Source organism: Ranitomeya imitator, chromosome 5 (assembly GCF_032444005.1).
Source record: "Ranitomeya imitator isolate aRanImi1 chromosome 5, aRanImi1.pri, whole genome shotgun sequence".
Taxonomy (NCBI): Eukaryota; Metazoa; Chordata; class Amphibia; order Anura; family Dendrobatidae; genus Ranitomeya; species Ranitomeya imitator.
This window is the reverse complement of record NC_091286.1, coordinates 706383914-706527837: the sequence shown is the minus strand read 5'-3', so window position 1 is coordinate 706527837 and position 143924 is coordinate 706383914. Positions and strand designations below refer to the sequence as shown.

At 47.6% G+C, this 143924-nt stretch overlaps 2 protein-coding genes across 4 annotated transcripts; both read left to right on the top strand.

The window, feature by feature from the left end:
- The first annotated feature begins 84290 nt into the window (after positions 1–84290).
- On the top strand, positions 84291–105322 carry LOC138638880 (WAP four-disulfide core domain protein 5-like). 3 transcript variants are annotated; one of them, XM_069728585.1, is made up of 5 exons: positions 84291–84472; positions 84560–84637; positions 102669–102806; positions 102896–103038; positions 105232–105322. In XM_069728585.1, exons 1-5 carry the CDS (start codon positions 84337–84339, stop codon positions 105235–105237), a joined length of 501 nt encoding a protein of 166 aa, XP_069584686.1. In that variant the 5' UTR covers positions 84291–84336; the 3' UTR covers positions 105238–105322. The 3 variants fall into 3 exon arrangements, with proteins under 3 accessions (XP_069584686.1, XP_069584685.1, XP_069584684.1); XM_069728584.1 differs by having other exon boundaries at positions 84293–84565; positions 84620–84637; XM_069728583.1 differs by having other exon boundaries at positions 84295–84637.
- Positions 105323–111413: 6091 nt separating this feature from the next.
- LOC138638878 (WAP four-disulfide core domain protein 5-like) lies at positions 111414–122469 on the top strand. The gene is made up of 4 exons (XM_069728582.1): positions 111414–111627; positions 119905–120042; positions 120131–120273; positions 122377–122469. The coding sequence occupies exons 1-4, from the start codon at positions 111438–111440 to the stop codon at positions 122380–122382; spliced, it is 477 nt and encodes a 158-aa protein (XP_069584683.1). The 5' UTR covers positions 111414–111437; the 3' UTR covers positions 122383–122469.
- Positions 122470–143924: the final 21455 nt, after the last annotated feature.

The following is a 143924-nucleotide window of genomic DNA, read 5'->3' as shown; positions in this document are numbered from 1 at the left end:
TAATTCACGGAGCATTAAATGACCACATTGCCTCTTTTGTCTGTAGGCTTGATGGTTATTCCCTTGAGGCTCTTGTTTGAATTAAAGCCAATCTCTGTGACTTAGTAGGATTATCATGAGTTCTGATCTCTGCAATCTGTCTTAAGGTACCTTCACACATAACGATATTGTTAACGATATCGTTGCTATTTGTGACGTAGCAACGATATCGTTAATGAAATCGTTATGTGTGACAGCGACCAACGATCAGGCCCCTGCTGGGAGATCGTTGGTCGCTGAATAAAGTCCAGAACTTTATTTCGTCGCTGGACTCCCTGGAGACATCGCTGGATCGGCGTGTGTGACACCGATCCAGCGATGTCTTCACTGGTAACCAGGGTAAACATCGGGTAACTAAGCGCAGGGCCGCGCTTAGTAATCCGATGTTTACCCTGGATACCATGCTAAAAGTTAAAAAAAACAAACAGTACATACTTACCTACCGCTGTCTGTCCTCCAGCGCTGTGCTCTGCACTCCTCCTGTACTGGCTGTGAGCCGGAAAGCAGAGCGGTGACGTCACCGCTCTGCTTTCCGGCTCACAGCCAGTACAGGAGGAGAGCAGAGAAGCAGAGCGCTGGAGGACAGACAGCGGTAGGTAAGTATGTACTGTTTGTTTTTTTTAACTTTTAGCATGGTATCCAGGGTAAACATCGGGTTACTAAGCGCGGCCCTGCGCTTAGTTACCCGATGTTTACCCTGGTTACCGGCATCGTTGGTCGCTGGAGAGCGGTCTGTGTGACAGCTCTCCAGCGACCAAACAGCGACGCTGCAGCGATCCGGATCGTTGTCGGTATCGCTGCAGCGTCGCTTAATGTGAAGGGGCCTTAAGGTCTTCAGCGACCAATTTTATATAGATCTCAACAGATAAACAGATTGAAAGTTGAGAACATATAGTAAGGATTGGATTGGATACTCACTAGGGTTCTTGTTTAGGCTTGTAGACACAGAGGATATCCGCCATTGGTACTTGGTCCCCAGTCTCCACTATTTCTCTCTGTGTGACAGCTCAGCCTTGTACCTGTGCCCTTACCAACACACTTACTATGATTGTCTACTTAACGACCCACACGTGGCTAAGCGCTTGTGGCCAGGGTGCTACATTTCCCTGACGGCACACTGGGTGCACAATGTGGAGGCTGGGGCCAAGTTCCAACTTGGCATGACAAATGTGCTACCAACACCAAGGATTGCTGCCCCTTCTTATTATGTTAGGGTTTCCTTCACCTACTACACCAATACCTGCACCCCCTTCTGCTCCTCCTCATCCTCCATATCCGATTTGGTTTCTGAGAGAACATCATCCACATCAGCTGGAAGCTCTGCAGCACTGCCTCAGTAAAGCAGTAACAGGCTCTGCTGAAGCTAATTTGTATAGGAGAGAAGCCAAACACCGTGGAAAAGTTTTTGAAAGGAATAACACACCAGACAGATTTGTGGCTCTCGCTGCTAAACCTCCAACCAGACATGATTGTGTGTGATAATCGCCGTAAACTGTTGGCACCTGTGAAGCTTGGCAAATCACACATGTACTATGCTTGAGCCACGTGATAAACTTGGTGGTTTAACGGTTTCTGAAAACTTACCCAGATTTGCCAGAGTTTTTTGTTCAAAGTGTCCAATGTTAGCGTCCATTTCTGCAAGTTAGCTACAGTTGCTGCCGCACTGGCAGTGCTGCAGCAGCGCATGCAAGTGCCAGGTCACTGACTGGTCACCACACACTGCACATGCTGGCAAGACTTTGTGAGCAGCAGAGGTCAGTTGTCGAATTCTAGCTCCAACACACCCGTCGGTATTTTGGTCAGCCTCCGCACATAACTAAAGAGTGGGCATGGATGGCTGATATTTGTGTAGTTCTTTGAGTATTGCACAAAGATGGTGAGTGGCGATGTTGCTATAATCAGTGAAATGATCCCACTTCTGTGTCTACTTAAATAATGATGAGTGAGCGTGCTCAGATAAGGTGCTATCCAAGCAAGCTCGAGTGCTAATAGAGCATTTTTAGATGCAGATTGGGATAAGTGTGGTCAATATCTGCACATCCTGTGGTGTTTCCTGATGAAGGAGTCCTGGACTCCTGGATCTGCTGCAGGTAATCTTTTCAATGCTTCCAGTTAACCACATCTGGTGAGGGCAATCCTATGGATTAACCTTTTAACCTTCTCAGATGAGACACTATTTGCGCTCTTTCCTTCAACAGTGTTTATAGGATTAATAGAGCATGTTTTGCGTGCTCTAATACTATGTTTAGGTCACCGTGGCTGCATGTCTCCCAGCCACAACACATGCAAGGATTCTCCATTTGTTAGTCGCTGCTCACAATTAAAGGTGAAGCTTTTCATACAGATCAGGTGGACATGGAGGAAGACATGAGACAGGGAGGTAAAACTCAGCCCAGCCTCCTTTCATCTGCTCAGCATTGGTTGGGTAACAATGAGGGGGTGGAGGCTGTGGAGGAGGAGGAGAAACAGGAGCTGGTTGCTAGAGTAACAAGGCTAGTACACTCACAAGCTTCATCCTGTCTCACTTAAGTGGACTGGCTTATAGGAGGGGAATGAGGAGGAGGAGTAAGCGGAGAAGGAAACTTGTCATTATGGTTTTGCAACAGTCGCACAACTGCTAGGTAAAGATATGCTATTTATTAAACCAATAGAAAATTAAGATTTTTTTTGATCACCTTGCTGAAGCATTCCAAATGCGGAGTAATGAAAATTATTGCCACAGCTAAATTGTCATGTAAGATTATCTCTACATCGGATTTCTCCAGTTATTATTATTTTTTATTATAGTGCCAATTATTCCATGGCGCTTTCCATGTAAGGAGGGGTGTACGTAATAAAAACAATAAGTACAGTAATCTTAAACAATACAAGTCACGACTGGTACAGGAGGAGAGAGGACCCTGCCCGCGAAGGCTCATAATCTATAAGGGATGGGTGAGGATACGGGAGGAGAGAGGACCCTGCCCGCGAGGGCTCACAATCTACAATTGATGGGTGAGGATACAGTAGGTGAGGATAGAGCTGGTCATGCAGCGGTTTGGTCGATCGGTGGTTACTGCAGGTTGTAGGCTTGTCGGAAGAGGTGGGTCTTCAGGTTCTTTTTGAAGGTTTCGATGGTAGGCGAGAGTCTGATGTGTTGTGGTAGAGGGTTCCAGAGTAGGGGGGATGCACGAGAGAAATCTTGTATATGACTGTGGGAAGAGGAGATAAGAGGGGAGTAGAGAAGGAAATCTTCTGTGGATCGGAGGTTGCCTTCAAGAAAGTACCGGGAGACGAGGTCACAGATGTATGGAGGAGACAGGTTGTGGATTTGCACAACTGCCTGATAAAGATGTGCTATTTATTAAGCCAATAGAAAATTATGATTTGTTTTAGATCGCCTTGCTGACACACTCCAAAAGCAGACTAATGAAAATTATTTCCAGTGCTAAATTATCACGTAAGATTATCTCTGCATGGATTGCAGCAGTCACACAACTGCTAGATAAAGATACTCTATTTTTTTTAATAAATATAATTTTGGGGGGATTTTATTTACATCACCTTTATGAGACATGCCAACAGCAGACTCAGGGAAATTAATGGTATATAGTGACGTTTCCGTAGCTCAACAGGTTTTGCACCAGTCGCACAACTGCTAGAGAAATATTAAGTATTTAAGCAATAGGCGAGGGTTGTTATTTAGCAATCAGCTTTTAAAATTATGTTACTATATGCTGGCACTGAGGAAGATTATTTTGTGGTAAAAAAAATATTATAGGCTGCTACACAGTAATATTATGTAGCTTCAAAAAAATGGTTTTGTATATGCTGGTACTAATTAACATTATTTGCCTCTACAAATAGCTGATTTGTATTTATGGTTGTGAATGAAACTCTCCCTATTTTACCTTAATCCCACAGTCTGTTCCTAATTAGTGATGAGAGAGTGTACTCGTTGCTCGGGTTTTCCTGAGCACGCTCGGGTGACCTCCGGGTATTTGTTAGTGTTCAGAGATTTAGTTTTCATCATGGCAGCTGAATGATTTACAGCTACTAGCCAGGCTGAGTACATGTGGGGGTTGCCTGGTTGCTAGGTAATCCCCACATGTAATCAAGCTGGCTAATAGCTGTAAATCATGCTGCTGAAGTGATGAAAACTTAATCTCCGAGCAGTCATAAATACTCGGAGACCACCCGAGCGTGTTTGGGAAAACCCGAGCAATGAGTACACTCACTCATCACTATTCCTAATACTACTATATAACTCAGTGGAAAATAGCAGAGATCTGCAGCATGTACTTGCAATGATGAAAACACCCAGCTGCCTGCTTTTTCACTCTCCCTTCTATTAAGTTTCTCTCTACTAATTCCCCACCTAATAAACAAGTAATCTCTTTTCAATCTTCAGCTCTTAAAAGAGCTTTTTGGAATTAATAACGCCCAGTATAAACTCATATCACTCTCCCTATGCTCCTTTCACTCTCCCTACGTTCACACTACACTCTCCCTACGCTGTTTCCGGCTGCAATGTGCACAAGATGGAATCACTCCAGCAATATTCACCGTATAGCTAGAGGTGCGGATAGATTGACTTTTAGTCCATGTGTAAATGTTTGGTTTTGTTGCACCCTTGGTGTGGCCATGGGCTCAGGGCATTGTTACACCCTACAATCTGCATATCCAGAACTTTATAAGGACAGAGAAATTGAGGATAATTTATATAGGCGCACACAAATACTAATAAAATAGTATTCAAGTAGAAAGTACCATGTGAATGTAATGAGATTATATTATACTGCATGCATGTGTACGTAAGGGCAGAGGACAAAGATGCCAACAGATAAAGCCGTAATGAAACACAAAGCCAAAGAGGAAAAAAATATAATTAAGTCAAGGTATCAAGTCATAAAAACTCTATTAATCAAAAATGATGGGTGTGTAGTGAGCATACAAACAAGCGAGAAGAGGGCGCACATCAAAAACAGTAAAAAACATAAAATTGTACATATAAAGGGCTGGATAATAGAAAGAAGCTGCTGTGTTATGCATGAAGCAAAAAATAGCCAACCGCAAAATGTATAAGCACGGATCATGGGAGAAGCTGTAGATAAATCCACACGTAAAATCAATGATAGAGACCAAACAATGGCAGAATATGGCGGGTAAAAGTATCCCATGCAGTAATACAAATAGTGATAACAGACGCAGGCATGACACATAGGTAAGTTTTTTTTAATGTGCGCCATCTTCTCGCTGATTTTTGGACGCTCGCTTCTCACCAGTTCTTTTTGATGAATAAAGTTTCTACCCTTTGATGACTTGATCTATTCATTTACTGCACACATCAAGCACTTTCCCTGATCTCGGGTGCGGCCTTTCTGCAGCAATCTCCAGTTTATTGACTTGACTCATTCTCCACTTATGAGATGTAACGAGTTTACAAGACAAAAAGAGTGGAGAGCCATCTGTAAAGTTAGTATGGACGTCCACTACAGGCGGTGAGGTCCATCATCATCGTCATGGTCTGTCTGGTGAGGCCTCAGTAGAAAACAAATGAAGTAACACAATTAACACAGCAAAGAGGAGCCATCTGAAAAGAGCCGCAAGTGGACACTATTGGGGAGAACTATGGAGAACGACGGTGGAGAGAGACTCGTTGTGCACAGATCTTCACTGACCTGACTTCTGGTGATTGGGGACACAGAGGGACTTATATCTCTCCGACTCCTCTCTCAGTAATTGTTATGGTCACAATCACAAAAATAAAGAAAAAAACATCTGGACAGACGGAGACACGTGATTTATTATTATTACTAGATGGTGGCCCGATTCTAACGCATCGGGTATTCTAGAATATGCATGTCCACACAGTATATTGCCCAGCCACGTAGTATATTGCCCAGCCACGTAGTATATTGCCCAGCTACGTACTATATTGTACAGCCACGTAGTATATTGCCCAGCCACGTAGTATATTGCCCAGCCACGTAGTATATTGCCCAGCCACGTAGTATATTGCCCAGCCACATAGTATATTGCCCAGCCACGTAGTATATTACCCAGCTACGTACTATATTGTACAGCCACGTACTATATTGTCCAGCCACGTAGTATATTGCCCAGCCACGTAGTATATTGCCCAGCCACGTAGTATATTGCCCAGCTACGTACTATATTGTACAGCCACGTACTATATTGCCCAGCCACGTAGTATATTGCCCAGCCACGTAGTATATTGCCCAGCCACGTAGTATATTGCCCAGCTACGTACTATATTGCACAGCCACGTACTATATTGCCCAGCCACGTAGAATATTGCCCAGTCACGTAGCATATTGCCCAGTCAGGTAGTATATTGCCCAGTCACGTAGTATATTGCCCAGCCACGTAGTATATTGCCCAGTCACGTAGTATATTGCCCAGTCACGTAGTATATTGCCCAGCCACGTAGTATATTGCTCAGCCACATAGTATATTGCCCAGCCACGTAGTATATTGCCCAGTCACGTAGTATATTGCCCAGTCACGTAGTATATTGCTCAGCCACATAGTATATTGCCCAGCCACATAGTATATTGCCCAGCCACGTAGTATATTGCACAGCCACATACTATATTGCCCAGACATGTAGTATATTGCCCAGCCACGTAGTGTATTGCCCAGTCACATAGTATATTGCCAAGTCATGTAGTATATTGGCCACCCACGTAGAATATTGCCCAGGCACGTAGTATATTGGCCACCCACGTAGTATATTGTCCAGCCACGTAGTATATTGCACAGCCCACATAGAATATTGCCCAGGCACGTATTATATTGCCCAGCTACGTAGTATATTGCCCAGTCACGTAGTATATTGCCCAGTCACGTAGTATATTGGCCAGCCACGTAGTATATTGCTCAGCCACGTAGTATATTGCCCAGCCACGTAGTATATTGCCCAGTTACGTAGTATATTGCCCAGCCACGTAGTATATTGCCCAGAAACATAGTATATTGCTCAGCCACGTAGTATATTGCTCAGCCACGTAGTATATTGCCCAGTCATGTAGTATATTTCCCAGCCACGTAGTATATTGCCCAGTCACGTAGTATATTGCCCAGCCACGACGTATATTGCCCAGAAACATAGTATATATCCCAGTCACATAGAATATTGCCCAGCCACGTAGTATATTGCTCAGTCACGTAGTATATTGCCCAGTCATGTAGTATATTTCCCAGCCACGTAGTATATTGCCCAGTCACGTAGTATATTGCCCAGTCACGTAGTATATTGTCCAGCCACGTAGTATATTGCACAGCGACGTAGTATACAGCACAGAGCCATGTAGTATATTGCCCATTCAAGTAGTATATAGCACAGACAAGTAGTATATTGCCCAGCCACGTAGTATATTGCCCAGCCACGTAGTATTTTGCCCAGCCACGTACTATATTGCCCAGAAACATAGTATATTGCTCAGCCACGTAGTATATTGCCCATTCAAGTAGTATATAGCACAGACAAGTAGTATATTGCCCAGTCACGTAGTATATTGCCAAGCCACGTAATATATTGTCCAGCCACGTAGTATATTGCCCAACCACGTAGTATATTGCCCAGTCACGTAGTATATTGCCCAACCACGTAGTATATTGCCCAGCCACGCAGTATATTGCACAGCCCACGTAGTATATTGCCCAGCCACGTAGTATATTGCCCAGCCACGTAGTATATTGCCCAGTCACGTAGTATATTGCCCAGCCACGTAGTATATTGCCCAGCCACGTAGTATATTGCCCAGTCACGTAGTATATTGCCCAACCACGTAGTATATTGCCCAGCCACGCAGTATATTGCACAGCGACGTAGTATATTGCACAGCGACGTAGTATATTGCCCATTCAAGTAGTACAGTGGGGCAAAAAAGTATTTAGTCAGTCAGCAATAGTGCAAGTTCCACCACTTAAAAAGATGAGAGGCGTCTGTAATTTACATCTTAGGTAGACCTCAACTATGGGAGACAAACTGAGAAAAAAAAATCCAGAAAATCACATTGTCTGTTTTTTTAACATTTTATTTGCATATTATGGTGGAAAATAAGTATTTGGTCAGAAACAAAATTTCATCTCAATACTTTGTAATATATCCTTTGTTGGCAATGACAGAGGTCAATTGTTTTCTGTAAGTCTTCACAAGGTTGCCACACACTGTTGTTGGTATGTTGGCCCATTCCTCCATGCAGATCTCCTCTAGAGCAGTGATGTTTTTGGCTTTTCGCTTGGCAACACGGACTTTCAACTCCCTCCAAAGGTTTTCTATAGGGTTGAGATCTGGAGACTGGCTAGGCCACTCCAGGACCTTGAAATGCTTCTTACGAAGCCACTCCTTCGTTGCCCTGGCGGTGTGCTTTGGATCATTGTCATGTTGAAAGACCCAGCCACGTTTCATCTTCAATGCCCTTGCTGATGGAAGGAGGTTTGCACTCAAAATCTCACGATACATGGCCCCATTCATTCTTTCATGTACCCGGATCAGTCGTCCTGGCCCCTTTGCAGAGAAACAGCCCCAAAGCATGGTTTCCACCACCATGCTTTACAGTAGGTATGGTGTTTGATGGATGCAACTCTGTATTCTTTTTCCTCCAAACACGACAAGTTGTGTTTCTACCAAACAGTTCGAGTTTGGTTTCATCAGACCATAGGACATTCTCCCAAAACTCCTCTGGATCATCCAAATGCTCTCTAGCAAACTTCAGATGGGCCCGGACATGTACTGGCTTAAGCAGTGGGACACGTCTGGCACTGCAGGATCTGAGTCCATGGTGACGTAGTGTGTTACTTATGGTAGGCCTTGTTACATTGGTCCCAGCTCTCTGCAGTTCAATCACTAGGTTCCCCCGCGTGGTTCTGGGATTTTTGCTCACCGTTCTTGTGATCATTCTGACCCCACGTGGTGGGATTTTGCGTGGAGCCACAGATCGAGGGAGATTATCAGTGGTCTTGTATGTCTTCCATTTTCTAATTATTGCTCCCACTGTTGATTTCTTCACTCCAAGCTGGTTGGCTATTGCAGATTCAGTCTTCCCAGCCTGGTGCAGGGCTACAATTTTGTTTCTGGTGTCCTTTGACAGCTCTTTGGTCTTCACCATAGTGGAGTTTGGAGTCAGACTGTTTGAGGGTGTGCACAGGTGTCTTTTTATACTGATAACAAGTTTAAACAGGAGCCATTACTACAGGTAATGAGTGGAGGAAAGAGGAGACTCTTAAAGAAGAAGTTACAGGTCTGTGAGAGCCAGAAATCTTGATTGTTTATTTCTGACCAAATACTTATTTTCCAAAATAATATGCAAAAAATTTTTAAAAAAAACAGACAATGTGATTTTCTGGATTTTTTTTTCTCAGTTTGTCTCCCATAGTTGAGGTCTACCTATGATGTAAATTACAGACGCCTCTCATCTTTTTAAGTGGTGGAACTTGCACTATTGCTGACTGACTAAATACTTTTTTGCCCCACTGTATATAGCACAGACAAGTAGTATATTGCCCAGTCACATAGTATATTGTCCAGCCACGTAGTATATTGCCCAGCCACGTAGTATATTGCCCAACCACGTAGTATATTGCCCAGTCACGTAGTATATTGCCCAACCACGTAGTATATTGCCCAGTCACGTAGTATATTGCCCAACCACGTAGTATATTGCCCAGCCACGCAGTATATTGCACAGCGACGTAGTATATAGCACAGAGCCATGTAGTATATTGCCCAGTCACGTATGTAACAGGTTAAAAAATAAAAAAGAAACATACTCACCATCCGAAGAGCCCATTGTAGTTCTGGCGCTTGTGATCAGTGTCCGTTCCCAGGATTGGTATGAGCGCAGGACCTTCCATGACGTCGCGGTCACATGACCGTGACGTCATGGAAGGTCCTTCTCCCATAGCATCTTTAAAAGCGGAACCTGCCGCTTGCAGTGCCGAGAAGAGGACGCGACGGCGGAAGGTGAGAATAAGGTTTTTTTTAATTATTATTATTTTTAACATTAGATCGTTTTACTATTGATGCTGCATACGCAGCATCAATAGTAAAAAGTTGGGGACACACAGGGTTAATAGCGGCGGTAACGGACTGCATTACCCACGGCATAACGCGGTCCGTTACCGCCAGCATTAACCCTGTGTTAGCGGTGACCGGAGGGGAGTATGAGGGCGACAGGCTCTGACTGCGGGGAGTAAGGAGCGGCCATTTTCTTCTGGACTGTGCCCGTCGCTAATTGTCGCGGCAGCCATGACAGGCAGCTGCCGAGACCAATCAGCGAATGAATAACCGTGACAGAAGGACAGACAGACGGAAGTGACCCTTAGACAATTATATAGTAGATTATTATTATTTATTTCTATAGCACTATTGATTCCATGGTGCTGTACATGAGGAGGGGTTACATACATGTTACAGATATCACTTACAGTAAACTAACAATGACAGACTGGTACAGAGGGGCGAGGACCCTGCCCTTGCGGGCTGACATTCTACAGGATGGTGGGGATGGAGACAGTAGGTCGAGGGTTGCAGTAGCTCCGATGGTGTTGAGGTGGCCATGTGGTCATTACAGGCTGTAAGCATCTTTGAAGAGATGGGTTTTCAGGATTCTTTTGAAGGATCCAAATATGGTGGATAACCGGACGTGTTGGGGCACAGAATTCCGGAGGATGGGGGATATTCGGGAGAAGTCTTGGAGGAGATGGGGTGAGGAACGAATAAGCGTGGAGGAGAGTAGGAGGTCTCGGGAGGACCGAAGATTACGTGTGGGAAGATATTGAGAGATTAGTTTGGAAATATACGGAGGAGAAAGGTTATGGATGGCCTTGTAGGTCAGTGTTAGTAGTTAAAACTGGATACGCTGAGAAATTGGGTTTAATAAATTACCTTGATTGTCCCCCTACCCAAGGTACAAAGGGTAAGACAACCATGACCTTTAGATGGAGAACACACAGCCACCAATTGTATCACAGTACGGTCACAGAAGAAATAAATATGATCGCCTCCTCTTTGGAGGACGTGATGGCTCAGTAATTGGCAATGACTCAGAACCTCCTCACTTCTCCAGTCTCCTAGCTGCTCCTAGGTAATGAGATTTATAATGGGTCTGACCCATTAATAGAAACCACCAGATCACATTCTATCTACAGCTAGGACCACATGAAGCCACCTGTCTTTATCCATGTACATATGTAACATGTCTGGAGGACACAGAACCAATGTGGATCGCCCCCACGTAAGGGCAATGGGGTACTCGGTACCAGGTCCTTCAGTTCCCTCGGCGGGGATGTCACGGTGGCCCGACCCGGACCGTGGCCCTATGAGGAGCGCCCAATAAAAAGGCAGAGTTCGTAGATAACGGTAGTGTTTGTGACGCCACCTGTGGTATTCGGTAAGAGTGACCGACACTGCTCAGGGGTCCGCTGGGGTGATGTTATAGCAGCTAGATGGTATACCTTCCCACAGGTGAAGTATTTCCCCAGGGCTTTGCAGCGCCCCAGAGATCTGGTCGTTGCAGTAACGTCGCTCTGCCACTAAGGGGAGTGATGGTACGTCTGATGGCACTAAAGGAGTTCTACTGACCAGGTATCACCAAGCACACACTACACTTCACACTCCGGCCACTAGGGGGAGCAAAAGGCTTATTTATTGGGCCACTTCTCACATTGGTAAAACTAGGGGTCGGACAGGAAGTTAGGCAGAACGAAGCCTGGGAGAGCTCCAGGAAGGACCTGTCAGAACTGGGAAATCTGGCAGATTGGCAGAAATGCAGAAATCTAGAGACAGATTGTTACGGAACCGCGTGTCATGATTCCAATGGCAGGGAATCACAAAAGGACAAGCACCAACGAGCTCTAGGGTGATGGAACCTGAGCTGACCACGACCCTAAACCTGAACACACAAATAACAATAGCCGGGGAACGTGCCTACGTTGATCCTAGACGTCTCGCACCAGCCGAAGATCTAACTTCCCCTATTAGAAGAAACACAGACCTCTCTTGCCTCCAGAGAAATACCCCACAGAAATAGCAGCCTCCCACATATAATGACGGTGAAATGAGAGGAAGGCACATACACAGTATGAAAACAGATTCAGCAAAATGAGGCCCGCTAAAACTAGATAGCAGAGGATACAAAAGTAAGCTGCGCGGTCAGCAAAAAAACCTTCAAAAAACCATCCTGTAATTACTTGAACTCATGTTCCAACTCATGGAACATGAGGAGCAATTACAGCCCACTAGAGCAACCAGCAGCAAAGAAACAATTACATGCAAGCTGGACAAGACAAAAATAAAGCAAAACGTGGAACAAGAAAATCAAAAACTTAGCTTGTCCTGAAGATTACTGAAGCCAGAAGCTGAGGTAACAAAACACTCTGATAACCTTGATAGCCGGCGGGGAAATGACAAGAAAGCCCGGTTAAATAGGAAACTCCCAAATCCTAATAGAACAGGTGGACACCAGAGACAGCAGAACACAAATCACCCAGTACCATCAGTAACCACCAGAGGGAGCCCAAAAACAGAACTCACAACAACCGCGCCTGCACTACCTTGCGGCGGTATCCTAAGAAAGAGACAAGAAAGGAAGGATATTGTGGAACAGTGAGAAACGAGATCAGCACAAAGGAGATCCAGTAGGAGTCGTGCCCCGAGAACGGCAACATCTTACTGAGGCGCATAGCCGGTGGCCGGAGCACCAAAGAAGTAACAGTCTCCACGCATTACTTCAAACAGCGGCAGGACAGTTAATTACAGGTTGGCTGTCTACCATACAACCCCTAAGAAGGACATATGAGGCAATCGTGGGAGAGGGGCGACACTAGGGTTCCAGAATACCTCCAGGCCTACCTGTCCTAAAGGTGCGTCCTAGCCATAACATACCTGGGGGACGGAGAAGAGAAAGATCTAGAACGAACGAGAACAGAAGTTGTGAGGACTATCCTGAATGTTCAGCAGGGAAGCACTACAACACACAGGCGCTAGTGGGTAGACACTGATTTCCTTTGTACAAAAAGAAAAAAAAAAAAAGAGCATGAACCGCACATCCCAAAATCATACGTTGATCTAAAGCCGCTAGGCAAAAATCTATATACTGAACATGAGGTTTTCAGTTTAACATTCTGATCAGACTGTATGAAGCCCACTGCCACTTCACGGCAAACCTCGTAGTGGGTCCTATCGCCCTAACGGAGCGGAGCCGTGCGGCGACCACCGCCACAGCGGCCACGCACCAGCAGGGCAGACAGCCTGTTGCCCCACAGCACCCATGCTGCGAGACTGAGCCCCCATGACTCCAGACCGCGCCGCCCCACCAGCACAAAGCCACAGCAACAATGGCCGCCACACCGCACCAGCACCAAAATGAAAGGAGCATTGAAACTCACCTTTCTCCAGCTCTTCAGTGAGAGCCAAAATGGGCTAGACCCCTTACTTTGCAGTCTCCTGCTAATTAAAATGACACTGATTTCCACCTGCAAAGAGAACTCTGGATGTGCCTTCGGACCGGCCGGTCTCAGACAGCCCTGGTGAAAGTGCCCCGGATTGAGGATCCTGAAACCTTCAGTAAAAGGTAAAGAAACTGAACCCTGTGTCCTCGTTATTCCTCGCACTACGCACCATCACCCTTTATTGGACGCCCCTTAGCAGGGTCACGGACCGGGTCCAGCCACCGTGACAACCCCAGAACTGAGACAGAAAGGACCGGTACCAAGTAACCTGTGGCCCTGTGTCTGGGGGCGATCCAGCTTACCAGAAGTGTAGCTGGTGATGGTGGATGATGTAAGGCGCGGAAAATAATAATAATAACGAAGACACAATGGATGCAGTCTCTTTACCTTTACTGAAGGCTTCAGCATCCACAGTCCAGAGTGCCAGATGACAGGGTAGGCAGGGTCTGGCCGGTCTGATGGCAATTCCAGAGTCCCCTTATCCGGGTGGAAATCAGTAGCCTTCCTTCTAGCGCTCGTGCGTTGTCGTACCCCCCTTCTGAGCAACTCGGTAAGGTCCTCACAACTTTTGTGGATGTTATGTCTTTCTCTCTCTCTATCCCCCAGATGGATAGGACAAACCCGTATGACGGTGATGGCCTGAGGCTATTTTATAGGGACCCTAGAGACGCCCCTCCTCCACAATTGCCACTGTGTCTGCTTAGGTGTTTAGGAATTGGAATTGACTGCCCTGCAGGTCTCTGAAGTAAAGTGTAGAGTCTATTACTCCCTCGGTGTTCTGGCCACCGGCCCGCGCTCCAGAAGGAGGCAGCCTCTCTTAGGACATGACTCCTTCTGGTTTTTGTTCTCCTTTTGCTGTGACTTTGTGGCTCACTCCCTACAACACAATTCTCTTCGTGTCCTTTCTTAGGATGCTGCCGCATGGGTTGCAGGCGCAGCTTCGTGTCTTTCTGTCTTACTGAGCCTCTGATGTTCTTCTTTTCCCCTCTGTCTGCCTGACAGGTATTCCCTGAGCCGAGTCCAGTCTGCTTTGCCTTTCTTACTCCTACTCCCTCCAGTCATCTTCTGCCTTCTCCTAGGTGTTACTTGGGCAAAGCCCAGTCTGCTTCTCTCTAACTTCCTATCCAACCCACCAGTTTTACCCTGTGTGAGGAGTGGCCTAGTAGATAGAACCCTTAGCTTCCCTTGGTGGACTGGAGTGTGAAGTGTGCTGTGTGCTTTGTGATACCTGGCAGGGTGAACTCCTTTGGTGCCATCAGACGTAACATCGCTCCCCCTGGTGGAAGAACGACATTACTGCAACGACCAGGACTCACCAAATGTATCTCCACCAGATGCTGGACGTACAGACAGTGATAAGTGATCAGAAATCACTCAATCAATGGTCACTTTTTGTACAGATTGATCTGGGCTTTATTATGGATTTTGGATTAGTTTTCATAAATATGGATTTTTCAAAGCTTCCAGCAGATGACTGCAACATTTTGGGTATCTGGTGAAATCATAAGCTACAAGTCAGGCAGATGAGAGTTATATATCTACACATAATGTCCTAAGTGTCCTGAACACAGGGAGACTAATGGCGGCTCCATCATGTACGACCTGACATATCTCCTCCATATCTCATCTTCCTTTCCTGGCATCGTTAGGGGCAGTAAAGGCTTTATGCTTATTAACTATATAAAGTGCATCCTGTGCTTTCTGTGCAGCCTCCTGACCCTGAGCTGAAGACTCCACACTCGGAAAACCAGTGTTTGTAGCAATGAAGAGTGTGGTGACACCGAGCTGCTGTGATGTGCAGGAAGGAGGAGAATCCAGCACTGGGTCGGGTGTAACCAGGCCGAGGATTGACATCACCCAGGCTTGGCTGCAGGGTGTGGCGCTCATGTAGTTGTCGGAGGCTCAGACATGTCTGTGTGAAGGCACCAACCTACAGCAAGGGTGGAAGGGAGGACAGTTCTATTCTAGGACAATTAATTGTTTCATCATTTCTAAATTTCATAAGATGAAATTTATAACGTGCTCATAATTTGCTGATTCACGGTGTAATATTGGGAAAAACCCTAAGAACATCCCATCACACATAACCATGATATAGCGTAACAAATAGTTGAGTGGGGGGCACTAGTTCTCATCATGCTTAACGACAAAGCTCACCTGCCAGTAGTAGTGTAAGTGGAGTCCTATGGCCCCAGGGAAAAATCTCCAATGGTCCCCTCCCCATCTCACACCCCTCCACTACACACACACACACCAATTCACTAAACACACACATCCCTCCACTATACACACCCTTCCCCACCTCACACAAACCCCCTCCACTACACACACACCCCTCCACTATACACACCCCTTTACTACACACACACACCTCCACTACATACACACCAGGCCCCACCTCACACTTATCCCTTAACTACACATGAGTCGCCCGTCAGGGCCGTGGGGTACTCAGTAGCGGGTCCAGTGTTCACAGGGGGAAGTCACAGTGGCGACCCGGTCCGTGGCCCTGGGCGCCCATGTAAAAGGGAAAGGTCTTTAAAGGGAATAAAATTTGTGTTCGTGACGCCACCTGTGGTATTCGGTCAGTGGGGACCGACGCCGATTTAAGGGGTCCTCTGGGGTGATGTTATGGCAGCTAGATGGTATAACTTCCCACAGGTGAAGTGTATCCCCAGGGCTCCCGGTGTGTAGATGGAAGATGGTGAATGGCGCAGTAAAGAATGAGGACACAGGTTTGCAGTCTCTTTACCTTGTTTACTGAAGACTTCAGCATCCACAGTCCAGGGCATCAGATCACAGGGCAGGCAGGGTCCGGCCAGCTTGAAGGCAAGTTAGGAGTCCCCTTATCCAGGTGGAAATCGAAAGCCTTCCTCTAGCGCAGTGGCGTTGTAGTCCCTTACTGCCTATGGCCTCACATAAGGTCCTCACAGATGTTCTCTCTCTCTGTCCCCCGTATAGGATAGGACACGACCCGTATGACTGGTGACTTGAGGCAGTTTATAGGGACTCTAGCATGCCCCGGGCTCTAAGGGTGTCACCATGACTCCTGGTACTAACGTGGACAGGGAACATGGAATTCAACTGTCCTGCCGGTCTCTGATGTAAGTCGTGGAGAACCTTACGATCCTCCGTGTTCCAGTTACCGGTCTCCGCACCTCAGAAGGAGGCAGCCTGCTCGGGGCTGGTCTCCCCCTGGTATCCTCTCCTGTGCTTTGCTCTCCTGCACGTTCACTGCAATGTATTTGGTTTTCTGAATGTCTCTTTCCGGGAACTGCTGCACTGCGGCTTCACAGCTCCGTAAACCCTCTTCTGCCTCAGACTGATCCAGTCTGTTATACACCAGGGGATCTCATATATCAATTTTACTCCAAATTTCACTATAGCGCATAAACCTCTATTGTGTATAACTCAATGAGGTAAGGAGAATTTTCTTTCAAATATAAATATTTTTATTAACAAACACAAATAAATTACATACGGTAGGAGTACCACAAACCAAGCAGGTTTAAATGGGAGTGTAACCAGGTAATTAAACAATAGCTATATTATGCCCCCGTCAGAACAAATACCATATATCTCCACACATTTAGTATAGACATATCTTGTGCAAAGTTGCAAGATAAAGGAGAGAAAGGGGTTTTGGCCCTTTAAGAGCCGGGGGAGTAAAACCTAGCCCAAATCGCTATAAATACAACTGGCTATACAAGGCAGGGTTTTCATTAGAAAACGAGTTTTTTTCTCTTATTTCTTTTTTTATATATAATGGCATGTGCCATGTGTTATATCCCTACCACAAGAATAGCTACCCAGCTGTAAAATAGGCAAAAGTGGACCACAGTACGAACAGTGAACTTACATAAAGCTAGTGAAAACCTGGAGCCCCAGCCTGCCGCCTCACGCGCGTTTCGCTGTTTTCCTTCTTCAGGAGGCGTGGCTAAAGCAAAGCTCATATCCGTATATATCGAGGGAGTGGACCAATGGGAAGATAGCGATTAAGCAGGTGTCAGCTAATATATGGCGCATGCGCCAGTGCTTTCCGGCTCCATAGGGGTACCTCCTTCTGCGCTCTTGAAACGCAAGCGGTCCGCCCGCGCGTCACCTGAGCACATCGGGAAGATCCGAGCATGGTAACATCCGGTCATGCGCACTAGCTGAATGAAGGTAACGGAAAGGAAATCTCAAGCAAGCGCAGTCGCGTCCCAACTCAAGGCAGGTACCTCCCTCAGCGCGCCCGCGACGTGAGCGATCCCCTGCTGCTAAGCAGCGGGGAATGCTACAACGTCACAAAAGCGCGCCAGGAAAGGTCCAAGCATGGTAGCGCCTAAATATGCCTGCAAATAAGAAGAATATATAGGACAGAAAGATCCTGGGCATACGCAAACGTGACTAGTACCCTATTAGCTGCTATAGTGAAAGGCTCAGACATAAAGATATCGAACTGAGCTCACTGACAATAAACCACAAAAATTGGAATGTTAAAAAAGAGGATAATATATCTGTAGCTACAACTAAAAAATAAAAATCATATAACAACAGGACAAGGAAAAAAGAATAATAGGTGAACATATAAAAACTACCAAATGTGATGGTAGATAGTATATAAATACTAAATGTGGTTAAAATGGCAGTGTATATTTCTCATACAAAAATGTATATATAAAGTGCTACTAATTAATTATGTGCATTGGTACCTGTGGTCAAACTAGAGCAATGACCACATGTACCAATATAAATCTTATACAAGAAGGGTTTTTTTCGGTTAAAAGATTTTTTTCAAAAAAATGGTGAGAATAAAAATAAAGTGAAATATTTGGTGATGCTAAAAATGTGTTGTATAATATCAAAAATGTACTTGATGTGTACCTTGTTGTAGTATAAAGATCTCTTGCCTCATATGTCAGCAATAAATATATAAAGAAAAAAGGAAAAAAAATTGAAAAATGACACATATTAAAACAACTAATACAATGCCAAGGGATCTTAGAAGCTTCTCAGAGTCCATGTGTAAGAGTCCTTAAACAGTCCAGATGCTCTTGTGTTTCCAGATGCAGATTAGTTCTCCACTTTCATGCACGCCCTTGACCAACTCCACTCATAAACAAACAATCTAGGATAATAAAACAAGAATATCAATATTAAATAAAAACAATTAAAACCATACGAATACAAGCTAAAAACTATCCATGATGAAACCTAATTCAAAGGAATGAGCCAAACCCATGGCTCTCATTTAACCCATGGGGTACCAGAGTATTCAGCCTAAAAATCCAGCGGCTTTCTACCTGAGATAGCACCTTAAATAAGTTCCCTCCCCTAATGCCCAAGGTTACCTGATCGATAGCCATAAATCGAAGGTTACTGGCGTCGGAGTTGTGAACAGCTTGGAAGTGCCTGGCGAGGGTTTTAAGTTGTTCATTATCTTTTACTTCCTTGGATTTTTCTATATCTCGTATATGTTCACAAATTCTTACGTTTCCTGGCAAGAACTCACTGACTTTCCCTACAGACTAACAGATATATATGTGGGGAGTCACTTAGTAAATAGGATCAAAAGCTCCCCCTGGTGGCCTGGAGTGTGAATGTGTTGCATGTTTGTGGTACCTGGTTACAGTTATCCCTTCTTGCCTTCAAGCATTAGATCACTCTCCCCGTGAGGAAAGCAATGTACCGTGGCGATCAGGACCCTGGGACACCACATTCACATACCCCTCCACTATACACACACCCCTCCACTGCACAAACACACACCCCTCCACTATACACACACATACACCCTCACTACACACTCACATCCCTCTACTATATACACACCAGACTACACACCTCCACTACAGACACAGCCCTCCACTACAAAAACACACACGCCCTCCACTACACACACACTTCCCCACCTCACACACCTAGACTACACACACCCCTTCACTACACATACCCCTCCACTATAGACACACATACACCCTTTCACCACAAAGCCACACACACCCTCCACTACACAAACACACGCAGCCCTTGACTAGACAAACATACCAATCACTACACACACACCTCTCCACCTCACACACACCCCTCCACTACACACCCCCCCTCCACTACACACACACACACCTAGACTACACACACCCCTTCACTACACACATACCCCTCCACTATACACACACATATAACCCTCCACTACACAGGCACACACACCCCTCTACTATACACACAGACCCTCCACTAAACAAACACATGCAGCCCTTCACTAGACAAACACACACCATTCACTACACACACACACCTCCCCACCTCACACACACCCATCCACTACACACACACCTAGACTACACACACCCCTTCATTACACACTCACCCTTCCCCACCTCACACACACTTCATTATATACAGACACACCCCTCCACTAAACAAACACACACAGCCCTTCACGAGAAAAACACACACCCTCCACTACACAGAGCCCTTCACTAGACAAGCACACACCCTCCACTACACACATACACCCCTCCCCACCTCATACACACCCCTTCACTACACACAGACACACCCCTCCACTACACCCACACACAGCCCTCCATTACACATGTAAGGAGGTGGCCAGTCCCCTCAGTAGTGCCTTCTCCTTTCTTGTGACCCCGGTGCACTTGATATAAATAGGTTCTTCATTTATTATTGCAATGTAATGTATGTGATGCACTTTATATACCACCACATGATGCGCCTACATGTTGTTGTATTGTTATGCTGTATTAGTTCTGTAATGTCTGTACTGTTCCTATTGTGATATATGGTATTTGGAGTGTCCACTTTAAATACTGTTGCTAGTTCAGGGACAGTAAACAGTCAATATTGCGGGTTGGGCCAGCAGCAGCAGAGAGGGAACAATAAGCTGCTGTCTTCTTGTCACGATATTGTATGAAGTGTAATATAAGTTTTAGTTTCTCTTGCTAGCCCATGCTGTGGGCTAAAACCCCCCTTCTCTGTGTTCCTGTTCTGAGATGTGTATGTGCAGCTCCCAAACCCCTCATGCCCCTCCCAAAAGAATTTTTATGATCGCTTGTGTCGGCTCAAACCTTCCTCCAGCAGAAACTGGTCTGATCTCCTTCTTTAAAGGCAAGAAGTCCTTTGTTCCATTATAGTGAGATATTGGGCCAACGGTTTAGGCTAGGAAAATAATAAGTCCAGTTTATGAATCTCCATCGACGGATCTATCAGCCACAGTAAGCGTGGGCTTCCAGTTCCAACAGGGATAGAGTATGGATTTCTCTGGATCTATGCATCCCATCAAGCCCAAATTTGGTCTCATTAGAACACCAATGTTAATACAAGATGAATGCTGGGTGTGTTATGATTCTGACATGGTCTGTAGCGGAGATACAGGCATTAGACAAACAATTTTCAATTGTCTAATATTGTAACATCTTTTATATCTTTTTATAAACACTGCATTAATCTTTAATGGAGTAAAATATTTAAAATACTAGATTCGTTCTCCTGTTCTAAAACGTACCCTAAGTCTTCTGAAGGGAATTACGCTACTGTTTTGGGTTAGCTTTGGACCCGTTTAATCGAAGCTAGTGGCAGCATACCGTGTGCTGTGCCTTTGGGAGTCCTTGTAGCGACTGCGGCGTTGATAATTATTGTTCCTGCCTGAGTGGGAGTAGTTATATCGCGTTGCTGCAGCGTGCCCAATAGCCAGTACATAGCAGGCAGCCTTTCTGGCAACTAATTACCCTATGTGCAGTACCTAATCTGACCTGAGAGTAAGGGGGGCGCCAGAGAACTGCAAGTTCAAGCGGAACTGTAAAGCGAGATATACATAAATCCCTGCAGTTCGTGGTATATAGAAAGCAGTGGGATGCCTAAAATAAGCCCCTGCTGTAAACTAAGAGGTCAATAGACTTGTGTGTGTTTTTTTCATCACATTGTTAGCAGTGGAGGGATATCTAAGATAAGCCCTCTGCACATGTGATAGCCATCTGTTGGCCTAAAGTCACCCCGATCCGTGACGTAGGGGTGACGGTCACGGTGTGAATTGTGACACTTCTCTTGAGAAGTTACTGCCTGGGACCTCAGGCAGGACAGTCACATGTGGACACAGGGAATTGCCAGGCCTCCAGGATGGGAGGGAACTGCTTCCCTGAAGTAAAGTCTAAACACTCAGAGTGAGAATTGCAATACGGGCCTCAGGATTTCCAGAAGGACTCCCAATTCTGTAGGGCTATGTCCAGCGTGTGGAATTCCTCTTAACTTGGACTTCTGCATTTGCTGTGGGTGCAGTTGGAGACCAGACCAGGAAAAGAATAGGAAAACCAGTATTGTACTCTTGCATTTACTTCATTCCTCTACTGTTAATTAAAGAAAAATTTTCCCCCGTCGGAGCTCGTTGCATATTGTGGATTCTGTGTCGACTGGATGGCCGGGATCAGGGCTGCCACTAGAAATTTCGGGGCCCCATACTGGCAAAATTTTCGGGGCCCCCTTGAAACTCCGCCCAGGCTCCACCCCAGCCCCGCATCCAGGCTCCACCCCACGAACTGTCCACAGTCCCACCACTCTCTCTTGGAAAATCTCCACTTCTCACCTATCACACATTAACAGTTCCCATCACCAGATCACACATATAGCCGGCAGCTTTTGTTTTGGCCAAAAGATTTTTTAAGCCGCCACCACAACAAGGTAGACACTTTTGGCCGGGCCCTACTCTACTGTAACCTACTAAATATTTGTTAAAATATGCAATACAATTTAGGTATATTTTTATTTATTTTTCAATTTTTAAAATGACCTATAATACTACATACAAGGAACAAATACCACAACACTATGACCAGATGACATATTACCACCACAGTGATCGAATAATATAAAATACAAGGAACAAATACCGCTACACCATGACCAGACCACATATTACCTCCACATAATGACCAGACCACATATTACCAACAATGACTGAATACTACAATACTGATCAGTAATACAAAAAAAACCCACAATACTATCACCATCAGTGCCATTATGCACAGGAGATCTGTAATTAGTAAGCAGTGTCTGTGTACAGGTAATACAGTGATCACTGGTGACATTACACACAGGAGCTCTGTATATAATGTATAGATAATACAGTGATCACTGGTGACATTGTACACAGGACCTCTGTATATAGTATACAGTGTATAGTGTAAGTGTATAGGTAACACTGACTCACCAGTGACGTCTCTAGGTGAAGTCCTTCATCTTTCATCCAGCACAGGCCGCCATCACTTTATCCAGCCAGGACTCGTCTCTGCAGGAAATAAAACAGTTATCTCGAGTTCCGCTTGTAGAACACATTACTTAATTTTCCCAACTTCTACATTACACCACATGAAGAAGGCAACATAGTATCACTCTACACAGTAACAGGACCGCCCCCCCATTTAAAACAGTATACTCAAAAAATAAAATAAATACATCACTGCAATAATAATATCCCTTAATTAGCCCCTATGGTAATATTCGCCATCCTGGCCACCGTGTGTCTCATTCCAGGCTCCAGCCATATGTTCTCCCATCCTGCCCTCATGAGTATCCATTCTACCCCATATGATCTCCCCATCCTGCCCCATCTGTCTCCATCGTATCCATCCTGCCCCATCTGTTTCCAATCCTGCACCATCTCTGTCCAGCACTCTGCCCCATCTCTGTCCAGCACTCTGCCCCATCTCTGTCCAGCACTCTGCCCCATCTCTGTCCAGCACTCTGCCCCCTCTGTGTCCAGCTTTACTGCCCCCTCTGTGTCCAGCTTTACTGCCCCCTCTGTGTCCAGATTTACTGCCCCCTCTGTGTCCAGATTTACTGCCCCCTCTGTGTCCAGATTTACTGCCCCCTGTGTCCAGCTTTATTGCCCCCTCTGTGTCCAGCCTTCTGCCCCCCTGTGTCCAGCTTTACTGCCCCCCTGTGTCCAGCCTTCTGCCCCCCGTGTCCAGCTTTACTGCCCTTCTGTGTCCAGCGGCCTTCTGCCCCCGTGTCCAGCTTTACTGCCCCCTCTGTGTCCAGCTTTACTGCCCCCTCTGTGTCCAGCCTTCTGCCCCCCCCCGTGTCCAGCTTTACTGCCCCCCTGTGTCCAGCTTTACTGCCCCCCTGTGTCCAGCCTTCTGCCCCCCCTGTGTCCAGCTTTACTGCCCCCCTGTGTCCAGCCTTCTGCCCCCCGTGTCCAGCTTTACTGCCCTTCTGTGTCCAGCCGCCTTCTGCCCCCGTGTCCAGCTTTACTGCCCCCTCTGTGTCCAGCTTTACTGCCCCCTCTGTGTCCAGCCTTCTGCCCCCCTGTGTCCAGCTTTACTGCCCCCCTGTGTCCAGCTTTACTGCCCCCCTGTGTCCAGCCTTCTGCCCGTGTCCAGCTTTACTGCCCCCCTGTGTCCTGCGGCCTTCTGCCCCCCTGTGTCCAGCTTTACTGCCCCCTCTGTGTCCAGCTTTACTGCCCCCTGTGTCCAGCCTTCTGCCCCCCCCTGTGTCCAGCTTTACTGCCCCCTCTGTGTCAGCTGCCTTCTGCCCCCTCTGTGTCCAGCTGCCTTCTGCCCCCCTGTGTCCAGCTGCCTTCTGCCCCCCTGTGTCCAGCTGCCTTCTGCCCCCTCTGTGTCCAGCTTTACTGCCCCCCCGTGTCCAGCGGCCTTCTGCCCCCGTGTCCAGCTGCCTTCTGCCCCCTCTGTGTCCAGCTGCCTTCTGCCCCCTCTGTGTCCAGCTTTACTGCCCCCCTGTGTCCAGAGGCCTTCTGCCCCCGTGTCCAGCGGCCTTCTGCCCCCTCTGTGTCCAGCTGCCTTCTGCCCCCTGTGTCCAGCTGCCTTCTGCCCCCCTGTGTCCAGCTGCCTTCTGCCCCCTCTGTGTCCAGCTGCCTTCTGCCCCTCTGTGTCCAGCTGCCTTCTGCCCCCCTGTGTCCAGCTGCCTTCTGCCCCTCTGTGTCCAGCTGCCTTCTGCCCCCCTGTGTCCAGCTGCCTTCTGCCCCCTCTGTGTCCAGCTGCCTTCTGCCCCCGTGTCCAGCTGCCTTCTGCCCCCGTGTCCAGCTGCCTTCTGCCCCCTCTGTGTCCAGCTACCTTCTGCCCCCCTGTGTCCAGCTTTACTGCCCCCCTGTGTCCAGCGGCCTTCTGCCCCCCTGTGTCCAGAGGCCTTCTGCCCCCGTGTCCAGCTGCCTTCTGCCCCCGTGTCCAGCTGCCTTCTGCCCCCTCTGTGTCCAGCTGCCTTCTGCCCCCCTGTGTCCAGCTGCCTTCTGCCCCCTCTGTGTCCAGCTGCCTTCTGCCCCCCTGTGTCCAGCTGCCTTCTGCCCCCTCTGTGTCCAGCTGCCTTCTGCCCCCGTGTCCAGCTTTACTGCCCCCCCTGTGTCCAGCTGCCTTCTGCCCCCTCTGTGTCCAGCTGCCTTCTGCCCCCTCTGTGTCCAGCTGCCTTCTGCCCCCTCTGTGTCCAGCTTTACTGCCCCCCTGTGTCCAGCTGCCTTCTGCCCCCTCTGTGTCCAGCTGCCTTCTGCCCCCCTGTGTCCAGCTGCCTTCTGCCCCCTTTGTGTCCAGCTGCCTTCTGCCCCCGTGTCCAGCTGCCTTCTGCCCCCTCTGTGTCCAGCTACCTTCTGCCCCCCTGTGTCCAGCTTTACTGCCCCCCTGTGTCCAGCTGCCTTCTGCCCCCTCTGTGTCCAGCTGCCTTCTGCCCCCGTGTCCAGCTGCCTTCTGCCCCCTCTGTGTCCAGCTACCTTCTGCCCCCCTGTGTCCAGCTTTACTGCCCCCCTGTGTCCAGCTGCCTTCTGCCCCCTGTGTCCAGCTACCTTCTGCCCCCCTGTGTCGAGCTTTACTGCCCCCCTGTGTCCAGCTGCCTTCTGCCCCCTCTGTGTCCAGCTGCCTTCTGCCCCCCTGTGTCCAGCTGCCTTCTGCCCCCTCTGTGTCCAGCGGCCTTCTGCCCCCCTGTGTCCAGCTGCCTTCTGCCCCCTCTGTGTCCAGCCTTCCGCCCAAACCCCCCCCCGCTCGCCGCTCTTAATAGAAAAAAAAAAAAGTTCTACTTACCTGCCGCGCTCCTGATCTCTCCACGCAGCTGCACTGTGCACTCACCGGCGACTGACAATGACGTCAGACGCCGGCGACCTGCACGCTGCGGCTGGCGGCTGTTAACTATTGACGTGCGGGCGCGGGCCCACATGTCAATAGCGTACAGCTGCAGCGCCGGCCGCCGCTAAGGGCCCGGTTCAGCCTGCGGCTGCCGGTAGGGGCCCGGTGAGCAGGTAAGAGGGGGCCCGATGCGGACCCCCTCTGCTCACCGGGCCCCTTATGCCAGTCACGGCTGTAATGCCCTGATGGCGGCCCTGGGGCGCGGCCCGCATGTCAATAGCGTACAGCTGCAGCGCCGGCCGCCGCTAAGGGCCCGGTTCAGCCTGCGGCTGCCGGTAGGGGCCCGGTGAGCAGGTAAGAGGGGGCCCGATGCGGGCCCCCTCTGCTCACCGGGCCCCTTACGCCAGTCACGGCTGTAATGCCCTGATGGCGGCCCTGGGGCGCGGGCCCGCATGTCAATAGCGTACAGCTGCAGCGCCGGCCGCCGCTAAGGGCCCGGTTCAGCCTGCGGCTGCCGGTAGGGGCCCGGTGAGCAGGTAAGAGGGGGCGCGATGCGGGCCCCCTCTGCTCACCGGGCCCCTTACGCCAGTCACGGCTGTAATGTCCTGATGGCGGCCCTGGCCGGGATCAAAGGAGAAAGGTAACTCGAGGGGAAAGAACTGTAGAAGGTCCATACTTTATGTTAAAGGGACCAGGGGTGAAGTGCTCACTGACTGTCTGCTTAGTGGACTCTGCTTGTAAACTGGGCCTTTAAGTAACTTGCCACGACTTCCACCCCCTGGTTTCCCCTTCTTAAACTTGACATAGTTGGCAGGGTGGACTGCCGACTACGTCAACTCTGAGACTGATGGATGAAAGATATAACGCTTGTGCATCGTTGTCTGCCGTAGAAGAAGTGAAGGTGGAAGCTGACTGTGACTATGACATTGAGCTATGTGATGAGCTGACTTAATTACAAGACATGGAGCTGTTGGCTGACAGTGGCACTGAAATTTGTGACTTTCAGATCGATACTTGTGTTATGCTGCCCGCCATGACCGAGGAAAAGATGGCGGTTGTTATGGACTTAAAAATGGTGATGGCCGCCGAAAAGATGGCGGACATTGGAGCCAAAACTGAAGGCAAGGCTAGGTGTTATGGGCGTCACCAAGAGAATTTTGCGCCTGGAGAAAATAGGCTGCACCCTGTTGCAGGAGATGCCCACCCAAAAAAGAGCTCCTGCCCCCGCAGCAGAACTTAGAGAAACGGGTGGAACCGCCAGAACTGACCCTACCCACGAATGGGTTGGACCCAGGAAAGCTGGACTGTCTGCTAGAGGAAGAGCTGCCATTATCAGCTGACCTGGGATGAAATGACATGTCCTTTCGCAGCAGCTTAGGCCGCCAAGATTGGAAGAGCTCTGGGGTCCGTGTGGAGGTAGGCCTGCAATATAAGGCCTGGTGGACTGAATACCCGGAGGAGCAGCCTTTACCCTGGCGATCACCGCTGTTACCCACGGAGGTCGGGGACGATGGGGATGAAGAGCCGCTGACACCCTGATGCAAGGCTGCAGGGGAAAAAGAGATTATGGAGGTGGCCGTGCGAGGCATTGTGTTGGCCGCAATTGCCGAACTCGGTGGCCATGCCAGAGGACTAACGAAGGACGCGGCAATGAGTAAAGATCTCCCATCCGGTCATCTCACTGTCCCCCTGTGGCTCACCTGCTTTCTGTAGTCCCGCCATCCACGCCGGAGCTGCCCTGATGACTGCTTTCACCGCTGTCCTTCCCGGAGCTGTGCCGTGGCCCTGCACCATCATCTTTGGCGGTGGAGTTTCCGACTCTTCCTCTGGCCGCACTGGTCTTGGCTGACACCTGTGGAGACCGTATGAGGGAACCCCGTGCAGCAGTGGAGGAGACTTACGTGATGAAAGAGGCTGAGTGGAAGCATGAGGTGATTTAGGAGAAGTGGCCACAGGAGCGCCGCATCCGTGAGGAGCTACAGCACCCAGGTGGAGGATCAGCAGCAGGCCGGATGACCTGCGGCCTCATCAGGTACCTGAATCGGCGCAGGGGCTTTGGCTTTGTACAGGAACTGGAGACCGGAGCCAAGGTCTACATAAATGCTGGCTCCCACATGTTCAATGGCCCCCTTCGAGAGGGGGACTATGGGTCATTTATCAAGAAAGAAGGACCCCGGGGGCCCTATGCAGTGGCAGTCAAACTGGCCTCTGATCGAGAAACCAGTCCACCACAAAGGACCCCACAAGTGGAACAGCCAGCTGATGCGGCCGAAGTTGTCCCGGTTGCACAGGAGCAAGCTGTGCCTTGGAGCAGTGAGGCAGCTGCTGATGTTTTCACAGAGTTAGAGGCTCAAGAACCTGTCGGACCATCACTGGAGGGAGTGCAGAGCCGGAAGAACAGTAGGGATTAACTCCTGCTCCAGTGGTTATGTATCTGTGACGCCCGAGAGACCGGGGTACCCAGCACCGGACCAATGGGGTCTGTCTCTTGAGGGGAATGTCACAGGTGGCTTGACCCGGTGCTGTGGCCTCAGGCAATGCACAGTGTAAGGGGTATCATGAGGGGACAGGCACTTACTTGATCAGCAGCAGGTTCTCCCAGCGGTGATGATCCCAATCCTGGATAGATGGCTATTGTCCAAATGAAAGACTGAGGCACTGAAACGTTTAACCAGTTTACTTTAACATAAAAGGATTTACAACCAGTCCTGTCACCGGCGTCTGTATGGGAACTCTGAGTTACTTTGACCCTGCCGGGGTCTTCGCCTCTTATTGTGCGCAATTTCTGTGTGGCCCTGCTGCTGTATGTGAACTGGCTGCCGGCCCAATCTGTCCCCTCCGGGTCCTGGTTCGACGGGCAACCCGAGTCCTTTTATCGGCTTACCCCCTCCGGGAGTACCGCTGAACTCTGTGTCTGTTGCTGCGTCCGACCCTAGTGAAGCTGATATCACCTCACGTTTTTCCGGTTGCTGTATTATATGTAATGAATACAGCCACGGATCCGGTATCCGTCTTTGCGCCTGTTCTGGGTAGTGATTAATGCTACCCGGTTCTCACAATGTCCCTTTTCTCTGTCCCTCTTCTCCTCAGGCTGGTGATTTGGGCCTGGAAACCGTCATAGCGCTGTTAGAAATTCAGCTGTATGACCTCTCACTATCAGCTCCTTAGCCCAACTGCCATTTCTTCTCTCAGACCAGAATGGATTAAGGGGAGTCTCTGGAGCTCCCCCTTCTGGCCGGAGGTGGTAGTGCAGTTTTGCTATCTTAACATTTGTGTTTAGTGTCAGTAACTATTTTTGTGGCAAATACCCCTAGGGGTGCCACATTCCCCCTTAGTTAAGAACAGTACTCCGGGACTGTGGGACGATAACATTTTGAAATAACAATTAATATGTACAGAGTCTTAAAAATGAAAAGTTACAAAAACCACTCAAGGAAACAAAAATAGAGTTCTGTAAAAAGTCACTTCAAATAGCGTCCATTAATACAGTTCTACCCTTGAAGGTACTAGGAAAGGCACTGCACTTTGTGTCCAGGAATTTAGTTCCATTTTTCCAACGGAGTTACCAATAGAAAGTCTAAAGAAAGTTCAAAAAGAGCAAAAAGGAAAGTTCAAAAAGCAGTCTTTCCGAAGCTTTGATTTAGTGCCTCCGGGCTGATAACAAGTTCAAGAATATGCAAGAAGTTCATACAGACAAGTCTCTGTAGGTACTGGGCTTAAACGTTGCAGACTGATAACAATGACTATAGTTTTATAGTTGGTAATCTGCATACCTGGCCGGTAATTGGCCCTGGGTACTACGCTGTGATCTGCGTAATAGCGGTATCTCTTCATGTGGTGTACTACTGTCTACTGCGGATGTAGTATCTGCCCGCTCTGCTAAAGATAATTCCATGACTATGGAGTTGGCAAGTCCACCGTGAATGAGATTACTCTGATCAGGAATCTGTTCTTCCTGGCCTGGAACCTCCTGTAGTACAGGGTCAGCCTCTTCCTGTCTTGGGACTTCTGGTATTGGGTTCGGTGTTGGGTAAAAGGCCACCATGGGAACCACTACTGCACCATGGTATGTTAGTAGGGTTTTGGGAAAGTCTCCTATACAGGTGTGATACATTTTCTCTTCTTTTTCCTTTACTGGTTGGACCAGTATGGGTTGAATAACTTCTGGTTCTGGCTGGACAACTTCTGGCTCTTTCAATGCTTCCGGACACAATTTAAGATTGTCTCTTGACACTAGTACAGATGTTAAGCCTCCGTTTTTGCTAATGAGACACATTTTAGGATTATCCATTCTTGTTGGTAAAACTGTGTAGGGTACGGCTTCCCACTGATTGTCTAGTTTATTGGTTCGACGATTTCTCTTGAGCACTTGGTCACCCGGTCTTAATGGGGTCGCTAGAGCATTCTGGTTGAAAGTTCGCTCTTGTCTTTCTCTAGTTTGCTGAAGGCTTCTTTCCACACTCTCTTGCACTTGGCGATACTGCTTTTGCCGTATGATATCCCAATTGGAGTCTTGAACTTCTGCGTCTGGTTTCAGAATTCCCATTTCTAGATCGATTGGTAATTGGCCGGGTCTTGCACGCATAAGGTAAGCTGGGGTGCAGTTGGTGGAGCTTACCGGGACATGATTATATAGATCTACCAAGTCAGGCAATTTCTCTGGCCATTGATTCCTTTCTGTCTCAGGTAAAGTCTTTAGTAGGTCTATTATAATATGGTTCATCTTCTCGCATAAGCCGTTTGTTTGTGGATGATAGGCCGTCGTCCGGATCTTTTTGCAACCATACATATTACAGAATTCTCCGAAGATCTCTGATTCAAAGGCTGTACCTTGGTCGGTGAGAACCTGTTCCGGATATCCATGGGGTCTACAAAAGTACGTTTGGAACGCTTTGGCTGCTGTTTTTGCTGTCAGATCTTTTACGGGTACTACTACCAAGAAGCGTGAATAATGGTCCACGATGGTCAAGGCATAGACATAGCTGGACCGGCTTGGTGTCAACTTCACGTGGTCCATGGCTACAAGTTCAAGTGGTTGTTTGGTGATTATGGGCTGCAGTGGTGCTCTTTGGTTCTTTTGATCGTTTCTTCTGAGGTTGCACGGGCCACAATTTCTGCACCACTGTTCGATTGATTTTCTCATCCCGACCCAATAAAATCTTTCTCTTAGAAGTACTTCTAACTTTTTCCAACCGAAGTGACCAGCACCATTATGGTAAGCTTCGAGGACCATCTTGACATCTTGTTTAGGCACGATAATCTGCCAAACCAATTCATGTGTTTTCGGATTGGTGTACCTTCTACAGAGCTTCCCTTGATACAGGAACATTTTGCCTCTCTCTTTCCAGAGTTGATGCGTCTCTTCTGGGGCATCCTCATCGGGATATGCACTTTGCTCAGTCAGCAGTTCCTTCACCAACTTCACAGCCGGATTGCTGTCTTGAGTGTCAGCCCATCTATGGTGTGCTAACGGATTAAAATTCACCTCTTGTTGTTTCTGATAGGTACTTGACTGATGATGTTTTGCCTTGGGATGATGGAAGGCTGGTAGTTCAATTTCTTCAAGCTCCCCCGTTTCCTCTTCTACATCTCTCAAGTGTGGCATCCGGGATAGGGCATCAGCATTTCCATTCTTGCGACCTGCTCGATACTTGATTATGAAGTTGTAATTATATAACCGGGCTATCCATCGCTGTTCTAACGCACCTAATTTGGCTGTGTCCAGGTGGGTCAACGGATTGTTGTCAGTATAGACAATAAATTCTGCAGCAGCCAGATAGTGTTTGAAACGTTCAGTCACAGCCCAAACTACTGCCAGTAGTTCCAATTTGAAAGAGCTATAATTTTCTGGATTTCTTTCAGTAGGCCGGAGCTTTCTACTTGCAAAGGCGATGACTTTCTCCCGACCTTCTTGCTTTTGTGACAGCACCGCTCCTAGTCCCACATTACTGGCATCGGTGTAGAGGATGAAAGGTTGATGGTAATCTGGGTATGCCAGAACCTCTTCTCCGGTTAGTGCCTTCTTTAGTTGTTCAAAGGAGTCTTCCCTTTCATCGTTCCACTGAAAAGGAGGGTTTCGGTTTGAAGGTTTCTTCGTCTGCCCTACCAAGGCGTCTTGCAAGGGTGCTGCCAATTTGGTAAATCCTTTTATAAATCTGCGATAGTAACCCACCAATCCCAGGAATTGCCTCACTTCTTTTGCGTTGGTAGGTCTTGGCCAATCCCTTATGGCGCTTATTTTCTCGGGATCCGGTGCTACTCCCTCCGAACTCACGATGTGTCCCAGGTACTGTACCTTTGGCTTGAGAAGGTGACATTTGGATGGCTTGATTTTCATGCCATACCTGGATAAGGCTTCGAACACTTCTGCCAGGTCTATTAAGTGTTGTTCGTAAGTCTTTGAGTAGACGATCACATCATCTAGGTACAGGAGGACGGTCTCGAAGTTCTTGTGTCCGAGGCAGCATTCCATCAGCCGCTGGAAGGTACCGGATGCGTTGCAGAGTCCGAATGGCATGCGATTAAATTCACTTAGACCCATTGGTGTGGTGAATGCTGTCTTTTCCTTATCTCTCTCAGCCACAGGGACTTGCCAATACCCGCTTGTTAAGTCTAAGGTGGAAAAATAATTAGCAGATTTCAAAGCAGTCAAGGACTCTTCTATCCTAGGCAAGGGGTAGGCGTCTTTATGGGTGATGTTATTAATCCGCCGGTAGTCTACGCACATTCTCATGGTTCCGTCCTTTTTTTTGACAAGCACTAGAGGGGCCGCCCAGGGGCTACAGCTGTCTCTTATTACCCCGGCCTGTTTCATTTCCCTCAGCATATCTTTTGCACATTGATAGTGAGCGGGCGGTATGGGTCTATATCTTTCTTTTATTGGGGGATGGTCACCTGTGGGGATTGTGTGTTCTACCCCTTCTATCCGTCCGAAGTCCAATGGGTGTTTACTGAAGACTTGTTCATATTCCGTCACTAGCCTATACACCCCTTGTTTTTGATGGGTAGGTGTTGAATTTATGCCCACGTGTAGCTGTTGGCACCAATCCTCCATTTCTCCATCTGAGCCATTGCCTTCCACCTGACAGGTTGGTTCTAAGGGCTCAATGGTTGTGATGGCATTGTTGTCAACAGTATATAGCTTTGCCATTGTAGCATACCTTGGCAAAGTGACCTCTTCCTCTCCACAGTTCAAAAGTCGTACCGGCACTCGTCCCCGGTGTACCTCGACTATCCCTCGTGCTGTGAGTATAGTGGGCCTGCTGTCGGTGTACACTGGTTCTATTAAGGCTTGATAATCTCGTCCCTTAGTACCAATGGCTGCTCTACACCATACCAGCATTTCTGTTTTTGGTGGGATTACAATAGACGTTGGATCACTTACCCTCACACTGCCGATTTCTCCACCTGCAACTTCTACCTGTTGCCTTAACATCAATACTTTTATTTCCCTCCGGAGAACTCTCTGCTGGCAGGATTGGGCAGTTTCAGCAATTTGCTGCAAGACAGAAATGACTTCGGAAAAGCAGTTCTCTAACACATTCATTCCTATCAATACAGTTGGTTCACAGTTCCGCCGGTCAACATCAACAACAATTATACCCTGTTTCTTCAATTCTACTTTACCAATCTTTATGGTCATCTCCCTGAATCCTAGTTTCGGTACCAACTTACCATTACTGGCCCATATATCTAGTTCAACATCAGAGGGCCCTTTATCAATATCTGCATCAGCCCAGTACCTCTTATAAAGGATATACGGTATAGATGAAATCTGGGAACCTGTGTCCAGCAAAGCGTTGAGGGGCATTCCGTCCAGCACGATAGGGATAATGGGTCGTCCTCCGATGTACCTGTCGTGCCAGGGTGTTGGGCCTTGAAAGTTCATTCCTGGGAAGCGGCCCGCATTCCCAGGGGATTCCCGTTTAAATCACAATCTCGTGCAAAGTGGCCTGGCTGCTGGCAACGGCGGCAAATGGGCTGTCCATCCGGTTGGTAGCGGTTGCGGGGTCGTCCTCTCCATGTCGGGTATTTCCGGGGTCTCATCCATGGAACATCCTCTCTACGGTTTGCCAACTCCATCTTGGGTCCTCTCATCTCCTGCATGGTTTTAGCCATTGAAGCAACAACATCAGTTAAAGAGTCAAGCTTTTGTTGAAAAGCCTCATTAGTACTGGGCCCCAGGGGCTTAGCAATGGCCCCGGACATAGCTGATGTCACTGGTACTCCATGTTGTTGAGGAGCCTCTGCCATGAGTTGCGCAGGCTCCTGATCCCGAGGTGCCTCTGCCAGCTGGAGACGTATAGCGCTCTCCTTTAATTGGGTTCTTAAAAACAAGCATGCTCACATGCCCCCGGTGAGAAGGGGTGTAGAGTCCCTCAATAAATTGATCTCTTAGCAGTTTATCCGCTCCGGTGTTAAAAATGGGTTCAGCCAGTGTAAGTGATTTAAGGGCTTCCTGCAGGTTTAAGGCAAAGTCTCTCACGCCCTCATTAACTTTTTGTTTGCAATTAACCCCTTTCTGCCATTAGACGTACTATTGCGTCCATGTGGGGTGGGCTTTACTTCCCAAGGACGCAATAGTACGTCATATGCGATCGGCAGCGCTCACGGGGGGAGCGCCGCCGATCGCGGCCGGGTGTCAGCTGTTTATCGCAGCTGACATCCGGCACTATGTGCCAGGAGCGGTCACGGACCGCCCCCGGCACATTAACCCCCGGCACACCGCGATCAAAGATGATCGCGATGTGCCGGCGGTACAGGGAAGCACCGCGCAGGGAGGGGGCTCCCTGCGGGCTTCCCTGAGCCCCCCGCAGCAACGCGATGTGATCGCGTTGCTGCGAGGGTCTTACCTCCCTCCCTGCTCCCTCCAGCCCCGGATCCAAGATGGCCGCGGATCCGGGTCCTGCAGGGAGGGAGGTGGCTTCACAGAGCCTGCTCAGAGCAGGCACTGTGAAGCAGCCTGCACTCCTATCAGATCAGTGATCTGACAGAGTGCTGTGCAAACTGTCAGATCACTGATCTGTGATGTCCCCCCCTGGGACAAAGTAAAAAAGTAAAAAAAAAAAATTTCAAATGTGTAAAAAAAATAAAAAAAAATATTCCAAAATAATGAAAAAAAAAAAAAAATATTATTCCCATAAATACATTTCTTTATCTAAATAAAAAAAAAAAAACAATAAAAGTACACATATTTAGTATCGCCGCGTCCGTAACGGCCCGACCTATAAAACTGGCCCACTAGTTAACCCCTTCAGTAAACACCGTAAGAAAAAAAAAAAAAAAACGAGGCAAAAAACAACGCTTTATTATCATACCGCCGAACAAAAAGTGGAATAACACGCGATCAAAAAGACAGATATAACTAACCATGGTACCGCTGAAAGCGTCATCTTGTTCCGCAAAAAACGAGCCGCCATACAGCATCATCAGCAAAAAAATAAAAAAGTTATAGTCCTGAGAATAATGTGATGCAAAAATAATTATTTTTTCTATAAAATAGTTTTTATCGTATAAAAGCGCCAAATCATAAAAAAATGATATAAATGAGGTATCGCTGTAATCGTACTGACCCGAAGAATAAAACTGCTTCATCAATTTTACCAAACGCGGAACGGTATAAACGCCTCCCCCAAAAGAAATTCATGAATAGCTGGTTTTTGGTCATTCTGCCTCACAAAAATCGGAATAAAAAGCGATCAAAAAATGTCACGTGCCCGAAAATGTTACCAATAAAAACATCAACTCGTCCCGCAAAAAACAAGACCTCACATGACTCTGTGGACCAAAATATAGAAAAATTATAGCTCTCAAAATGTGGTAACGCAAAAAATATTTTTTGCAATAAAAAGCGTCTTTCAGTGTGTGACGGCTGCCAATCATAAAAATCCGCTAAAAAACCCGCTATAAAAGTAAATCAAACCCCCCTTCATCACCCCCTTAGTTAGGGAAAAATTTAAAAAATGTATTTATTTCCATTTTCCCATTAGGGCTAGGGTTAGAGTTAGGGCTAGGGTTAGGGCTAGGGCTAGGGTTAGGGCTAGGGCTAGGGTTAGGGCTAGGGTTAGGGTTAGGGTTAGGTTTAGGGCTAGGGTTAGGGCTAGGGTTAGGGCTAGGGTTAGGGCTAGGGCTAGGGTTAGGGCTAGGGCTAGGGTTAGGGCTAGGGTTAGGGCTAGGGTTAGGGCTAGGGTTAGGGCTAGGGCTAGGGCTACAGTTTGGGTTGGGGCTAAAGTTACAGTTAGGGTTTAGATTACATTTACGGTTGGGAATAGGGTTGGGATTAGGGTTAGGGGTGTGTCAGGGTTAGAGGTGTGGTTAGGGTTACTGTTGGGATTAGGGTTAGGGATGTGTTTGGATTAGGGTTTCAGTTATAATTGGGGGGTTTCCACTGTTTAGGCACATCAGGGGCTCTCCAAACGCGACATGGCGTCCGATCTCAATTCCAGCCAATTCTGCGTTGAAAAAGTAAAACAGTGCTTCTTCCCTTCCGAGCTCTCCTGTGTGCCCAAACAGGGGTTTACCCCAACATATGGGGTATCAGCGTACTCAGGACAAATAGGACAACAACTTTTGGGGTCCAATTTCTCCTGTTACCCTTGGGAAAATACAAAACTCGGGGCTAAAACATATTTTTTGTGGGAAAAAAAAAGATTTTTTATTTTCACGGCTCTGCGTTATAAACTGTAGTGAAACACTTGGGGGTTCAAAGTTCTCACAACACATCTAGATTAGTTCCCTGGGGGGTCTAGTTTCCAATATGGGGTCACTTGTGGGGGGTTTCTACTGTTTAGGTACATTAGGGGTTCTGCAAACGCAATGTGACGTCTGCAGACCATTCCATCTAAGTCTGCATTCCAAATGGCGCTCCTTCCCTTCCGAGCTCTGCCATGCGCTCAAACGGTGGTTTCCCCCAACATACGGGGTATCAGCGTACTCAGGACAAATTGGACAGCAACTTTTGGGGTCGAATTTCTCCTCTTACCCTCGGGAAAATACAAAACTGGGGGCTAAAAAATAATTTTGGGGGGAAAGATTTTTTTTTTTAATTTTCACGGCTCTGCGTTACAAACTGTAGTGAAACACTTGGGGGTTCAAAGCTATCACAACACATCTAGATGAGTTCCTTAGGGGGTCTAGTTTCCAAAATGGTGTCAATTGTGGGAGGTTTCTAATGTTTAGGTACATTAGGGGCTCTGCAAATGCAATGTGACACCTGCAGACCATTCCATCTAAGTCCTCATTCCAAATGGAGCTCCTTCCCTTCCGAGCCCTCCCATGCGCCCAAACAGTGGTTCCCCCCCACATATGGGGTATCAGCGCACTCAGGACAAATTGGACAACAAATTGTGGGGTCGAATTTCTCCTGTTACCCTCGGGAAAATACAAAACTGGGGGCTAAAAAATAATTTTTGTGGGAAAAAATTTTTGTTTTATTTTTACGGCTCTCCATTATAAACTTCTGTGAAGCCCTTGGTGGGTCAAAGCGCTCAGCACACATCTAGATAAGTTCCTAAGGGGGTCTACTTTCCAAAATGGTGTCACTTGTGGGGGGTTTCTACTGTTTAGGTACATTAGGGGCTCTGCAAACGCAATGTGACACCTGCAGACCATTCCATCTAAGTCTGCATTCAAATGGCACTCCTTCCCTTCTGAGCCCTCCCATGTGCCCAAACAGTGGTTCCCCCCACATATGGTGTATCATCGCACTCAGGACAAATTGGGCAACAAATTTTGGGGTCCAATTTCTCCTGTTACCCTCAGGAAAATACAAAACTGGGGGCTAAAAAAATAATTTTTGTGGGAAAAAAATTTTGTTTTATTTTTACGGCTCTGCATTATAAACTTCTGTGAAGCACTTGGTGGGTCAAAGTCCTCACCACACCTCTAGATAAGTTCCTTAGGGGGTCTACTTTCCAAAATGGTGTCATTTGTGGGGGGTTTCAATGTTTAGGCACATCAGTGGCTCTTCAAACGCAACATGGCGTCCCATCTCAATTCCTGTCAATTTTGCTTTGAAAAGTCAAACGGCGCTCCTTCCCTTCCGAGCTCTCCCATCCACCCAAACAGTGGTTTACCCCCACATATGGGGTATCAGCGTACTCAGGACAAATTGTACAACAACTTTTGGGGTCCAATTTCTTCTCTTACCCTTGGGAAAATAAAAAATTGGGGGCAAAAAGATAATTTTTGTGAAAAAATATGATTTTTTATTTTTACGGTTCTACATTATAAACTTCTGTGAAGCACTTGGTGGGTCAAAGTGCTCACCACACCTCTAGATAAGTTCCTTAGGGGGTCTACTTTCCAAAATGGTGTCACTTGTGGGGGGTTTCAATGTTTAGGCACATCAGTGGCTCTTCAAACGCAACATGAGGTCCCATCTCAATTCCTGTCAATTTTGCATTGAAAAGTCAAACGGCGCTCCTTCCCTTCCGAGCTCTCCCATCCGCCCAAACAGTGGTTTACCCCCACATATGGGCTATCAGCGTACTCAGGACAAATTGTACAACAACTTTTGGGGTCCAATTTCTTCTCTTACCCTTGGGAAAATAAAAAATTGGGGGCGAAAAGATAATTTTTGTGAAAAAATATGATTTTTTATTTTTACGGTTCTACATTATAAACTTCTGTGAAGAACTTGTTGGGTCAAAGTGCTCACCACACCTCTAGATAAGTTCCTTAGGGGGTCTACTTTCCAAAATGGTGTCACTTGTGGGGGGGTTTCAATGTTTAGGCACATCAGTGGCTCTCCAAACGAAACATGGCGTCCCATCTCAATTCCAGTCAATTTTGCATTGAAAGTCAAATGGCACTCCTTCGCTTCCGAGCTCTGCCATGCGCCCAAACAGTGGTTTACCCCCACATGTGGGGTATTGGCATACTCAGGACAAATTGTACAACAATGTTTGGGGTCCATTTTCTCCTGTTACCCTTGGTAAAATAAAACAAATTGGAGCTGAATTAAATTTTTTGTGAAAAAAAGTTAAATGTTCATTTTTATTTAAACATTCAAAAAATTCCTGTGAAGCACCAGAAGGGTTAATAAACTTCTTGAATATGGTTTTGAGCACCTTGAGGGGTGTAGTTTTTAGAATGGTGTCACACTTGGGTATTTTCTATCATATAGACCCCTCAAAATGACTTCAAATGAGATGTGGTCCCTAAAATAAAATGGTGTTGTAGAAATGAGAAATTGCTGGTCAACTTTTAACCCTTATAACTCCCTAACAAAAAAAAATTTTGTTTCCAAAATTGTGCTGATGTAAAGTAGACATGTGGGAAATGTTATTTATTAAGTATTTTGTGTGACATATCTCTGTGATTTAATTGCATAAAAATTCAAAGTTGGAAAATTGCGAAATTTTCATAATTTTCGCCAAATTTCCGTTTTTTTCACAAATAAACGCAGGTACTATCAAATAATTTTTACCATTGTCATGAAGTACAATATGTCACGAGAAAACAATGTCAGAATCACCAGGATCCATTGAAGCGTTCCAGAGTTATAACCTCATAAAGGAACAGTGGTCAGAATTGTAAAAATTGGCCCGGTCATTAACGTGCAAACCACCCTTGGGGGTAAAGGGGTTAAAGAATCGTACTTTAGCTTTGCTGCTGGCAGTGGTTTCAAATGTAGCTTTTAATCCAGCAAATATGCGTTCAACAGTGCCTTTTAGATCAGCTGCCCATGCTGTGACTTCTCGCTTAGCATGGCCACTTAACTGCATCATCAGGAGACTAACACGCTGAACTTCACCCACAGGGAACATGTCAAAATGGGCCAGCATCTTTTCTCTGAAATCGTCAAGGGTATTAGGCTCACCTTCATACATTGGAAGCCATGGGCCACCCGGGGTATATGGCATCAGCACCGGCATGATGGGCGCCACTCCTTGCACCGCTGTGCTACCGGACTCTCTATTGACACTCTGTCTTTCAGCTGCATTAGCGTTGCCGAGTGCTGTGGCGTCTCCGTGCTGCGACATACTGTGCCCCCTTAGTTAATCCGGACCCTTCCGGTCCTCCGCTTCCGTCGGGATAGTGTAGATTCGTTCCGCTGTGCAGCAGGATCGATTTTCCCCTTGCTCTGATGTCAGAGCGCTCAGCTTGGTGCCGCCCACAATGACACGCCCCCTGCTGCTCCCACCCACCGCGCTCTGTAATGGCGGATTCTGAAGTTTTTCAGTTAGACTGGGGCTCAGGTGATGGCGTAGCTCAATTAACAGTCTCGTGCCTAACGGTTATGAGGTGATTACCTCAGGGGATGGCGGCCATCTTTACTCCATTATAACCAATGGGGAAAAATCACTTTCAATAGTTTTCAATGGGGAATGGATATTTCTTTAATAAAGTCAATTTTCAAGATTTTTCATCCCAGTTTTCACAGTTTTGGGCTCCAATCACGGCACACAATACCCGGTATATGGGCTGGCTCGATCCTGTTCGTGACGCCAGTTGTGACGCCCGAGAGACCGGGGTACCCAGCACCGGACCAATGGGGTCTGTCTCTTGAGGGGGATGTCACAGGTGGCTTGACCCGGTGCTGTGGCCTCAGGCAATGCACAGTGTAAGGGGTATCGTGAGGGGACAGGCACTTACTTGATCAGCAGCAGGTTCTCTCAGCGGTGACGATCCCAATCCTGGATAGATGGCTATTGTCCAAATGAAAGACTGAGGCACTGAAACGTTTAACCAGTTTACTTTAACATAAAAGGATTTACAACCAGTCCTGTCACCGGCGTCTGTATGGGAACTCTGAGTTACTTTGACCCTGCCGGGGTCTTCACCTCTTATTGTGCGCAATATCTGTGTGGCCCTGCTGCTGTATGTGAACTGGCTGCCGGCCCAATCTGTCCCCTCCGGGTCCTGGTTCGACGGGCAACCCGAGTCCTTTTATCGGTTTACCCCCTCTGGGAGTACCGCTGAACTCTGTGTCTGTTGCTGCGTCCGACCCTAGTGAAGCTGATATCACCTCACGTTTTTCCGGTTGCTGTATTATATATAATGAATACAGCCACGGATCCGGTATCCGTCTTTGCGCCTGTTCTGGGTAGTGATTAATGCTACCCGGTTCTCACAATGTCCCTTTTCTCTGTCCCTCTTCTCCTCAGGCTGGTGATTTGGGCCTGGAAACCGTCATAGGGCTGTTAGAAATTCAGCTGTATGACCTCTCACTTTCAGCTCCTTGGCCCAACTGCCAGTTCTTCTCTCAGACCAGAATGGATCAAGGGGAGTCTCTGGAGCTCCCCCTTCTGGCCGGAGGTGGTAGTGCAGTTTTGCTATCTTAACATTTGTGTTTAGTGTCAGTAACTATTTTTGTGGCAAATACCCCTAGGGGTGCCACATTTCAAATGTTTATGTGGTTGTTCAAGGGCCTTTTGCGGCCCACTTTTCTTTAATACTTGTTGTTGGTGCCCGTTGCACTCTATGGAGCAACACTGAAGGACTGTTCCGCGTCCCTAAAAGGACAATGGAGCTGGCATGATGATTAAGGATAATGCCGTTTGTAGTGGCCCCTGTTGACATTTGTTTATTTTTCTCCTCTCTCCCAGTTTTGTTGACACCCGTTGGTGTCTCCCCTGCTGAATCACAGGACTAGAACCCCATGGGGTTATTGACAGTGGACTCCGGACACTGCTGTTGGACTGCCTGCCCCTGAACTTTGCCCCCATTCTTTTCTCTGGACTGGCCCCATGTTTAAACACAGCCAACCACTGTCAAAAAGAGGCCTGTGATCCACTGAAGGGAGAGAGAGGAGACTGTCTCCGGAAGGACTAGGGTCATTTGGACCCCTTCACTACAAAGGTCTGTTAGGTCTGAAAGTGAGGCTCACTTTAAAGACTGTGTCTGCCCATGTTAAAAAGGATAATTGGTCATTATGGACTGTGTTATTATTGTGGTTTGCTTAGTTTGCCATGACCGGGACTGCCATGTTTAAAGAGGAGGGAGTGTAAGGAGGTGGCCAATCCCCTCAGTAGTGCCTTGTCCTCCTTTCTTGTGACCCCCGTGCACTTGATATAAAGAGGTTATTTGATCATTATTGCATATGATGCACTTTATATACCACCACATGATGCACCTACAGGTTGTTGTATTGTTATGCTGTATTAGTTCTTTAATGTCTGTGCTTTTCCTATTGTGATATATGGTATTTTGAGTGTCCCCTTTAATTACTGTTGCTCGTTCAGGGACAGTAAACAGTTACTATTGTGGGTTGGGCTAGCAGCAGCAGAGAGGGAACAAGAAGCTGCTGTCTTCTCTTGAGAAGTTACTGCCTGGGACCTCAGACAGGACAGTCGCATGTGAACACAGGGCATTGCCAGGCCTCCAGGACGGGAGGGAACTGCTGCCCTGAAGTAAAGACTAAACACTCAGAGTGAGAATTGCAATACGGCCTCAGGATTTCCAGAAGGACCCCCACTTCTGTAGGGCTGTGCCCGGCGTGTGGAATTCCTCTTAACTTGGACTTCTGGAATTGCTGTGGGTGCAGTTGGAGACCAGACCAGGGAAAGAATAGGAAAACCAGTATTGTACTCTTGCATTTACTTCATTCCTCTACTGTTAATTAAAGAAAAGTTTTTCCCCCGTCAGTGTTCGTTGCCTATTGTGGATTCTGTGTCGACAGGATGGCCGGGATCAAAGGAGAAAGGTAACTCGAGGGGAAAGAACTGTAGAAGGTCCATATTTTATGTAAAAGGTTCCAGGGGGAGAAGTCCTCACTGACTGTCTGCTTAGTGGACTCTGCTTGTGAACTGGGCCTTTAAGTAACTTGCCACGACTTACACCCCCTGGTTTCCCCTTCTTAAACACACATACACCTCCACTATACACCCCCCCACTACACAAACACGCACACCCCTCCACTACACAGACAGACACACCGCTCTACTATACACACACCCTCCACTACACACAGCCCTCCCTACCTCACTCACCCCTTCACTACACACAGACACACCCCTCCACAACACACACAACCCTCCACTAAACACACACACCTCTCCAATACACACACACCCCTTTACTACACACACTCCTCCACTACAGGCACAGCTCTCCACTACACAAACATACACACACTCCATTACACACAACCCATCACTAAACAAATACACACCCTCCACTACACACACACACCCTTCCCCACCTCACACACACCCCTCCACTATACACATCTCCACTACACACACCCCTCCACTATACACATCTCCACTACACACACCCCTCCCCACCTCACACACACCCGTTCACTAAACACACCTCACTACTACACACACCACTCCATTACAAAAACACACACCCCTCCACTATACACGCGCACACCCTCCACTACACACCTCCACTACACACACCCCTCCCCACCTCACACACACCCGTTCACTACACACACCTCACACACCCCTCCACTATACACGTGCACACCCTCCACTACACACACACTCCTCCACTATACACACAGACACCCCTCAACTACACAAACACACACAGCCCTTCACTACACACACCTCTTTCCGCCTCACACACCCATTCACTACACTCAGACACACCTCTCCACAACACACACCTCCACTATACACACACATGCAGTCCCTCACTACACACACACGCACACACCCCTCCACTACACGCACACATGCATGTCGCTCAGACATGTGGGCCCACGTATTGTACAGTCTGTGTTAGCCGCTCAAAAAAATACAAATACAAAATATAAATGTGATAAAAAAAACAGCAATAATAATGTCTATAATAAGTAATGTCTAAATAATACAGTCACATGGTTACCAAATGAGAAATATTCTTATCCCCGTACTATTGCTATACAGAGTCCACTCTAATAATGTACACCAATAATACTGCATGCAAGAGGCAAACAATGCCGCCACACCATGACCATGAATTACCACCACAGTGACCCCCAAAAAACAGCATATGAGTTATTAATAAATCCGACAATGCTAGCATTAATTTTATCCCCGTACAATGACCGTTTGGTGGAAGCTGTCATATTACTGGGAACGTCTGTGATCACCGGTGATGTCACCAATTGAAGTAATTTATTTTCTCTGTGAGTTTTGCACCCACGATTGTCTCGGCAATAGTGGACAGAATGAGGGAGCTGCTCTCTGACAGGCACTTGGATTTATTATACCACGCAACAAAGTTCAGGGGAGTTCTTGTACCCTGAGAAAATGTTATTGTATCTTATAGATTTTGATATGAACACGAATATGTGCTCCAAAAGTCTGTATCACGTAAGGTTTTTAACCCCATCATGACAGTGCTTTTTTTTCATTTTTCGTTTTCATTTTTCGCTCCCCTTCTTTCCAGAACCACAACTTTTTTATTTTTTGTATCAATATGGCCATGTGAGGGCTTATTTTTTGCAGGGTGAGCTGACGTTTTTAATAATACCACTTTTGTGCAGGTACGTTCTTTTGATCACCCGTTATTACATTTTAATGCAATCTCACGATGACCAAAAAAACATAATTCTGGCGTTTTGATTTTTTTTTTATCACTATGCCGTTTAGCGATCAGGCTAATTCTATTTTTTAATGGTAGATCGGGCGATTCTGAACACGGTGATATCAAATATGTGTAGGTTTGATTTTTTTTTATTGTTTTATTTTGATTAGGGCAAAAGGGGGGTGATTTGAACTTTTATGTTTTTTTTTTAATATTTCTAAACACTTTTTTTTTACTTTTGGCATGCTTCAATAGCCTTCATAGGAGGCTAGAAGCTGGCACAACTTGATCGCCTCTGCTACATAGGAGCGATGCTCAGATCACATCTATGCAGCAGAATTACAGGCTGGATATGTGCGCAGACCACAGGGTGGCGCTCATAGCAATCTGCCATCAACAACCAAAGAGGTCTCGCGGAGTCCTCTGGTTGTCATGGCAATGCAGCGATGACCCCCGATCACGTGACCCCTGATCACGTGGCGTCCAGAAGTGCATTGAAATGCCGCTGTTAGAGTTTGACAGCAGCATTTAACTACTTAATAGGCGCGGGTGGATCACGATTCCACTTGTGCCTATTGGGGGCAGATGTCAGCTGTTAAAAAAAGCTGATATGTCGCAGCTTTGAGGTGGGTTCATCGCCGGAGCCCACATAAAAAACGGGTGATACTGCCAGCTGACGTACTATCCTGTCAGCTGGCAGTAAGGGGTTAAGAAACAACAGTTTATAGTCTACATTATGACGTCTGAGACACTACGTACATGTGCATCGATGTCAGGAGCAAAATCAATTGTTCAAAAGTGTTTTGCAGACGACTTTCGTTTATAATCCGTGTCAGATGCTTCTCGAATAAGATTCCAGCAGTAGTCGGCCAGCATTGACGAGCTCCACTTTCCCTGGGACCTTTTCTCCATCAGCCCTATGTCTTGGTGAAATCTTTCACCGTGTTCATCGCTAACGGCACCAAGAGTGGCTGGAAAAAAGTCCAAGCGAGAATGTAGAAAATGCATTCTTAGCGACATATTGCATTTCAGCAAGTGATATGCTGGGAGCATGTTGTGCACAAGTTGTTCAATGATCGATGCCCTGCTGTTGCCAAGGACGTGGGTGTGATGCAGGGACCCATGCTGCAGCTAGGGGACGCTGTGTGCGCTCCTCGGGATACGCATGGAGGCGTAACTGTAGTGATGATAATGAGATAGTGACTGGCATTATTGTATGTGTCGCAGAGGGAGTCTGCACTGTAAGCCCGTAATGTTATTGTTCTGGGACCTGTAGTCCCACAAGTAATTGTATCATTGTAAAGGGAGGCATGCAGGGATAGTTGGAGAGCTGGGCAGGTCTGACTAACCACACACACCTCCCACCTATGGAAGTGGTTACAGGTGCATAATGTGACCATGGTGTGGTCACATGGTCTCTGTGATGGAGAGTGTGTAGGCTTGGAAGGCTTGTGTGTTGGGAGGTCCTGTGTGTGGACCAGATCCCTGAATAGCGCACTGAGAGGCCATGGACCTGAATACTCGTGTGTTGGGAGATCCTGGGAGTAGGATCGGATCCCTGAATAGCGCACTGAGAGACTTGTGTGTTGGGAGATCCTGGGAGTAGGATCGGATCCCTGAATAACGCACTGAGAGACTTACATTCTATTGGATAGTGGGGAAGAGGCAGAAGGTAGGGGCGAGGCGGCGGCTCTGGCAATGGCGAGGCGGCAGAATGGATATTGCAGGCTGTAGGCTTTCCTAAAGAGATGGGTTTTCAGGTTCCGTCTGAAGGATCCGAGGGTGGATAGTCGGACGTGTTGAGGCATGGAATTCCAGAGGATGGGGGATATTCGGGAGAAATCTTGGAGGCGATTGTGTGAGGAACGAATACGTGTGGAGGAGAGTAGGAGGTCTTGGGAGGATCGGAGATTACGCGAGGGAAGATATTGGGAGAATAGTTCAGAGATATAGGGAGGGGACAGGTTGTGGATGGCTTTGTAGGTCAGTGTTAGTAGTTTGAACTGGATTCGTTGGGGAATGGGGAGCCAGTGGAGGGATTTGCAGAGGGGAGAAGCGAGGAGAGAGGTGGATTAGCCGGGCGGCAGAGTTAAGGACAGACTGGAGTGTTGCAAGAGAGTTAGCGGGGAGGCCACAGAGGAGGGTGTTGCAGTAGTCGAGGCGAGAGATGATGAGGGCATGCACAAGAGTTTTGGTTGATTGTGGGCTGAGGAAGGAACGGATTCTGGCAATATTTTTGAGTTGGAGGCGGCAGGAGTTGGCAAGAGTTTGGACGTGCGGTTTGAAGGACAGGGCAGAGTCGAGAGTTACCCCGAGGCAGCGGATTTCAGGTGCGGGAGAGAGCATCATGCCATTTACCATAATAGACAGATCAGGTAGGGGGATACGTGAGATGGGGGAAAGATGATGAATTCGGTTTTGTCTACATTGAGTTTTAGGAAGCCAGAGGTGAAGAAGGAGGATATGGCTGACAGACACTCCGGGATTCTGGACAGCAGAGAGGTGACATCTGGGCCAGAGAGGTAGATCTGAGTGTCGTCCGCATACAGGTGGTACTGGAAGCCATGGGACTTTATGAGTTGTCCTAGGCCAAGAGTATAGATGGAAAAAAGTAGGGGCCCTAGGACAAAGCCTTGAGGGACTCCAACAGAGAGAGGGCGGGATGAGGAGGTGGTGTGGGAGTGGGAAATGCTAAATGTGTTGTCAGAAAGGTATGATGCAATCCAGGACAGGGCAAGGTCTTTGATGCCAAGGGAGGAAAGAATCTGTAGCAGTAGGCAGTGATCGACTGTGTCGAAAGCAGAGAACAGGTCAAGAAGGAGGAGGATGGAGAACTGTCCGTCAGCTTTGGCTGTGTGTAAGTCATTAGTAATTTTTGTCAGGGCAGTTTCGGTGGAGTGGTGGGGGCGGAAGCCAGATTGGAGGTTGTCAAGGAGAGAGTTAGATGAGAAGTGGGAGGAAGTTTGAGCATGGACATGCTGCTCCAGGAGTTTTGAAGCAAACGGGAGCAGTGATATGGGGCGGTAGCTGGGCATAGCAGTTGGGTCAAGGTTAGTATTTTTGAGGATGGGTGTGATGGTGGCATGTTTGAAGGCAGAGGGGAAGGTACCAGAAGATAGCGATAGGTTGAAGAGATGAGTTAGGGCTGGAATAACCATGTTAGTGAGGTTGGGGAGCAGGTGGGAGGGGATGGGTCAAGTGCACAGGTGGTGAGGTGTGATTTGGAAAAGAGGCGAGTAAGCTCTCCTTCAGTGATGCTGGAGAGGGAGGTTATTAGGGAAGGGCAAGGGTCTGGTATATGGAGTGGTTGGGGTGGTGGAACAGTTAGGGTTTGCCTTGTTTGGTCGATCTTGTTTTTGAAGTAGGTGGCAAAGTCCTCGGAGGAGATGAGGGGAATTGGAGGTGGCAGTGGTGGGCAGAGGAGGGTGGTAAATGTGCTGAATAGTTGTTTTGGGTTGTAGGATAGTGAAGATACAAGGTTAGTGAAATAGGTCTGTTTAGTAGAGGTGAGGGCTAATTTGAAGTCAAATGTAGCTTGTTTGAAAGCAGTGAAGTCGTCTTGCAGGCGTGTTATCTTCCAACGCCGCTCCGTGACCCTGGATGCTTGTCGAAGTTTTTTGGTGAGATTGTTGTGCCAGGGTTGCCTATTGATTTGTCGCACTGTGCCATGTATGAGAGGGCGGCTAAGTCTATGGCTGATGTGAGAGTGGAGTTATAGAACGCGGTGGCGCTGTCCATGTCGTGGAGTGAAGATATGGAGGACAGGGGTAGGAAAGAGTCTGAGAGTCTGTGACTGTCTAGGTGTGCGAGAGTATGGGGAACTGTGTGCCTTGGCAGGGGGTCAGTTAATGAACTGCGCGGTCACCCACGGTAACTGGACGGAGTAAGGTCCAGCATGTGTAGTGCCTGCAACCTAATGTTGTGCTATGAAGTATCTGAGTCAAAACTGTATAGTTATGAAGTGCGATGGACTTTATGAGGTCTGTGATGTGTAACATGGCCTACAGCAGTTTATGAAGTGTAAATAAACTGCATAGACTGTTTATGTGGAAAAAACGTGTCTATCCACATTTATCCCGCTGCCAAGTGAGTGTCCCCAACACACTCAGTAAGTGCTGTCTCACATGGGGTAAAGGGGTTAAAAGCAGTCAGTGAATACCTGACAAAAGAAATCCTCTGTGATCCCCTGCTGTAATGTCAGTATTGTATTTTGATTCCTCCCCTGCCCAGGAGATGTAGTATGCTCCGTACATGGTCAGACGAATGATTCACTTTGCCTGCGCGGAATTCGCATAATAAGTGCTTGCATACGTGTAGATCAGCGATTTATGTTATTTCAGTGGAAAATTCTGAATCTTCTGTTTCAGAAAAAGTTCATATATGAGTTTTTAGAATTATAACAGAATATTATAATGTTTCATATCATTTCTCAAAAACCTTATGTGACAGGAAAAATCTGAAGTCATTTGTGAAATCAGCATGAAAAAATCTATCAGGAACATTCAAAACTGTCCGAGGGACCAAACCTTTGTAACACAGTGTTATCAGTATTTCATAGACACACCTTCTCATTTAAAGATTTTTCTGTATTTTCATGACTATGAAAATTGTACATTCACACTGAAGGCATCAAAACTATGAATTAACACATGTGGAATTATATACTTAACAAAAAAGTGTGAAACAACTGAAATTATGTCTTATTCTAGGTTCTTCAAAGTAGCCACCTTTTGCTTTGATGACTTTGATGACTGCTTTGCACAATCTTGGCATTCTCTTGATGAGCTTCAAGTGGAAGATTCGGTGTGACGTAGAGGCATTTAGGAGACATGTTCTGTGACTACTGCTTAGTGTTTCAGTTTTGTGCGTACACCCCATCCTCTCCTATTTTATTTACCTTCCTAATTCCTCCGGTGTCTCTCTCTGTTGTCTGTGAGTGCATATTTAATATGATTTGTCTTCCTGGTCTGTCTCACTTGTGTATTTACATACACTATTCTTCTCCATTTCCTTGTTTGAGGGAGGGGACAGATAAGGGCTGATTCAGGAGTACAGCAAGATATGTGGCCCTAGCATCTTCCCCATCAGAAGTAATTTGGGGAGCAGGGGTAGCTAAGGCGCCCCTAGGAACAAGATCGGAGCCCCCTAGCTCTGGGTTATCAGACAGCAGAATTGGACAAATCATCTGAAGTAATCTTTGTACCCCCTTATGGGCGAGATCCCCTTGCTGTTGGACCTGTGGGACACTCACAGTGGTCTTGTTATTCCACCACAATCCAAGTGCATAACAGTAAAGTCAAATTTCACAAATTGTAACACAAAAAGTAAAAACGTCAGCTGACATGTGGGTTGGGTACAGGCTTCATTGCCATCTACGCTACTCTTACTCCCCAACCAGCTACCTCTCACACGGTCATCCTGACATTTGTTCCTTTCATTATCATAGCTTGATATCCTTCAGCCCTAGACCATGTGGCCATGAATTGCATACTGGTCCACCAGAAGTGTTGGTATCATCTTTCCAGAAGAGTAAATTATTATCTATCCATAAGATACAGAATGTGATTGCAGGCTCTTCGCCATCCCTGAGGAAGGAGGACCTACAGTGTCCCATGTAGATGGAGCAGCCGTGGAGAGGCACACCAGCTGTCCATTCATTGTCTTTATGAGTGATGGCCAACAAGGAAAGGACTACTCTCTGAGGAACCCTAGAGGGTTTATACTAAGTTACCAATTTTGCGATAGAGCCAGCAGCGGGGACCACAAGCATCAGCAGGGGGGACCACAAGCATCAGCAGCGGGGACCACAAGCATCAGCAGCGGGGACCACAAGCATCAGCAGGGGGGACTGTCACGATTCCCCTGACCACTGTCACCAATGGGTCAGGATTCCCACCGTGACCGTCACCCCTACGTCACGGATTGAGGTGACTTTAGGCCAACAGATGGCTACCACATGTACAGGGGGGCTTATCTTAGTTGTCCCTCCACTGCTAACAATGTGATGAGAAAACACACACAAGGCTATTGACCTCTTAGCTTACAGCAGGGGCTTATTCTAGGTATCCCACTACTTTTCTATATACCACGAACTGCAGGGATTTAGGTATATCCCGCTTACAGTTCCACTTAACACTTGCAGCTCTCTGGCACCCCCTTACTCTCAGGTCAGATTAGGTACTACACCCTGGGTAATTAGTCGCCAGAAAGGCTGCCTGCTATGTACTGGCTATTGGGCACGCTGCAACGACGCGATAACTACTCCCACTTAGGCAGGATCAATAATTATCAATGCCGCAGTCGCTATAACGCCACCCAACTACCCAGTACAAAACATATGCTGCCACCAGCTTCGATTAAACGGGTCCGAAGCTAACCCAACATAGTAGCGTAATTCTCTTCAAGAGACTTAGGGTACGGTTTAGAACAGGAGAATGAACTAACATATAATAGTATATCCCATTAAAAAATTAGGCAGTGCTTTATCAAAAATATTTTATCAAGATGTTACAAATGAGACAATTGCAAATAGGTACAAGGGTAATTATGAAATAAACAGGGTTTAAATGAGAAAAGTAACACTCACATGTTCAACGCATTGCAGGCAACCAGGCTAGTGGAGTTTTTCCCATACGTCCCAGCTCATTTGGACGTGAGCAGGGCTCTTCCAGGAGAAGACAAGAAATCAGCAGAAAGAAATCAAGCAGAGAGACTGAGCTGGGGATGTGTGCAGCCAGTTATAACTTCAAGGCTGTGACATCACAGAAAGGCTGGCTTATCCAGACCCTCCTCTCTCTACCTTCTGAGTAAACTTTAAACTATTTTCTCTGATTTCTATAACTTCACTACAAAACATGTCAGAGTCCTAACATACTCATAATTCATCTCGGATTAACGTGAGCATTCTAATGAGATCAAATAGGTCCTATCTGGGATACATATTTCCAGAGAAAACCCTACTTCTTTACCAGACGGAGTTAGAAGCCCGAGTTTCAAGGGATGGGTAGATACACCGAGTGAGAATAAGAATATATATTTTCGTGTTCTTAACGTAAACATGGTGCATAATATCGTACAAAAAACAAACAAAGGATCTTTCATGAATTTTGGAGCCATTTTTCCTGTTCTAGCTGGAGGAAGATTCTAACCTGGTCGTAAATACCGTTCGGCCATAAAACTCCCCCACACTCTCTGAGAAGGAAAGCCAGGAATTGGCAGCTACAAACTGTTACTCCAAGAAGGGGGGCTTAGCCCACGCAGGCTAGCAAGAGAACTACTTATGATATTTCATACCATATCGTGACACCTCCCCCTTTTGGTGTGCGCTAGGGAGGTAGGACCCGACGGTATGCCTCCATGGGCACCTCAGTAGGTTCACCCTGGCGGGAGAGTCCATCTGCATTCCCATGCTCCCTGCCCATTTTGTGTTCAATGGTGAAGTCAAACTGCTGAAGGGCAAGGCTCCAGCGTAGCAACCTGCCGTTGGTTCCACACATGGCGTTTAGCCAGCGCAGAGGGTCGTGGTCGGTCACCACAGTGAAGGGGTGACCGTACAAGTAGGGCTGCAAGCGCTGCAGGGCCCAGACTATGGCCAGGCACTCCTTCTCGATGGTGGAGTAGGCCACTTCCCTCGGCAAAAGTTTCCGGCTCAGGTATAACACGGGGTGCTCTTGGTCCTCCGAGTCAACCTGGCTGAGTACAGCACCAAGGCCAAACTCGCTGGCGTCGGTCTGCACCAAGAACGGTCGACTGCTGTCGACTGCTTTCAACACAGGGGCGTTGCACAGTGCGGTTTTCAACGCCTGGAAGGCCCCCTCACAGCCATCTTTCCAGTTGACAATGTGAGGTAGCTTCTTCCTGGTGAGGTCCGTCAAAGGTTTTGCCAGGCTACTATAGTGCTTTACGAAGCGCCTATAGTACCCTGCAGTGCCCAAGAAGGACATCACCTGTTTCTTGGTCACGGGAGTGGGCCAGTTCACGATCACTCCCACTTTGTCAGGCTCTGGCTTCAGGGTGTTCCCGCCTACCCGGTGCCCCAGGTAGTGAACCTCCCTCATGCCCATCTGACACTTTCCCGGCTTGATAGTCAGTCCTTCTTGGTGAATCCGCCTGAGCACCTCCTCGAGATGCTGCAGGTGTTCCTCCCAGGATGAACTGAAGATGGCAATGTCATCCAAGTACGCCACGGCGTACTTCTCCAGTCCCTGAAGCAGGAGGTTGACCATCCGCTGGAAAGTGGCAGGGGCATTCTTCATGCCGAAGGGCATGACCGTGGACTCGTACAGTCCGAAGGGCGTGATAAAGGCGGACTTCTCCTGCGCCTCGGGGCTCAGAGGAATCTGCCAGTATCCTCTACTCAAATCCATTATTGTCAGGTATTTTGCGCCAGCTAACTTCTCAAGCAGCTCCTCGATGCGCAGCATGGGGTGCGCGTCAGAGGCTGTAATGGCGTTGAGCCCCCTGTAGTCCACGCAGAACCGGGTGGTCCGGTCCTTCTTTGGCACGAGAACTACAGGTGAGGTCCACGCACTCTTTGACCGTCGAATCACCCCCAGCTGTAACATCTCATCAATCTCTTGGCGCATAATCTGCTGCACCTGGTCAGAGATTCGATAGGGTGTTCGCCGTAGTGGGGCGTGACTCCCGGTGTCCACCTCGTGGACTACTAACTCAGTCCTCCCAGGTCGGTTGGAGAACACGACTCGGAAGGGTTCCAGTGTGGTTTGCAACTGCACCCGCCGGGGTTCAGTTAACGAGGCGCTTACCTCCATATCCTCGATGGACCCATTGGCCTTGGCTTGGGCCAGCAAGTCCAGGAGGGTGTCTTCCTCACCGTCTTCGGGCAAGCTGCAGACCGGTAGGACGAAAGGTTCACGTTCGTGATGAGCCTTCATCATGTTGACGTGAAAGGCCTTTCGCCTATCCCGAGCGTGGTCAAGCGTGACCACGTAAGTGACCGGGTTGAGCTGTTGGCGGACGACGTAGTGCCCTCCCAGGCTGCCTGAAGCTTATCCGTTGGTACGGGGACCAGCACCCACACCTTTTGACCCACGTGGTAGGTCCGCTCCCGGGCATTCTGGTCGTACCAGTGCTTCTGATCAGCCTTAGCCTGCGTCATGTTGTCATGCACCAACTGTGTCAAGGTCTGCATCTTGTCACGGAAGCGCATGACATACTCCACTATGGACACTTCAGAAGGGTTCGGCTCCTCTTCCCAGGATTCTCTTACCAACCCAAGGGGTCCCCGGACTCGCCTGCCGTACAGGAGCTCGAAGGGGGAGAACCCCGTCGAGGCCTGCGGAACCTCTCGGTAAGCGAACAGCAGGTGTGGGAGGTACCGCTCCCAGTCGCGCCCTTGAGTCTCAACCAGCATGCGTAGCATCTGTTTGAGGGTACCATTGAAGCGTTCACACAAGCCATTGGTCTGTGGGTGATACGCACTCGATACTAGGTGCTTCACCTGCATTCTCTTACAGAATGCCTCCATTAGGCGAGACATAAATTGGGTCCCTTGATCAGTAAGCCTTTCCCTGGGAAACCCTACACGTGAAAAGATGGCCAACAGGGCATCCGCCACCTTATCTGCCCTAGTTGACGACAGAGTTACTGCCTCTGGGTACCGGGTAGCATAGTCTACCACAGTAAGGATGTATTGCTTTCCAGAGCTGCTGGGGACGGCCAGTGGGCCCACAATGTCCACCGCGATCCTCTGGAAAGGCTCCTCTATCACTGGCAAAGGGATCAGGGGAGCCTTAAGAGCAGGCCCAGCCTTCCCCACTCTTTGACAGGTGACACAGGAGCGGCAGTAGTTTGACACATCTGTCCCCATCTTAGGCCAATAGAAGTGTTGAGACAGCCGGGCCTTAGTTTTGCTGATCCCCAAGTGTCCAGCTAGCGGGATCTCATGGGCAATCCTTAACAACTCACCCCGGAATTGCTGCGGGACAACCAGCTGTCTTTCCCTCAACCACTCCTTTTGTGATTCTCCGGGTACTGTCTCCCGGTATAACCTTCCTCGTTCCCAGAACACCTTCTCCTTATCTGCCTCGGAAAAGTGCGTCCCGGCAAGTTGTCTCAAACTCTCTAGGCTCGCATCTGTGTGCAGAGCGGCCTGAAACTCCTGGCTAGGGGAAGCCAGAAGCGACGTCAGGGCCCCTTCCCCACGGGAACCCTCTTGGACCTGCTCTGGGTCCACCTCTGGTTCAGTCACAGTAATCACTGAGGAGGGTCCGGAAGGCAGACAGTTATCTGCGTTCCGGGCACTCTGACTGTGGGTGACAGCAGCTATGTAGGCTGTCTCCCCGGGGGTTTCTACAGTCCCATCAGCCGGCGCTGCTATGGGCTCTACCTCCCCATCCACCCCCAACACTCCAGGGGCAGTGCTAATTATGGGCCAGTTACCTTCCTCGGTGGCACTGGTCACCTTCATGGCGTCACCTTGCTCACGGTTCCCATGCATCTCCCCATTTCCTGTAGCACCGACACTTGCCCCTGTTAGGGGTTCCTCAGCCGTCTCACTCCGCAGAGCGACGTGGCTGGGCACGCCTGTACCTATGGACACATTAACCTTCACAGAAAAATCATTATCAGGTTCAGCTGGCACAGGTACAACATTTTCACCATCAATCCTAGGGAAAAAATGGTTATTAGATGCATCATTACAAGATAAAGCATGGTCAGGTAACACATGCGATTTCCCATCATCATCATCAGGGTTAACTTTACCCGCATTAGTAGATTGGGGAGGGGTGTCAGGGACGTAGTATGCAACCATCCTCCCCAAATCAGTCCCCAACAAAACATCAGTGGGCAAATTATCAGACAGCCCCACTTCCACTTCCTTCACCCCGCTCCCGGCACCCCAATCAATAAAAACCCGGGCCATCGGTAAGGGACAGCTGATGCCCCCAATCCCAGTGACAGTTAGGGTTTTCCCCGGAATGATTTCTTCAGCGGCCGCCAGTTCGGGTCGGATGAGGGTTCGTTCAGCCCCGGTGTCCTTGAGGCCTGTAGCAACATGGCCTCCCACAGTGACGTGCTGTACGTTGTCACACACCCTCCCAACCACACCACCCACCAAAAGAACTGCTGCATTAGGCCCTGGGGCCTTGGCTGGGGTGTTCTGCTTGGTTGGGCAGGAGGGACTGATATGACCAGTCTGATGGCAGGTGTAACACGCGCGAGGTTCGGTGGTAGGTCTGGTGCTGTTGGCCACAGGGACAGGACCTCTGGTGTGTTGGCTGGCAGGGGTACTGGCGTTGGTTGCAGGCTTACCCCCTCTCCAGCTGGTGGTGACTGGCTTCCGCGCTTCCGATCTACGGTTGGCCTCATAGGTATCGGCAATCTGTGCTGCTTTCGTCACGTCTTTGGGTTCTCTGTCCATCACGAACTGTCGCACCTCAGCTGGGCAAAGATGAAAGAACTGGTCTTTGATCATCAGGTCTCGCAGCTGTGCAAAGGTGGTCACTGACAGTCCTTGGGTCCACTGGTCAAAGTGGGTCCCCAGTCCATGCACCACATCACTGTAACTGTCGTGTGGGCCACGTTGGAGGGTCCGGAACTTTCTACGGTACACCTCGGGTGTAAGCTGGTACTTGGCTATCAGAGCCTGCTTGATGGCCTCATAGTCACCATCTTGTTCTTGAGGGAGGGCAGCAAACGCCTCCAGAGCTTTACCTCTCAGCCCTGGTGTCAGGTATCGGGCCCATTCATCTGTAGGCAGCCGGTACTGTCTGCAGTCTTTCTCAAAGGCCCGAAGAAAAGTGTCCAAGTCCCCGTCCTTCTCCATAACAGGAAAGTGATCGGGCCGGGGCTTAGGTATCTGAGCGCTGCTGGGCTCACGTCTCTGGGCGGTGGAGGGCATCCCCCCCTGCCGGAGCATCTCCAGTTCATGTGCTCGCTGGGCTTGGCGCTCGGCTCTCTCAGCCTCCCGCTCGGCCTCTCGCTCGGCTCGCTCCTGGTATTGCTGGATCAGCTGCAGACGTTTCTCTAGGTCATCTGCAGAGCATTGTTGCAGAGCCAGCTGCAGGAGGAGGTCTGCGCCCCCCTGGTTGCCAGTAGGGCCCGTGTTCAGTGGTTGGACCTCTGCTGCAGCACCATGTTCGCTTGTGCTGGCTTCTGCGGCCTCTGGGCTCTGTGGCCTGGCTTGGTCTGCTTCAAATTGCACCAGTTCAGCGACCATTTGAGTCTTGGTCTTGCCCTGGGGGTTCAGGCCATGGCACGTGCATATCCCAGCAAGAAAGTCCTTCTTCTGCTGGTTGTACCAGGCTTCCCTTTTCGCAGCCATGGTTGCCAAATAAAAGATAGGATAGAAAAACGAAGAGAAAGGGAAGGGATAATTACGAGTACGCAATTGTCTCACAACTAAAAAGCACTGAGTTCGTTCTCCAAACTTATTTGCGCAGAGTCCTCGCAAGAACTATCTGCAAGTTTTTAGTGAGAGGAATGATTACTCAAACCAAATCACTAATGCTCTAAGATATCCCACCGCCTTGCCACCAATTGTCACGATTCCCCTGACCGCTGTCACCAATGGGTCAGGATTCCCACCGTGACCGTCACCCCTACGTCACGGATTGAGGTGACTTTAGGCCAACAGACAGCTATCACATGTGCAGGGGGGCTTATCTTAGTTATCCCTCCACTGCTAACAATGTGATGAGAAAACACACACAAGGCTATTGACTAGGGTTGAGCGAAACGGGTCGAACATTTTCAAAAGTCGCCGACTTTTGGCGAAGTCGAGTTTCATGAAACCCGATCCGACCCCTGTGCGTGGTCGGCCATGCGGTACGCGACTTTCGCGCCAAAGTCGCGTTTCAATGACGCGAAAAGCGCCATTTCTCAACCAATGAAGGTAAACGCAGAGTGTGGGCAGCGTGATGACATAGGTCCTGGTCCCCACCATCTTAGAGAAGGGCATTGCAGTGATTGGCTTGCTGTCTGCGGCGTCACAGGGGCTATAAAGGGGCGTTCCCGCCGACCGCCATGTTACTGCTGCTGATCTGAGCCTAGGGAGAGGTTGCTGCCGCTTCGTCAGAAGCAGGGATATCGTTAGGCAGGGTCCATTAACCACAAAACCGCTTGTGCTGTAGCGATTTCCACTGCCCAACACCACCTTCGTTGTGCAGGGACAGTGGAAGCTACATTTTTTTTTTCCCCCTCAGCGCTGTAGCTCATTGGGCTGCCCTAGAAGGCTCCATGATAGCTGCATTGCTGTGTGTACGCCGCTGTGCAAACCAACTGCTTTTTTCAAAGCACAAATCCTCTTGTTCCTTCCTTTCTGCACAGCTATCTTGTTTGTTTGTACACACTTTTTATTTAATTTGTGCATCAGTCCACTCCTTATTGCTGCCTGCCATACCTGGCTGAGATTACTGCAGGGAGATAGTAATTGAAGGACAGTTCCTTTTTTTTTTTTTTTTGTGGGAGATTAAGATTGACATTTCTGCTAGAGTGCCATCCCTGTGTGTGCCATCTCTCACTCAGTGGGCCATAGAAAGCCTATTTATTTTTTTGCTTGATTTGGGTTCCAAAATCTACCAGAAAAAATCACAACATCAATCAGTGGGAGAAAAATATTGGCCTCAGGGCTTGTGTGCCACTCCTTACTCCTGTGTGTGCCATCTCTCACTCAGTGGGCCATAGAAAGCCTATTTATTTTTTTGCTTGATTTGGATTCTAAATTCTACCTGAAAAAATCATTAAATCAATCAGTGGGAGATTAATATTGGCCTTTGGGCTTGTGTGCCAGTCCTAAGCGTGCCATCTCTCTCTCTCTCAGATAGTGGGCCATAGAAAGCCTATTTTTTTATTATTTTATTGGGTTTATAAATTTTCCCTGGAAAAAAAAAAAAAGTGGGAGATTAATATTGGCCTCTGGGCTTGTGTGCCAGTCCGGAGCGTGCCATCTCTCTCACAAATAGTGGGCCATAGAAAGCCTATTTATTTTTTTGGTTGATTTGGGTTCATAATTCTACCTGAAAAAATCAATCAATCAATCAGTGGGAGATTAATATTGGCCTTTGGGCTTGTGTGCCAGTCCTAAGCGTGCCATCTCTCTCTCTCAGATAGTGGGCCATAGAAAGCCTATTTATTATTATTTTTTTTATTGGGTTTATAAATTTTCCCTGAAAAAAAAAAAAATGGGAGATTAATATTGGCCTCTGGGCTTGTGTGCCAGTCCTGAGCGTGCCATCTCTCTCACAAATAGTGGGCCATAGAAAGCCTATTTATTTTTTTGGTTGATTTGGGTTCATAATTCTACCTGAAAAAATCAATCAATCAATCAGTGGGAGAAAAATATTGGCCTCAGGGCTTGTGTGCCACTCCTTACTCCTGTGTGTGCCATCTCTCACTCAGTGGGCCATAGAAAGCCTATTAATTTTTTTGCTTGATTTGGGTTCTAAATTCTACCTGAAAAAATCATTTAATCAATCAGTGGGAGATTAATATTGGCCTTTGGGCTTGTGTGCCAGTCCTAAGCGTGCCATCTCTCTCTCTCTCAGATAGTGGGCCATAGAAAGTCTATTTTTTTATTATTTTATTGGGTTTATAAATTTTCCCTGGAAAAAAAAAAAAAGTGGGAGATTAATATTGGCCTCTGGGCTTGTGTGCCAGTCCTGAGCGTGCCATCTCTCTCACAAATAGTGGGCCATAGAATGCCTATTTATTTTTTTGGTTGATTTGGGTTCCAAAATCTACCAAAAATAATCACTAAATCAATCAGTGGGAGATTAATATTGGCCTCTGGGCTTGTCTGCCACTCCTGACTCCTGTGTGCGTCATCTGTCACTCAGTGGGCCCTAGAAAGCCTATTTTTTGTTTTATTTGTTTTCTAAATTCTCCCTGAAACAATCATTTTATTTTCTTTGGTTTCTAAATTATTCCTGAAAAAAATCAATTTTTTGGTATTTTTTTTTCTCTCAAGTCTCCCTGAAAAAAAAAAAAAAAAAAATCTGTGGGAGATTCATATTGCCCCTTCTGCTTGTGTGCCAGTCTTGACTTCTGGGTGTGCCATCTCTCTCTCTCTCCCCAATTGTGGGCCATAGAAAGCCTATTAATTTTTTTGCTTGATTTGGGTTCCAAAATCTACCAAAAAAAATCACTAAATCAATCAGTGGGAGATAAATATTGGCCTCTGGGCTTGTGTGCCACTCCTGACTCCTGTGTGCGTCATCTGTCACTCAGTGGGCCCTAGAAAGCCTATTTTTTGTTTTATTTGTTTTCTAAATTCTCCCTGAAACAATCATTTTATTTTCTTTGGTTTCTAAATTATTCCTGAAAAAAATCAATTTTTTTGTATTTTTTTTTCTCTCAAGTCTCCCTGAAAAAAAAAAAAAAAAAAATCTGTGGGAGATTCATATTGCCCCTTCTGCTTGTGTGCCAGTCTTGACTTCTGGGTGTGCCATCTCTCTCTCTCTCCCCAATTGTGGGCCATAGAAAGCCTATTAATTTTTTTGCTTGATTTGGGTTCCAAAATCTACCAAAAAAAATAACTAAATCAATCGGTGGGAGATTAATATTGGCCTCTGGGCTTGTGTGCCACTCCTGACTCCTGTGTGCGTCCTCTCTCACTCAGTGGGCCCTACAAAGCCTTTTTTTTTTTTTTTTTCCCTAAATTCTCCCTGAAACAATCATTTCATTTTATTTGTTTTATAAATTCTTCTGTAAAAAATAATTTTTTTTTAATTTTTTTTTTTTCTGAAGTCTCCCTTTTAAAAAAAACAAACACAAATCAGTGGGAGATAAATATTTACATTTGCGCTTCAGTGACAGTCCTGCGTGTGTGCCATCTCATTTGTTGCCAACAACAACAGAGTGTGTAACATTGTGGCTGATTTTCGTTGTGGTCTCACCCACCTGTAAAGGGGTAGCTAAATCATACTGAAGTTATAGCTCACCGTGTAAGTTGTGTGACAGCAACAAATACCGTTCGTTTGGTAATGTTTTTAAAACAATGAGGAAGTCTGGTGGAAGAGGTCGTGGCCGGGGGCGTTCATTGTCAGCTGGTAATGAGGGTAGTGGTAGTGGTGGAGCATCAGGTGGTCGTGGGAAAAAAAATATTGCACCTAAGTCTGGAGCTGTGGAGCCAGGTTCGTCGTCTGGCTACACAAGGCCTCGAACGCTCCCTTTTCTGGGAGTAGGAAAACCGCTTTTAAAGCCGGAGCATCAAGAGCAAGTTTTGGCTTATCTTGCTGACTCAGCCTCTAGCTCTTTTGCCTCCTCTCGTGAAACTGGTAAAAGTAAAAGCAGCGCGTCGTTAGTGGATGTTCACGGTCAGGAACAAGTCGCTTCCTTGTCCTCTTCAGCAAAAACAACAACAGAGAAGAATGCAGCAGGCGACACAACGGTAACTCCATGGAGCTCTTTACACATACCGTCCCTGGCTTAGAAAGTGAAGCAGTTAACAGTCCATGCCCATTACAAGTTGAATCTGACATGGAGTGCACTGATGCACAGCCACAGCCAGACTACTATGCTGGTCCTTTGACTCAGACCACAACCTTGCCCTCGCAGGGTGCTGATCAAGAATCAGACCCTGATGAGACTATGTTGCCCCATCACGAACGCTATACCACCGACCGACACGGTGACACAGACGAAGTTGCACACGAGCTACAAGAAGAGGTAATAGATGACCCAGTTCTTGACCCCATTGGGGGAACAGGGTGCAGGCGGCAGCAGTTCTGAAGCGGAGGAGGAGGGGCCGCAACAGGCATCAACATCGCAACAGGTTCCATCTGCCGGGCCCGTATCTTGGCCAAAACGCGTGGCAAAGTCAAAACCTGTTGGAGGACAGCGTGGCCATCCGGTTAAAGCTCAGTCTGCAATGCCTGAAAAGGTATCTGATGCTAGAAAGAGTGCAGTCTGGCATTTTTTTAAACAACATCCAATTGATCAGCACAAAGTAATCTGTCAAAAATGTTCAACTACCTTAAGCAGAGGGCAGAATCTGAAAAGTCTCAATACAAGTTGCATGCATAGACATTTAACCACCATGCATTTGCAAGCTTGGACTAACTACCAAACGTCCCTTAAGGTTGTAGCACCCTCGGCCAATGAAGCTACTCATCAACGCTACATCCCTTCCGGCAGTGTAGGGCCACCATTTTCTGCACCACCTGCAGTATCTGTGCAGGTTTCTTTGCCAGGCCAAAGCAGTCAGGGTCAGGGAATCTCCAGTTTCGTAGTAGGAAACACTGCATCTAGGGCACCGGCGGCAACAATACCATCTCCCACCGTCTCTCAGTCTGCCATGTCCACCGGCACCCCCGCTAGTTCCACGATCTCCAGCTCTCCAGTCCAGCTCACCCTACATGAGACTATGGTTAGAAAAAGGAAGTACTTAGCCTCGCATCCGCGTACACAGGGTTTGAACGCCCACATAGCTAGACTAATCTCGTTAGAGATGATGCCCTACCGGTTAGTTGAAAGCGAAGCTTTCAAAGACCTGATGGACTACGCTGTACCACGCTACGAGCTACCCAGTCGACACTTTTTTTTCCAGAAAAGCCATCCCAGCCCTCCACCAGCATGTTAAAGAGCGCATCGTCCATGCACTCAGGCAATCTGTGAGCACAAAGGTGCACCTGACAACAGATGCATGGACCAGTAGGCATGGCCAGGGACGTTACGTGTCCATCACGGCACACTGGGTAAATGTGGTGGATTCAGGGTCCACAGGGGACAGCAAGTTTGGGACAGTTCTGCCTAGCCCACGGTCTAGGAAACAGTTGGCTGTAGCCGTTCGCACCCCCTCCTCCTCCTCCTCCTCCTCGTCCTCCTGCAGAAGCGAGAGCTCGTCCACAGACCGCAGTCGCACAACCACTCCATCCGCAGCTGCCACTGTTGCACACCAGGTCTCCCATTATGGGGCAGCTACTGGCAAACGTCAGCAGGCTGTATTGGCTATGAAGTGTTTGGGCGACAACAGACACACCGCGGAAGTTCTGTCCGAGTTCTTGCAGCAAGAAACGCAGTCGTGGCTGGGCACTGTAGATCTTGAGGCAGGCAAGGTAGTGAGTGATAACGGAAGGAATTTCATGGCTGCCATCTCCCTTTCCCAACTGAAACACATTCCTTGCCTGGCTCACACCTTAAACCTGGTGGTGCAGTGCTTCCTGAAAAGTTATCCGGGGTTATCCGACCTGCTCCTCAAACTGCGTGGACTTTGCGCACATATCCGCCGTTCGCCTGTACACTCCAGCCGTATGCAGACCTATCAGCGTTCTTTGAACCTTCCCCAGCATCACCTAATCATAGACGTTGCAACAAGGTGGAACTCAACACTGCACATGCTTCAGAGACTGTGTGAACAGAGGCGGGCTGTTATGTTTTTGTGGGAGGATACACATACACGGGCAGGCAGTAGGATGGCAGACATGGAGTTGTCAGGTGTGCAGTGGTCGAAGATTCAAGACATGTGTCAAGTCCTTCAGTGTTTTGAGGAATGCACACGGCTGGTTAGTGCAGACAACGCCATAATAAGCATGAGCATCCCCCTAATGTGTCTGCTGATGCAAAGTTTGACGCACATAAAGGATCAGGCGTCTGCACCAGAGGAAGAGGAAAGCCTTGATGACAGTCAGCCATTGTCTGGTCAGGGCAGTGTACAGGACGAGGTAGCGGGCGAAGAGGAGGTGGAGGATGAGGAGGATGATGGGGATGAGTATATTTTTAATGAGGAAGCTTTCCCGGGGTCATTGGAAATTGGTGGCGTGGCAAGGGCGGGTTCTGGTTTTTTGAGGGACACAAGTGACGTAGATTTGCCTGCAACTGCCCCTCAACCAAGCACAACCGCAGATTTGACAACTGGAACTTTGGCCCACATGGCGGATTATGCCTTGCGTATCCTCAAAAGGGACACACGCATTACAAAAATGATGAACGATGACGATTACTGGTTGGCCTGCCTCCTTGATCCTCGCTATAAAGGCAAATTGCAAAATATTATGCCACATGAGAACTTGGAACTAATATTAGCAACCAAACAATCAACTCTTGTTGACCGTTTGCTTCTGGCATTCCCTGCACACAGCGCCCGTGATCGTTCTCACACGAGCTCCAGGGACCAGCAGACCAGAGGTGTTAGAGGGGCAGAAATCAGAAGTGGCGTTGGCCAGAGGGGTTTTCTGACCAGGTTGTGGAGTGATTTTGCTATGACCGCAGACAGGACAGGTACTGCAGCATCAATTCAAAGTGACAGGAGACAACATTTGTCCAGTATGGTTACAAACTATTTTTCATCCCTTATCGACGTTCTCCCTCAACCGTCATTCCCATTTGATTACTGGGCATCCAAATTAGACACCTGGCCAGAATTGGCAGAATATGCATTGCAGGAGCTTGCTTGCCCGGCAGCTAGTGTCCTATCAGAAAGAGTATTCAGTGCTGCAGGTTCAATACTAACAGAAAAAAGGACTCGTCTGGCTACCCAAAATGTAGATGATCTAACCTTCATTAAAATGAACCACAACTGGATTTCGAAATCTTTTGCCCCACCTTGCCCGGCTGACACCTAACTTTCCTATGAAAAGGTCTTGCCTGTGGACTCTTCTGAATGACTTTTCCAATCTCGTAATTTTCTGCACCTGATTGTCCAGCATACGACATGTTTACTCCTAACAAAATGGCCAAACTCCCCACACGGGGCCGTGGTATCGCCACTTTGCGCCAGCACCCGTGAGAGTGCTGTTTGTCTGAAGAGGTGGGTGTGCCCGCTTTTGTTCGACGGCACTGCCACTGGGTCCCTCATAGTACAATAAAGTGTCTCTGGCGGTGGTGGTGCGCACCCAACGTCAGACACACCATTGTAATATGAGGGGCCCTGGGCCTGTACCGCCGGCCACAAGACAGTTCCCCCCCCAGCTCAAACAGTGCTCTACCACTAGCAAAATTATCTCTCACAGCTTCACCAATGTTTAGTCTATGCGCTGACATCCTTCAATGCCTGGCACTGACAATACCATTGTTTTGACATTTTTGTTATGTTAGGCCTTCGAAGCCTGTCTGCGGTCCGTTCTTTCTACAACTACTACACTGACCAGGCCACTGCTGGCCGTGTTCCCCTGGAACCAATTTAAACTTGCCTACAGCCAGCCCAATTTTGTTATGTTAGGCCTTCTTAGCCTGTCTGCCGTCACTCCTTCCACTAGACTTCCACTGACCAGACCACTGTTGCCCGTGTACCCCTGGAACCAATTTTAAATTGCCAACAGCCAAATGTTATTATGTTAGGCCTTTGATGCCTGTCTGCCGTCACTCCTTCCACTAGACTTCCACTGACCAGACCACTGTTGCCCGTGTACCCCTGGAACCAATTTTAAATTGCCAACAGCCCAATGTTATGATGTTAGGCCTTTGATGCCTGTCTGCCGTCACTCCTTCCACTAGGCCTCCACTGACCTGTCTACTGCTGCCCGTGTTCCCATGGAACCAATTGTAAATTGCCTACAGCCAGCCCATTTTATTACGTTAGGCCTTCGAAGCCTGTCTGCGGTCCCTCCTTCCACTAGGCCTCCACTTACCTGTCTACTGCTGCCCGTGTTCCCCTGGAACCAATTTTAAATTGCCTACAGGCAGCCCAATTTATTATGTTAGGCCTTCGAAGCCTGTCTGCGGTCCCTCCTTCCACTAGGCCTCCACTTACCTGTCTACTGCTGCCCGTGTTCCCCTGGAACCAATTTTAAATTGCCTACAGGCAGCCCAATTTATTATGTTAGGCCTTCGAAGCCTGTCTGCGGTCCCTCCTTCCACTAGGCCTCCACTTACCTGTCTACTGCTGCCCGTGTTCCCCTGGAACCAATTTTAAATTGCCTACAGCCAGCCCATTTTATTATGTTAGGCCTTCGAAGCCTGTCTGCGGTCCCTCCTTCCACTAGGCCTCCACTGACCTGTCTACTGCTGCCCGTGTTCCCCTGGAACCAATTTTAAATTGCCTACAGCCAGCCCATTTTATTATGTTAGGCCTTCGAAGCCTGTCTGCGGTCCCTCCTTCCACTAGGCCTCCACTTACCTGTCTACTGCTGCCCGTGTTCCCCTGGAACCAATTTTAAATTGCCTACAGGCAGCCCAATTTATTATGTTAGGGCTTCGAAGCCTGTCTGCAGTCCCTCCTTCCACTAGGCCTCCACTGACCTGTCTACTGCTGCCCGTGTTCCCCTGGAACCAATTTTAAACTGCCTACAGGCAGCCCAATTTATTATGTTAGGGCTTCGAAGCCTGTCTGCGGTCCCTCCTTCCACTAGGCCTCCACTGACCTGTCTACTGCTGCCCGTGTACCCCTTGAACCAACATCATAAAATAAAAAAAAAAGTATTTTGCTTATAAAAAAGAAAATACTGGTGAGATATCAAATGCAGACATTTTAACATTAAAAACAAACACACAACTAAAATCTGGTACAGTACTAAAAATGGCCACCAGCTACAATTACTTTATCCTGCAAGTATTTAACTGAAAGGTTTTTTAAATTGAAAACACAGATATGGCATCCACCGAGTGTTGTCCTGTCGCGTCTTCTTTATATTATTGCCGAGAAGATGCAAAACAATGAAAATAATAAAATCATTAATTACCAAAATAATAGAGAAAGTCAACACCACATTGCAAATAAACATTAATTCCAAATAAAGAAGCAGGGCGCGTCCGAGGGTGAGTATATACCTAATAAGAATATAATCACCCTCGGACGCACAATGCTTATTTCCAACAGCCTTCCTTCCTAAGAATCAGCCCTTCCGTGGTGTAGAGAGACGTTGTGTTACACTCCAAGGTGTTCCCCAGGTTGCCTTTCCTGAGCTTCGATCTTCCGGCTCTCGTTTAGTAGTTCTTGGAAACTACACTGCATTAGGCCTTCAAATTGGGTATGGGGTGTAGAGAGAGGGTGTGTTACACTCCAAGGTGTTCCCCAGGTTGCCTTTCCTGAGCTTCGATCTTCCGGCTCTCGTTTAGTAGTTCTTGGAAACTACACTGCATTAGGCCTACAAATTGGGTATGGGGTGGAGAGAGATGGTGTGTTACACTCCAAGGTGTTCCCCAGGTTTCCTTGCCATTGCTTCGGTCTTCCGACTCTCGTTTAGTAGTTGTAGAAAAGTACACTGCATTAGGCCTACAAAATGGGTATGGGGTGGAGAGAGATGGTGTGTTACACTCCAAGGTGTTCCCCAGGTTGCCTTTCCTGAGCTTCTATCTTCAGGCTCTCATTAAATTGTGGTTAAATGGAACAACTGCATTTGGCGTACTAGTTGCTTTGGGGCCTACTTCCACTCCTTGCTGTTCTCCTGGTTTCCTGTCCTGAAATTCCATTTTCAGGCTCTCGTTAAGTAGTTGTTAATGTTAGACTGCATTTTGCCTACTAGTTGGGTTGGGGCCTACTATCGGTGTCTGCCACTCCTTGCTGTTCTCCTCCACTGAACAAAGCTGTGCCGCCTGTTTACTACGGTTGCCAATTTTGAACTGCATTTCGACTACTTACTGATTTGGCCCTACTCTCTGTGTCAGCCTCTCATTCCAGTTGTCCTCCACTGCAATGCCCCCTGGTTATTCCTGTGTTACCAATTTTGAACTGCATTTAGCCCACTTTATTCTTTGGGCCTATATCTGTGTTTCCACTTCATCGTGCCCATTGCCCAGCCAGTGATAGATGAGTCTGCTGGTACATTGACCCATAACGCAACATTTCCCGTGCACGCTACACAACAACATTGTGACCCTGCTGAAAGTCAGGTTGCTCTTCCCGCATACCATACCACCTTACACGGGGACAAAGAGGAAGGTGCAGATGAAAGTGCAGGTTCCTTCATCAGGTGGGGGGAGGAATACTAGTTGGCGACGTCACTGGCACAGGGCCTCTCATAGTACGCAAAAGTGTTGCTGCCGGTGGGAGGCGCCCCCGCCGTGCAAACACACCGCTGTACTTTGAGGGGCCCTGTGCCAGTGCCAATGAAAACAAGTGGGCCCCCCCTGCTTGCTCAGGATCACAGCACTTGCAAAGTTGAAATACTTACCTCTCCCTGCTCCACTGCCGTGACGTGGTCCAGATTTCCTGGGCCCACTAATTACTTGAACCAGCCCTACCCCACACAACTTTAGCCAAATGACCCCCAATTTCAAATGCCTTCCAATTATTATAAGGTAAATTACGCTTGACAAGCTTCATTAAGAAGAATGGATGGTTTTGACATTAAAATGGGCACTCTAGGTGTTTTCCTGGCCCCCACTCACTGCCGACTATGCTGCCCCATTGACTTGCATTGGGTTTCGTGTTTCGGTCGATCCCGACTTTTCGCCATAATCGGCCGATTTCACTCGACCCGACTTTTGAGATAGTCGGGTTTCGCGAAACCCGGCTCGACTCTAAAAAGGTCAAGGTCGCTCAACTCTACTATTGACCTCTTAGCTTACAGCAGGGGCTTATTCTAGGTATCCCACTGCTTTTCTATATACCACGAACTGCAGGGATTTAGGTATATCCCGCTTACAGTTCCACTTAACACTTGCAGCTCTCTGGCACCCCCTTACTCTCAGGTCAGATTAGGTACTACACCCTGGGTAATTAGTCGCAAGAAAGGCTGCCTGCTATGTACTGGCTATTGAGCACGCTGCAACGACGCGATAACTACTCCCACTTAGGCAGGATCAATAATTATCAATGCCGCAGTCGCTATAACGCCACCCAACTACCCAGTACAAAACGTATGCTGCCACCAGCTTCGATTAAATGGGTCCGAAGCTAACCCAACACAGTAGCGTAATTCTCTTCAAGAGACTTAGGGTACGGTTTAGAACAGGAGAATGAACTAACATATAATAGTATATCCCATTAAAAAATTAGGCAGTGCTTTATCAAAAATATTTTATCAAGATGTTACAAATGAGACAATTGCAAATAGGTACAAGGGTAATTATGAAATAAACAGGGTTTAAATGAGAAAAGTAACACTCACATGTTCAACGCATTGCAGGCAACCAGGCTAGTGGAGTTTTTCCCATACGTCCCAGCTCATTTGGACGTGAGCAGGGCTCTTCCAGGAGAAGACAAGAATCAGCAGAAAGAAATCAAGCAGAGAGACTGAGCTGGGGATGTGTGCAGCCAGTTATCACTTCAAGGCTGTGACATCACAGAAAGGCTGGCTTATCCAGACCCTCCTCTCTCTACCTTCTGAGTAAACTTTAAACTATTTTCTCTGATTTCTATAACTTTACTACAAAACATGTCAGAGTCCTAACATACTCATAATTCATCTCGGATTAACGTGAGCATTCTAATGAGATCAAATACGTCCTATCTGGGATACATATTTCCAGAGAAAACCCTACTTCTTTACCAGACGGAGTTAGAAGCCCGAGTTTCAAGGGATGGGTAGATACACCGAGTGGGAATACGAATATATATTTTCGTGTTCTTAACGTAAACATGGTGCATAATATCGTACAAAAACCAAACAAAGGATCTTTCATGAATTTTGGAGCCATTTTTCCTGTTCTAGCTGGAGGAAGATTCAAACCTGGTCGTAAATACCGTTCGGCCATAAAACTCCCCCACACTCTCTGAGAAGGAAAGCCAGGAATTGGCAGCTACAAACTGTTACTCCAAGAAGGGGGGCTTAGCCCACGCAGGCTAGCAAGAGAACTACTTATGATATTTCATAACATATCGTGACAGGGACCACAAGCATCAGCAGCGGGGACCACAAGCATCAGCAGCGGGGACCACAAGCATCAGCAGTGGGGACCACTGTGTTAGAACCAATTCTTTTTAATCTCTTTATTAATGGCATTGTGGATGGGACTGTGAGTAAAGTGTCAGTCTTATTCTTTGCGGACGATACCAAACTATGTAGGATGTTAAACTCCGACCCCGACATTACAATATTACAGAACAATCTGCACGGGCAACAATAATGAAGACGGAAAGTAATAGTGATAAATACAGAGTAATGCACCGCAGCTGGAACAATCCTATTGCTGCATATACATTATATGGACAGACAGGTGGGATTACCCAACAGAAGGCCGGGGATTCAGGCTGCAAGAAATCTGAGCAGCAGCAGCACTCAATGTCAGGCAGCAGCCGCAAAAGCAAACAAGATTTTAGGGTGTATAATAAGGGTGATAAAATCCTGCGATCCCAACGTATTGGTACTACTCTATAAATCACTTGCGAGACCTCATCTAGCATATGGGATCCAGTTTATAGGATGGCGGCCACTCCTATATTACACGGGATGGAGGCCTCTCCTATATTACACGGGATGGAGGCCTCTCCTATATTACACAGGTAAGGAGGCCTCTCCTATATTACACGGGACGGAGACCTCTCCTATATTACACAGGTAAGGAGGCCTCTCCTATATTACACGGGACGGAGACCTCTCCTATATTACACAGGATGGAGACCTCTCCTATATTACACGGGACGGAGGCCTCTCCTATATTACACAGGAGGAGACCACTCCTATATTACACGGGATGGAGGCCTCTCCTATATTACACAGGACGGAGGCCACTCCTATATTACACGGGACGGAGGCCTCTCCTATATTACACAGGACGGAGGCCACACCTATATTACACGGGATGGAGGCCTCTCCTATATTACACGGGTTGGAGAACTCTCCTATATTACACAGGACGGAGGCCACTCCTATATTACACGGGATGGAGGCCTCTCCTATATTACACGGGATGGAGACCTCTCCTATATTACACAGGATGGAGGCCTCTCCTATATTACACAGGATGGAGGCCTCTCCTATATTACACAGGATGGAGGCCTCTCCTATATTACACGGGACGGAGACCTCTCCTATATTACACAGGATGGAGACCTCTCCTATATTACACGGGACGGAGGCCTCTCCTATATTACACAGGACGGAGGCCACTCCTATATTACAAGGGATGGAGGCCTCTCCTATATTACACAGGACGGAGGCCACTCCTATATTACACGGGATGGAGGCCTCTCCTATATTACACGGGATGGAGACCTCTCCTATATTACACGGGATGGAGACCTCTCCTATATTACACGGGATGGAGGCCTCTCCAATATTACACAGGACGGAGGCCACTCCTATATTACACGGGATGGAGGCCTCTCCTATATTACACGGGATGGAGACCTCTCCTATATTACACGGGATGGAGACCTCTCCTATATTACACGGGATGGAGGCCTCTCCTATATTACACAGGACGGAGGCCACTCCTATATTATACAGGATGGAGGCCACTCCTATATTACACAGGATGGAGGCCTCTCCTATATTACACGGGATGGAGGCCTCTCCTATATTACACAGGACGGAGGCCACTCCTATATTACACAGGACGGAGGCCACTCCTATATTACACGGGATGGAGGCCTCTCCTATATTACACAGGTAAGGAGGCCTCTCCTATATTACACGGGACGGAGACCTTTCCTATATTACACGGTATCTAGGCCTCTCCTATATTACACGGGATGGAGGCCTCTCCTATATTACATGGGATAGAGGCCTCTCCTATATTACACGGAATGGAAGCCTCTGCTATATTACACGGAATAGAGGCCTCTCCTATATTACACGGGATGGAGGCCTCTCCTATATTACACGGGATGGAGGCCTCTCCTATATTACACGGGATGGAGGCCTCTCCTATATTACACGGGATGGAGGTCTCTCCTATATTACACGGGATGGAGGCCTCTCCTATATTACACGGGATGGAGGCCTCTCCTATATTACACAGGATGGAGACCTCACCTATATTACACGGGACGGAGGCCTCTCCTATATTACACGGGATGGAGGCCTCTCCTATATTGCACGGAATGGAGGCCTCTCCTATATTACACGGGATGGAGGCCTCTCCTATATTACACGGGATGGAGGCCTCTCCTATATTACACGGGATGTAGGCCTCTCCTATATTACACGGGATGTAGGTCTCTCCTATATTACACGGGATAGAGGCCTCTCCTATATTACATGGGATGGAGGCCTCTCCTATATTACATGGGATAGAGATCTCTCCTATATAACACGGGATGGAGGCCTCTCCTATATTACACGGGATGGAGGCCTCTCCTATATTACACGGGATGGAGGCCTCTCCTATATTACACGGGACGGAGACCTCTCCTATATTACACAGGATGGAGACCTCTCCTATATTACACGGGACGGAGGCCTCTCCTATATTACACAGGACGGAGGCCACTCCTATATTACACGGGATGGAGGCCACTCCTATATTACACGGGATGGAGGCCTCTCCTATATTACACAGGACGGAGGCCACTCCTATATTACACGGGATGGAGGCCTCTCCTATATTACACGGGATGGAGACCTCTCCTATATTACACGGGATGGAGACCTCTCCTATATTACACGGGATGGAGGCCTCTCCAATATTACACAGGACGGAGGCCTCTCCTATATTACACAGGACGGAGGCCACTCCTATATTACACAGGATGGAGGCCTCTCCTATATCACACGGGACGGAGACATCTCCTATATTACACGGGATGGAGGCCTCTCCTATATTACATGGGATGGAGGCCTCTTCTATATTACACGGGATGGAGGCCTCTCCTATATTACACGGGATGGAGGCCTCTCTTATATTACACGGGATGGAGGCCTCTCCTATATTACATGAGATGTAGACCTCTCCTATATTACACAGGATGGAGGCCTCTCCTATATTACAAGGGATGGAGGCCTCTGCTATATTACATGGGATGTAGGCCTTTCCTATATTACACGGGATGGAGGCCTCTCCTATATTACACAGGATGGAGGCCTCTCCTATATTACACGGGACGGAGACCTCTCCTATATTACACGGGATGTAGGCCTCTCCTATATTACACGGTATGGAGGCCTCTCCTATATTACACAGGATGGTGGCCTCCCCTATATTACACGGGATGGAGGCCTCTCCTATATTACACGGGATGGAGGCCTCTCCTATATTACACGGGACGGAGGCCACTCCTATATTATACAGGATGGAGGCCACTCCTATATTACACGGGATGGAGGCCTCTCCTATATTACACAGGACGGAGGCCACTCCTATATTACACAGGACGGAGGCCACTCCTATATTACACGGGATGGAGGCCTCTCCTATATTACACAGGTAAGGAGGCCTCTCCTATATTACACGGGACGGAGACCTTTCCTATATTACATGGTATCTAGGCCTCTCCTATATTACACGGGATGGAGGCCTCTCCTATATTACATGGGATAGAGGCCTCTCCTATATTACACGGAATGGAAGCCTCTGCTATATTACACGGAATAGAGGCCTCTCCTATATTACACGGGATGGAGGCCTCTCCTATATTACACGGGATGGAGGCCTCTCCTATATTACACGGGATGGAGGCCTCTCCTATATTACACGGGATGGAGGTCTCTCCTATATTACACGGGATGGAGGCCTCTCCTATATTACACGGGATGGAGGCCTCTCCTATATTACACAGGATGGAGACCTCACCTATATTACACGGGACGGAGGCCTCTCCTATATTACACGGGATGGAGGCCTCTCCTATATTGCACGGGATGGAGGCCTCTCCTATATTACACGGGATGGAGGCCTCTCCTATATTACACGGGATGGAGGCCTCTCCTATATTACACGGGATGTAGGCCTCTCCTATATTACACGGGATGTAGGTCTCTCCTATATTACACGGGATAGAGGCCTCTCCTATATTACATGGGATGGAGGCCTCTCCTATATTACATGGGATAGAGATCTCTCCTATATAACACGGGATGGAGGCCTCTCCTATATTACACGGGATGGAGGCCTCTCCTATATTACACGGGATGGAGGCCTCTCCTATATTACACGGGACGGAGACCTCTCCTATATTACACAGGATGGAGACCTCTCCTATATTACACGGGACGGAGGCCTCTCCTATATTACACAGGACGGAGGCCACTCCTATATTACACGGGATGGAGGCCTCTCCTATATTACACAGGACGGAGGCCACTCCTATATTACACGGGATAGAGGCCTCTCCTATATTACACGGGATGGAGACCTCTCCTATATTACACGGGATGGAGACCTCTCCTATATTACACGGGATGGAGGCCTCTCCAATATTACACAGGACGGAGGCCTCTCCTATATTACACAGGACGGAGGCCACTCCTATATTACACAGGATGGAGGCCTCTCCTATATCACACGGGACGGAGACATCTCCTATATTACACGGGATGGAGGCCTCTCCTATATTACATGGGATGGAGGCCTCTTCTATATTACACGGGATGGAGGCCTCTCCTATATTACACGGGATGGAGGCCTCTCTTATATTACACGGGATGGAGGCCTCTCCTATATTACATGAGATGTAGACCTCTCCTATATTACACAGGATGGAGGCCTCTCCTATATTACAAGGGATGGAGGCCTCTGCTATATTACATGGGATGTAGGCCTTTCCTATATTACACGGGATGGAGGCCTCTCCTATATTACACAGGATGGAGGCCTCTCCTATATTACACGGGACGGAGACCTCTCCTATATTACACGGGATGTAGGCCTCTCCTATATTACACGGTATGGAGGCCTCTCCTATATTACACAGGATGGTGGCCTCCCCTATATTACACGGGATGGAGGCCTCTCCTATATTACACGGGATGGAGGCCTCTCCTATATTACACGGGACGGAGACCTCTCCTATATTACACGGGATGTAGGCCTCTCCTATATTACACGGGATGGAGGCCTCTCCTATATTACACAGGATGGAGGCCTTTCCTATATTACATAGGATGGAGACCTCTCCTATATTACACGGGATGTAGGCCTCTCCTATATTACACGGGATGAAGGCCTCTCCTATATTATGCTGGATGGAGGCCTCTCCTATATTACACGGGATGTAGGCCTCTCCTATATTACACGGGATGAAGGCCTCTCCTATATTATACAGGATGGAGGCCTCTCCTATATTGCACGGGACGGAGGCCTCTCCTATATTACACGGGATGGAGGCCTCCCCTATATTACACGGGATGGAGACCTCTCCTATATTACACGGGATGGAGGCCTCTCCTATATTACACGGGATGGAGGCCTCTCCTATATTACACAGGATGGAGGCCTCTCCTATATTACACGGAACGGAGGCCTCTCCTATATTACACAAGTAAGGAGGCCTCTCCTATATTACACGGGATGGAAGCCTCTCCTATATTACACGGGACGGAGACCTCTCCTATATTACATGGGACGGAGGCCTCTCCTTTATTACACGGGATGGAGGCCTCTACTATATTACACGGGATGGAGGCCTCTCGTATATTACACGGGATGGAGGTCTCTCCTATATTACACAGGATGGAGGTGTTTTCTAGAGTCCAGGCAATGGAGGCTTATCCTATATTACACAGGATGGAAGGCCTCTCCTATATTACACAGGATGGAGGCCTCTCCTATATTACACGGGATGGAGGTCTCTCCTATATTACACGGGATGGAGGCCTCTCGTATATTACACGGGATGGAGGTCTCTCCTATATTACACAGGATGGAGGTGTTTTCTAGAGTCCAGGCAATGGAGGCTTATCCTATATTACACAGGATGGAAGGCCTCTCCTATATTACACAGGATGGAGGCCTCTACTATATTACACGGGATGGAGGTCTCTCCTATATTACACGGGATGGAGGCCTCTCCTATATTACACGGGATGGAGGTCTCTCCTATATTACACAGGATGGAGGTGTTTTCTAGAGTCCAGGCAATGGAGGCTTATCCTATATTACACAGGATGGAAGGCCTCTCCTATATTACACAGGATGGAGGCCTCTCCTATATTACACGGGATGGAGGTCTCTCCTATATTACACGGGATGGAAGCCTCTCCTATATTACACGGGACGGAGACCTCTCCTATATTACATGGGACGGAGGCCTCTCCTTTATTACACGGGATGGAGGCCTCTCCTTTATTACACGGGATGGAGGCCTCTACTATATTACATGGGATGGAGGCCTCTCGTATATTACACGGGATGGAGGTCTCTCCTATATTACACAGGATGGAGGTGTTTTCTAGAGTCCAGGCAATGGAGGCTTATCCTATATAACACAGGATGGAAGGCCTCTCCTATATTACACAGGATGGAGGCCTCTCCTATATTACACAGGATGGAGGCCTCTCCTATATTACACGGGACGGAGGTCTCTCCTATATTACACGGGATGGAGGTCTCTCCTATATTACACAGGATGGTAGCCTCTCTATATTACACAGGACGGAGGCCACTCCTATATTACACGGGATGGAGGCCTCTCCTATATTACACGGGATGGAGGTCTCTCCTATATTACACAGGATGGAGGTGTTTTCTAGAGTCCAGGCAATGGAGGCTTATCCTATATAACACAGGATGGAAGGCCTCTCCTATATTACACAGGATGGAGGCCTCTCCTATATTACACGGGACGGAGGTCTCTCCTATATTACACGGGATGGAGGCCTCTCCTATATTACACGGGATGGAGGTCTCTCCTATATTACACAGGATGGAAGCCTCTCCTATATTACACAGGACGGAGGCCACTCCTATATTACACGGGATGGAGGCCTCTCCTATATTACACGGGATGGAGACCTCTCCTATATTACACGGGATGGAGACCTCTCCTATATTACACGGGACGGAGGCCTCTCCTATATTACATGGGACGGAGGCCACTCCTATATTACATGGGACGGAGGTCTTTCCTATATTACACGGGATGGAGGCCTCTGCTATATTACACGGGATGGAGGTCTCTCCTATATTACACAGGATGGAGGCCTCTCCTATATTACACGGGATGGAGGCCTCTACTATATTACACGGGACGGAGGTCTCTCCTATATTACACGGGATGGAGGCCTCTCCTATATTACACGGGATGGAGGTCTCTCCTATATTACACGGGATGGAAGCCTCTCCTATATTACACAGGACGGAGGCCACTCCTATATTACACGGGATGGAGGCCTCTCCTATATTACACGGGATGGAGGTCTCTCCTATATTACACGGGATGGAGACCTCTCCTATATTACACGGGACGGCGGTCTCTCCTATATTACACGGGACGGAGGTCTCTCCTATATTACACGGGATGGAGACCTCTCCTATATTACACGGGACGGAGGCCTCTCCTATATTACATGGGACGGAGGTCTTTCCTATATTACACGGGATGGAGGCCTCTGCTATATTACACGGGATGGAGGTCTCTCCTATATTACACAGGATGGAGGCCTCTCCTATATTACATGGGATGGAGGCCTCTCCTATATTACATGGGATGGAGGCCTCTACTATATTACACGGGATGGAGGCCTCTCCTATATTACACAGGATGGAGGCCTCTCCTATATTACATGGGATGGAGGCCTTTCCTATATTACACGGGATGGAGGCCTTTCCTATATTACACGGGATGGAGGCCTCTACTATATTACACGGGATGGAGGCCTCTCCTATATTACACAGGATGGAGGCCTCTAATATGATAAGAGGGTAGTAAAGCTGGGCTTGTTTTGCTTAGAAAAGAAGATGCCTCAGTCTATCTGATGTATATTAGATAATACATACATGGATTTATGCAAAGAACATCACTTGTTCCTAACAAAGACCTTAAAAAGGACCAGGGGACATTCATTCCATGTGGCAGAAAGGGTTCTCCACAGTTAGAGCAGTCAGACTGTGGAACGCCGTCCACAATAGGTAATGGCAGACGCTGTGACATCATTTATAGACGGCCCGAGGATTCTCACAACAAAACAACAAATGGCATTGTCGGTGATGTATCATCTAGCCATAGAAAATGTACAAATAGTGGAGAACGGTTGAACTTGATGGACCCTATATGACATGAGAATAGCTCGGCACAGGGACATTTCTTTTAAACACATCCAAATGTGGAAATTATTATTATTCCAAGATTGAATTGAAATTAACTTTATTAATAGAAATAACATAGAATAAAAGAATAATAATGACAATATTGGACATGGGTGTGATGGCTCCGGAAGTGCCTACAGCCTAAGGCCGGCTTCACACTTGCGAGTTTTACGGATGTAAGAGCGCAGAAACTACGTCCGTAAAACTCGCAAAAAATACGGCACAATTATTCTCTATGCCTCTGCTCCTATCTGCCGTATTTTACTGATCAGTATTATACGGCTTTCTACGGCCGTACAAAATCGCACCATGCTGCGTTTGTCACCGTACTGCGCAAGAAATACGCCAATGAAAGTCTATGGAAGCGTGAAAAATACGGATTACACACGGACCAGCAGTGTGACTTGCGAGAAATACGCAGCGCTGTTAGAGAGAAAAGCCGGCAATTCAGTGCGGTGTACAGTAAAATCACACTGACAGCTTACAGTAGAATAGGTAGAATAAATGTGTACACATAGAATAGGTAGATATATATATATATGTCATTAGACACATATATATATATATATTAATATTTATTCCAGCGCTATACAGCTTGAAAGCCGGTAATTCAGTGCGGTGTACAGTAAAATCACACTGACAGCTTCCAGTAGAATAGGTAGAATAAATGTGTACACATAGAATAGGTATATATATATATATATATATATATATATGTCAGTGAGACACATATATGTATATATATTATTATTTATTCCAGTGCTATACAGCTTGAAAGCCGGTAATTCAATTACCGGCTTTTTCTTTCTCCTTCCTAAACCCGACATGATATGAGACATGATTACATACAGTAAACCATGTCTTCTCTCCATTTTTTTTGCAGATTCCACACTACTAATGTCAGTAGTGTGTATCTGCAAAATTTGGCCGTTCTAGCTCTTAAAATAAAGGGTTAAATGGCGGAAAAAATTGGTGTGGGCTCCCGCGCAATTTTCTCCGCCAGAGTAGTAAAGCCAGTGACTGAGGGCAGATATTAATAGCCTGGAGAGGGTCCACGGTTATTGGCCCCCCCCTGGCTAAAAACATCTGCCCCAGCCACCCCAGAAAAGGCACATCTGGAAGATGCGCCTATTCTGGCACTTGGCCACTCTCTTCCCATTCCCGTGTGGAAAGCTCCCCGGCTTTCTAGGAAATTTCCCACGATCTATGAACATCCAGCAGAGGGCGCCTCACCGCAAATGAAGCTAAATATAGCTCATTGATCTATTTTTAGACTCATTCCCCGGGGTTTTGCAGCGAGGAGCAGCATTGCATTAGCAGAGCTCCTTGCTGCAAAATGTTTTAACCCCTTCAGAAGGATTTACATCGTTGGACGTTACAGATCTGCGGAGGGTAAGTATATTGTTGGTTTATTATGTTTTTTCTTTCACAGAACGAGGGTCTTCAGTGACTGGATTGGGCGTAGAATAAAATACTCCAACAACCATTGTTTTTATTTCATTAAAATAATTTTAAATAATGTGTTTGTGTTTTATTTAACCCTTTCATTCAATTGGATTAATAATGGATAGGTGTCATAATTGACGCCTCTCCATTATTAATTAGGCTTAATGTCACCTTACAATAGCAAGGTGACATTAACCCTTCATTACCCCATATCCCACCGCTACACGGGAATGGGAAGAGAGTGGCCAAGTGCCAGAATAGGTGCATCTTCCAGATGTGCCTTTTCTGGGGTGGCTGGGGGCAGGTGTTTTTAGCCAGGGGGGGCCAATAACCATGGACCCTCTCCAGGCTATTAATATCTGCCCTCAGTCACTGGCTTTACTACTCTGGCGGAGAAAATTGCGCGGGAGCCCACGCCAATTTTTTCCGCCATTTAACCCTTTATTTTAAGAGCTAGAACGGCCAAATTTTGCAGATACACACTACTGACATTAGTAGTGTGGAATCTGCAAAAAAAATGGGGAGAAGACATGGTTTACTGTATGTAATCATGTCTCATATCATGTCGGGTTTTAGGAAGGAAAAAGAAAAAGCCGGTAATTGAATTACCGGCTTTCAAGCTGTATAGCGCTGGAAAAAATATTAATATATATACATATATGTGTCTAATGACATATATATATATATATAGACAGTATATATATATATTTTTTTCTTTTTGGGACACATGGATCACTTCTATAGCGGTATGTTGGTTTTGCAAGCCTGCGAGAAAACCACGCAGTACGGATGACATACGGATTACATACGGAGGATGCCATGCGCAAAAAACGCTGACACACCCTGCCTACGGAGGAGCTACGGACCACTATTTTCGGGACATTTCAGCGTATTACGGCCGTAATATACGGACCGTATTTTCATACGCTGAGTGTGAAGCCGGCCTAAAAGCTTGTTGATTGGCTGCACTGTAGCCTTTCAACAAACTTTATTCGTCATCAGAAGCCAAACAGTAAACCAGACTTCCAGTAAAAAAAGGTTCGGGGTTCAGTAACGCTGGGGTCTGGTACAAATCCCGAACTTTGCAGTTGAGGTTTGCTCATCCCTAGTCACATGATAGCAGGTGATACGCTGGTGATATTAATTCCGGCAGAGTTCAGCCGCTCCTCCCTGAGACTCACAACCAGCACAAGACAAGTCAGGGCAATGGTCAGGTACAGGGCGGAGCACAGCAAAACACATGGGGAGTAGGGCGAGGCTTAGCAGGCATACGGGTGGCCGGTGAAACACTAGCAAATTACTCCAGAAGCACAAATCAAAGTTAAATTATAAAATATGTTTCATTAAATTCAATAGGTCAAAGCAGAACACAAATGTAATTGTCAGAATAAAAAATAGATATCAAAGACGCCTGACTGAAAATAATCTACTACAATCAATCGTACAAATGGCCTAAATAGATAAAATGTAGTCATGTCTGGTGGCAACTCATTAATCACAGGGGAGAATATTACACATAAAAGCACACGGATACAGAACCAAGACAATTACTGCAATAAATCAGGAAAGCAGCTGAAGGATTTGGTCACAGGACTGAGCTGTGAATGAAGACGGTGTCATATCATACATGAAGAATCTCTCAGGAGATGAGCGACTGCCGTTACCTTGTACCTTCAGAGCTGCGTGCAGCACCACCCCTTCCTGTCCTCCCCTCCTCCCTCAGTCCCGCACCACCCCTTCCTGTCCTCCCCTCCTCCCTCAGTCCTGCACCACCCCTTCCTGTCCTCCCCTCCTCCCTCAGTCCCGCACCACCCCTTCCTGTCCTTCCCTCCTCCCTCAGTCCCGCACCACCCCTTCCTGTCCTCCACTCCTCCCTCAGTCCCGCACCACCCCTTCCTGTCCTCCCCTCCTCCCTCAGTCCCGCACCACCCCTTCCTGTCCTTCCCTCCTCCCTCAGTCCCGCACCACCCCTTCCTGTCCTCCCCTCCTCCCTCAGTCCCACACCACCCCTTCCTGTCCTCCCCTCCTCCCTCAGTCCCGCACCACCCCTTCCTGTCCTCCACTCCTCCCTCAGTCCCGCACCACCCCTTCCTGTCCTTCCCTCAGTCCTGCACCACCCCTTCCTGTCCTCCCCTCCTCCCTCAGTCCTGCACCACCCTTTCCTGTCCTCCACTCCTCCCTCAGTCCCGCACCACCCCTTCCTGTCCTCCACTCCTCCCTCAGTCCCGCACCACCCCTTCCTGTCCTCCCCTCCTCCCTCAGTCCCGCACCACCCCTTCCTGTCCTTCCCTCCTCCCTCAGTCCCGCACCACCCCTTCCTGTCCTCCCCTCCTCCCTCAGTCCCACACCACCCCTTCCTGTCCTCCCCTCCTCCCTCAGTCCCGCACCACCCCTTCCTGTCCTCCACTCCTCCCTCAGTCCCGCACCACCCCTTCCTGTCCTTCCCTCAGTCCCGCACCACCCCTTCCTGTCCTCCCCTCCTCCCTCAGTCCTGCACCACCCTTTCCTGTCCTCCCCTCCTCCCTCAGTCCCGCACCACCCCTTCCTGTCCTCCCCTCCTCCCTCAGTCCTGCACCACCCCTTCCTGTCCTCCCCTCCTCCCTCAGTCCCGCACCACCCCTTCCTGTCCTCCCCTCCTCCCTCAGTCCCACACCACCCCTTCCTGTCCTCCCCTCCTCCCTCAGTCCCGCACCACCCCTTCCTGTCCTTCCCTCCTCCCTTAGTCCCGCACCACCCCTTCCTGTCCTCCACTCCTCCCTCAGTCCCGCACCACCCCTTCCTGTCCTCCACTCCTCCCTCAGTCCCGCACCACCCCTTCCTGTCCTCCCCTCCTCCCTCAGTCCCGCACCACCCCTTCCTGTCCTTCCCTCCTCCCTCAGTCCCGCACCACCCCTTCTTGTCCTCCCCTCCTCCCTCAGTCCCACACCACCCCTTCCTGTCCTCCCCTCCTCCCTCAGTCCCGCACCACCCCTTCCTGTCCTCCACTCCTCCCTCAGTCCCGCACCACCCCTTCCTGTCCTTCCCTCAGTCCCGCACCACCCCTTCCTGTCCTCCCCTCCTCCCTCAGTCCTGCACCACCCTTTCCTGTCCTCCCCTCCTCCCTCAGTCCCGCACCACCCCTTCCTGTCCTCCCCTCCTCCCTCAGTCCTGCACCACCCCTTCCTGTCCTCCCCTCCTCCCTCAGTCCCGCACCACCCCTTCCTGTCCTCCCCTCCTCCCTCAGTCCCACACCACCCCTTCCTGTCCTCCCCTCCTCCCTCAGTCCCGCACCACCCCTTCCTGTCCTTCCCTCCTCCCTTAGTCCCGCACCACCCCTTCCTGTCCTCCACTCCTCCCTCAGTCCCGCACCACCCCTTCCTGTCCTCCCCTCCTCCCTCAGTCCCGCACCACCCCTTCCTGTCCTTCCCTCCTCCCTCAGTCCCGCACCACCCCTTCCTGTCCTCCCCTCCTCCCTCAGTCCCGCACCACCCCTTCCTGTCCTCCCCTCCTCCCTCAGTCCCGCACCACCCCTTCCTGTCCTCTCCTCCTCCCTCAGTCCTGCACCACCCTTTCCTGTCTTCCACTCCTCCCTCAGTCCCGCACCACCCCTTCCTGTCCTCCCCTCCTCCCTCAGTCCCGTACCACCCCTTCCTGTCCTCCCCTCCTCCCTCAGTCCTGCACCACCCCTTCCTGTCCTCCCCTCCTCCCTCAGTCCCGTACCACCCCTTCCTGTCCTCCCCTCCTCCCTCAGTCCCGCACCACCCCTTCCTGTCCTCCCCTCCTCCCTCAGTCCTGCACCACCCCTTCCTGTCCTCCCCTCCTCCCTCAGTCCCGCACCACCCCTTCCTGTCCTTCCCTCCTCCCTCAGTCCCGCACCACCCCTTCCTGTCCTCCACTCCTCCCTCAGTCCCGCACCACCCCTTCCTGTCCTCCCCTCCTCCCTCAGTCCCGCACCACCCCTTCCTGTCCTTCCCTCCTCCCTCAGTCCCGCACCACCCCTTCCTGTCCTCCCCTCCTCCCTCAGTCCCACACCACCCCTTCCTGTCCTCCCCTCCTCCCTCAGTCCCGCACCACCCCTTCCTGTCCTCTCCTCCTCCCTCAGTCCCGCACCACCCCTTCCTGTCCTCCCCTCCTCCCTCAGTCCCGCACCACCCCTTTCTGTCCTCCCCTCCTCCCTCAGTCCCGCACCACCCCTTCTTGTCCTCCCCTCCTCCCTCAGTCCCGCACCACCCCTTTCTGTCCTCCCCTCCTCCCTCAGTCCCGCACCACCCCTTCCTGTCCTCCCCTCCTCCCTCAGTCCCGCACCACCCCTTCCTGTCCTCTCCTCCTCCCTCAGTCCTGCACCACCCCTTCCTGTCTTCCCCTCCTCCCTCAGTCCCGCACCACCCCTTCCTGTCCTCCCCTCCTCCCTCAGTCCCGTACCACCCCTTCCTGTCCTCCCCTCCTCCCTCAGTCCTGCACCACCCCTTCCTGTCTTCCCCTCCTCCCTCAGTCCCGCACCACCCCTTCCTGTCCTCCCCTCCTCCCTCAGTCCCGTACCACCTCTTCCTGTCCTCCCCTCCTCCCTCAGTCCCGCACCACCCCTTCCTGTCCTCCACTCCTCCCTCAGTCCCGCACCACCCCTTCCTGTCCTCCACTCCTCCCTCAGTCCCGTACCACCCCTTCCTGTCCTCCCCTCCTCCCTCAGTCCTGCACCACCCCTTCCTGTCTTCCCCTCCTCCCTCAGTCCCGCACCACCCCTTCCTGTCCTCCCCTCCTCCCTCAGTCCCGTACCACCCCTTCCTGTCCTCCCCTCCTCCCTCAGTCCTGCACCACCCCTTCCTGTCCTCCCCTCCTCCCTCAGTCCCGTACCACCCCTTCCTGTCCTCCCCTCCTCCCTCAGTCCTGCACCACCCCTTCCTGTCCTCCCCTCCTCCCTCAGTCCCGCACCACCCCTTCCTGTCTTCCCCTCCCCTCTCAGTCCCGCACCACCCCTTCCTGTCCTCCCCTCCTCCCTCAGTCCCGCACCACCCCTTTCTGTCCTCCCCTCCTCCCTCAGTCCCGCATCACCCCTTCCTGTCCTCCCCTCCTACCTCAATCCCGCCCCAAGACATGAGGCTTCTCCTATAATCGGTTATTCTATATACATATAACTGGAGGAATCCATGCCTGAGATCTGATGTGGCCACTGATGTATTTAATATGTCAGTATCTCGCTATGTAACTGATCCTCTATCCATAGGGGAGGTGATAGCTTGCGGATTGTTGGGGAAACCGCCATTGGGAGCCCCACCAACCTGAAAATGGATCTCTGCCCTATAATCAGAAAACTCCCACAGTTCCATAGACAACGAAGAGAGCGTGGTGGGTGTACAGATTTAACTGACACTCCATATGGTCTGTCTCTGCAACGCTTCATTCTGGAGCTTGATGTTGGTCCCAGTGGTGGTGCCACCAGTGATCGGTAAATCATTAGCTTCCCTATGAGTAGGTGATCATTTTCTTCCTTTAAAGTTCCTTATCCAGAGTCCGCATCCTTTGCTGTCCATCACTCTCCTGCTGACAATCTCTAGGTCTGTGGCGATACATGCTGTGGGGACACAGACAGAGGAGCATCGGAGTTCCTGACCTTGGAAAGGTGATTCCAGGTGCTAAAAAAAGAAAGTGCATACTTGTCAAAATTCTGGGATCCAAATGCGAGGAACCGCAATCATCCCCCTCCCACAGGGATATTCTTGTAAAACCAGATACCAGGGTGTTGCTGACATGATTATCCCTATCTGCCAATTAGAGTGATGTCTTCATAGAATCCCATAAATTGTGAAATCTATCATTGTGGAAGAGCCCAACCGGTCTTGTATCTTCTCCTCCCATCTTTTTTCACATCTATAAATGATGTGCCCTTTACCTGGATAACTCATATCCACAGTGCTCTGCAGACATGGCTCCGGACACCCGATGTCTCATTCTACTCATCCTGTGCTACGCAGGAACCTTGGCACATGACTATGGAAATCCACCACCACCAAATCCATGGAATCCGCCCAATCCACCACCACCAAAACCATGGAATCCGCCCAATCCACCACCACCAAAACCATGGAATCCGCACAATCCTCCACCACCACCATGGAATCCACCACCACCAAAACCATGGAATCCGCACAATCCTCCACCACCACCATGGAATCCACCACCACCAAAACCATGGAATCCGCACAATCATCCACCACCACCACCCAGTAAGTTATGGGGATCAAAGGTGAATAGTCTTATTGGTATCTAAGAACTGGTTGAGTGAAGTCTTCTCTGTTTGGCTTGCTATCTCATGCCTGAGTTGAACAAAGCTGGTGATGTTGTTCTCTGGTCCAGTGTCCATAGCTGCATTGAGATGTTGACTCATTGGTAGAGATCTGGCAGCAAAATTGGTCCCATCATGCTTAAAAATGACCCCATAGAAAACAATAAGATCAATTAGGTCATCAGTTGTCACGAGGCTATTTGTGCTGCTTCGATGGTGGAACTGAAGGTAGGAGGACATGCCCCAGGATGTGAAGTCTAGTTTTCCTTATTCATTTGCATTACGTTATGACTTCATTGTGTCTTTAATAAAGATGAGAAAATATTATATTAAAGCCAATTGCCAAGGGCTCAAGCAGCAGATGCTTCCTGTACTAAAAAGCTGTACACATGATATAACCCCATGAGGATGAATTTTGTTGTGTCCATGGCCCAAACCCTCCTCATTGTTTAGACTTTTCAGACACTCATCTTACCTCGTGTTCTTAGATGTTGACCTCCACCTTCATTATCTATCTATAAGAGCATGAGATAACGACCAATGAAAACATCCAATTGTGGAAGCCGAGGTGTGAAGAAATAATGGGCAGAGGATCCTGACAAATTGTAGATGTCATAGCCACTAAACTGTGGATAAACCACATGGTCGATGACTTGATTCACACCCAGTTATGCTAATTTGGTGACAAGGCATTTCCAGTCATACATATAGTAACATAGTAACATAGTTAGTAAGGCCGAAAAAAGACATTTGTCCATCCAGTTCAGCCTATATTCCATCATAATAAATCCCCAGATCTACGTCCTTCTACAGAACCTAATAATTGTATGATACAATATTGTTCTGCTCCAGGAAGACATCCAGGCCTCTCTTGAACCCCTCGACTGAGTTCGCCATCACCACCTCCTCAGGCAAGCAATTCCAGATTCTCACTGCCCTAACAGTAAAGAATCCTCTTCTATGTTGGTGGAAAAACCTTCTCTCCTCCAGACGCAAAGAATGCCCCCTTGTGCCTTCATCATCATCTCCCACTCCCTGGTATACAGCCACAATGTGCATTACATAGACGATTTGTTTTTGGTCAGGTTCCGTTCAAGAAACCATGGTGTTTATGGCTTCATAGCATAAGTATGCTTATCTCCAGTTTACACTGAATGAGTCTTAAGTTATTGGTTTTGTAAATTATTAAGAATGAAAACAGTACAATCATCATAACCACATATTTCAAGAATACATAGATGCTAATGGTTATTTGGACTTCTGTAATAGCCACTTTACTACGTGGATATGGGATGGATAATATGGCGAGTATTGGCAGGTTCATATACAGTGTATGAAACATATTGATTTTTTTGGCTTTTTATGGAAGTTCCTTAAAAATATCCAAGGTGTATAGTATCTGATATTTTCAATAGGATCAAAGAAGTGTCTCAAAAATATTGTGTTATATCGGGACTGGAGATGACCAAACTTGTTTGGAAAACGTTTGCCAGTCTCAAATTCGGCACAAGTGTAGCACATCCAGATTTGTGTTTGGTTTCCCGAGAATTTTTACTCAAGGTCGGCAAAAATCAGTCAGAGTTCAGTAAATCAACGTGTTTCCACTAATCAGGGGTGGATTAAGGGTAGCCAAGGCCCCGGGCTGTTCAGACACTGTGGGCCCCCCAGGTCATGTGACGGGGGTCATGTGACGGGGGTCATGTGACGGGGTCATGATATACCCAAACCAGATTATTCCAGAAAAATGGCCGGGCTCTACTCTACTGTAACCTATTAAATATTTGTTAAAATATGCAATACAATTTAGGTATATTTTGACCAATATCACATACAAGGAACAAATACCACCGAACCATGACCAGACCACAAATTACAACCACGGTGATCGAATAATATCATATACAAGGAACAAATACCACCGCACCATGTCAAGACCACATATTACCACCACTTGGTGACCAAATATAACATACAAGGGACAAATACCACAACACCATTTCCAGACCAGATATTACCACCACAAAGTGACTGAATACTACAATACTGATCAGTAATAAAAAAAAAACCAACACAATACTATCACCATAAGTGCCAGTATTCACAGGAGATCTGTACTTAGTATGCAGTGTCTGTGTAGAGGTAATACAGAGATCACTGGTGGTATTACACACAGGAGCTCTGTATATAATGTATAGGTAATACAGTGATCACTGGTGACATTGTACACAGGACCTCTGTATATAGTATACAGTGTATAGTGTCAGTGTATAGGTAACACTGACTCACCAGTGACGTCTCTAGGTGAAGTCCTTCATCTTTCATCCAGCACAGACCGCCATCACATCTTCCAGCCAGGACTCGTTTCTGCAGGAAATAACAGTTATCTTGAGCTCCGCTTGCAGAAAACATTACTTAATTTTTCACAACTTCTACTTTACACCACATGAAGAAAAAAAGTCGATAGTGTCACTCTGCACAGTAACAGGACCGCCCCCCCCCCCATTTAAAACAGTATACTCAAAAAATAAAATAAAAACATCACTGCAGTAATAATATCCCTTAATTATCCCTTATGGTAATAATATTCCCCATCCTGGCCCCCGTTTATCTCATTCCTGGCTCCAGCCATATGTTCTCGCATCCTGCACTCATGAGTATCCATTCTACATTTCTACCCCATATGATCTTCCCATCCTGCCCTCATGAGTATCCATTCTACCCTATATGATCTCCCCATCCTGCCCCATCTGTCTCCATCGTATCCATCCTGCCCCATGATCCAATCCTGCCCCATGTCTTTCATTCTGCCCCTTGTCTCCAATCATGCCCCGTATCTACATTCTGCCTCCAGTCCTGTCCCCAGTGTGTCCAGCAATCTGCCCCAGTGCATCCAGCATATTACCCCCAGTGTGTCCAGCATATTACCCCCAGTGTGTCGAGCAATCTGTCCCAGTATGTCCAGCATATTGCTCCAGTGTCCAGCAATCTGCCCCCAGTGTGTCCAGCATTGCCCCCAGACAGTGTGTCCAGCAATCTGCCCCAGTGTCTGACTCCAGCATATTGCCCCCAGTGTGTCCAGCAATCTGCCCCAGTGTGTCCAGCATTGCCCCCAGTTTGTCCAGCAATCTGCCCCAGTGTCTGACTCCAGCATATTGCCCCCAGTGTGTCCAGCAATCTGCCCCAGTGTGTCCAGCATTGCCCCCAGTGTGTCCAGCAATCTGCCCCAGTTTGTCCAGCATATTACCCCCAGTGTGTCCAGCATTGCCCCCAGTGTGTCCAGCATTGCCCCCAGACAGTGTGTCCAGCAATCTGCCCCAGTTTGTCCAGCTTATTACCCCCAGTGTGTCCAGCATTACCCCCAGACAGAGTGTCCAGCATTGCCCCCAGACAGTGTGTCCAGCAATCTTCCCCAGTATGTCAAGCATATTGCCCCAGTGTGTCCAGCAATCTGCCCCAGTATGTCCAGCATTGCCCCCAGTGTGTCCAGCAATCTGCCTTAGTATGTCCAATTGTCCAGCATTGCCCACAGTGTCCATCAATCTACCCCTGTGTGTTTAGCATTGCCCCAGTGTCTCCAGCATTGCCCCAGTGTCTCCAGCATTGCCCCAGTGTATCCAGCATTGCCCCATTGTGCCTAGCATTGCCCCCTGACAGTGTGTTCAACAATCTGCCCCAGTGTGTCCAGCATATTGCCCCAGAGTATCCAGTATTGCCCCCAGTGTGTCCAGCAATCTGCCCCAGTATCCAGCATTGCCCCAGTGCCTCCAGCATTGCCCCAGTGTGTCCAGCAATCTGCCTCAATGTGTCCAGCATATTACCCCCAGTGTGTCCACCAATCTGCCCCAGTATGTCCAGCATTGCCGTCAGTGTGTCCAGCAATCTGCCTCAGTGTCTCCAGCATTGCCCCAGTGTCTCCAGCATTGCCCCAGTGTCTCCAGCATTGCCCCAGTGTGTCCAGCAATCTGCCCCAGTGTGTCCAGCATTGCCCCCAGACAGTGTGTCCAGCAATCTGCCCCAGTGTCTGACTCCAGCATATTGCCCCAAGTATGTCCAGCAATCTGACCCAGTGTGTCCAGCATTGCCCCCAGACAGTGTGTCCAGCAATCTGCCCCAGTTTGTCCAGCATATTACCCCCAGTGTATCCAGCATTGCCCCCAGACAGTGTGTCCAGCAATCTGCCCCAGTTTGTCCAGCATATTACCCCCAGTGTGTCCAGCATTGCCCCCAGACAGTGTGTCCAGCATTGCCCCCAGACAGTGTGTCCAGCAATCTTCCCCAGTATGTCAAGCATATTGCCCAAGTGTGTCCAGCAATCTGCCCCAGTGTGTCCAGCATATTACCACCAGTGTGTCCAGCAATCTGCCCCAGTATGTCCAGCATTGCCCCCAGTGTGTCCAGCAATCTGCCCCAGTATGTCCAATTGTCCAGCATTGCCCACAGTGTCCATCAATCTACCCCAGTGTGTTCAGCATTGCCCCAGTGTCTCCAGCATTGCCCCAGTATCTCCAGCATTGCCCCAGTGTATCCAGCATTGCCCCATTGTGCCCAGCATTGCCCCTGACAGTGTGTTCAACAATCTGCCCCAGTGTGTCCAGCATATTGCCCCAGAGTATCCAGTATTGCCCCCAGTGTGTCCAGCAATCTGCCCCAGTGTCCAGCATTGCCCCAGTGCCTCCAGCATTGCCCCATTGTGTCCAGCAATCTGCCTCAGTGTGTTCAGCATATTACCCCCAGTGTGTCCAGCAATCTGCCCCAGTATGTCCAGCATTGCCATCAGTGTGTCCAGCAATCTTCCCCAGTGTCTCCAGCATTGCCCCAGTGTGTCCAGCAAATCTGTCCCAGTGTCTCCAGCATTGCCCCAGTGTCACGATATTGTATGAAATATCATGTAAGTAGTTTCTCTTGCTAGAAGGCTGTGGGCTAAACCCCCCCTTCCCTTTCACTCAGGCAAGAGCTGCCTTGCCAATGTACATGGGGGAAGAGAGTTTTATTGCCTAAAGGAATTTTTACGATCAGGCTAGAGTCTTCTTACAGCAGGAACTGGATTAGAAATCTCTAGAATACTTGGAAGTCCTTTGTTCCATTATTGTAAGATATTAGGCCAACCATTGAAGATAGGAACAGGAAAATATATATTCTTAATCTCCCTGGGCGGATCTATCCGCCACTCTAAACATGAGCTTCTAACTCCATCTGGTAAAGAAGTAGAGATTTCTCTATAAATATGTATCACAGACAGGACATATTTGATCTCATTAGAATGGCTGTTGTGAATTCTGTGGTCAAGCTCCCTCCTGTGGTCATGAGTGGTACTTCGGCTGGTTCTGTCTATGAGCTTCCGCTGGTATATGTGAGTGGGGCTGCGGCTTCTGAGGATCCTTCCTCAGGTGACGAGGTTAAGTCGTTAGGTGCTGCTCTATTTAACTCCACCTAGTTCTTTGTTCCTGGCCTCCAGTCAATGTTCCAGTATTGGTCTTGCTTCCTCCTGGATCGTTCTTGTGGCCTGTCTGCCCTGCATAAGCTAAGTTCTGCTTGTGTTACTTTTGTTTGCTTTATTTTCTGTCCAGCTTGCTATATTGGTTTTTCTTGCTTGCTGGAAGCTCTGAGACGCAGAGGGAGCACCTCCGTACCGTTAGTCGGTGCGGAGGGTCTTTTTGCCCCTCTGCGTGGTTGTTTGTAGGTTTTTGTGTTGACCGCAAAGCTATCTTTCCTATCCTCGGTCTATTCAGTAAGTCGGGCCTCACTTTGCTAAATCTATTTCATCTCTGTGTTTGTATTTTTATCTTAACTCACAGTCATTATATGTGGGGGGCTGCCTTTTCCTTTGGGGAATTTCTCTGAGGCAAGATAGGCTTATTTTTCTATCTTCAGGGCTAGCTAGTTTCTCAGGCTGTGCCCGAGGCGCCTAGGTCTGGTCAGGAGCGCTCCACGGCTACCTCTAGTGTGGTGTGATAGGATTAGGGATTGCGGTCAGCAGAGTTTCCACGTCTCAGAGCTCGTCCTATGTTAGTAACTATCAGGTCACTTTGTGTGCTCTTAACCACTAGGTCCATTGTGGTTCTGAATCACCTGTTCATAACAGTACTGGAGGCCTAAAGTACTAATGCTTCTCAATAGAGGGATAAGAAAAGTTCTGAGACCATTTTTTTTCTTTGCACTGTGTTTTGTCTTTCTTTTCCCCTTTACATCAGGGTGATTCAGAACACAGGTGTAGACATGGACATTCAAGGTCTGTCCTCTTTGATGGATAATCTTGCTATAAGTGTTCAGAACATTCAAGATTTAGTGGTTCAGAATCCTATGTTAGAACCTAAAATTCCTATTCCTGAGTTATTTTCTGGAAATAGAGCTAAGTTTCTGAATTTCAAAAATAATTGTAAACTATTTCTGGCTTTGAAACCCCGCTCCTCTGGTGACCCAGTTCAACAAGTAAAGATCATTATTTCTTTATTACGTGGCGACCCTCAAGACTGGGCATTTTCCCTTGAGCCAGGGGATCCGGCATTATGTAATGTTGATGCGTTTTTCCTGGCGCTTGGATTGCTTTATGACGAACCTAATTCAGTGGATCAGGCAGAGAAAATCTTGCTGGCTCTGTGTCAGGGTCAGGATGAGATAGAGATTTATTGTCAGAAATTTAGGAAGTGGTCTGTGCTCACTCAATGGAATGAATGTGCTCTGGCAGCAATTTTCAGAAAGGGTCTCTCTGAAGCCCTTAAGGATGTCATGGTGGGATTTCCTATGCCTGCTGGTCTGAATGAGTCTATGTCTTTGGCCATTCAGATCGATCGACGCTTACGTGAGCGTAAAACTGTGCACCATTTGGCGGTATTATCTGAGCATAAACCTGAGCCTATGTAATGCAATAGGACTTTGACCAGAGCTGAACGGCAAGAACACAGACGACGGAATGGGCTGTGTTTTTACTGTGGTGATTCCACTCATGCTATCTCCGATTGTCCTAAGCGCACTAAGCGGTTCGCTAACTCTGCCACCATTGGTATGGTACAGTCGAAATGTCTTTTGTCCGTTACTTTGATCTGCTCTTTGTCATCCTATTCTGTCATGGCATTTGTGGATTCAGGCGCTGCCCTGAATTTGATGGACTTGGAGTATGCTAGGCGCTGTGGGTTTTTCTTGGAACCCTTGCAGTATCCTATTCCATTGAGAGGAATTGATGCTACGCCTTTGGCCAAGAATAAGCCTCAGTACTGGACCCAATTGACCATGTGCATGGCTCCTGCGCATCAGGAGGATATTCGCTTTTTGGTGTTGCATAATCTGCATGATGTGGTCGTGTTGGGGTTGCCATGGCTACAAGTCCATAACCCAGTATTGGATTGGAAATCAATATCTGTGTCCAGCTGGGGTTGTCAGGGGGTACGTGGTGATTACCGGGATGTATTTGATGAGCCCAAGTCCAGAGCCCTACCTCCACATGGGGATTGTGATTGTGCTATCGATTTGTTTCCTGGTAGTAAGTTTCCTAAAGGTCGACTGTTTAATTTGTCTGTGCCTGAGCACGCCGCTATGCGGAGTTATGTAAAGGAATCCTTGGAGAAGGGTCATATTCGCCCGTCGTCGTCGCCATTGGGAGCAGGGTTCTTTTTTGTGGCCAAGAAGGATGGTTCGCTGAGACCTTGTATTGATTACCGCCTTCTAAATAAAATCACAGTCAAATTTCAGTACCCCTTGCCGCTGGTGTCTGATTTGTTTGCTCGGATTAAGGGGGCTAGTTGGTTCACCAAGATAGATCTTCGTGGTGCGTATAATCTTGTGTGCATTAAACAGGGCGATGAATGGAAAACAGCATTTAATACGCCCGAGGGCCATTTTGAGTACCTGGTTATGCCATTCGGGCTTTCTAATGCTCCATCAGTGTTTCAGTCCTTTATGCATGACATCTTCCGAGAGTACCTGGATAAATTCCTGATTGTATACTTGGATGATATTTTGGTCTTCTCGGATGATTGGGAGTCTCATGTGAAGCAGGTCAGAATAGTGTTCCAGGTCCTGCGTGCGAATTCTTTGTTTGTGAAGGGGTCAAAGTGTCTCTTTGGTGTTCAGAAGGTTTCATTTTTGGGTTTCATTTTTTCTCCTTCTACTATCGAGATGGACCCTGTTAAAGTTCAGGCCATTTATGATTGGACTCAGCCGACATCTCTGAAGAGTCTGCAAAAGTTCCTGGGCTTTGCTAATTTTTATCGTCGCTTCATCAATAATTTTTCTAGTATTGCTAAACCGTTGACTGATTTAACCAAGAAGGGTGCTGATGTGGTCAATTGGTCTTCTGCTGCTGTGGAAGCTTTTCAAGAGTTGAAGCGTCGTTTTTCTTCTGCCCCTGTGTTGTGTCAACCAGATGTTTCGCTCCCGTTCCAGGTCGAGGTTGATGCTTCTGAGATTGGAGCAGGGGCTTTTTTGTCGCAAAGAAGTTCTGATGGCTCGGTGATGAAACCATGCGCCTTCTTTTCCAGGAAGTTTTCGCCTGCTGAGCGTAATTATGATGTTGGCAATCGAGAGTTGCTGGCCATGAAGTGGGCATTCGAGGAGTGGCGTCATTGGCTTGAAGGAGCTAAGCATCACGTGGTGGTCTTGACTGATCATAAGAACTTGACTTATCTCGAGTCTGCCAAACGGTTGAATCCTAGACAGGCTCGTTGGTCGCTGTTTTTCTCCCGTTTTGACTTTGTGGTTTCGTACCTTCCGGGCTCTAAAAATGTGAAGGCGGATGCCCTGCCTAGGAGTTTTGTGCCCAACTCTCCGGGTTTGTCTGAGCCGGCGGGTGTTCTCAAGGAGGGGGTAATTTTGTCTGCCATCCCCCCTGATTTGCGGCGGGTGCTGCAAAAATTTCAGGCTAATAGACCTGACCGTTGCCCAGCGGAGAAACTGTTTGTCCCTGATAAATGGACGAGTAGAGTTATCTCTGAGGTTCATGGTTCGGTGTTGGCTGGTCATCCTGGAATCTTTGGTACCAGAGATTTGGTGGCTAGATGCTTTTGGTGGCCGTCTCTGTCGCGGGATGTGCATTCTTTTGTGCAGTCCTGTGGGATTTGTGCTCGGGCTAAGCCCTGCTGTTCTCGTGCCAGTGGGTTGCTTTTGCCCTTGCCAGTCCCAAAGAGGCCCTAGACACATATCTCTATGGATTTTATTTCGGATCTCCCCGTCTCTCAAAAAATGTCGGTCATTTGGGTTGTTTGTGATCGCTTCTCGAAGATGGTCCATTTGGTACCCTTGTCTAAATTGCCTTCCTCCTCTGATTTGGTACCATTGTTCTTCCAGCATGTGGTTCGTTTACATGGCATTCCGGAGAACATCGTTTCTGACAGAGGTTCCCAGTTTGTTTCGAGGTTTTGGCGAGCCTTTTGTGCTAGGATGGGCATTGATTTGTCTTTTTCCTCGGCTTTCCATCCTCAGACAAATGGCCAGACTGAACGAACCAATCAGACCTTGGAAACATATCTGAGATGTTTTGTTTCTGCCGATCAGGATGATTGGGTGTCTTTTTTGCCTTTGGCTGAGTTCGCCCTTAATAATCGGGCCAGCTCGGCTACTTTGGTTTCGCCGTTTTTCTGCAATTCTGGTTTCCATCCTCGTTTCTCTTCAGGGCAGGTTGAGTCTTCTGACTGTCCTGGTGTGGATACTGTGGTGGATAGGTTGCAGCAGATTTGGACTCATGTGGTGGACAATTTGACATTGTCTCAGGAGAAGGCTCAACGTTTCGCTAACCGCAGGTGCTGTGTGGGTCCCCGACTTTGTGTTGGGGATTTGGTTTGGTTGTCATCTCGTTATATTCCTATGAAAGTTTCCTCTCCTAAGTTTAAGCCTCGTTTCATTGGTCCGTATAGGATTTCTGAGGTTCTTAATCCTGTGTCTTTTCGTTTGACCCTTCCAGCTTCTTTTTCCATCCATAACGTATTCCATAGGTCATTGTTGCGGAGATACGTGGCACCTGTGGTTCCATCCGTTGATCCTCCTGCCCCGGTTTTGGTTGAGGGGGAGTTGGAGTATATAGTGGAGAAGATTTTGGATTCTCGTATTTCGAGATGGAAACTCCAGTACCTGGTTAAGTGGAAGGGTTATGGTCAGGAAGATAATTCCTGGGTCTTTGCCTCTGATGTTCATGCTGCCGATCTGGTTCGTGCCTTTCATTTGGCTCATCCTGGTCGGCCTGGGGGCTCTGGTGAGGGTTCTGTGACCCCTCCTCAAGGGGGGGGTACTGTTGTGAATTCTGTGGTCAAGCTCCTTCCTGTGGTCATGAGTGGTACTTCGGCTGGTTCTGTCTATGAGCTTCCGCTGGTATATGTGAGTGGGGCTGCGGCTTCTGAGGATCCTTCCTCAGGTGACGAGGTTAAGTCGTTAGGTGCTGCTCTATTTAACTCCACCTAGTGCTTTGATCCTGGCCTCCAGTCAATGTTCCAGTATTGGTCTTGCTCTCTCCTGGATCGTTCTTGTGGCCTGTCTGCCCTGCATAAGCTAAGTTCTGCTTGTGTTACTTTTGTTTGCTATATTTTCTGTCCAGCTTGCTATATTGGTTTTTCTTGCTTGCTGGAAGCTCTGAGACGCAGAGGGAGCACCTCCGTACCGTTAGTCGGTGCGGAGGGTCTTTTTGCCCCTCTGTGTGGTTGTTTGTAGGTTTTTGTGTTGACCGCAAAGCTATCTTTCCTATCCTCGGTCTATTCAGTAAGTCGGGCCTCACTTTGCTAAATCTATTTCATCTCTGTGTTTGTATTTTCATCTTAACTCACAGTCATTATATGTGGGGGGCTGCCTTTTCCTTTGGGGAATTTCTCTGATGCAAGGTAGGCTTATTTTTCTATCTTCAGGGCTAGCTAGTTTCTCAGGCTGTGCCCGAGGCGCCTAGGTCTGGTCAGGAGCGCTCCACGGCTACCTCTAGTGTGGTATGATAGGATTAGGGATTGCGGTCAGCAGAGTTTCCACGTCTCAGAGCTCGTCCTATGTTAGTAACTATCAGGTCACTTTGTGTGCTCTTAACCACTAGGTCCATTGTGGTTCTGAATCACCTGTTCATAACAAATGGCCACGTTAATCCGAGATGTTTGCTGGGTTTGTTGACTATGGGTTTATGACTATGACATGTTTTGTAGCGAAGTTATAGAAAGTAGACAAATTTAAGGTTGACGTACTCAGAATGTAGTGAGAGGAGGGTCTGGATAAGCCAACCTTTCTGTGAGGTCACAGGCTGCAGGTTTTTTAAGTTTCTGGCAGGCTCCCAGCAGAGTCTTCTTGTCTTTTCCTGGAGAGCCTGGAGCACGTCCAATGAACTGGGACGTATGGAAGTATGGAAGCTCCACTAGCCTGGTTGCCTGCAATGCTCTGAGAACATGTGAGTGTTATCTTTTCTCCTGTAATCCCTTTATGTTATAATTACCTTGTACATATTTGCAATTGTCTCATATTGTAACATCTTATATTATTTAATACTAGTTCGTTCATCCTGTTCTAAAATGTACCCTAAGTCTCCTGAAGGGAATTACGCTACTGTGTTGGGTTAGCTTCGGACCCGTTTAACCGAAGCTGGTGGCAGCGTACTGTGCAGGCTTTTGGGTGATGTTGTAGCGACGGCGGCGTTAATAATTATTATTCCTGCCTGAGTGGGAGTAGTTTATCGCATCGCTGCAGCGTACCCAATAGCCAGTACATAGCAGGCAGCCTTTCTGGCGACTAGTTACCCAGGGTGCAGTACCTAAACTGACCTGAGAGTAAGGGTGGCGCCAGAGAGCTGCAAGTCTTAAGTGGAACTGTAAGCGGGATATACATAAATCCCTGCAGTTCGTGGTATATAGAAAAGCAGTGGGATACCTAGAATAAGCCCCTGCTGTAAACTAAGAGGTCAATAGCCTTGTGTGTGTTTTTCATCACATTGTGGAGTGGAGGGATAACTAAGATAAGCCCCCTGCACATGTGATAGCCGTCTGTTGGCCTAAAGTCACCCCGATCCGTGACGTAGCGGTGACGGGCACGGTGTGAATCGTGACACCCAGTGTCTCCAGCATTGCCCCCAAAACAAAAAAAAAGCAAACCGAGTCTCCTCACCTGAACTGTGCGCTCCAGCGGCGAGCTCCCTCCAGCAGCGCACACTCACCAGCGACTGACAATGACGTCAGACGCCGGCGACGTGTGCGCTGCGCCTGCGGCTGACTTCAGCTGCCAGCCTCCAATTGGTTGGTGGCTGTTGTTAACTATTGACGTGCGGGCGCACACTACACTTCTCAACTAATTCAGCTAGGGGTACAGTTATCATATTGACACCACAGTTGTTAGCCCCAGATTTTACATTTTCACACTGGAAAATGGGTAAAAATGGCACTAAAATTTGTCCTAAAATTTCTGCTGAATGTAGACAGACATACTCCATATGTGGCTGTACAGTACTGCTTAGCCACACAGCGAGACTCATGAGGGATGGAGTGCTATTGGTCTCCTGGAGAGCAGATTATCCTATGCGGACTCCATATACAGAGCCCTTAAGTGCTAGAAGAGCAAAATCCCACTTCAAGTAACTCCATTTTGGAAATCGTACCTCTTTGGGAATTTATCTACAGGTGTGGTGACAATTTTGACTCCACGAGCGTTTTCCAGAAACAAGCAGCAGCGAGTGATATTGTGGGAAAATTGCAAACTGAAGATTGTAGTGACCAGTACATTGTACCCAGCTCATGGTTCTGGAGACACGCACCCGTAAATTAGGCAGTCTCTCATTGCTACAGAAATGCCAAGCATGTGGATGCTAAATGCAGTTTAGGCACAATGGGGCTCAGAAGGGAGGGGGCATTTGGAATTGGGAGCGCAGAATTTGCTTGAATTATTTTTTTTTTGGGGGGGGGGGGTGAGGAGCTATTTTGCTTTTTCAGAGCCTTTGTACTGTCAGTAACATAGAAGCCCCTAGATTTCTGTTAACAGATGACGTACCTGAGTGGGGACTTGATTTTTTGTGGATTGATTTGAAGCTTTTGGTAGGAACATTTTACATAATATCTGGGATCACATTTATCCTGTGCTCTATGCTGAGCACTTACATTGGGGTTTCCATCTAAATCTCTGAGTGATGTGATTCAGATGAAATTCCCGAGGGTTCCATTCACTATAATGAGGCAGCAGAGTTACTCTGAACTCCGTCTGGTCTTTTTTCAGCTGATGTCCTTCTTTTCAGAGGTGCACAAAACTATGGTCGACTGCACTTTTATACTAGCCTAAAAATGACAGACACTGCTGGATCATAGATCAGACGATGTCCACAGTGTCTCCATCTGCTTCATTATAGGGAATCTTCCTCTGGGGGTTCCATCTGAATCACGTATTATAGAGATTTACATGGAAACCACGTTGTAAGCGTGCAGTGCAAGATAAATGAGCCGAGACTTACTGAGATCTTTGAGAGGCAGAATGAACAAATCTGCCAGACATCTGCCACGACCGGGTGACTGTCTTGTTCTGATTTTAGCGCCAACTCTTCCTCCGCTTTACACTCTTCCAGACCCCTGCCCAGGATGAGCATTGGCAGCTCCACCTCATTACCACTCTGGCACTGCCGCTGTGAGTCTGCGACCACCATCTTCTCCTCTTGCAGAAGACCTCTTAATGCTTCTCTGAGCACTTCCAGATCTTCCCTTAAGACCTTATTCACACTTTGCCACGTTGACAGGTGACGCCTGAGCTCAGAGACTTCCTTCTCCAGCTCATCCACCCTGTGCTCAGCCGCTTGTCTCACATGCCTTAACTCGGCCTTTAAATCTGTCACCTTTTGCTTCTCATAAGACCACTTTTCAGTTTTTGAATTTCCACAAAAATTTGAAATAACCAATAAATTTCGTTCACCTTCACAATTATGTTCCACTTGTTGTTGATTCTTCACCAAAAATTTACATTTGGTATCTTTATGTTTGAAGCATGAAATGTGGGAAAAGGTTGAAATATTCCAGGGGGCCGAATGCTTTCGCAAGGCATTATATATATATGTGTGTGTATATATATATATATATATATATATATATGTATACATATATAAAATACACAGACAGCTCGGGCAAAAATTAAGAGACCACTGCAAAATATTCAGTTTGTCTGATTTTTCTCTTTATATTTTTTTAGTAAAATGTAAATTGTTCTTTTATTCTATAAACTACTGACAACATGTCTCAGAATTCCCAAGTAATACATTTTGTTTTGTTTTTTTCCGAAAAGGAGAAATGGTCCAAATTACAAAAAAATCCAGTGCTTGCAGACCTCAAACAATGCAAAGAAAACAAGTCCATAATCATTTAGAATCAACAATACTAATGTTTTAACTCAGGAAGAGGTCAGAAATCAATAACTTGTGGAATAACCATGATTGTTAATCACAGCTTTCTTGCACCTCGGCAGCTTTCCTCCAGTCTCTCACACGGCTCCTGGTACAATAATGTCAGCCGTTCTTCTTTGTTTGATGGCTTGTGACTATCCATCATCCTCTTGATTACATTCCAGAGGTTTTCAGTGCGGTTCAGGTCTGGATATTGGGCGGCCATGACAGGGATTTGATGTGGTGGTCTCTTAATTTTTGCCAGACCTGTATATAAGATAGAGAGATATGAAAAGCCATCAATTCAGCAGCTGTATACAGTAAAATCACAGTAGGACCCGACAGGATAGAATAGATGGATTACATACAGTATATACACATAGAATAGATAGATATACAGATGTCAGGTACATATACAATTAATACAGTGTGTGCAGCTTACTGTACATGTATTTATTTATTAAAATATTATTTTTCTGAAAAAAATAGAGTGGGCTCCCACGTAATTTTCTTAACCAGAAAAGGGAAAACCGATTGCTGGAGGCAGATGTATATAGCATCAGAAGTGGGAAATACCCCTGGAGTTTCCCAGGCTAGTAATATCAACTCACAGTTGTATATTTAGGCATAACTGGCTAGCTATTAAAATGGGAACCCCTCAAAAAGTGACATACCATCAAAGGCTAATATTGATAGCCTAGGAAGGGACCATGGATATTGGCCCCCTCCCAGACTAAAAATATAACCTCACAGCCGCCCCAAGAAAGGCAGATCTATAAGATGCGCCAATTCTAGCACCTAGCCTCGGTCTTCCCACTTGCCTTTATGTGTCAGATGATGATGTCACCTTTGTATTGTCAGGTGACATCAAGCCCAGATATGAGTAATGGAGAGGTGTCTATAAGATGCCCCATTACTAACCTCATTGTGATATAAAAAAAACACACACAGAATAAAGTCATTTAATTGAAACAATGACACAGACTCCTTTAATAAATTTTAATTAAACCATATTTACTGCATCACCCATTCCAGTGGCGCCAATGTCCCCTGTAAGAAAATTAAAATACCAAACAAGAATATTACTCACCTGTCTGCTGAGAAGATGATAATCCATTTGTCTCATGATGAGTCTCACTCTGCTACCTCTAGATGGCAGGCTGCATGATTGCATGATGTGACCATACATCCTGACATCCAGCAGAGACACAGTGGAGCATCTGCTACCGCTGCTGAGTGTCTCGCGGTGAATCCCTATAACCTGTCTGACGTTGCCACGAGTGTGAGAAAGTTTGCATACTCTCGGAGCCGTCAGAAAGGTCCTGGGAGTGCACAGCCAATGAACTCACCTCACCTTTCTGACGTCAGTGCGAGTGCCTTTAGAAATGTTCCTACTGTCGCTAACTCTGCCATGGCAAATATCAGGACCACAGAATCAGGATCTCAGAGTGCCAATGGGGTTAAAGTGGGAGCCTCCAAACTCTGTTAACTATCTAGATGATGTAGTAACTATTGACTGCAGTATTTAAAGGGCTAAACATCCATGGTTGGTGCCAACACGGATGATGGCTAATGCAGAAAGTTGTCAGCTATAGTAGGCAGCCAGCAGCTAGTATCTTATATCTCAGGTCAGTAAAAAGACATATTGGTGGTAACTAGGGTTGAGCGACTTTTCTTTTTATAGGATCGGGTCGGGTTTCACAAAACCCAACTTTTTCAAAAGCCGGGTCGAGTGAAATCGGCCGATCCTATAGAAAAGTCGGGGTCGGGGTTGGCTGAAACACGAAACCCAATGCAGTGCATTGGGTTTCTAATGGTTTCCAGGGTCTGAAGGAGAGGAAACTCTCCTTCAGGCCCTGGGATCCATATTTAAGTGTAAAATAAAGAATCAAAATAAAAAATATTGATATACTTACCCTCGGACGCGCCCTGGTTCTCACCAGCAGCCTTCCTTCCTAAGAATGAGCGGCTGGAGGACCTTCGATGACGTCGCGGCTTGTGATTGGTCACGTGAGCGGTCACATGGGCGTCACGCGACCAATCACAAGCCGCGACGTCATCTAAGGTCCTTCAGGCACTGATTCTTAGGAAGGAAGGCTGCGGGTTAGAACCAGGGCGCGTCCGAGGGTGAGTATGTACCTATTAGGAATATACTCACCCTCAGACGCGCCCTTGGACGCTTCCTTCCTAAGAATTAGCGCCTGAAGGACCTTAGATGACGTCGCGACTTGTGATTGGTCGCGTGACCGCCCATGTGACCGCTAACGCGACCAATCACAAGCCGCGACGTCATCGAAGGCCCTTCAGGCACTAATTCTTAGGAAGGAAGGCTGCCGGTGAGAACCAGGGCGCGTCCGAGGGTGAGTATATCAATATTTTTTTATTTTTATTCTTTATTTTACGCTTAAATATGAATTCCGATACCGATTCCCGATATCTTAAACATATCGGAACTCGGTATCGGAATTCCGATTCCAGATCAGAAGATCGCCGACCTCATGGCCGACCCCACACAGGGGTCGGGTCGGGTTTCATGAAACCCGACTTTGCCAAAAGTCGGCGACTTCTGAATCTGGCCGACCCGTTTCGCTCAACCCTAGTGGTAACTAAGTGGTTAATTATATACTAAGCATAAAAATAAAAAGTCTTATATAGACAAATTCAGAGCTAAACCATAAACGATATAGTCTACAAGTGAGCAAACAATCCCGACCACCTCTGACCTGGGAGCTGGTCCTCCATCTCATGCCTCAGTCCTTATCCACAATCCACATGCGAGATCAGGCACCACCAGAGTTTCACTCAAACACCCCAGTATCCAAAAGTCCCACAAGAACCTTCCACACTCTTTGTCTCATTATCTAACCTAGCACCTACATCCATATCTACATCCATCTATACAAGCTGTGGACAATATACACATACAAAATTCACAACATAAATCGGAACATAGAAATATAAACACACCACCCCAAACAATGCCCAAATTCAGCATCTGTGAGATCTACATCACTGTAAACTGACCAAAAAAAAACTCTACGGTGTCAGCAGCAGCCCACCACCAGGACAGGAGATGGCCAGACTCAAGAGCCTCTTTACCTTAGCAAGGAGCTGTATTTTCCTCTGATTAGGGATACAGGAGCTTAGGCACTTGTGAGGAGCCTGATGATCCTGGTGGCATCTTCGTACTCATGGAGACTCCTAGGGTCTCTGCAGTCCTCGACTTTCCTCAGGAAGAAGTCATCCTCACCTCTGTGAGCACTCACTCGCCTTACGTCCAGAAGGACAGCTATAACACGCACTGGATGGCAAATCTTCTATGATGGAAGACATATGGATTCTCGGGGTCTCGAGAGGACCAGGGGTTGTAGAAGCCACAATACTGCAAATCCTGGTTTGATTGTCTCACTCCCATGTCCTCCAGTGTGCAGATAGGCTACCGGCTTGTCCTGCTCCCACCAGCCTGGCTTGTGGAGCGGGAGCTTTGGGAAAGCAGGCCCCAGGTGGTGAGGTCATGGTACCCTGGAGCTCAGGAGCACACATCAGGATCAGAAGTTCAGAGCTGCACTCACCATTCTGCTGGTGGAGCCACTGTGTACATGTTTTAGATATTCTGTACTGATTTGGCCTCATCCTTTTTGTGCTAATTTAGTGATCGTTATTTTTTTTGCAGAGGAAAAGCCGGGAACATGCCCAGCGCAATGGAGCAAATGCACAGGACGAATGAAACCTGGAAGATGCAAATATGACCAGGATTGTCCATCCAATCTGAAGTGCTGCTCCATCGACTGTGTCACAGAGTGCGTTAGCGGTACGTGCTCTTCCCCCTGCTGGATGCCTCTTTTACCCCATAGCTGCCGTGTAGGTCGCGTCACTCATAAGATTATGTTTATTTTGTAGTTAAACCCGGGAACTGTCCAACGGTGAATACATTCGCACCCTGCACTAAGCCTTATTCCGTGGTAAAGTGCAAAGATGACTATTCGTGTCCTGGGCGACAGAGGTGCTGTGACATCGGCTGTCGGATGCTGTGCTCGGATACTGTAAGTATCAGCCGTGTATTCTCCATGTGCAGCTCTCCCCACCCTCCCCCAGCGGGAAGTCCCAGCACCACCTCACACTATGGCCAGATTCAGCATTGCTTGACACTCAATTCATTATTCTATTTGTGCCTTTTTAAATTCAATTTCATATGTGATCTTATGAGTTTTTTGTTTTTCCGCTTTGTGGGCGACATTTGGCAATTCCAGATATTTTCGCCTCATTCATCAGTTTCTATCTTATAAAAGTCTCAATATTTGGTGCAACTTTACTCCAGTTTCTCTGCCTGGTGTATTATTTGTCGCAATTTATTCCAATCTGTGCAACTTGAGAGTTTTGGTGCCAAAAAGATTGAACCCCTTAAACCCCGAGCCATTTTCCATTTTCATTTTTTGCTCTCTTTCTTCCTGGAGCCATACCTTTCTTATTTCTCTGTCAATATGGCCATGCGAGGGCTTGTTTTTTGAAGGACAAGCTGCATTTTGAACAACATGATTGATTTTAACATATCTTGCACTGAAAAACTGTTCAATTCCACACTTTTTTTTGTTTACTATGTTCACTAGATAGTAAAACTGAGCTGCTATTATGATTCTCCAGGTCATTACGAGTTCACAGACACCAAACATGTCTAGGTTCTTTTTTATTTAAGTGGTGAAAAAAAATCCAAACTTTGGTAAAAAAAAAAAAAAATGGCGCCATTTTCCGAGACCCATAGGGTCTCTACTTTTCGTGATCTGGGGCTGGCTGAGAGCTTATTTTTTGCACACCGCGCTGCCATTTTTATTAATACCATTTTAATGTATATACAATCTTTTAATCGCCCGTTATTGCATTTCATTACAATGTTGCGGTGAGCAAAAAAAAATCATAATTTGTGTTTTGAATTTTTTCTCTTTACGCCATTTATCGATCAGGTTAGTGCTTTTTTACATTGATAGATTGGGCGATTCTGAACATGGCAATACCAAATATGTGTATATTTGATTTATTTTTTTTAAATTTTATTTTGAACTAGCTGAAGAGCCTGGCGTTGCCCGGGCATAGTAACTTACTGTGGTTAGTTATAGCACCTCACTTCTTTCATTTTTCCATCATACCTCTCATTTCCCCCTCACACCTCTCATTTTCCCATCATACCTCTCATTTCCCCCTCACTCCTCTCATTTTCCCATCATACCTCTCATTTCCCCCTCACTCCTCTCATTTTCCCATCATACCTCTCATTTCCCCCTCACTCCTCTCATTTTCCCATCATACCTCTCATTTCCCCCTCACTCCTCTCATTTTCCCATCATACCTCTCATTTCCCCCTCACTCCTCTCATTTTCCCATCATACCTCTCATTTCCCCCCTAACACCTGTCATTTTGACCTCACACCTGTCCACTATTTTCCCCTATATTCTTACATATTCCTATATTCTCCTATATATTTGCCGGAGCCCACATCAAAGGGAGGGATTGCGACGTGGGTGTGCTATTACACCCCACGTTGGAAAGGGGTTGACCATTCAAGGCAGAAATAAAAAAATTCTTTCAATTTATGTTAAATTCATGAATTGAATACGTCATGTTGAAGAATTTGGAGCCAAAAACAGCAACTAGCACAAGACCAAAAATGAAAGTCACTTAAAAAAAAACACGCAATCGATGAATCGAAGCCTGTGTCTCTCTGTAGATCTTAGCGGTTGACAGGCATTGAAGGGGATATATGGGAAGAGACCGAAGACTCTAATTTATATTTTAGAGACAGCGCCACCCCAGTACATGGTGATGTTTGGTATTGCAGAGCATGAAACATGTTTTTGCTTCAGATAATCATCTGCTTGTTACTGCCACACCCAGCTGATCATCTGTTTATTCTTGCCACGCTCAACCAATCAGCTGCCTATTTGAGCCACACCCAACCAATCAGCTGCTTGGTCTCGCCACACCAAGTCAATCAGCTGCTTGTTCTTCCTACATCCAACCAATCAGCTGCTTATTATGCAGCACCCAGCCAATCAGCTGCTTATTCTCACCCATCCAGCCAATCAGCCACATCATCTCTCCTAGGCAAGTAACTGCATATAATCAAACTCCTCCCCTGTACAATGTGTGATCCACATGGTCACATAGACCCCCAGCACTGCTATATATACCATATTCTGTCTTCTCGACTTCTATAGATTAATCATAATTTTCTTTCTTTCAGGTTTAAAACAAGATGGAAAACATCGGCGGTGGGAAATGGTGATGATCTGCTGCCGTGTGACTCCTGCCTCTAATAAACACATCATTCCCCATCTTTGCTCTGTGACTTTTATTTTATTATTTTCTGAGAATTTATAGAGATAATACAGAATATATCGGTCCGGTCCATTATAGAGATTTTACTAGGAAAGAAAAGATGGTTATAAAATACAGAAAGAAACATTATTTTACTTCTCCAGCTATCGCCGATCTCTGACCCGGACTGGAAGTGATGGCATTGCGCATGTTTAGTCATGTGATGGCTGAGGTCACTGATTGGCTACAGGGACGGGTCACTGATGTCATCACTTCCTGTGGGGTACCGGGTCAGGTATTCAGTTATCTCCTTTGTTTCATTAGTTGACTTACATAACAAGTAATTTTCAGAGCAAATATAGTTGGAAAGAACTTTTCTAATCACAACCAAGGACTCACAAACGTGAAGATATTCCAGCTGTGAGGATGAATGACGTATCCAGTCTATATTGGAGCAAAGTGCAAGGAATAATTAAGGCATTTTCCCGCACAATTCAGGCAAAAATGTCATCCTTTTTATGGATAATGTAGCTAAAATGCTCACTTTACTTAACACTAGAAGTCCCAGTGAGGGGTCATTTAACATTTCTACCTTTGGAACCTTTGGATCTCGAAATTTCTGGGACTTCTAGTGTTAAATAGTCAGCAAACTCCACAAAAATGGGCGAGGATTCAGGGTATCACTCCACTAAACAACCACAAGGTATTTAACAGTAATCACCAGTGCAATGTACAGTAACTTTAGGAAAAACAGAATTACTGTACAAATACTCACTGATACTGATGAGCGAACTCGTGGATGTTCGAGTCCGGTGGGGGTTGACCTAACATCTTTAAAAAAGTTTGATTCGGGTACATGAACCCCATTCAGAGGAATAGAGGGCCTGGATGTCAGATGAGAGCATGAGCCAGCAGCTGTGACTGGCGGTAAAAAGTTTACCCCCGATTACAGGCATCGGCTGGTGAGAGAATACTATTCTCATCAGCTTATAACAGTGAGAGCAGGCGCTGCTGATGGGAGTATCAGCTTTTCACCAACCTGCGCCTGCGCTATAAATAAGTACATTTTTTACAAAAAACTGACATGTGGTCTCTATTTTTTTTCTATTTTTTTTTTATAACCAGTGCAGGCAACCCTCAGCTGTCAACTTTATAATGGCTAGATATCAAGAATCGAGGGGTCCCTACCATTTATGACAACCAGCCAAGCTAAAGCAGACATCTAGGAGCTGGTATTCTCAGGCTGGTAAGGAGCCATGAATATTGACCCCGCCCAGCATAAAAATTGCAGCCTGCAGCCAATCCAGAAAATGCACATCTATTAAATGAGCCAATTTTGGAGCTTTGCCTGGCTCTTCAAACTTGTCCTGTTGCAGTGGCAAGTAGGGTAATATTTGTGAGGTTGATGTCCCCTTTGTATTGTTAGATGCCATCAAGTCCAAGGATTAATAATGGAGAGGGATCTATAAGATGCCCCCATTACTAACCCCATAGAAAGTTTTTGAAAAAAAATACAGTCAGATTAAAGTCTTTTAATTGAAAAATTACACAGACTACTTTATTAGAAATAAAAAGCAAAAGTTATACTCGTCTTCTGCCTATTCAATTGAAGCCCTTGTCACCTGTAAAACAGAAAACGAACAACCATAATGTTTCACCCTTCGCTTAATCCACCGATGTACATGTCCCCTGTCAAAAAAAAATGCAGGGCCAAGGGCTATTTGCTTTGCTGAGAGAGGGTGGAGCACGGAGAACAGAAAAAATTGCTCAACAGTCAGTGAGGTGCAGGCGGAGATGTTATGTTGGATTTAGAAAGATGTGTTCTACTAAGTTACACAAAAGCAGCAATCATGTCCACTCCAGTAACAGCTGACAGGCTCTCACCCACCCCAACTGCAGGGTGTAAACAAGTGGAGTTTCTGCAGCCAGAAACCGGTGTGAGAAGACTTGGAATGGTGATGGAGGAGGAAGAAGCAGCAGATAGGGTTTATGGGATGGCCGGTGATTGGCAAGGCCCGCTAGTCCGCATTTTAGGGCAGTGAGATTCTCACACTAAGTTGGCATGTAGTTTGCGCATGTGCTGGTTCATATATGTGGTTGTCAAATTATTGCAATCTTTGGTTCTACTGAGTCTTATTTTGCAAATTTGACAGATAACGTGTGTTGGGTCATTTTTATGCGGTCTGAAAATAGGCCCTGGGTAGGCAACCCTTGCCCACCCTGCAACCTGCACACTCAAGACCAGTGCTGGCCACAGCCAGAGTTGGGGCTGAGGAATCAGTGTTTGTTGTGGCTTCATCACTTCGTGTGTGGGAAGCCGCAACATAACCTCCTTGTCTTCCTCCTCCTCCACCTCACTGGACAGGAAAAGACAGGGAAACTTAGCTTCCAAGCTGCTGCTGCAAGCTATACTCAGCAGTGGATAAGGACCCAGGACCTCAAACAGCTGATACACGCTGACACCAGAGAGCTCCACACTCATCGGCTGGTCTCCAAAAAAATCGCTATCACCAACAGTCAGCTGATGCGTCAGGTGACTATTTAAAGGTTGATGAGAGTGGTCACCACCCACATCAGCTGACCAGCAACAGCACAGCTGCCATTATGGATTATCTTCTTGGTGGACACGTATGCTATATTGTTGATTTGTTGTTTTATTTCTCTTACAGGAGATCAAGGGTTTCGTTGGAATAGGCAATGCAATAAGTATGGTTTAATTTAGAATATTAAAGGAGTATGTGTCATTATTTCAATTAAAGGACTTTATTCTGTCTGTGTCTTTATTTACCATATAGAATTAGTAATGGATAGGTGTCTTATAGATAGCCGTGGGCTTGATGTCACCGGACAATACAAAGGTGACATCAACCCCACAAATATTACCGCGCTTTCCACTGATATAGGGCAAGTGGGAGAAGCCGGGTAAAGTGCCACAATTGGTGCATCTTTGGATGTGACAATGGTGGGGCGGCTGCTATTTTTAGGCTGGTGAAGGCAAAAATCCATAGGCCTCGCCAGCCTGAGAATGCCAGGCCACAGCTATCTGCTTTTTCCTTTGCTGTTAACAAATTTAGGGGGACCCCACACCATTTTTGTTTACAAAATTATTATTTATTTATTAAAGAGGGGGCGTCGGTGCTTTCCTCCACTTCCTGTGTTGTGTACTTCTGGCTTTGTCATAGGATTCACCATTATGTAAATTAGTACACATGCGTAGTAAGCTGCGTTCCCGCAGTTAATACGCATGTGACTAGGAAGATAATGCGGTTTTACCGCATCTAATGAAACTGTATGGGTAATTTACACAGCGTAGACCGAGCGTCTCCACTACATAAATAGACATGCTTACCAAACACCTTCAGTCTGACAGAACCAACAGGCGAAAAATGAAGAGATCCAGAATACAATTAATATAAGGCTTTATTTATGGAAAACATATCCCGTGCCATAGTGCACAAGACAAGCACCAAAACAAGAAGTGGGAGGCCACGTAATATAACTTGCTGAAAGCATATAATGCAGTGTAGTAAATAGCAATGCCACACATAAATCCGGTATATTGCACTTTGGTTGCCTAAGCATACATACAGAGAAACCATTACAGATATGTGCCATATAAAGAAGACAATTACAATATCTACCTGCGGCTGACCCAGCATCCCACCTCACCCCAACGCGTGTTTCACAACCAGCTTCTTCCGGGGGCGTGGGATGCTGGGTCAGCCGCAGGTAGATATTGCAATTGTCTTCTTTATATGGCACATATCTGTAATGGTTTCTCTGTATGTATGCTTAGGCAACCAAAGTGCAATATACCAGATTTATGTGTGGCATTGCTATTTACTACACTGCATTATATGCTTTTAGCATAACTTCTTGATTTGGTGCTTGTGCAGCGCCCCAGAGTCCTGGCCATTGCAGTAATGTCGTTCTTCCACCAGGGGGAGCGATGTTACGTCTGATGGCACCAAAGGAGTTCACCCTGCCAGGTATCACAGCCACACACACACACACTTCACACGCCGGCCACCAGGGGGAGCAAAAGGTTCTATCTATTAGGCCACTCCTCACACTTGGGTAAAACTGGGGGTTTGGTTAGGAAGTTAGGCAGTCGGAGGGAGGAAGGAGTCCTGACTGGAGGGAGCAGGAGATAGTCAGGAGAGAGGAGCAGACTGGGCTCGGCCCAGGAAAGGAAGGAAGGACACGGAGCTGCGCCTGCACCTGATTGCGGCAGCCTCCAAGGAAAGGACAAGAAAGGAAGTGTGCTGTAGTAAGTGAGCACCGAAGTCATGGCAACAGGAGAATAACCAGTGGGAGACCAGCTAGAAGCAGGCTGCCTCCCACTGAGCGCAGTGCCGGTGGCCGGAACACCGAGGGAGTAATAGACTCTACGCTTTACTTCAGAGACCGGCAGGACAGTCATCTCCAAGTTGGCTGCCTGACCTAAGAACCTAAGCAGACAAGGTGGCAACGCGGAGCAGGGGCGACACTAGGGTCCCTATAAAATAGCCTCAGGCCACCACCGTCATACGAGTTTATCCTATCCATCTGAGGGACAGAGAGAAGAGTAACAAGAGTGAGGACCCTATGGGAGCTAATGCACGTAGGGACCTACTACGTTACTGTGCGCAAGGGGAAGGCTACTGATTTCCACCTGGATAAGGGGACTCTGGAATTGCCATCAGACTGGCCGGACCCTGCCTACCCTGTCATCCGGCACCCGGGACTGTGGATGCTGAAGCCTTCAGTAAAGGTAAAGAGACTGCACGCATTGTGTCCTCGTTATTCACCGCCCCTTGCACCATCCACCATCAACATTTACACTTCTGGGAAGCCCTGGGGATAAACTTCACCTGTGGGAAGGTATACCATCCAGCTGCCATTCCATCACCCCAGTGGACCCCTAAGCAGCGTCGGTCACCCTGACCGAATACCACAGGTGGCGTCACGAACACTTGACAAACTTACATCACCTTGAGTTGGGTGCCCTTTAGCAGGGCCACGGACCGGGTCGGGCCACCGTGACATCCCAGCTGAGGAAACTGAAGGACCCGGTACCGAGTACCCTGCTGCCCTGAGACTGGGGGCCGCTGCACTTGTGCACTATGGCACGGGATATGTTTTCCATAAATAAAGCCTTATTTTAATTGTATTCTGGATCTCTTCATTTTTCGGCTGTCGGTTCTGTCAGACCAAAGGTGTTTTGTATGCGTTAGGAAGTGCCAGTTGTATAATAGGGACAGTGGTGATTTAAATAAATAGACATGCTGCAGTCTGGAAAGATGCTCCACATGTCCGTCTCTGCGGTTGAGCTGCGGACATCGGTGCACACCTAGTGGGCATGGAGTTTCTTGAAATCCCATCCACTATATTATAACATCTGGACGCTGCAGATGTGCTTAGCGTCCAACCCGCAGCATTTACTGACTGTGGGAGCATATCCCAATATATCTGCAAACAGGAAAACACTTTTTTTTTTCAATGAAAAAACTCATCTAAAACACAGGTGACCTGCCAGTGATCTCAGATACAGATTTCACCTGCGTCAAATCCTGAGCAAATACTGAGCCATTTCTGACCATGGAAGCAGACCCTCAGGGTGCGGCACGTGACACATGTGCTCAGTGTTCAGGAGAGTGGAAGCACATGAGGGTCACTGCCACCTCCTTACAGGACCACCAGTGATCAGTAAATCATTAGCTTCTCTATGGATAGATGATTATTTTCTTTATTGGTACAAATCCTTTAAAGTTTCTTATTGAGAGTCCGCATCCATTGCTGTTCATCACTCTCCTGCTGACAATCTCGAGGTCTGTGGCGATACATGCTGTGGGGACACAGACAGAGGAGCATCGGAGTTCCTGACCTTGGAAAGGTGATTCCAGGTGCTAAAACAGAAAAGTGCATACTTGTCAAAATTCATGGATGTTCTTGCAAAACCAGATACCAGGGAGTTGCTGACATGATTATCCCTCTCTGCTAATTATAGTGATGTCTTCATAGAATCCCATAAATTGTGAAATCTATTATCGTGGAAGAGCCCAACCGGTCTTGTATCTTCTCCTCCCATCTTTGTTCCCATCTATAAATGATGTGCTCTTCACCTGGACGACTCATATCTACAGTGCAGACATGGCTCCGGACACCCGATGTCTCATTCTACTCATCCTCTGCTACGCAGGAACCTTAGCACATGACTATGGAAATCCACCACCACCAAATCCATGGAATCCGCCCAATCCACCACCACCAAATCCATGGAATCCGCACAATCCACCACCACCAAAACCATGGAATCCGCACAACCCTCCACCACCACCCAGTAAGTTACAGCCATCAATGGCGAATAGTCTTCTTGGTATCTAAGAACTGGTTGAGTGAAGTCTTCTCTGTTGGGTTTGCTGTCTCATGCCTGAGTTGGACAAAGCTGGTGATGTTGTTCTCTGGTCCAGTGTCCATAGCTGCGTTGAGATGTTGACTCATTGGTAGAGATCTGGCAGCAAAATTGGTCCCATCTTGCTTAAAATTGACCCCATAGAAAACAATAAGATCAATTAGGTCATCAGTTCCCTTTGGGTTATTTTGTGCTGCTTTGATGTTGGAACTGAACATAGGAGAACATGCCTCAAGACGTGACGTCTGGTTGTCTTTACTCATTTGCATCATGTTATGACTCAATTGTTTTTTAAGCCCTTTTTCATTTTTGTGTTTTCATTCCCCTTTTTCCCAGAGCCATAACTTCTTTACTATTCCGTCAGTATGGCCATGCGCGGGCTCGTGTTTTGCAGGACAAGTTGTACTCCACTATTGGATTTAGCATATTGTGTACTCGAAAGCGGGAAAAAAAAAATTCCAAGTGTGATAAAATTACAAAAAAAAGTGCAATTGCACAACAGTTTATGGGATTTTTTTTTTTTTACCATGTTCACTAAATGCTAAAACTGACCTGACACTATCATTTTTCAGGTCATTACGAGTTCATAGACACCAAACCATCTTTTATTTACCGTATATACTCGAGTTTAAGCCGAGATTTTCAGCCCAAATTTTTGGGCTGAAAAGTGCCCCTCTCAGCTTATACTCGAGTCAAGGTGGGTGGCAGGGTCGGCAGGTAAGGGGGTGAGGGCGCTGAGGTATACTTACCTAGTCCTGGCGATCCTGACGCTCCCCCTGCCGTCCCACGGTCTTCTGTGCTGCAGCGTCTTCCCCTCTTCAGCGGTCACGTGGGACCGCTCATTAAAAAAATGAATAGGCGGCTCCACCTCCCATAGGGGTAGAGCCGCGTATTCACTTCTCTAATCAGCGGTGTCGGTGACTGCTGATAGAGAAAGAGGCTGCGGCACCGAAGACCGTGGGACAGGCAGAGGGAGCATCAGGATCGCTGGGACCAGGTAAGTATGTAATATTCACCTGTTCGCGTTCCAGCCGCCGGGCGCCGCTCCATCTTCCCGGCGTCGCTCCATCTTCCCTGCGTCTCTGCGCTCTGACTGTGCAGGTCAGAGGGCGCGATGACGCATATAGTGTGCGCGGCGCCCTCTGCCTGATCAGTCAGAGCGCAGAGACGCCGGAAAGATGGAGCGACGCCGGGAAGATGGAGGCGCCGGGACCGGACACTGGGAGCTGCAAGCAAGAGAGGTGAGTATGTGTTTTTTTTTTTTTATTGCAGCAGCAGCGGCCATGGCACAGAATTATGTGGAGCATCTATGGGGCACAATAAACGGTGCAGAGCACTATATATGGGGCACAGCTATGGGGCACAATGAACGGTGCAGAGCACTATATGGGGCACAGCTATGGGGCACAATGAACGGTGCAGAGCACTATATGTGGCACAGCTATGGGGCACAATGAACGGTGCAGAGCACTGTATATGGGGCACAGCTATGGGGCACAATGAACGGTGCAGAGCACTGTATATGGGGCACAGCTATGGGGCACAATGAACGGTGCAGAGCATTGTATATGGGGCACAGCTATGGGGCACAATGAACGGTGCAGAGCACTGTATATGGGCACAGCTATGGGGCACAATGAACGGTGCAGAGCACTATATGGGGCACAGCTATGGGGCACAATGAACGGTGCAGAGCATTGTATATGGGGCACAGCTATGGGGCACAATGAACGGTGCAGAGCACTATATGGCACAGCTATGGGGAAATATGAACGGTGCAGAGCACTATATGGCACAGCTATGGGGAAATAATGATTTATTTTTATTTTTGAAATTCACCGGTAAATGCTGCATTTCCACCCTAGGCTTATACTCGAGTCAATAAGTTTTCCCAGTTTTTTGTGGCAAAATTAGGGGGGTCGGCTTATACTCTGGTCGGCTTATACTCGGGTCGGTAAATGGTGAAAAAGAAACACCAAATGTGTATTTTTAAAAAATTGTTTTATTTTCATTGGCACAAATGGATGGTGATTTGAACTTTTATATATTTTTTAAAAAACATTTCTTTTTCTACTTTTTGCATGCTTCAATAGCCTCCATAGGAGACTAGAAGCTGCAGTTGTCTAATCTCCTCTGCTAGACGCAGGCAATGATCAGATCACCTGTGTGCAGCAGAAATGCTCACTTGCTATGAGTGCCGACCGCTGGGCAGTGCTCATAGCGATCTGGCTATGACAATCATAGAGGTCTGCTGGAGACCCCGAGTTGTCATGCCAACCCCTAGGCGACCTGCGGACATGTGACACGGGTGCCGATGGGAAGGATTCGTTACATGCTACCGGCATGATCACATTCAATGCCACTATCAGAAATTTTAGATTAAAGGCAATAGCCAAGGGTTCAAGCAGCAGATACTTCTTCTGCTAAAAACTTGTACAAATTGTATAATCCCACGAGGAAGGAAGAATGTTATTGTGCCAATTGCAGAAAATCTTCCTTATTGGTTAGACTGTTCAGACTCTCACGTTTATGGACTAACCTGGGATGGAGTAGTGGTATTGCAACTAGGGTTGAGCGGCTTTTGTTTTTTTAGGGTCGGGTCAGGTTTCACGAAACCCGACTTTCTCAAAAGTCGGGTCGAGTGAAATCGGCCGATCCTATTAAAAAGTCGGTGTCGGGGTCGGCCGAAACACGAAACCCAATGCAGTGCAATGGGATACTAATGGTTCCCAGGGTCTGAAGGAGAGGAAACTCTCCTTCAGGCCCTGGGATCCATATTTATGTGTAAAATAAAGAATAAAAATAAAAAATAGGGATATACTCACCCTCGGACGCGCCCTGGTACTAACTGGCAGCCTTCCTTCCTAAGAATGAGCGCGTGAAGGACCTTCGATGACGTCGCGGCTTGTGATTGGTCGCGTGACCGCTCATGTGACCGCTCACGTGACCAATCACAAGCCGCGACGTCATTGAAGGTCCTTCACGCGCTCATTCTTAGGAATGGAAGCTGCCCGTTACAGTGGTTAGTACCAGGGCGCGTCCGAGGGTGAGTATATCCCTATTTTTTATTTTTATTCTTTATTTTACACAAAAATATGGATTCTGATACCGCAAATATCGGCCGATATCCGATACTTGCGGTATTGGAATGAAACGCGTCTTTTGCGCGAAGATCGCCGACCTCATGGCCAACCCCACACAGGGATCGGGTCGGGTTTCATGAAAGCCGACTTTGCCAAAGGTCGGCGACTTCTGAAAATGGCCGACCGGTTTCGCTCAACCCTAATTGCAACCACTAAGCAGCAAATGCAGGTAGCGTAGTCAGGGAAAGCCAGGGGTCGATACGCAGGAGAAGCAATGTAGTATTAAGGAGCAGCACACAGTATAGTCAAGGATAGCCAAGGGTTGGTACACAGTAGCAGCAGTAGAATCTTGAGACTAAGAAGCAAGTGAACATAAGCTTGGCTAGTAGCTCAATAATCCCACAAGGAATGGAGTGCAATGTCAGGTTTAAATAGGTTGTTCAAACAGGGGGGAGCCAATCAGGAACTCAGGGTGGAGACAATCAGAAGCAACACAGGTGCAAGTATTAGCATAGTTTAACACTGTTTAATATAGGAGTATTTAACACCCATTTGTCCATTGGGGCTTATCTTTTTGCATTTTGCATATGTTGAATGTAATAGCATACATACGTTTATAGCACCCATTATTCTGTATAGGAGCATATAATATTCATTTGTCCACTTGGCTTGATCCTTTTATGCCCTGTATATATATTTTCAATAAGGTGGCTATGAATTAGTTTATATATATATATATATATATTTTTTTTTTTTTTGGGGGGGGGAGGGGGGGTGTTTGGTTTTTCTTTAATACTAGTGAGGTGTTTTATAGCAATACGTCTCTATTTTTAAGACTTTGGTCTTTGTAAACTTTTCCGTATATGTATTTTGGATCACTTGATTTTTTAAAGGTGTATGGTGGCGTATTTCAAGTGCAGACAGCATTTTCTGCGTATGTATTCCCATTGATTGACATATTGTTCTGAAGGTTTTTATTGTTTCTTGAATAATAAAGTATGATTGGTTTTATTGGCATAAGCTTCCTGGTTTCTTTATGATGGATCGTGCTTTAAATTAGGCTTGTAATAGGTGAAATGGTATGTGATATGGTCTTCAATGGAGTATGTAAAATAAGAGGTTGGACAAAGCAATGGCATCACAATTTTTTTTTGTTAAATAATAGATCTTTATTTAGCTTACAAAAACGCATACAAATCCGCATAAAAAACACATGAAAATCCGCAGCAAAAAACGCATCAAATCCGCACAGATTTTTACCTGCGTTTTCTGCCAAGAGAGGAAGAATCTGCGCAGAAAATTCCACAGGCAGATCCACAATGTGTGCACGTACAACAGTCCTTCTCATAATATTCTTTTAGATGTTAATCCTGAAAATGGTTCTGAGCAGGGATATATTATACGCCATTTTTACTGCGCCAGACTTGTTTGGATCTCAATAGCCTCGCTATATTGCTCCTGCAGCGTACCAGCCCATCTGGGGTGAGACAAGTTTCCTGCGATTGTAATAAAGCAAATTGTGAAATTTTATAAGGCATGTGTCATGCTCCCCTCAAAACAACAAAAACTTGGTTGGCTACAAATAGCATCGCTATATCGATACTGCAGCGGAAGAAGTCCATCTGAAGTGGGCAAATTTTCCTGCCATTGTAATACTGCAACATTTTCTCAGCAGCAGTGATGGGTGAACCCCCCGATGTTCGGGATCGGCGGGTTCGCCCAAGTTTTTTTGTAAAGTTGGAGATCGGGGGCCGGAGATGACGCGAACTTGCATTTGAACCCTGAGCTTGAACTTTACAGATATGGGATGGGGTGGGGGTGGGGCTGTAAAAGAGAGAATAAATTAATAATAAACATTATAATTATTAAGACGGACTGACCCGTAGAAGTGCTTATACAGTACGAAACGGCCGTCATCTACACCTGCTCACTTTAGCTCCGTTACTCACTCTCCCTGCCATGGATTTTAAATGAAGATCTAATAATGCGAGGAATTTTTTAACAGATCGGTGAGTGCCTTCCCTTTTCTTCTCATTTATACAAGTGGACTTAAATGTTATATTTTGAAGAGCACCCGAGATCCTGAAGCACAGCATGTAACCGCATGGTTAAAAGATACCCCTAATAATTAGCAGCCTAGCAGTGTTGGCAGTGCCGTCTTCTGTGTCCTTTTCTATATTGCTATAACATTATAATTATACTTACCTGTCCAGCGACAAGTCCTCCCTATCTGCTTCCGGGGCCGCTCATTACTTTCCAATGGAATTCACTGCCCTCGGCATGTGAGGGACATGTGATTTCAGCAGCCAATGACACAAGCCGTTGTGTCAGTACAATGTGGGTGTTTCCTGTGCCCTGATTGGCTAGTCGCAATGTGCATACATTACGTTAGGGAGAAAAAAAATTACTGTCTACAAGAACGCGTCGCCTCTGAGCTTTGCAGACCCCCTCCCCTCATCAAACACGTGCCAAACACTCATGATATCCCACCATTATCGTTGTTAAAGTGCTGAGAATACTTTTGTGACAATGCAAATATTTTCCCGCACTTTTTACCAAATGTTACCGATTTTATAAAATTTTGCTTGTGTTTCTGCTCAGGAATCCGAATGTGCCATATTCGTGCTGAATTTATGTTTGGCGATCGTTTTCCTAACAAAATCGCTCATCACTAGTCCCTATTATAGTGTTTCTGCTCTTGTGAAATCGATGCCAGTTTGGTGGTTTCTGCCACTAATAGTTAGAAGTGTGGAGACTCCTGATTAGGTCTCCATATGATGGGTTGCCCGTAGTGGAAGAGATGTCGGTCCCCATTATGATATTTATACTCTGGTGAAATTGATGACACTTCGGTACTGTCAGGCCCTAATATTTTTAAATTTGAAGACTCCCGATTGGGTCTCCAATCCATTTGCTGGGTTGGCTGAAATGGAAGAGGTGTTGGTCCCCATTATACTAGTTCTACTCTGGGGAAATTGAGGCCACTTAGGTGCCTGCCCCTAAATATTTTAAATTTGAAGACTGATTGGGTTTTTCTGCAGGGCTGGTTGCAGTAGAAGAGCTGTACGTCCCCATTATACAACTTAATCTCTATTGAAATTGATGCCAATTTTTTTATGTCTGCCACAAATTATTGGAAATGTGTAGACTCCTGGTTGGGTCTCCTTCATGTATGTTGCCTGTAGCAGTAAGCCTACAAGACCGGTAGGCCTCCACCACCTTTGAGTAATGTCACTGGTGATGACTGTATTACCTGTACACTATACATTATATACAGAGCTCCTGAGTATAATGTCACCAGTGATCACAGTATTACCTGTACACTATACATTATATACAGAGCTCCTGAGTATAATGTCACCGGTGATCTCCGTATTACCTGTACACTATACACTATATACAGAGCTCCTTTGTATAATTTAACTGGTGATCACTGTATTACCTGATGATCACTGTATTTTCCTGTATAATAACACTATATACAGAGCTCCTGTGTATATTGTTACTGATGATCACTGCACTGCCTGCACACTTACACTATACACTCTACACTATATACAGAGCTCTTGTTTATGTCACTGGTATGAATACCAATGCTATTAGTATTATGGTTTGTATTCATTATCAGTATTGTAGTGTTCAGTCACTATGTGGTGTTAATTTGTGGTGTGGACACAGTGTGGCGGTACTTGTCCTTTGCATTTGGTATTATTCGGTCACTGTGTGATGATAACATGTGATCTAGTCAAGGTGTGGAAGTATTTGTCCCTTGTATGTGGTGTTATTCCATCACTATGTTGTGGAATATGTAGTCTAGTTATGGTGTGGCGGTATTTCTCCTTGTATGTGGTATTATTTGGCTGCTATATGCTTGTAATATGTGGTATTATTCAGTCCCTATCTAGTCTGTTCATGGTGTGGCGTGTTTGTTCCTTGTATGTGGTATTATTCAGTCACTAAGTGGTAGTAATATGTGGTCTGTTCATGTTGTGGTGGTATTTCTTCCCTGTATGTGCTATTATTCGATCATTATGTGGTCTGGTTATGGTGTGATGGTACTTCTTCTTGTATGTGGTATTAGTCATTCACTATGCGTTCTAGTCATGGTGTGGTGGTATTTCTTCCATCTATATGGTATTATTCGATCACTATGTGGTCTGTTCGTGGTATGGCGGTAGTTGTTCCTTGTATGTGATATTATTCAGTCACTATATGGTCGGATCATTGTGTGGCGTATTTGTTCCTTGTATGTGGTATTATTTGGTCACTATGTGGTCTGGTCATGGTGTGGTGGTATTTCTTCCCTGTATGTGGTATTATTGGCCTTGGTATAGGGTATTGTGCTGTGTATGGCGGTCATTTGTCCTCTCTGATATTAATCAGGAGAAGATTCCTTATTTCCATTAGAGATTAAATACTTGGAACAAGATGTACTTACTGGGGTTCTCCTGTGGAAAAAAGTGACCACCTGTCCACAGGAAAAGTGATGATGTATTGATTGGTGGGGGTCTGACTACTTGGACCCCTTCAGCAAAATGTGGAACTTTTATCCCCATTAGACTGGAGCGTTATGTGCGACTTGACCACTGATTCATTCATTCCTTCAGTGGCTGCACTTATTATTTCTGAAAGCCCCAAAGCGAATAAATGGAGCTGCGGTCAGACATCCACCTGCTGCTGCATTATAAAATGGGCATAAGTGTCCTATCAGGGGTAAAAGTTCCTCATTGTTCCGATCGGTGAAGTTTCCCATGGTGGCCCTAAATGATCACCTATCCTATATGTAGAGCCCATGGATCGGTGATAGCTTGTTTTACCAAAGATCCCATAATTGTACATCCCAGTTATGGTGGCACGCAGTAGATGTGCAAGAGCCGCCTGTGTTTTAGAGTCGATGCTCCACTATAACAGGGATAACAGCTGACGAGTATTTGCATATAGTAGGGTGGGCCCCAGACACCCCAGTCCGACCCTGGTCAGGAGCACCCAGCAGGATCAGAAGTTCAGAGCTGCACTCACCATTCTGCTGGTGGAGGCACTGTGTACATATTTTAGATATTCTGTACTGATTTGACCTTATCCTTTTTGTGTTAATTTAGTGACTATTATTTTTTTTTTGCAGAGGAAAAGCCGGGATCATGCCCAGCGCAATGGAGCAACTGCCTAGGACGAATGAAACCTGGAAGATGCAAATATGACCAGGATTGTCCATCCAATCTGAAGTGCTGCTCCCCCGAATGTGTGCCACAGTGCACTAGAGGTGCGTGCTCTGCCCCTGCTGGATGCCTCTTTTACCCCCTAGCTGCTGTGTAGGTCGCGTCACTCAGAAGTTTATGTATATTTTGTAGTTAAACCCGGGAACTGTCCAACGGTGAATACATTCGCACCCTGCACTAAGCCTTATTCCGTGGTAAAGTGCAAAGATGACTATTCGTGTCCTGGGCGACAGAGGTGCTGTGACCTCGGCTGTCGGATGCTGTGCTCGGATACTGTAAGTATCAGCCGTGTATTCTCCATGTGCAGCTCTCCCCACCCTCCCCCAGCGGGAAGTCCCAGCACCACCTCACACTACGGCCAGATTCAGCATTGCCTTGGCACCTGTTTTTTGGTTTAGTTGTGTGTGTTTTGTACCAAATTTATTATTCAATCTGCGCCTTTTTTCTTAAGTCTATTTTATATGTGCTCCTCTGGGTTTTTTTCTTTTTCTCTTTGTGGGCAAGATTTGGCAATTCCAGATGTTTTCGCCAGATTCATCAATTTCTATGTTGTAAAACGTCTTAATATCTGGCGCAGCTTTACTCCAGTTCCTGCCCGTGGTGTATTATTTTTCACAAATTATTCTCCAATCTGCACAACTTGCTAGTTTTGGTGCCTAAAAGACAGAAATTAAAAATGTTTTAACTTGCGCCAAATTCATGAATTGCATGCGCCATGTTGAAGAATTTGGAGCAATAAACAGCAACTAGCACCATAAGACCAAAAACGAGAGTGACTTAAGAAAACCCCCGTAACTGATGAATTGAGGCCTGTATCTCTCTGTAGATCTTAGTGGTTGTCAGGCATTGAAGCGGATATACGGGAAGAGAGAAAAGACTCTACTTTATATTCTAGAAACAGCGCCACCCCAGTACATGGTTATGTTTGGTATTGCAGTTCATGAAACATTATATTTCTGCCTCAGCCAATCAGCTGCTTGTTATACCCAGCTAATCATCTGTTTATTCTGGCCACACCCAGCTAATCAGCTGCTTATTATAACCCCGTCCAATAAACTGCTTATTCTCACCCCATCCAGCCAATTAGCTTCTTATTCTCACCCCATCCAGCCAATCAGCTGCTTATTCTCACCCCATCCAGCCAATCAGCTGCTTATTCTCACCCCATCCAGCCAATCAACTGCTTATTCTCACCCCATCCAGCCAATCAACTGCTTATTCTCACCCCATCCAACCAATCAGCTGCTTATTCTCACCCCATCCAACTAATCAGCTGCTTATTCTCACCCCATCCAACTAATCAGCTGCTTATTCTCACCCCATCCAACCAATCAGCTGCTTATTCTCACCCCATCCAGCCAATCAACTGCTTATTCTCACCCCATCCAGCCAATTAGCTGCTTATTCTCACCCCATCCAGCCAATCAGCTGCTTATTCTCACCCTATCCAGCCAATCAGCTGCTTATATTCTCACCCCATCCAGCCAATCAACTGCTTATTCTCACCCCATCCAGCCAATCAGCTGCTTATTCTCACCCCATCCAACCAATCAATCAGCTGCTTATTCTCACCCCATCCAACTAATCAGCTGCTTATTCTCACCCCATCCAGCCAATCAACTGCTTATTCTCACCCCATCCAGCCAATTAGCTGCTTATTCTCACCCCACCCAGCCAATCAGCTGCTTATTCTCACACCATTCAGCCAATCAACTGTTTATTCTCACCCCATCCAGCCAATCAGCTGCTTATTCTCACCCCATCCAGCCAATTAGCTGCTTATTCTCACCCCATCCAGCCAATTAGCTGCTTATTCTCACCCCATCCAGCCAATCAGCTGCTTATTCTCACCCTATCCAGCCAATCAGCTGCTTATATTCTCACCCCATCCAGCCAATCAACTGCTTATTCTCACCCCATCCAGCCAATCAGCTGCTTATTCTCACCCCATCCAACCAATCAATCAGCTGCTTATTCTCACCCCATCCAACTAATCAGCTGCTTATTCTCACCCCATCCAGCCAATCAACTGCTTATTCTCACCCCATCCAGCCAATTAGCTGCTTATTCTCACCCCACCCAGCCAATCAGCTGCTTATTCTCACACCATTCAGCCAATCAACTGTTTATTCTCACCCCATCCAGCCAATCAGATGCATATTCTCACCCCATCCAGCCAATGAGCTGTTTATTCTCACCCCATCCAACCAATCAGCCAAATCATCTCTCCCAGGCAAGTAACTACATATAATCAAACTCCTCTCGGACCCCTGTACAATGTGCCATCCACATGTTCACATAGACCCCCAGCACTGCTATATATACCATATTCTGTCTTCTCGACTTCTATAGATTAATCATAATTTTCTTTCTTTCAGGTTTAAAACAAGATGGAAAACATCGGCGGTGGGAAATGGTGATGATCTGCTGCCGTGTGACTCCTGCCTCTAATAAATACATCATTCCCCATCTTTGTTCTGTGACTTTCATCTCATTATTTTCTGATAATTATAGAGATAATACAGAAAATATCAGTCCGGTACATTATAGAGATTTTAATAGGAAAGAAAAGATGGTTATAAAATCCAGAAAGAAACGTTATTTTACTTCTCCAGCCACCGCCGATCTCTGTCCCGTACTGAAAGTGGTGACTAGAGATGAGTGAATATGTTTGAAAAATATTAACAAATCCGAATTGGTGCCATATTGGTGCCGAATTTATGTTTGACAATCGTTTCCGAACATATTCGCTCATTTCTACTCCCATTGACTCAATGGCATTTGGCTATGTTTGGCGAATGTGGCAATTATAATCCGAACCGAATATTTAAAAATTCGCTCCTCACTAGTGATGACATCACGCATGTGATCATGTCACATGATCGCTGAGGCTAACGATTGGCTGCAGCATCAGGTGACTGATGTCATCACTTTCTGTTGGGTAATGGGTCAGGCATTATTGAGTTATTTCCTGTTTCTTCAGCTCATTTACATAACAAGTAATTTTCTGAGTTGTTGGTAAGAACTTTTCTAATCACAACCAAGGACTCAAAAACCTGCAGATATTCCAGCTGTGAGGAATAGAGATGAGTGAATCTGTTCGGAAAACGTTCGCCAATTTCAAATTTGGCCTGAACGTAGCACATTCCGATTCGTGTTCGCTTTCACAAGTCAGCAAAATTTGGTCACAGTTCAGCAAATCACCTCGTTTCCACTAATGCTTATGTTATTAATTTGGTTAGGATAGTGGTGCTGTATGATGAGCTGCGGGTCAGTGTTTGATGAGGGGAGGGGGTGAGGAGAGGTTAGAGGAGCGTCACATGCTTTTTATTTCCCCCCTTAATTTTCTGTGTGTTGATTCCGGCAGCCAATCAGGGCACAGAAAACATCCACAATGTCATGACACAAGGTCATTTGTGATTGGCTGCTGAAGTCACATGTACCTGGCCATATAAAGAGCGGATATCTTGTTTTGATAGCACAATTGTCTGAGTCACAGTGCAGAAAGGCCTCTCCTGTGCTAGTGCTGGTGCTGAAAGTGAACTTGTCAGTCAAATAGATAGGATCCTGTCCTGCGTGAAATCCACCTTCCGGCATCGAAGTAGATTGTGAAAAAACTGTGTGGCAATCTCCAGAGACTCCATTAGCTAGTCCAAATAGTTTGTGATAAAACTGTGTTTCAGAGACAAAGCAGAATGCCAGATTTCCAAGTAAAAATCGTTAGGTATAACAGTGTTGTTCAGGCACACTATCTGTCATGGTTAGGACATGGTTAATGTCCTGTTCTCTCAGGGTTAATGTTGTTGGCCTCTCTTTTATACTCACTCCTAGCTGGGTTTCTCACTCAGCTATATATTCTGCTTTAGTCTGCGTGCTTGACCCCTGGAGTGTGTCCTCTGTTCCTCTGGATTACTTAACTCTGGCTTTGCTTCTGATTATCCCATGTCTCTCCCTTTTGGTACCTCGTGATCTCCTGGCCCCAATTTTTGCTTGTTTGATAAGTCTCTAGTGTTTATCCCTTCTCTGTTCCCCAGCGTCTGACTCCACCCCTTGACCTCCTCCCACTCTGTCACATGTCTAAGGTCCTGTTGGTTACCAGGTTTGTAGCCCAGCATTTAGCTCAGCTCCTTTGCTGCTGTGTTTATAATGTCTTCCACAGGTCCCTATTAAAACTTGTGGGGACGGTTAGAGAAGATTCCTCATCCAATGTTCCGCCGGTATTGGTAGAGGGTCATCTGGAGTACGAGGTAGGAATCATCATTGATTCACGGTGGGTTGCGTCGAAGGCTTCAAGGGACACTATCACCTGAATTTGGAGGGAACAATCTTCAGCCATGGAGGCGGGGTTTTTGGGTGTTTGATTCACCCTTTCCTTACCTGCTGGCTGCATGCTGGCTGCAATATTGGATTGAAGTTCATTCTCTCCATAGTACACGACTGCGCAAGGCAAGATTTTCCAGGAAAAATCCCCAGCTAGATAACAGGCCAAGGGTGCGTTGTTCCCCTGTATGGCAGTTTTTTTTTTTTTAATTCTTTCAGGCAAAACAACTGTAATTTGCAACATTTGCCAAATCAAGCTGAGAAAAGGCAAGAACACTGCCAACCAGAGTACCACCAGCATGCAAAACACATGGCCAAGCACCCAAGTATGTGGACGTAATGACTGGGTACAAAATCTGTGTCTGATGGTGAAACCACTGCCCCTTCCCCTATGTTACGGCCTTCCTAATCTGCTGTCCATGAAGTAGGCGCTGATGACTTCTGCCCACAACCTGCAGTTGCACAAACACAACAGTCAGCAACCACGTCCAGTTCATTGTTCCAGAGCAGGATTCACTTGTCCCTGCCCTAGACATGTAACATAAAGCAGAAATATCCAGCCACCCACCCACAGACCCAAACGCTATCCACCCACATTGCCAGATTGCTAGCCCTGGAAATGATGCCATTTCGACTTGTGGGGACTGAGTCTTTCCCGTGACCTCTTGGCGGTGACAGCCCCACGGTACTTGAATCTCATCTGACACTATTTTTCATGGTGTGCCTTCAAAATGGTTTTGTATATGCTGGTGCTACCCAATATTATTTGCCTGTAGAAACAGCTGATTTGTATATTATGGTAGTGAATGAAACCCTCGCTATTTCACCCTAATCCCACAGTCTGTTCCTAATACTAACTAAGATACAACACAGTGGAAAATAGCAGAGATCTGCAGCATGTACTTGCAATGATGAGAACACCCAAGTGCCTGCCTAAAAATCTCCCTCCTATTAAATCTCTCCCTACACTCTCCCCACCTAACAAACAACTCAACTTAACCTGCTTCAGCTCTTAAAAGTGCTTTTTACCATGAAAAACTCTCCCTACGCTCACACTACGCTCTCCCTCCGCTCACACTACGCTCTCCATACGCTCACACTATGCTCTCCCTACGCTCACACTACACTCTCCCTACAGGCTTCTCTCACTCTCCCTACGCTCACACTACACTCTCACTACGCTCACACTACGCTCTCCCTATGCTCACACTACACTCTCCCTATGCTCACACTACACTCTCCTTACAGGCTTCTCTCCCTCTCCCTACGCTCACACTACACTCTCCCTACGCTCACACTACGCTCTCCCTACGGTCACACTACACTCTCCCTACAGGCTTCTCTCACTCTCCCTATGCTCACACTACACTCTCCCTACAGGCTTCTCTCACTCTCCCTATGCTCACACTATGCTCTCCCTACGCTGTTTCTGGCTGCAATGTGTACAAGATGGCGCTGGCAGCCTTTAAATATCCACTACACTCTCCCTACGCTCACACTTTGCTCTCCCTACGCTCACACTACACTCTCCCTACAGGCTTCTCTCACTCTCCCTATGCTCACACTACTCTCTCCCTACGCTCACACTACGCTCTCCCTCCGCTCACACTACGCTCTCCATACGCTCACACTATGCTCTCCCTACGCTCACACTACACTCTCCCTACAGGCTTCTCTCACTCTCCCTACGCTCACACTACACTCTCACTATGCTCACACTACGCTCTCCCTATGCTCACACTACGCTCTCCCTACGCTCACACTACACTCTCCCCACGCTCACACTACACTCTCCCTACAGGCTTCTCTCACTCTCCCTATGCTCACACTACGCTCTCCCTACGCTCACACTACACTCTCCCTACAGGCTTCTCTCACTCTCTCTACGCTCACACTACACTCTCCCTACGCTCACACTACACTCTCCCTACAGGCTTCTCTCACTCTCCCTACGCTCACACTACACTCTCCCTACGCTCACACTACACTCTCCCTACAGGCTTCTCTCACTCTCCCTACGCTCACACTACACTCTCCCTACGCTCACACTACACTCTCCCTACAGGCTTCTCTCACTCTCCCTACGCTCACACTATGCTCTCCCTACGCTGTTTCTGGCTGCAATGTGTACAAGATGGCGCCGGCAGCCTTTAAATATCCTCTACGACGCTGTAACCCCAGACAAACACAGTAATGCCACACCAAAGATGGCGCCGGCATAACTGTGACTGCCAAGAAAGCCCAGCATGTCCATTGGCTGCAAATAAAGAATGCACGGCGGCTCTCTTGAATATACTCAGCTGAACAGCAAACTACTCGCCGAGTAACGAATATTCCGACTACCGTACTATTCGTGCGAGTAACAAATAGTGCCGAATGTATTCGTTCATCACTGGCTATAATGTAATCCCAACATTTTTTCATGTTGGATCAGCGGCCGAATGAAGTAGGGTCGGAGCAGAATCCTGACCCTTGTCACCAGACATAAACTCAAAGTTTGTTCCCGAGCAAATATTGGGGAACAAAACAATTCAAGTGACTACAAAATAACATAATGTCTATTTCACAAAAAATAAAAAGATTTAGAATTTCAATAAACATGGTGCTGGAATGTAGAGGCGTGACAAGAGTCCTAGTGTCAATATATAGCAGTAAGGTATACAATAAAGATTTACTATATCTTCAATTAGATTAAAGCACATGATCCCTAAAAAGTGCTAATACCTATATACCTCAATCAGATAAGTATACCAAAAAAAAAAACATATTGTTATTATTATTATTATGCAAATCTAAATAAATTTATTAAATATCTTAATATACAGTTACCTTGTAATGTCTTCACTTCTTGTTCCGTCCAGATGTGTCGGGATCCCAGAATTCAAAGCGGCGGAAGTTCACCGACCGCCATATTGTGACACCCAAGTGATGGATGTCTCAATATGGAAACTTCTGGTGGTACCAGCCTCTTGCGCGGTACCACCAGCAGAACACCGTCATACCACACACACACTGTATATGCCGTACACACACACACACACACACTGTATACGCCGTACACACACACACACACACACTGTATACGCCGTACACACACACACACACACTGTATACGCCGTACACACACACACACACACTGTATATGCCGTAGACACACACTATATACGCTATACACACAGACACAGTATACCCCGTACACACACACACTGTATACGCCGTACACACACTGTATATGCCGTACACACACACACTATATACGCCATACACACACACTATATACGCCATACACACACTGTATATGCTGTACGCAGCCTCTTGCTGCCTGTAGACACCGTTGCGAACACGCCGCCTCCGGGATCAGCTAAATGACTCACTGACTGTCGCCATCTTTGTACAGGAGGAGCGCATGCACAGTTTTAATGTGACCGCTGCTATCTGCACAAAGATGGTGGCGCTCTGATTTATTGCACCTCCACACGAATTCCGTACAGGTACAGTGAATCATTCGGCTGATCCCGGCGGCAGATGTGCAACGTGTCTACAGGAAGAGGAAGCCGGTCACATTAATGGGGTTTTCCCACGAATGAAAGTTAATTTTAAAAATTGTCTGTGTCTGACCGTGTACAAGAGCACATGGGGTACACAGGTCAAAGAAGCGATGACATGAGAGGAGAAGACAGCAGATGGGGAGAGAGAAAGTGCACAAGGGTGAGAGAGACAGAGCACAGGGGGGAGAGAGACAGAGCACAGGGGTGAGAGACACAGAGCACAGGGGGAGAGAGACAGAGCACAGGGGGAGAGAGACAGAGCACAGGGGTGAGAGACACAGAGCACAGGGGTGAGAGAGACAGAGCACAGGGGTGAGAGAGACAGAGCACAGGGGTGAGAGACACAGAGCACAGGGGGAGAGAGACAGAGCACAGGGGTGAGAGACACAGAGCACAGGGGGAGAGAGACAGAGCACAGGGGTGAGAGACACAGAGCACAGGGGTGAGAGAGACAGAGCACAGGGGGAGAGAGACAGAGCACAGGGGTGAGAGACACAGAGCACAGGGGGAGAGAGACAGAGCACAGGGGTGAGAGAGACAGAGCACAGGGGTGAGAGACACAGAGCACAGGGGGAGAGAGACAGAGCACAGGGGTGAGAGACACAGAGCACAGGGGAAGAGAGACAGAGCACAGGGGTGAGAGACACAGAGCACAGGGGTGAGAGAGACAGAGCACAGGGGTGAGAGAGACAGAGCACAGGGGTGAGAGACACAGAGCACAGGGGGAGAGAGACAGAGCACAGGGGTGAGAGACACAGAGCACAGGGGGAGAGAGACAGAGCACAGGGGTGAGAGACACAGAGCACAGGGGTGAGAGAGACAGAGCACAGGGGGAGAGAGACAGAGCACAGGGGTGAGAGACACAGAGCACAGGGGGAGAGAGACAGAGCACAGGGGTGAGAGAGACAGAGCACAGGGGTGAGAGACACAGAGCACAGGGGGAGAGAGACAGAGCACAGGGGTGAGAGACACAGAGCACAGGGGGAGAGAGACAGAGCACAGGGGTGAGAGACACAGAGCACAGGGGTGAGAGAGACAGAGCACAGGGGGAGAGAGACAGAGCACAGGGGTGAGAGAGACAGAGCACAGGGGGAGAGAGACAGAGCACAGGGGTGAGAGAGACAGAGCACAGGGGTGAGAGACACAGAGCACAGGGGGAGAGAGACAGAGCACAGGGGTGAGAGACACAGAGCACAGGGGAAGAGAGACAGAGCACAGGGGTGAGAGACACAGAGCACAGGGGTGAGAGACACAGAGCACAGGGGGAGAGAGACAGAGCACAGGGGGGAGACAGAGCAAAGGGGGGAGACAGAGCACAGGGGAAAGACAGAGCACAGGGGGAGAGAGACAGAGCACAGGGGTGAGAGACACAGAGCACAGGGGGAGAGAGACAGAGCACAGGGGTGAGAGACACAGAGCACAGGGGGAGAGAGACAGAGCACAGGGGTGAGAGACACAGAGCACAGGGGTGAGAGACACAGAGCACAGGGGGAGAGAGACAGAGCACAGGGGTGAGAGACACAGAGCACAGGGGTGAGAGACACAGAGCACAGGGGGAGAGAGACAGAGCACAGGGGGGAGACAGAGCACAGGGGGGAGACAGAGCACAGGGGAAAGACAGAGCACAGGGGGAGAGAGGCAGAGCACAGGGGGAGAGAGACAGAGCACAGGGGGAGAGAGACAGAGCACAGGGGTGAGAGACACAGAGCACAGGGGAGAGAGAGACAGAGCACAGGGGGGAGACAGAGCACAGGGGGGAGACAGAGCACAGGGGAAAGACAGAGCACAGGGGGAGAGAGACAGAGCACAGGTGGGAGAGAGACAGAGCACAGGGGTGAGAGACAGAGCACAGGGGGAGAGAGACAGAGCACAGGTGGGAGAGAGACAGAGCACAGGGGTGAGAGACAGAGCACAGGGGGAGAAAGACAGAGCACAGGGGGAGAGAGACAGAGTACAGGGGGGGAGACAGAGCACAGGGGAAAGACAGAGCACAGGGGGAGAGAGACACAGAGCACAGGGGAGAGAGACAGAGCACAGGGGGAAGAGAGACAGAGCACAGGGGGAGAGAGACAGAGCACAGGGGGAGAGAGACACAGAGCACGGGGGAGAGAGACAGAGCACAGGGGGAGAGACACAGAGCACAGGGGTGAGAGAGATAGAGCACAGGGGGAGAGAGACAGAGCACAGGGGTGAGAGACACAGAGCACAGGGGGAGAAAGACAGAGCACAGGGGGAGAGAGACAGAGTACAGGGGGGGAGACAGAGCACAGGGGAAAGACAGAGCACAGGGGGAGAGAGACACAGAGCACGGGGGAGAGAGACAGAGCACAGGGGGAGAGAGACAGAGCACAGGGGGAAGAGAGACAGAGCACAGGGGGAGAGAGACAGAGCACAGGGGGAGAGAGACACAGAGCATGGGGGAGAGAGACAGAGCACAGGGGGAGAGAGACAGAGCAAAGGCAATCCTACCTTTATGATAGACAACCGTCCACTTACTGAAACCAACAGGTACACCTACCTGGGCCTAGAACTCAGCCAGTCAGGGAGCTTCAAGCAAGCCATAGAGTCACTAAAAGACAAGGCATCCAAAGCCTTCTATGCCATCAGAAGGCGTCTGTACCACCTCAAGGCACCAGTAACCGTATGGCTAAAAATTTTTGACTCCATCATTGCCCCAATTCTTCTATACGGTTGTGAGGTCTGGGGCCCAGTCTCATACCCAAACTGGTCAAAGTGGGACGCTGGGCCGACAGAAATATTCCACCTAGAGTTCTGCAAGCATCTTCTCCAAGTCCATCGGAGCACATCAAATAGCGCCTGCCGAGCAGAGCTGGGCAGATTCCCACTACACATCGCAATAAAGAAGGAGGCGCTGTCATTCAAGGCTCATCTACAAAGTAGCAGTCCCAGCTCCTACCATCACAAAGCCCTCCTACACCAGGAAGCCTCAGGAAGCCTCCCAAGAAAAAGTACCCAAAGCCAGTCTGACCAAGCCATCAACCTCCATGGCCTGACAAAAGGTGAAATCCAGAAAATGGTACACAAAGTCAAAGAGGAATATCTCAGCATCTGGAGGAACGACATAAACAAATCCCAGAAACTGACAATATACCGGAATCTACAGAGGGAGTACAAACTGGCCCCATATCTAGAGAAACTAGAAAACCCCAAAGATCGACAGATCCTGAGCCGGTACAGACTGAGCGCCCACAGCCTACTCATCGAATCCGGGCGGCACCGACAGAACTACAAGCCTCGAGAGAGCAGACTTTGCCAGCAGCGCCCCCAGGAGGCCGTGGAGGATGAGGCAGACTCTGCCAGCAGTGCCCCCAGGAGGCCGTGGAGGATGAGGCAGACTCTGCCAGCAGTGCCCCCAGGAGGCCGTGGAGGATGAGGCAGACTCTGCCAGCAGTGCCCCCAGGAGGCCGTGGAGGATGAGGCCCACTTCCTGCTGAGGTGCCCCAAATACTCCGCAGTGAGGGACACTCACTTCAAGAGACTGTCTGATCTCCTCCCAGACTTCACCTCCAAGGAGGAGGAAGAGAAACTGCCGATAATACTGGGGGAAGAGGAAAGTGCAGTGGCTGTAGCAGCGGAATATGTCAGTGCCTGCCACAGACTAAGAGGAGCCTGATATGTCATGGACTCCCGTACCCCAACACTGGACAAATCCCTATCCCCCGACTAAAGAGCCTGATATGTCATGGACTCCTATACCCCACCCTGGAAACATCCCCTATCCTCTAAAAGGAATTTGATATTCCCTGGACCTCTATATGCCCCCCCCCCTCCCCCACCCCCCTATTTTTACCATATGCTTTGGCAATGCTAACATGTACTTAGTCCTGCCAATAAAGCTCATTTGAATTGAATTGAATTGACAGAGCACAGGGGTGAGAGACACAGAGCACAGGGGTGAGAGACACAGAGCACAGGGGAAAGACAGAGCACAGGGGGAGAGAGACAGAGCACAAGGGGGGAGACAGAGCACAGGGGGAGAGACACAGAGCACAGGGGAAAGACAGAGCACAGGGGGAGAGAGACAGAGCACAGGGGGGAGAGAGACAGAGCACAGGGGTGAGAGAGACAGAGCACATGGGAGAGAGACAGAGCACAGGGGTGAGAGAAACAGAGCACAGGGGTGAGAGAGACAGAGCACAGGGGGAGAGAGACAGAGCACAGGGTTGAGAGACACAGAGCACAGGGGGAGAGAGACAGAGCACAGGGGTGAGAGACACAGAGCACAGGGGTGAGAGAGACAGAGCACAGGGGGAGAGAGACAGAGCACAGGGGTGAGAGACACAGAGCACAGGGGGAGAGAGACAGAGCACAGGGGGAGAGAGACAGAGCACAGGGGTGAGAGACACAGAGCACAGGGGGAGAGAGACAGAGCACAGGGGTGAGAGACACAGAGCACAGGGGAAGAGAGACAGAGCACAGGGGGAGAGAGACAGAGCACAGGGGGAGAGAGACAGAGCACAGGGGGAGAGAGACAGAGCACAGGGGGAGAGAGAGACAGAGCACAGGGGGAGAGAGACACAGAGCACAGGGGTGAGAGACACAGAGCACAGGGGTGAGAGAGACAGAGCACAGGGGGAGAGAGACAGAGCACAGGGGGAGAGAGACAGAGCACAGGGGGAGAGAGACAGAGCACAGGGGGAGAGACACAGAGCACAGGGGGAGAGAGACAGAGCACAGGGGGAGAGAGACAGAGCACAGGGGGAGAGAGACAGAGCACAGGGGTGAGAGACACAGGGCACAGGGGTGAGAGAGAGCACAGGGGGAGAGAGACAGAGCACAGGGGGGGAGACAGAGCACAGGGGGAGAGAGACAGAGCACAGGGGGAGAGAGACAGAGCACAGGGGGAGAGAGACAGAGCACAGGGGGGAGAGAGACAGAGCACAGGGGTGAGAGAGACAGAGCACAGGGGGGAGAGAGACAGAGCACAGGGGTGAGAGACAGAGCACAGGGGTGAGAGAGGCAGAGCACAGGGGTGAGAAAGAGCACAGGGGTGAGAGGCACAGAGCACAGGGGAGAGAGACAGAGCACAGGGGGAGAGAGACAGAGCACAGGTGGAGAGAGACAGAGCACAGGGGTGAGAGAGACAGAGCACAGGGGCGAGAGAGACAGAGCACAGGGGTGAGAGAGACAGAGCACAGGGGCGAGAGAGACAGAGCACAGGGGTGAGAGAGACAGAGCACAGGGGAGAGAGACAGAGCACAGGGGTGAGAGAGACAGAGCACAGGGGTGAGAGAGACAGAGCACAGGGGAGAGAGACAGAGCACAGGGGTAGAGAGACAGAGCACAGGGGTGAGAGAGACAGAGCACAGGGGGGAGAGAGACAGAGCACAGGGGGAAAGAGACAGAGCACAGGGGTGAGAGAGACAGAGCACAGGGGTGAGAGAGACAGAGCACAGGGGTGAGAGAGACAGAGCACAGGGGTGAGAGAGACAGAGCACAGGGGGAGAGAGACAGAGCACAGGGGGAGAGAGACAGCTCAAATGGGACATGAGGGGAGAACACAGCACAGGAAGGAGAGAGACAGCAGATAAGGGGGAGAGCACATGGGGTAGACGGGTCAAAGAAGAGACCACAGACGGGAGAAGTCAGCACATGGGGAGAGAGAGCGTGGGTAGGTGGGTGAGCACATGGGGGGAGAGATTCCCAACGCTGCAAAGCCAGCCCCCATCGCGACATCTCCGACCTCCGGTGCGGTAGCATCGGGCCACCATCTAGTATATGATAAATAAATACAAGTAGTTTTAATTACACACTCAAAGAAAAATTTTTAAGACATGCCGTTGTATTAAATGAACACAAGGTGTCATGATACAGTAGCAGATGTATTAGGAAGGGATATGTGAGGGCAAAAAATACCTCAAGAAATGACCTCCTGGAAAGAAGAATAAATCTACTGAGGTCAATCCAAGACATATCTCCACCTATAATCATAGATGGGATATGATGAAAAAGATATTGAATAGACACTGGCCGTGGCCAATTCTCAAAACCGATCCTACAGAAATGCCTCCCAAACCTACCCCTGATGACAGCATGAAGTAGTAGTAATATCACAGACATCCTGGTGCACAACCATAATGTCGCTAAGCCACAAGATCCATTTAAAGTTGGAAAACAAAAATCTGTTTTTTCCAATGCGGTGAATGCCTGGCATGTAGGAATCTAGTTAGGGCCAAATCCTTCACATCATCGGACGGCATGAATGAATGTCAGATGAGGGAATACACCACCTGTGGTACGGAGAGCACAGAGGGCTAGTACGCGACTGTTATGGATGTGACGGTGCAAGTGAACGGAGCCAATAGTCCCATCAAACATAAAGTCATATAATCACTGCAATCGAACTATGGAGGATGCTTGATGCAAGTGTAAAAGTTTATTGAAACAATTGTTACGGTGAAGTGATAGGCAAAAAAACGTTTCGGCCAACACGTGGCCTTGATCACATTATCGCTGAAACAAATGGAACAAAAAGAACAATAAATAACTATATACAAATCAGGGACATATTTACATATATACAATTTTAGAAAACATGTCAAAACCATAGTCAGAATAAAATTGTATCCCTCCAGATGCCAGTACGTGTATATATAACAAACATGATATAAGGACGAAAAATAGAGAAACAGGGGGGCAGGGAGGTTAACATGTGATACAGTGGTGCCAATAATGAGACGATAAACCAATGTAGCATACCCTTGTGGGAAGTTCCTTCTTAATTAATATCTATGGTGCTGCTAAGGGTATCAGCCAGAAAAAGAGTTATGCAGTCCTGCAGAGGATAATAGAAAACAATGAGTGGTGATTCGGTGCGGTGGTATTAGCCGAAAGCAACTATGGTATCTCACCAAGCGGCCATGGTATATCAATAGTAAATAACAGAGCTATAGTATACTTGCCGACTTATATTTTATGCTGCTACTGCTAAACGTATAACAGGCTGGTCGTCGCCGTAATGTGGAGCATATATGTAGATATAGCTGTGGAGACAGATTTATATGTAATAAGTAAGTTATCTGATTAGCCCATGTTTCGTGGGGGGTGAGTGAAATCAAAAGAACTATAGTATACTTGCCAACTTAATTTTTATGCTGCCTAAGTTCAATGTATAGCACACCGATTGTCGCCAGAATGTGGATGGCATACGTAGATATAGCTGTGGGAACAGACACATATAGGGTAAATAAGTTGTCTGATGGGCCTATGGTGGGTGGTTATGTGGCTTATGTGCTACCTGCTAATGCGTAGAACCAGCCAGGGCCAAACTAGGATGATCCCGTATTGTAGTTTCAACCAGAGATAAGGTGAAAGATAATTCAGCTGCAGACAAAAGGACAGCATAAAGATGGAGCGTAGTCAGAGTCATTAATAACTTATCTGGTGGATGACGATGTCTCACATCCGTAATCCGCTGGTAGCGATCATAGTGGAAGGGGCCGGCGTTGGTGGCCAAGCAGGAAGAGCAGACACAAACCGTGTCTATGCAGAGGAGAGGCTACCATGAATGCCATAGCAGCGCTGTATAAAGCCCCAGCCGGTCATGTCATCGGATGTGGTGTCAGCAGCGTAGATATTAATTAAGAAGGACATGCGCGATCAACATGCCATGATGTGGGAATCTCACTGCAGTAAAATGCGGACTAGCAGGCCTCACCATCCACCAGCTATCCCATCAACCCCAACTGCTGCTTCTTCCTCCTCTATCGCCATTCCAAGTCTTCTCAAACTGGTCTCTGGCGGCACAAATTACAATTGTTTACCCACCACAGTCAGGGTGAGTGAGATCCGATCAGCTGTTACGAAAGTAGACAGTTGCATGTGGTATCAGGACTACAGCAAAGGAGTCCTACACCGATCCCTCACCCACCCACGTCTGTATCGTGGTGTATATATATTCCATGTGTTTATACCATACACTCACTGCGAGTTCCCTCAACAACCGGCCTAGTAGTGGAAGCATCTGTGGCCTCGTCCATCGTTCGTTAGTCAATTGCATAATTGTCCTGACGATTCGAGGCAGTGGAGTTGTGTCTCCCTGACAAAATGGTAGGAGCAGTGGGATCTGTGGGATTTCTCTGGTGTCATCTGTGACAAACTGGTAACGGTGTTGGGGTCTGTGTGATCGCCCCGGCTGTTATCCTTGATAATTGATTTGGAGGGTACACACATGGAAAGGAACTTTTAGTGGTGTGTACAGTTGTTAGATTGTACCAACAAAACAATTTTATTCTATAGGTATTTTTTTCTTGATGCTCCATAATCATACAAACTATGTTACTACATAAGTACACGCACGGACAGTACGTTGCGGCAACAGCCAGAAATATTGTTCAATTGAAAAACAAAAAAGTAAAACAGTAGAAAACGCAAACTTTTTTTGTATTTTATTTATGAATATTTTTTAGTTATTCCCTCTCTGATGAAAAATACAATGATGTAACTGTAAGGTGGAGGGGCCAGGGCTGCCATCATGGCCGTCAATAATCCCTGTATCACCCACTGGCCCTGTCCCTTTAAAGTACCTCGGTGCTGCTCCTCTGCGCCATCAGAGTTTTCCTGGTACGGGACTGTAACCTCTGCAGACGATTCCAAGAATAAAGAGTCACAGTCCGGTTTCGCTTGAACTTCAACATGTTTACTCAGCAACTTGTCATCCAGGGCACACACGTTCGCAGCATCAGGCATCAGTATCTCTGACACTTGCCTCTCGCTAATCCTGCCTTCGGGACGGTCTGTACTATACGGTCCCTCAGTGTCCTCAATGTCCAGTATTTCTGCATTTCATGGGGGTATTCCCTGCTGTCTTGCCCCGGTCCTCAGAATAGCAGCCCACGCAAAAACCTGCCACATCTTGGTGCAATTTCTTCCACTCACAACAGTGTGCAAATACATGCGAACAATCACATATACAATGCCTACAAGTAGTATTCAACCCCCTGCAGATTTAGCAGGATTAATAAGATGCAAATAAGTTAGAGCCTTCAAACTTCAAACAAGAGCAGGATTTATTAACAGATGCATAAATCTTACAAACCAAAAAGTTTTGTTGCTCAGTTAAATTTTTATAAATTTTAAACATAAAAGTGTGGGTCAATTATTATTCAACCCCTAGTTTTAATATTTTGTGGAATAACCTTTGTTTGCAATTACAGCTAATAATCGTCTTTTATAAGACCTGATCAAGCCGGCACAGGTCTCTGGAGTTATCTTGGCCCACTCCTCCATGCAGATCTTCTCCAAGTTATCTAGGTTCTTTGGGTGTCTCATGTAGACTTTAATCTTGAGCTCCATCCACAAGTTTTCAATTGGGTTAAGGTCAGGAGACTGACTAGGCCACTGCAACACCTTGATTTTTTGCCTCTTGAACCAGGCCTTGGTTTTCTTGGCTGTGTGCTTTGGGTCGTTGTCTTGTTGGAAGATGAAATGACGACCCATCTTAAGATCCTTGATGGAGGAGCGGAGGTTCTTGGCCAAAATCTCCAGGTAGGCCGTGCTATCCATCTTCCCATGGATGTGGACCAGATGGCCAGGCCCCTTGGCTGAGAAACAGCCCCACAGCATGATGCTGCCACCACCATGCTTGACTGTAGGGATGGTTTTCTTGGGGTCGTATGCAGTGCCATCCAGTCTCCAAAGGTCACGTGTGTGGTTGACACCAAAGATCTCGATCTTGGTCTCATCAGACCAGAGAACCTTGAACCAGTCAGTCTCAGAGTCCTCCAAGTGATCATGAGCAAACTGTAGATGAGCCTTGACATGACGCTTTGAAAGTAAAGGTACCTTACGGGCTCGTCTGGAACGGAGACCATTGCGGTGGAGTACGTTACTTATGGTATTGACTGAAACCAATGTCCCCACTGCCATGAGATCTTCCCGGAGCTCCTTCCTTGTTGTCCTTGGGTTAGCCTTGACTCTTCGGACAAGCCTGGCCTCGGCACAGGAGGAAACTTTCAAAGGCTGTCCAGGCCGTGGAAGGCTAACAGTAGTTCCATAAGCCTTCCACTTCCGGATGATGCTCCCAACAGTGGAGACAGATAGGCCCAATGCCTTGGAAAGGGTTTTGTACCCCTTGCCAGCCTTGTGACCCTCCACGATCTTGTCTCTGATGGCCTTGGAATGCTCCTTTGTCTTTCCCATGTTGACCATGTATGAGTGCTGTTCACAAGTTTGGGGAGGGTCTTAAATAGTCCGAAAAGGCTGGAAAAAGAAATAATTAATCCAAACATGTGAAGCTCATTGTTCATTGTGCCTGAACTACTTCTTAATACTTTAGGGGAACCAAACAGAATTCTGGTGGGTTGAGGGGCTGAATAATAAATGACCCTCTGAAAAGACTTTTCACAATTTAAAAAAAAAATAAACAAAGAAATAACATTCTTTTTTGCTGCAGTGCATTTCACACTTCCAGGCTGATCTACAGTCCAAATGTCACAATGCCAAGTTAATTCCAAATGTGTAAACCTGCTAAATCTGCAGGGGGTTGAATACTACTTGTAGGCACTGTATATATATATATATATATATATATATATATAGTCAGAGCAATACACATAAGGTGTAGCAATACTCTTATACACAGTGGTAATACACTTTAAGTGTAGCAGTACCACCGTGTATGAAAACATTAATGAAAAATGGATCGCCCTGTCAAGGCAGTGGGGTACTCGGTACCGGGTCCTTCGGTTCACAGGGGGATGTCGAGGTGGCAGACCCGGTCTGTGGCCCTGGGACGTTCGTTTAAAAGGGAAAGGTCTTTAAAGGAATTGTTTGTGACGCCACCTGTCATATTCGGTCAGGGTGACGGACGCTGCTTTAAGGGGTCTGCTGAGGTGATATGGTAGCTAGTTGGTATACCTTCCCACAGGTGAAGTGTGTCCCCAGGGCTTCCCAGTGTGTAGATGGTGGAAGGTGTGAGGCGCAGTGAAGAACGAGGACACAATGGGTGCAGCCTCTTTACCTTTACTGAAGACTTCAGCATCCACAGTCCAGAGCACCGGATCACAGGGCAGGCAGAGTCTGGCCGGTTTGGAGGCAAATCCAGAGTCCCCTTGTCCAGGTAGAAATCAGTAGCCTTCCTCTAGCGCCTGGGTATTGTAGTCCCTTACTGCTAAACTTCTCATAAGGTCCTCACAAATGTTGTAGATGTTATAGATGTTATGTCTCTCTCTCTCTGTCCCCCAGATGGATAGGACAAACCCGTATGACTGGTGGCTTGAGGCATTTTACAGGGACTCTATCATGCCCCAGCCTCTATGTGGTGCCACCTTGCCCCCTGGGTGCAGGGGCGGACAGGTAATGTGAAATTAGCTGTCCTGCCGGTCTCTGGTACAAGGCATAAAGGATCATTGCTCCCTCGGTGTACCGGCTACCGGGATTCTGCCCCTTAGAAGGAGGCAGCCTGTGTAAGGCTGTTTCCCTCCTGGTATCCACTCCTTTGCTACGACTTCTTCACCCTCTCTACAATACAGTTCTCCTTCAGTGTCTCTTTCTGGGAGCTGCAGCTCTCAGGGCATGCATAGCTCCGTGTCCTTCTTCCTGGATCTCTGACAGGATCCCATCCCTGTCAGGGACCAACTAACTGAGCGAAGCTCAGCCAGCAACTAACTAACTTCCTCCCCAGGCAACCAGTTTTACCTAAGTGTGGGGAGTGCCCTAATAAATAGGAGCAGGGCTCCCCCTGGTGGCCTGGGGTGTGAAATGTGTTGCATGTTTGTGATACCTGGATGCAGTTGTCCTTCTTTGCCTCCAGACGTAATATCACTCCCCCCTAGAGGAGAATTATATTACTGCAACGACCAGGACACTGGGGCACTGCAAATACAATATACTGTATACAAACAGGGGTTGGGGAGAAAAAGGAACAATATATATATACCACACCCCCTACATTCCCCCTCTCTTTTAATATGGTTGTCTCCAACCATTGTAACATTTTACTATATATCATATAAAGAACAGTCCATATACTTTCTTCTCTTTTTCAAAGGGAGATGTCCCCCGCTTTCTTTGAAGTTGGTACTCCTGTGCCCTGGAACACAGTCCCTGATGAAGTCCTGCCTCTCTAGCAGAATGAGACAACAGGTGCAACAAAAATAAAAAGAGTCCACAGGCTTCAAATAAATTCACACCCAGCTCGCAGTCCTCTAGGCCAAACAAAAAATATGAAAACCAAGAAAATGTCCTTATGACCAGTTTTGGCCAAGTAACTCCCCCATCCTTTGAGGAGAAAGGAATGCAGAACAGTCCTTCTTTATGCTCCTATGTGCAACGGCACTACAAGATATATGGAGAGCAAAACTTTATGATCAGCGGCACACATCCTGTGCCGCTCCACTCCACATTGGGTTCTGTGCCCGTACTCCAGTAGACGACCCTGCAGCCGCGGGTGTCTTGTCCTCCTGTTGCCACAGTGACAGGAGAGGGGCACAATCTGGCCATTCATTAACCAGGAAACGGGGCCAATTGCTCCTTCTCCAGGCCCGCATATACTGTAACTCCAGGTGATCCACCGACACTCCATGTGGCTTGCCCGGGGTATGAGAAGAGGCCCTTTGCTGGGCGATGGAAGCGTGAGTCCCCCAGGGACATGGCCTTGCTGACCATAGGTCCAGCCTCCGGGGTATGGGATCACGATGCCAACCAGTCATCAGGGGCAAGGGATTGGGTAACAGCTCCTGCAGCGGCGGGGACCGTCCATCCGGGGGTCAAGGGACATGGGGCCCTCACCCTCTCCTTCTTGCTGTTGCTGACCGCACTCATCTCGGGCCTGCTGTATTCTTCCACGGTTGTGGCTGCGCACTCCGGTGTTGATTGAAGTTCTGGCTCGGCCTTCACTTCCGGCGTGGACTCCTCTGAGGCGTTCGTTGTTTCCGGTCCCCATTGAGTTAACAACTTTGGTTCCGGACGATGAGGTTCCTCCTCCTGGCACTGCAATGCTGGCTCCGCAAGATCTTCCAGCTCCAGTGAACGTGAAGAGGACTGCTCTGCTTGTGATGTCTCTGGCCTGCGGGATGATGTGGACTTTTCTGGCTGCCAACTCTGAGCTGAAGAACTCTTCGGGCGCTGGTAAGTGGGGTGCTCTGCAATTTCTTCCAACTATATGGCGGGCTTACGTCCTTCTGCTGCCACCTCCATCCAATGTGGCCTAGACAGCCGCAGCTGTACACAAGGATTTCTTCCTGGCCCCAACCATTCCAGGATGGGGTCGCTTCCAGCCGCTCCTCCCATTCTCTTTCAAGTTGTCTCAGTAGGCGTGGGGCTAGGTGTCTTCAGGGCATTCTCCAGAGGTGCCGTCTAAAGGATCTTCGCGCCATTTCCATGCAGTTAAGCCCACGAAGGGTGCAGGCACAGTAGTGACCTCCCATTTTGGTGTCATTACTGCCACCTGAGCCGCTATCTTGGTCAAATCAGTCCTTGGTGAATCTGTAGTCATATCCAGTGTTCTTGTCACCTCCATGGCATTCGTTCCTCCCGGAGGTTCAGCATTAGTTACATTAATCACAATCTTTCCTTCTTTCTCTGTGTCAGCTTTAACTCCATATGGGGTAGTGAGATCCTGCCGACTACGTCAAGTGTAAGATGGAGGGGCCAGGGCTGCGGTCATGGCCGTCTGTAATCCCTGTATCACCCGCTTGGTGCTACTCCTCTGCGTCATCAGAGTTTTCCCGGTACCGGACTGATACCTCTGCAGTTGATTCCAAGAATAAAGAGTCACAGTCCGATTAATAATAATCTTTATTAGTTTTTATATAGGGCTAACATATTCCGCAGCGCTTTAAAGGTTACACACATTATCATCACTGTTCCCATTGGGGCTCACAATCTAAATTCCCTATCAGTATGTCATTAGAATGTGGGAGGAAACCGGAGAACCCGGAGGAAACCCACGCAAACACGGGGAGAACATACAAACTCTTTGCAGATGTTGTCCTTGGTGGGATTTGAACCCAGGACCCCAGCGCTGCAAGGCTGCTGTGCTAACCACTGAGCCACCGTGCTGCCATGATTTCGCTTCAACTTCAACATGTTTACTCAGCAACTTGTCATCCAGGGCACACACTTTCGCAGCATCAGGCATTGGTATCTCTGACCTTTGCCTCTCGCTAAGCCTGCCTTCAGGAAGGTCCGTACTATACGGTCCCTCTGTGTCCAGTATTTCTTCCTTTCATGGAGGTATTCCCTGCTGTCTCGCCCCGGTCCTCAGATTAGCGGCTCACACAAAAACCTGCCACATCTTGGTGCACTTTCTCCCACTCCGCTTAGGCTTCTTCTCTCCAACAGCTGCAGTCCCACTTACACTGCACTCCTGTTCCTGTAGCTGCTGCACTCTCTGTTCCTTATTCTGTCCTCCTGGGTGTTGCTGCTGGGCCTACTCTGCTTTGAAGAACGTTGCGGCGCACGATGTGCCTTGGGCAAGCCAGCCCTGTGAGCTACACGGGCGCCCAGGCCCCAACTGAGCTAAAACAGGAAGACCTAACTGTCTTATCCCCATTGTGCCCCTCCTACAATTAACTATTCCCTATCCTATATCTATAATTCCCCCCATCTAGTGGACAACTTGGGGTCACCACTTCCCCAACACTATACTTGCCTGGGGCACTTGCTTTCCCTAGCAAGCAGTGTGCAAATACATGCGAACAATGAAATATATATATAGTCAGGGCAATATACATAAGGTGTAGCTATACTCTTATACACAGTGGTAATACACTTTATGTGTAGCAGTACCACCGTGTATGGACACTTTAATGAAATACAATATACTGTATATAAACAGGGGTTGGGGAGAAAAAGGAACAATATAAACACCACATTCCCTACATAACCTTAAAAAGCTATGTAGGTAGGTTCTCGGCTGGAAATGAACATACAACAACATCATGTAGCATTGTCGTTGGGTGTACGGAAGCTGAATTGGACTATTAAAACAGGTATTTAAAAATTACAATGTGTTCTTTTACAAAAAATGTAAAAAAAAATAACAAAAAAGACTGGCTAAGAAAAGCTAGGAAGGTTCATGTCCCAAAAGTTAAGGCCCTGCTACATGCTGCGGTATTCCAGTGTAAAGTACAGGTCTGATATTGGAACATGGAACTCGGCTTCTTCCTGGAGGCCAATGTACATTGTGCCTGGACTGTGTCCTGACAAATCTCACCAAAGACACATATGTAATGACATAACCCAGGCACATACTACTTGGGCGGCTACAGAGAGGCCCAGGTTTTCTGATGAAATAGGGGCACAATCCAGGTGCATAGTACAGGGGTCGCTAGGCAGAAGCCCGGTGTCATGGTGAAACCTGCATGGGAACACAGACCCTGCACATAGCACAGGGAGAGTTCAGATGACAGAAAGTCAGGGGTTAGTTCATATTGCCAGAATGGTGAAATATTTCTACTGGGTAATGGTGGTTGAAAGACAATAGAGGACGACGTGTCACTGACAGCTGAGTGAGCTGCTCATTGTGTGACCACGTGCCGAGCTGACCTGCTGCGTGACCTGATGTACAAGCACATAACACAATGGTGGGTCGTGCTGCTCCGTCTGTCAGATGAGGGGAATTCACTTTTACTTAGTCACATAATAAATAATATCTGGACGTAATAACTTCTAGGTGCAGTGTGTGATGTGCCGATACATTTTGGCAGATTGCTTCTACACAAGTGCTGAAAACTTCAGACCCAATAGACTGAAGGAAACATGAATGCGGCTAAGTACAGAGATATCCTGGATGAAAACCTCTTCCAGAGTGCTCTGGACCTCAGACTTGGCTGAAGGTTCACCTTCCAACAAGGCAATGACCCTAAGTACACAGCTAAAATAGCAAAGGAGCGGCTTTAGAACAACTCTGTGACCATTCTTGACCGGCCCAGCCGGAGCCCTGACCTAAACCCAATGGAGCATCTCTGGAGAGACCTGAAAATGGCCGTCCACCAACGTTCACCATCCAACCTGACGGAACTGGAGAGGATCTGCAAGGAAGAATGGCAGAGGATCCCCAAATCCAGGGGTGAAAAACTTGTGGCATCATTCCC

Coding starts and splice junctions, on each gene's coding strand:
- LOC138638880 (XM_069728583.1), top strand. CDS start 84,337: ATGGCTCCGGACACCCGATGTCTCATTCTACTCATCCTGTGCTACGCA. Junction 84,638..102,668: donor TCATCCACCACCACCACCCA/GTAAGTTATGGG, acceptor TTTTTTTTGCAG/AGGAAAAGCCGGGAACATGC. Junction 102,807..102,895: donor TGTCACAGAGTGCGTTAGCG/GTACGTGCTCTT, acceptor TTTATTTTGTAG/TTAAACCCGGGAACTGTCCA.
- LOC138638878 (XM_069728582.1), top strand. CDS start 111,438: ATGGCTCCGGACACCCGATGTCTCATTCTACTCATCCTCTGCTACGCA. Junction 111,628..119,904: donor CAACCCTCCACCACCACCCA/GTAAGTTACAGC, acceptor TTTTTTTTGCAG/AGGAAAAGCCGGGATCATGC. Junction 120,043..120,130: donor TGTGCCACAGTGCACTAGAG/GTGCGTGCTCTG, acceptor TATATTTTGTAG/TTAAACCCGGGAACTGTCCA.